General features: G+C 33.6%; 9 protein-coding genes and 1 long non-coding RNA gene across 21 annotated transcripts; 6 read left to right on the top strand and 4 right to left on the bottom strand.

Annotated features, from left to right (window-relative positions):
• Nucleotides 1-18396: 18396 nt before the first annotated feature.
• LOC115976280 (transcription initiation factor TFIID subunit 8-like) lies at nucleotides 18397-20730 on the top strand. The gene is made up of 2 exons (XM_031097470.1): nucleotides 18397-18724; nucleotides 19119-20730. The coding sequence occupies exon 2, from the start codon at nucleotides 19276-19278 to the stop codon at nucleotides 20437-20439; it is 1164 nt and encodes a 387-aa protein (XP_030953330.1). The 5' UTR covers nucleotides 18397-18724; nucleotides 19119-19275; the 3' UTR covers nucleotides 20440-20730.
• Nucleotides 20731-21865: 1135 nt separating this feature from the next.
• Nucleotides 21866-27672, bottom strand: LOC115976279 (protein LONGIFOLIA 2-like). 3 transcript variants are annotated; one of them, XM_031097469.1, is made up of 6 exons: nucleotides 27281-27672; nucleotides 26545-26714; nucleotides 25776-25828; nucleotides 23716-25698; nucleotides 23490-23637; nucleotides 21866-23249 (listed from the first exon to the last, which is right to left on the bottom strand). In XM_031097469.1, exons 2-6 carry the CDS (start codon nucleotides 26696-26698, stop codon nucleotides 22420-22422), a joined length of 3168 nt encoding a protein of 1055 aa, XP_030953329.1. In that variant the 5' UTR covers nucleotides 26699-26714; nucleotides 27281-27672; the 3' UTR covers nucleotides 21866-22419. The 3 variants fall into 3 exon arrangements, with proteins under 3 accessions (XP_030953329.1, XP_030953328.1, XP_030953327.1); XM_031097468.1 differs by having other exon boundaries at nucleotides 22055-23249; nucleotides 26545-26835; XM_031097467.1 differs by having other exon boundaries at nucleotides 22055-23249; nucleotides 26545-27672.
• An 11813-nt stretch (nucleotides 27673-39485) lies between these two features.
• On the bottom strand, nucleotides 39486-46050 carry LOC115976278. Of its 9 annotated transcripts, none has more exons than XM_031097460.1 (9): nucleotides 45820-46044; nucleotides 44578-44621; nucleotides 43664-44058; nucleotides 41528-43576; nucleotides 41358-41439; nucleotides 41091-41157; nucleotides 40686-40871; nucleotides 40544-40604; nucleotides 39486-39854 (listed from the first exon to the last, which is right to left on the bottom strand). In XM_031097460.1, the coding sequence occupies exons 3-9, from the start codon at nucleotides 44037-44039 to the stop codon at nucleotides 39697-39699; spliced, it is 2979 nt and encodes a 992-aa protein (XP_030953320.1). In that variant the 5' UTR covers nucleotides 44040-44058; nucleotides 44578-44621; nucleotides 45820-46044; the 3' UTR covers nucleotides 39486-39696. The 9 variants fall into 9 exon arrangements, with proteins under 9 accessions (XP_030953320.1, XP_030953321.1, XP_030953318.1 ...); XM_031097461.1 differs by having other exon boundaries at nucleotides 41528-43573; XM_031097458.1 differs by having other exon boundaries at nucleotides 41528-44058; nucleotides 44263-44621; nucleotides 45820-46045.
• A 26061-nt stretch (nucleotides 46051-72111) lies between these two features.
• Nucleotides 72112-79447, top strand: LOC115976277 (putative methylesterase 11, chloroplastic). Its single transcript, XM_031097456.1, has 5 exons — nucleotides 72112-72732; nucleotides 74040-74276; nucleotides 75314-75457; nucleotides 76259-76390; nucleotides 78772-79447. Exons 1-5 carry the CDS (start codon nucleotides 72373-72375, stop codon nucleotides 79048-79050), a joined length of 1152 nt encoding a protein of 383 aa, XP_030953316.1. The 5' UTR covers nucleotides 72112-72372; the 3' UTR covers nucleotides 79051-79447.
• Nucleotides 79448-82762: 3315 nt separating this feature from the next.
• On the top strand, nucleotides 82763-88333 carry LOC115976276 (protein SPIRAL1-like 2). Its single transcript, XM_031097455.1, has 3 exons — nucleotides 82763-82864; nucleotides 86127-86414; nucleotides 87953-88333. Exons 2-3 carry the CDS (start codon nucleotides 86154-86156, stop codon nucleotides 88031-88033), a joined length of 342 nt encoding a protein of 113 aa, XP_030953315.1. The 5' UTR covers nucleotides 82763-82864; nucleotides 86127-86153; the 3' UTR covers nucleotides 88034-88333.
• Nucleotides 88334-93906: 5573 nt separating this feature from the next.
• Nucleotides 93907-98028, top strand: LOC115976275 (protein SPIRAL1-like 2). Of its 2 annotated transcripts, none has more exons than XM_031097453.1 (3): nucleotides 93907-93988; nucleotides 95790-96068; nucleotides 97688-98028. In XM_031097453.1, the coding sequence occupies exons 2-3, from the start codon at nucleotides 95817-95819 to the stop codon at nucleotides 97766-97768; spliced, it is 333 nt and encodes a 110-aa protein (XP_030953313.1). In that variant the 5' UTR covers nucleotides 93907-93988; nucleotides 95790-95816; the 3' UTR covers nucleotides 97769-98028. The 2 variants fall into 2 exon arrangements, with proteins under 2 accessions (XP_030953313.1, XP_030953314.1); XM_031097454.1 differs by lacking the exon at nucleotides 93907-93988 and adding an exon at nucleotides 95022-95223 and having other exon boundaries at nucleotides 97688-98012.
• Nucleotides 98029-100683: 2655 nt separating this feature from the next.
• On the top strand, nucleotides 100684-105011 carry LOC115976274 (eukaryotic translation initiation factor 3 subunit M-like). The gene is made up of 10 exons (XM_031097451.1): nucleotides 100684-100934; nucleotides 101274-101403; nucleotides 102152-102290; nucleotides 102371-102583; nucleotides 102757-102895; nucleotides 103668-103818; nucleotides 103900-104009; nucleotides 104089-104186; nucleotides 104324-104393; nucleotides 104729-105011. The coding sequence occupies exons 1-10, from the start codon at nucleotides 100842-100844 to the stop codon at nucleotides 104816-104818; spliced, it is 1233 nt and encodes a 410-aa protein (XP_030953311.1). The 5' UTR covers nucleotides 100684-100841; the 3' UTR covers nucleotides 104819-105011.
• An 11919-nt stretch (nucleotides 105012-116930) lies between these two features.
• LOC115968836 lies at nucleotides 116931-124639 on the bottom strand. Its single transcript, XM_031088353.1, has 3 exons — nucleotides 124548-124639; nucleotides 121085-121286; nucleotides 116931-117589 (listed from the first exon to the last, which is right to left on the bottom strand). The coding sequence occupies exons 1-3, from the start codon at nucleotides 124632-124634 to the stop codon at nucleotides 116931-116933; spliced, it is 948 nt and encodes a 315-aa protein (XP_030944213.1). The 5' UTR covers nucleotides 124635-124639.
• LOC115978373 (ATP phosphoribosyltransferase 2, chloroplastic-like) lies at nucleotides 117941-120859 on the top strand. The gene is made up of 5 exons (XM_031100393.1): nucleotides 117941-117996; nucleotides 118716-118781; nucleotides 118900-119007; nucleotides 119100-119179; nucleotides 120384-120859. Exons 1-4 carry the CDS (start codon nucleotides 117961-117963, stop codon nucleotides 119112-119114), a joined length of 225 nt encoding a protein of 74 aa, XP_030956253.1. The 5' UTR covers nucleotides 117941-117960; the 3' UTR covers nucleotides 119115-119179; nucleotides 120384-120859.
• A 1636-nt stretch (nucleotides 124640-126275) lies between the features above and the next one.
• On the bottom strand, nucleotides 126276-128969 carry LOC115978237. Its single transcript, XR_004088670.1, has 3 exons — nucleotides 128600-128969; nucleotides 127194-127263; nucleotides 126276-126741 (listed from the first exon to the last, which is right to left on the bottom strand). It is a non-coding gene; the product is annotated as an uncharacterized LOC115978237 (long non-coding RNA).
• Nucleotides 128970-134018: the final 5049 nt, after the last annotated feature.

The raw sequence follows: 134018 nt of genomic DNA, 5'->3' as shown, positions 1-134018 counted from the left end.
TCCAACGAGTATCTCTAGGTCATTGTAAAGTGCCCATCAGATCAAGTCCATTTCTAGTCTTAAGCTAATCAATAACAATCATATGGGCAATTTCAGCAATTTTGACAACTTTCAATTTTCAGTTACACTTGCATAAAGCACCAATAATATTAACAATCAAAGTCAATTTAGTAAAAAATTTGATAAACATGAAACTTTTCTTTTGATGCTGCTACTAATGTCAATTACAAATAATGTGTGAAATAGTGGATGTACTATACATATGGACAATCATTTAAAATCAAAACTTATAATTTATTCCACTCTTCTTGCATATTACTTGCATTATCTTATTCTTACCCTCGAATATTTTGAATATCTAAATTATAATGAGATCTAATAAAGAATATATCCATTTTTTTAAGGCTAATGCCTCGGTGTTGTCAACATGAACAAGCCCATTCTTGCACAAAGTCATCTTTGTCAATCTTAAAACTATAGCCATTTGATCATTCAATGGCTCATCATGAGTGTTGACGCCCTCCCATCGGTGGGAAGATGGTTTGACTACCTATGAAAACTAGGTGTGAAAATTGTGGGGCAAAGGAAGACAACAACAACCTCCCCTTCCCTTTCTCTCTTATCATGGTGAAATAAGGCAGTGTGGAATAAGTGCGTGATAAGTGTGTGAACCCTATGTATGCACTGTGGGTAGGGGTTATTAGTGATTTGTTTAAGTTTGGGAGTCACCATCAATCATTGGAATTGCTAAGGTGTGATTGGTATCTATGTCTAGTTGATTTTATTACCAAACCTAGATGGCAGAAATGTCACAGTTCCTAATCTAAACAATGGTAGAAAATCTGAAGTTAGATTCTTGGATTTTGGTTATACATGGAGAGGGTATTAGACACCTTACAACGCCTATCACTTGACACTTTATTTTAATTTGTTCCTCAGTTTTGGTTATTGGCAGATAAAATATAGATATCAGCATAAGCTTTCGGTGCAGACTGTTTTAGATTTTGAAAAATATTTTGGAAAGGTGTGTGGCCTTTATAGTGCATTTGCGATTCGGCACGACATAACCCATGCCATCTTTCTCTTCCACTCACACAATCTCTTTAAAATCTCCAACTCAAAGCCAAGGTAGTTGTCACTGGCCGTTAAGAAACCGTAACAAGTCTCAGGTTTCTGATCGTCACCATCTTGACATTTCGGGGTTTCCATAGATGATAGAATCCAGTAAAGCACTCAGCACTCTCTGAATTCCGTTCAACTACAACATCTATGTACGTGGTGTAATGAATAACTCTTCACCGTTACATTACTCTTCAGCCTTCCAAAATAGAACAAGTCCTCCTCCCCATCCTCGTTTAGACACACACCAATTTACTCTGGAATTTTAAACACATTCTCAACCATTCTAGTTGAGCCTTGTTTTGCCAAGTTTCAATTAATAACATAATAAATTTGGGGTCTTTACTATGCACCATATTGATGAGTTCACGAACTATGCGTGGGTTCCCCACCCCATGACAGTTCCAAATAATACAATTAATTACGATAAGGGGGCTGGAAACCAGCCTCCACCATTGAAACAATTAATGCAAGATCAATTACATCATTACCAATTGCTTTCTTTCCTTCACTACAATAATTCAAAATAATAGGAAAATGGTATCAAGTTCTTTTTTCAGACTCATCCGCCCCTTCCCCCATCTATGTGTGTGTTTCTCAAATAAATAAATAAAAGTTCCTTTTTTTGAAGGTCCAATACTCCAGTTTGTACATAAAATACTTAGTAGTTGGATTCGTATATATTACATTTCAATAAAATCCACAAATGAATATTACAAAAAGTGAAAAATAATTTTAATCATAATTTTAAAATTCATTTGTGCGTGCAATAATATATTGTACATGATCCACGTTAGTATAATAAATGGGCAATTTTAAGCTTCATATTTGCGAATGCAACATATTTCTTTGTACACCGATTAATTTGATAATGAATTTTGAGCATTCATCCTAATATTTATTTGTTCATACAGTTTATCTTTAAAATAAAAAATTTAAGTCTTAGGGGAAAAAAAAAAACTATTTCTTACGTTCTAGAGTACGATAATAACTAATATCAACTTTTATTTCTTAAGTTCCATTTTTCCTCTCAACTAAAATAAATAAATTTTCTACATTTTTCATCTTTATTTTAAATACATACAAATAATTTTATTTTCCTTTATTACTACTTTTCTATTCTTTATATTCTTCCTGAATAATGTTGTGATCCTACGTGGTAAATTGTGGTAAAAATTGTGTGATTTGTTGTGATCTTAGCATTATTCATTTTTCACATAATTTTGAAATAAAAAACATAATCTCTCTCTCTCTCTCTCTCTCTCTCTCTCTCTCTCTCTCTCTCTCTCTCTCTCTCTCTCTCTCTCTCTCTCTCTCTCTCTCTCTCTCTCTCTCTCTCTCTCTCTCTCTCTCTCTCTCTCTCTCTCCACATATATGTGTGTGTGTGTGTGTGTGTGTGTTAAGAACCAAAGTTCAGAGAAAATTAAATTAGATTCCAATTGGATTCTCAATTTCACACTACGCATCTCATTTAATTTATAATTTTTGTGTTAAGTGAATTATTAAGTGTAAAAATCTAAGAGTCCAAATCTAATTAAATTTTAAATTATATTTCAATTTGAATCTAATTATGTGCCACGTATCCATCTAATTTGTTAATTTTTGTGACAAGTGAATTATTGGGTGCAAAAATCGAAAAGTCTAAATCCTATTAAATTATAATTATATATATATATATATATATACATATATATATTATATATAGGTTCAGGTTACACATTTTCTATACCACTAAATTTGAGTAGATCTAAAAGTAAAAAAATAATTCATTAATGTTGATTACAATATTACCTATTCTGATTACCATCTCATTTATTATTCCATATTTATAAATTTTCATACTTATCTCTTATTCCCAAAAACATTCACCATGTTCTCTATCTACCCTACCTCATATGCTCTTTTCTTATTTTTTTGCTAATTAATCTCATCTTATCCATTCCAAAATATGTTAACTACGAGCTTTTTGATTATTAAAATCTAGATGCCTTCAGTTTACTACACTTTAATTTTCACTATGATCGTGTTGTTAGTGCACTTAGAACTAAGGAGTAGATGAGTAGAAGAAAAGCTTAAAGGAGACCTGTTAGCCATTGTACCATGTACTTTACTTATTGTTGTGTGTATACACGTATTGTTTCACATATCTAGACTTCGTGTTAAGTTTAAGTACTTGATCCTATAGAAATACCTTGTATGTTCAATTGTCAATACAATCATTCACTTACAAATGGAAAAGGCTGTCACTAATTTTAGATTTTTCCGGGTTAAGAAAAACTTCCCACAAATTTAATTAAAGGTAGAAAGTCAATGGCTGGCGACGGTGGAACCTTGTAGCCAATGGTAGTAGAATCCTGTGGCCGATGGTCAAAAATGATGGAACCTTTTGGCCATGGAAGTGGAGGAGAGAGCAAATGAGGGTAGAGAGTTGAATAGGAGGAAAGGGCAGATGAGGGAGGGTAGATAGAGAACATAGAGAATATTTTTGGGGAGAAGAGATAAATATGGAAATTTATAAATAAATAAGCGATAATAAATGAAATAGTAATCAAAATAAATGCTATTGTAATCAGCATTAATGAGTTTTTTTTTTTTTTTTTTTTTTTTTTTACCGTTAGATATACTTAAATTCAATGGTGTTGAAAAGATGCAATTCTTTAGAGTTACACCAAGTGTAATTTTTAATTTTTATACCAAGTGAATTGTAGGGTTAAGAGCCCAAATTGTATATTGGACCTTGGGCCTTGGCCGAGAGCATAGTAATCTGAGAACAAATGAACGTTGTTGGATGGGTCAAGCTTAGAATCTAATGAGTGAGATACGAATAGGAAGGCGGTCTGAGGAGGAATAACTCCTCGAATATGCTAGGTACAGCTCAAATGTACGTCCCAATAGTCAAGGGGACCTTCCAAGAAGCTCTAATGATAGGGACATGAATCATGAACACACAAGAAGGATGGGAACTCAAAAATATCTAAGGAAAAGTTGCTACTGCCGCATTGAATGCCCTGCAGCTAATCTTCTAGCCTCATTTATGTGGAGAAGACCCCCTGAACAGTACTGTTTTGGCTACCACAACTCACAGAAAATCAAAAATGGTGTCTGATAGGACAAGCACTCAAGTAGCGACTCAAATGATCGACAAGTGTAGGATCGAGATCGTCCAAAGGGAACTATATAATGTAAGAGGTCCTTTATGGATAGTGATCCAAAAATTAAGAGAGAAGAACATTGTAGCCATCAAAATTGCACTTGTAACATGTTTAATTGATTTATATGAAAACTTACCTCCTCGGACAGTGAATTCATTCAGTTTTATGTCCCTTGTTCTTGCTTGATCATTTTTTAAATCCATACTAGTCGTTGTCAAATTCATTAGGGCCTAGTTCTTTGACCCACTCTCTACAAATTTATTGTATTGGGATCACTGGGCCAATCTCTCTTACACTTTGGACTTGGGCAGCAAAATGTGTCCCTACAATTGGCGCTGTCTATGGGGAGAACTTGTGTAATAGTGAGTGTGACGGTTAACTATGGTAAGATCAGGTTCCCATCAACAAGAATCCATGGGTTCCCAACAACAAGATGATTTCCTCAACCTCGAACGCAGGCGGGATCGAGAAGGTAGCGTACACACCACACATACTAGTAAAAGTTACTCTCGAGTTGGGAGTCACGTCTCTCAAGAGCAGAACAACAGAGCCATGCAAAGGGAAATTGACCATCTAAAGAACGAATTACGCCATGCACGACGAAGACGAACTCCCTCCCGGTCTGACTCCTTTTCTGATGGTGAGAAGGATGGTAATTATCGACGTAGATCAAAGACTCCTCCTAGTGAGTCTTTCTCATATGAAGAGGAACACCACCATGAACGCAGATACAAGAGCCCAACTCGCAGAGGACTAGGAAACAATGCTATGAGCAAAGCGTTGAACCAGATTTCCAAGTCTCCTTCCACACGGAGGATTGAAGGGGCAACTCTTCCTCGGCATTTCCATCTGCCAGCATTCACCATCTACAATGGACAAACGGACCCGGTGGAGCATGTGAGTCATTTCAGTCAGAGAATGGCTATTCATTCTAAGGACGAAACCTTGATGTGCAAGGTGTTCCCATCCAATCTGGGACCCATGTCAATAAGATGGTTCTACGGCTTAAGGGCAGATTCCATAAATTCCTTTAAGGAGCTCACCCGGACATTTGGCTCTTGTTTTTTTGTGTACCAAGGTCCCTCGGCCCATAGATTCCCTACTGTCCTTATCCATGAGAGAAGGGGAGACTCTGAACATATACTCAGACAGATACTAGGAAATGTTCAATAAGATTGATGGTGACTTTGATGACGTGGCCATCAGTACCTTCAAGGTCGGCCTCCTAGTCGAGCATGGTTTAAGGAAGTCTTTGACTGGCAAGCCTATCACCAGTGTGCGCCAACTCATGGGCCGGATTGATAAGTACAAGAGGGTTGAGGAAGACCAGCAGCAAGGGAAAGAAAAGGCTAAGGTTATCCCTCAAGAGATGAGGGATTTCAAGTTGGACAGATACAATAACAATCGACCTCGGAGGGACTTTGCTGGGTAGTCAGGGTCTGCCAATGCCTAGGCAGTTAACACGGTATTCTGGGAACTGGTGCATCAAGTTCTAGAGAAGATTAAGAATGAGTCATTCTTCAAATGGTCAAATAAGATGGCAAGAAACCTCCTGAGGCGCAACCAGAGTCTTTATTTGCAATATCATTAGGACCAAGGATCTACCATAGAAGACTGTAGGAATTTGTGGGACCATTTGGACCAACTGGTCCGAGAGGGAAAACTGAAGCAGCTTTTGCACCATTCCAGTGGCCGGGGGGGGGGGGGCAGGCAGGTTCGGAACCACGGAGAGATGCTTCTTCAAGATCTCCTTTAGGCACGATAAACGTCATCTTCACAGCTCCAGGGAGGACCAACTCCTGTCGCTCTGTTGTCTGCCGAGGACTCAAATTCTGAACCTAAGAGGGCTAAAGTAAGTATCCAACCAGCGTTAAGCTTTTTAGATGAAGATAAGGTTGGAACCATACAGCCCCATGATGACACTTTAGTGATCACCCTAAGGATTGGAGGTACGATGTGAAGAGGGTGATGGTGGATCAAGGCAGTGGTGTTAAGATTATGTACCCCGACTTGTACAAGGGGCAGAACTTAAGACCCGAAAACTTAACAGCCTACAATTATCCTTTGGTGAGTTTTAATGGGAAAGTTGTCATTCCGAGGGGTCAAATTAGACTACCCGTGCAGACTGGCTCAGAAGTGATAGAGGTGGACTTCATCGTGGTAAACGCTTATTCCCCCTACACGACCATTGTGACTAGGCCCTGGCTTCTTCATGCCCTGGGAGCCGTCTCTTCTACTCTGCACTAGAAGGTGAAATATTTAGCAGGGGGCCAGATTGAAGAGATTGTTGGGAGTTAATCCACAGCTAGGCAATGCTTAGTAGCTACCATCTTACATCAGCCCGAAGCTGAATCCTCGGCCTCTGCTAAAAGGGGCTTATAACAATTAAAAACTCTGGAGTTGTCTATCAATAGATCAGCCGAGGAGGCGAAATGCGAAGATTTGAAGAAGGTTGTTGTAGGCGATGATCCGGAGAAGTTTTTTCAGATCGGAGCTCAGCTGCCTCCTCAAGAGAAGGAAGAGCTAATGGAGTTTCTTAGAAGAAATGCTGACATGTTTGCATGGAAGCCCCAAGGGTCGATTCGAGCTTCATCTATCATCATCTAAATGTTAATCCATCTATCACCCCCAAAAAGCAACCACATCGGCACTTATCCAAGGATCATTCTGATGCTGTCAAAGACGAGGTGAGAAAGCTTAAGTAGGCAGGGGCTATCAAGGAGGTTTTCTACCCTGAATGGTTGATCAATACTATAGTGGTTAAGAAGAAGAATGGGAAGTGGTAAGTGTGTGTGGACTTCACAAATCTAAATAAGGCTTGCCCAAAAGACCCCTTTCCTATGCTTAGGATAGACCAGCTAGTAAATGCAACCATAGGCCATCCTCAGATGAGCTTTTTAGACGCCTTTCAGGGATACCACTAACCTTGAGTGATCAGGAAAAGACAGCTTTTGTCACTCCCACTAGAAACTACCGTTACAAAGTGAAGCCCTTTGGCTTGAAAAATGTTGGGTCTACCTATCAAAGAATAATGACTAGAATGTTTGAACCACAATTGGGCAAGAATATTGAAGTCTATATAGATGACATGGTGGTGAAAAGTAAGGTTGTGTTCGAGCATATGGGAGACATCGGGAGCATTTTTGAAATTCTTAGGAAACATAAATTGCGCCTTAATACTTCTAAGTACTCTTTTAGAGTGGGATTAGGCAAGTTTTTGGGCTTCATGATAACTCACCGGGGAATTGAGGTTAATCTTGACCAGATTAAGGCGATTAACGATTTACAACCACCTCGGATTCCCAAGGAAGTACAGAAGCTAACCGGAATGACCGCTGCCTTGAACCAATTTATCTCTTGATCAGCGGATAGATGTAGACCCTTCTTCCTGTTAATGAATAAATGGAAGGGATTCAAGTGGACTGAGGAATGTGCTTTGGCCTTCAAGCAGCTTAAGGAATATCTCTCTCAGCCGCCTATCATGTCTAGTCCTGAGATGGACGATTCCTATTTGCTTATATTGTTGTGGCCCCTCATGCTATGAGCTTGGTGCTGATATGAGTTGATAGCGACATACAAAGGCCGGTTTATTATGTGAGCAAATCACTGCACAAGGCCGAGATCCGTTACTTACTACTAAAGAAGGCTATTTTGGTGGTAGTACATGCTACATGTAAACTCCCCCATTACTTTCAAGCACACACCGTTGTTGTCCTAACTCAACTTCCGCTCAGGGATTTGCTCCGAAGTGCTGATTACACAGGGAGAATTGCCAAGTGGGGTACAATCCTAGGGACTTTTGACATCAAATACATGCCTCGTACCTCTGTCAAGGGCCAGGTCCTTGCAGATTTGGTGGCTGAGTTCGCTGAATCCCCGTATGAGAAAGAGGTGGAAACACAACACATGGATGAAAAATCAATTGGCATAATCTCCCTGCAAGAACCCTTAGTCTAGAAGGTATATGTTGATGGTATGGCGAATCAAAGGGGGTCCGGAGTGGGGCTAGTTCTGGTCTCACTCAAGAAAATCACCATAGAGAAATCATTAAGATTGGGATTCTCAGCCACAAACAACAAGGTTGAGTATGAAGCTCTATTGATGGGAATGGCCATGGTCCAAAGAATGGGTGGACAAGCAATGGAGATGTTCTCGGACTCAAGATTGGTTGTTGGCCAAGTAAAGGGAGAGTTAGAAGCGAGAGACGAGAGAATGCAAGGGTACCTAGTTCAAGTTAGGCGTTTGCAAGCAGGGTTCCAATCTTTCAGTCTATTGCATATCCCTAGAAGTGGAAACACAGATGCCGATTCCCTAGCCAAACTTGCAACCTCCTTGGCACAAAGATTACCTCAGGTTATCCTGGTAGAAGACTTGTGCAAGCCCACAGAGGTAAAGAAAGAGGGGGTCTATGTTCACCAAGTTAGAATAGGGCCTAGCTAGATGGACCCTGTAGTACTATTCTTGAAAAATGATATCCTACCCGAGGAGAAATTAGTGGCTGACAAGGTTCGGAGACAAGCACCTCAATTCTGACTATCCGAGGACCAAAAATTGTACAAACGCTTCTTTTCTGGGCCATATCTACTCTGCATATACCCCGAAGTATCAGAATTACTCCTTGAGGAGTTGCATGAAAGGATTTACGAAAGTCACACAGGAGGCAGATCTTTATCTCATAGAGTCATCACACAGGGCTATTGATGGCCAAATATGCAAAAGGAAGCACAGGAATATGTGAAGAAGTGTGATCAATGCCAAAGATTCGCACCAAACATACACCAACCAAGAGGAGTCCTTAATCCCCTGTCTAACCCATGGCCATTTGCTCAATGGGGCTTAGATATTGTTGGTCCTTCCCCTAAAGCAGCAGGGAACAAAAGATATTTGCTAGTCGGTACAAACTACTTCACCAAGTGGGTTGAAGTTAAGCCTTTGGCAAATATCAGGGACATGGATGCTAAGAAATTTGTTTGGAAAAACATTATCACACGGTTCGAGGTCCCTCATACCCTCATCTCAGACAATGGCCTTCAATTTGACAGCAAATCTTTTAGGAGATATTGTTGTGATCTTGGAATTATGAATAGGTATTCAACCCTAGCTTATCCCCAAGGGAATGGACAAGCCGAGGCTGTAAACAAGGTCATAGTGAATGGACTCAAGAAAAGGCTAGATGACACGAAGGGAAAATGGGTAGAAGAGCTGTCACATATCCTCTGGACATATAGAACTACACCTCGTAGGTCAACAGGAGAGACCCCATTTTCAATGACCTATAGAGTCGAGGTTGTCATTCCTTTAGAGATTGAATTCCCAACACTGAGAAAAAGTTCTTTCAATCTGAGTGGTTACAATGGGTTGCTTGAAAAAGAGCTTGGACCTTATTGAAGAAAAAAGAGAAAATGCAATGGTTCGATTAGCATATTACCAACACAAACTCAAGCAAGATTATAATGCCAATGTGAAGCTAAGACCATTAGTGCCTGGTGACTTAGTGTTAAGGAAGGTTTTGGGTACTGCAAAAGACCCAGCGTGGGGAAAGCTAGGGCCCAATTGGGAAGGACCATATCGCATCACCTCGGTGGCTGGTATAGGAGCATATTTTCTGGAAGACTTAGATGAGCATGTAATACCACGCCCTTGGAATGTAAACAACCTGAAAATGTATTATTATTAATGAAAGTTTCCTTTGTCAATTGTTGACTCTCCATTTTGCAACCCGCATTTAACCTCACATGGAGGGTAAAATGGTAATTTCGTCTTGGAAATATGCATCTTGATTCTAGTCACTAGTCCTTAATCTCACTTCACCAAAATGATCTTGATGTTGTAACAATCAAATCGACTAATCATAAACCCTAATCGGACCATCAGATTGAAAGTTATCATCAAATCAAGTTTTAATGGCCGATATGCATTATCACAAATTGAGTTCGACTATATGTGATTATGAACAATTGATTCCAATTGGTTATAATTATAATCAATTTGAGATTAATGACGTGTCATAATTTGATTGATTAGAACTACATTTTATGGTGAGGTTGCGTACACCTAATTAATTAGATAGATAAACATTAATTATTCAACGAGTAATTTGTGCAATTATCTTTTAATTAGGGTAAATTTGGAACCAATTAAGTATAAAATAGGAGTGATTAGAGCCATTTAATGTTAATTGAGAGTTAATTTGGGACCTAATAATGTTAATTGTGCTAAAATAATTTTCTAACAAATGACTTTTGCTCACCATTTCATCGATATCTCTCAAAATATTTTGATTCTGTGAATGAGGTTAATTTTCCCAAAAACTAGATATCTGGGGCTTCAATTTGAGCACAAGAATTAGACAATTCCGATCAGAATTGAGTTAGATATAATTTTTCAAAGTTGGCTTTATAGGCTGTTGCAGCAATTATGGGAAAACCGAAATTTGGCTTGCTCTTTACTCCCACCAATCTCTCCATTTAATGCACCAGATTTTCCCTAAGGCTAAAATGAGGTTTAGGTTAATGATTTTTTGTCAACTCTCATTAAATGTCATTCCATTCATATTTCCTCCACCACTACTATATAAACTCTTTCTCTCCTTCATTCTAGAGCACACAAAAAACCCCTCTCTCTTCTCCTCTCTTCAGTTTTAATGAAGTTAAGTAATCTTGTCATATCTTGGTCTTCCTAAGACTCAAGGTATTAAGTGAGACTCACTCTTCCTCTCCTAACTCTTCTTTTCCTCCACCCTTAGGACCTCCCTCAAGAGTCTCCTCCTCCACCATCTGAATTTTTCATAAAACTATAATCATTTTCCCTAATTATTTTTTGTGTTGACATGATGAGAGTTTAAGATTAAAGCATGATAATAATCATTTAAATTCCCTTGAATATGTTTGAATGTTCTTAATTGTTCTTATATGTTCTTTACATGTTCTTGATTGTTCATCACATGTTCATGTATAACACTAATTTTAATCTTAAATCCACATCAAAAATATGAAAAATATGTTTGTTTAATAATTCTTTCAAATTCTTGAATTTAGGATATCACCATCCACACACAATCATTAGAATTTATTTTTCAATCCAAATAACATGTTTAATAAATGGAATTAGGATTTATCACATGCACACATGATGAATTCAACATGCAAATTGATGGATAACATATTGGATGATGTAATCTGAATGTTGGCCATCATAGTCTAAAAAACCAGTTTCACCGAGCAATGTGGGTGCCTAACACCTTCCCCACCTTGTAACATAGCCTCCGAACTTAGATCAAGGGTTGATAGACCAATACTTATCATTGTAATTTTCAATTTCTAGATTGTAACTAGGAAAAAAAGTTATGTACTTTATCTTAGATTGTATCTAGGACCAAAGCCATATAATTTTCCTATGATCAATGTAAATTCAATTGAAAATTAATAAAATGAGAAATTTTTCAATTTTGGTTTTCTTATTTATCCCAATAATTAAATAAATGACAACTTCATTGTAAAACCCTTAATCTAAAGGGGAAAATATAACTAGTCGAACCTCCATTTTAAGAGGTAATAATACGACTCCACCCATTCACGTGGGTTTGGCTCAACATCCTATAAAAATGGGCCGAGGGCGCAGTCTCTCATATCAATATGTTTTTTGTTATATAAAGGTATTGTACTTCCCATTATTCGTTCTTTATAAGTGTTAAACAAAACCTTAGTCATGTCTGGTCCCTCGGATCACATATTTTGGTAAAATTAACACTCAATGGCATTTTTATAAGTGTTAAACAGAACCTAAGTTATGTCAGGCTCCTCGGACAGCATACTTTGGGGAAATTAATACTCAATGACATCTATTTATTTTTTATAAGTGTTAAACAGAACCTTAACTATGCCTGGTCCTCAGACCACATGCTTTGGAGAAATTAATACTTAATGACATCTTCATAAGTGTTAAACAGAATCTTAGTCATGCCTGGTCCCTCAGATGACATACTTTGGTAAAATTAACACTCAATGACATCTTTATAAGTGTTAAACAGAATCTAAGTTATGTCAGACTCCTCGAACCGCATACTTTGGGGAAATTAACACTCAATGACATCTATTTATTTTTTATAAATGTTAAACAGAACCTTAGCTATGCCTGGTCCCTTGGACCACATACTTTGGTAAAATTAACACTCAATGACATCTATTAATTTTTTCCAAGTATTAAACAGAACCTTAGTCATGCCTGACTCCTCAGGCCACATGCTTTAGCCAAATTAATACTTATTGGCATCTTTTCTAAGTGTTGAACAGAATCTTAGTTATGTCAGGCTCCTCGGACCACATACTTTGGGGAAATTAACACTCAATGACATCTATTCATTTTTTCTAAGTGTTTAAACAAAACCTTAGCCATGTTTGGCTCCTCGGACCACATGCTTTGGGAAAATTAACATTCTGTGACATTTATTCATTCCTTCTACGTATTAAACAAAACCTTAGTTATACATGGCTCCTCGGATCATATACTTGGGGAAAAATTAACACTGTAACATCTATTTGTTTTTCACTAAGTGTCAAAACAGATTTAGGATTATATCCAACTCCTCAGATAGCTGGCTTTGAGCAAGTTAAAGTCCTTAATTATTTATCTAAGTGTTGGGAAGAATGAAGGATACCTACCCTTTTATTCTTTACAAAGTATATTACTTATCTTTATTAGATTTAGCCTCCATTGCAGAAGTGTCAATTCACAATACAAATATGTGGTAAACTTCTCTATTACTGGTACTTGGTTAAATTGCTTAAATTGTTAGCAGTGCATTATTGTCAAATTTTATTAAAGATGAAGTAGCAACAGTTCAATGCTATTTATAATAGTAATACTCCTCAAAGCACATAAAGTAAAAGTGCAAGAGATAGAACGAGAGGTATTTTCATTAAATCAAAGAGGAAGTACATTATATACAATGACAGAATATCATTACAGAAACAAAAACAACAAACAAAATAACAAAAGAAACTATGGAATGAATCATAAGAGCTACTTCTTAGCCTTGGGGGGGTTTTCCTTTTGGCTCGGCTTGGAGGGAGGGACGTCCTTGGCCTTGGGATCAATCTCTTTATTCCTAGCCTCAGTCTCTTGTATTTTGGCCTTTGTAGTGTCCTTAGCTTCAACAGGGGGCTTTGTCTCCTTATCCTTTCCTTTGTCTTTTGCCCCTCAACCCCTTGGCTTTGATCACTAGCTTGGTTGGGTCCTTTCGTAGCCTCAGGGAGGGTGAGAGCAGCCTAAGTAGTTAAGGGCTACTTTGAAGACTCAGGAGTAGTGGCAGAGGGAGATAGGAAAGCAACCGAGACTTCGTGAATCTCCAGGTGGAAGTACACTTTCTCCGGTTGCCTCCACTCCAAGTCCGCAGGGACTCCTGCAAGGTTAAGGGTTTCCACCTATGTAATCGAGCAGTAATCCCTGCATACCTTGGCTAGCTCCTCGGCGAGCCTGATTTGTGTTTCTTTCATGTCGAGAAGATAGGACGCCTGCTTTTCAGCCTCTACTACCTCCTTAACCAATTGAGCTGCTTCCTTAGTCTTCTAGAGCTCTGCCTTCAGATCCAGCGCAAGTTACCTTGAAGTAGCTAACTCTAGTTCGGTTTGGTAGTGCAGCTTGTGCTGGTCCTCAGCTTGAGTCTCGGCACTCTTTAGCCCTGCCTGAGCACTTTTTCTCTCTCTCCTCGACGGTCAGCTTGGAGAGCAGCTCTTTATTCTCTTCCTTTGCAACCCCCAAGGCCTTCTCAACTTCGAAGCAAAGGAAAACCTCATTTTTAACATCATTCCGAGCCTCCTTTACCCACTCCTCAGCCACAAAGACCTCTTGGGTGATCTGCACAAGAATAACATAGTAATCCCATGTGAGTAGAAGAGAGATTAAAAAAAAAAAAAATTAAAGAAGGGGAAAAACATAGTGATATTCAAAAGAAAAATGTCAGTCAGTATACTTACTAAGGCAAGGTCCCTTTTCAAGGACATAAACAGGTCTTACTGCCTCATCTTCCAAGCAGCATCCATTGGGAAGAAGGAGGGGCTACTCTAAGGCCTCAGTTATATAAGCAGCATGCCTCATTTGGAAGTCCCTGACTGAGGCATTCTAAGGGATGACAGCCTCATCCACTTCCAACCAGGGAGACCAGGTGCGTTGCTGAAGTCGTACCTCGACCTTATTATGCTCCTCCTTGCTATCCGCGGAGGTGGCCCTCTTGTCTTAAGGGTCCTTGGTCGTTTTTTGTTGTTTGGTACCCTTTTGAGGGACCACCTCCCCTTCCTCCAGCTCTTGCACTGGTCTCTTCTTCTTCAAGTTTGGATTGACGTGCAATCTGAGGTTAGTAGGGGGTTAGAGGGGGAGGAGGGGGTAAAGTAGGAGGAAGTTTAGATTTGGGGACTTCTTTGGAAGTTGACCCTGTATTCCTCCCTACCAGCAACTCCCTTAGGCCTTTGTTCCCCCGATTCAAGGCCATTTCATCCTTTTCTTCCTCGGATGATCTATCTGGATGAGCAAGTTGGACACTTGAATGCCTATCAGGCTCGTCCTCAGCATCCGAGATGGGAATTACTTGCACTTCCTGAGTCTCCTCCTCTTTAAAACGAAACCTATCAATTTCTTCTTCGAGCGAGGAATTTGAGGAGGCAATCTCTTCTCTTACTATTGCTGCTTCGGGCAGAACCTGTTGGAATGGTTGTACGACCAGTGGAAGGTTCTGTTGGAGTGGCAGTACGACCGATGGAAGATCGTCTCAGGCTAGGAAATTTGGTTGTGATACGTCAGTTTGGGCCAGCTATGGGTCACCTACTCTTATAGTGTGGCTTATTTCTTGGTATATCTCTGAGATGGGCTCGAAGTCCAAAATCAGGTGGACGACTCGCAGCTATCTGTCCTCACTTAGAAAGATTTCGGATCTCAGCAAGAAATTGAGAGCTACAACGTTGGTCAGGTTGAGCCTAGGAGCTACTTGCCTCTTATCTGCAAAATAGCTAAGAAGCATAACATGGTTAGAAAGTTAAAATCCATCATCAAAAGAAAGCAAAATGAAAAGGAAATAATGACAAGGTTAGGGTTAAAGGATCTAAATCTCTTGCTAAGGAACCTAACTTTAAGGTATCCCACCTAGCTTTCCCTCTCGGATTGGGCAATGAAGGCCATCATGCCATGCCCCCGAAGCAATCAGGTAGTCATCTTTCATCCCCTTATTAGATTTGGGGAGGCACAAGATGAGCCTAACTACAGGCGATCTGGACTTGAGGTAAAACCCCGCATTAGCGAGTGAGTGACACTCGTACATGTGAACCACATCATGCCAGGTAAGCCCCAAGCCCAGATGCTCGTTGAGAGCATCGACACTACCTAAGATCCTAAATAGGTTGGGCGCGCACTAATGGGAGCATATCCTATGGTTGATGAGGTAGTCCTGTGTTATCCTACCCATAGGGAGAGTCATTCCCCCTTCTATGAAAGCTATCATGGGAATGATGACTTCCCCCTTTTGTCTGTATGTCACTATTTGTTCTGGGAAACAGTATCGCAGGGCAACTTCCTATGGTATATGGTATTTATCCTTAAAGGCTTCTATTTTGGTAGGGGAGTCTACTAGGTGCTTAAATCTACCCATTTAGACAAGTTAGAGGGAAATGACTAAAATTGGTGAGTGAAGTAATAAAAACTGGAAAGCTGAGGAGAAAAAGAAAAGTTTGAAGAAGTAAAGACTTACAAGAACTAATATATATGTCAATCCCTGAAACCTTTAGGAAGATTTTCGGAGATTTCTTAAGGAAAATATGTGGGAGGCTTAGTAACTTAAAGAGCTCTGTGAGTTTGAGTGCTTGGAATCTCTGGAAAGTTTGAAGACTTATGAAATGGGGGGGAAGGTGATTTCCCTTGGTGCTTTATATAGAGGGCAAAATTAAGTGGGAGTTATCCCGCTCAAAACCCAAAGAGAAATATCAGCCATTAGATTAGCGCCTCACTGTTGGATGTGGGGAACAAAATGCCGCTTGGAACAATTAATGACGCCTCACGGGCTCCGAAGCGTCAATAGCAATCATAGGGTGCGCAAAACGGCACTCCGATGTATGCAAATCAAAGGGCAAAATAATATTAACGCATGAAAAATCAAAACCCCACTTTTCTCCTCGGATAAGAGGAAAAAATCGAAGTTTTGAGAAACTATTGTAGGGTTAAGGGCCCAAATTGTATATTGGGCCTTAGGCCTTGGCCGAGAGCATAGTAATCTGAGAACAAATTAATGGTGTTGGATAGGTCAAGTTTAGAATCTAATGAGTGAGATACGAATTGGAGGGTAGTCTGAGGAGGAATAACTCCTCGAATATGCTAAGTACAGCTCAAATTAATGTCCCAATAGTCAGGGGGATCTTCCAGAAAGCTCTAATAATAGGGACGTGCATCATGAACACACAAGAAGGATGGGAACTCAAAAATATCTAAGGGAAAACTACTACTACCACATTGAATGCCCTGTAGCTAACCTTCTAGCCGCATTTATGTGGAGAAGACCCTTGAACAGTGTTGCTTTGGCTACCACAGCTCACAAAAAGCTAGAAAGGATGTTTGATGGGACAAGCACTCAAGTAGTGGCTCAAATGATCGACAAGTGTAGGATCAAGATCGTCCAAAGGTAACTATATAATATAAGAAGTCCTTCATGGATAGTGATCCAAAAATTAAGAGAGAAGAACACTGTAGCCATCAAAATTGCACTTGCAACATGTTTAATTGATTTATATGAAAAATTACCTCATCGGACAGTGAATTCATTCAACTCCATGTTCGTTGTTCTTGCTTGATCATCTTCTAAATCCATACTAGCCGTTGTCAAATTCATTAGGGTCTAACTCTTTGACTCACTCTCTACAAATTTATTGTACTGGACTCACTGGGCCAATATCCCTTCCACTTTGGGCTTGGGCAGCACAACGTGTCCCTACATGAATTATTGAGTATAAAAATTGAAAAACTCAAATCCAATTAGATTCTAAATTGGATTTCAATTATAGTCCAATTTGCATCATGTGCATATGCACAGAATTACACACTAGTAAAATAATAAAGACCAAAGAACTAGTTGTTTTCATTTGCATTTTTGCTTTAGTACGACAATATTGGTAAGTATTATGAGAGTCTTTGTCCTAACTCCGCATAACTTCTTAATCTATGCTAGTCCTCTTTCTTTTGGTAAAATAAAAAATGTATAGGAAAAGATGACAACCCGTACACGCCTAGAGTGACTCGGAGGAAAATGGACACTAACACATTCATGCTAGTCCTCCTTCATCGTAAATAAATACTAGCCTCATTACACGCGCTTCGCACGTGCAATGAGGCTCTTTTTTTTTTTTTTTTTGTTAGTGATCTTATTTTGTAGAGTTTTTTTTTTTTTATTATATATATATAATATTTATTTTGAAAATCTAATTTATAAGTGGATAAAGCAATTTAAAAATTAACAGGAGAGTGATCTTATTTTTTAGGTAATGTTTTAGTGGGAGTTAAAATTACATTTTTACCGGATTGTCCTTTAATTTTTTCTTTACTTAAACATAGGGGAGTAGGGGTTTTTTTGAATAAAAAAAAAAAGAGGAATCCAAATAGGGAAATCCCTTTAAATAATAGTATAGAGAAGAGATGAGGCTAGTTTTTTTTTTTTTTTAGTGATCTTATTTTGTAGAGTTTTTTTTTTTATTATATATATATATATAATATTTATTTTGAAAATCTAATTTATAAGTAGATAAAGCAATTTAAAAATTAACAGGAGAGTGGTCCTATTTTTTAAATAGGAATTAAAGTTGCATTTTTACCGAATTGTCATTTAGTTTTATCCCTACTTAAACATAAGAGTGTAAAAACTTTTTTAAACAACAAAATGAGAAATCCAAACAAAAAAAACCCTTAAATAATAGTATAGATAAATAATAATACAGAAATAATCAAAATTTGATCCAAAATTTTGATTCAAATAATTTGCACATCTAATGGGGTACAGCTGTCAAGCATAGACAGCAATTGTCAGTTTCCTTTACCTCACCCAATGTGTTCCTATCGTTTTCTTTCTTCTATTTCCCTTCTATAAATACCACCTCCTTCCCTTTTTTACTCTCCCTCAGACTCACCGATCTCTCTCTTTCTCTCTCTCTCTCTGTGTCCGTTTCCCTTTCGATCCAGAGAGGGTTTTACTGGGGTTCTAACTTCCAACCCCAGACGATTCTTCGGACAAAAACGCCAAACCCTAGATTTCAGATTCAAACCCCTAAAATCTTGCTCTTTCTCTTTCCATTATTCAATTCGAAGCTCCTTGTTTTTGTTTTTGTTTATTTTCTTCATTTTCCAAGCTTCGTGTTCTGAGCTCAACACTTCTTACTTTGGTTCACTTGCTCACTGTACTGTAGATCCAAAACCCTAGAAAATGACTGGTAAGCCCTTCGGAGCTCAATTTTCTATTATTTATGACAATAATTCTGCTCCTCTATTTTCAAATTGCCAATCTCTAGGGTTTTCTCGCTATGCTCTTCTTTCATTCCAGTAGAAATTAAGCTTTACTTTGAGTTTGTTTTTCGTTAGAGAAAAGGTTTTCAGAGTAAAATTGTAAATTCATGTTTGTGGAGTAATGGATGATTTGGGAAAAAGTCGTACCAGTGCACAAAGTTTGTATATATGTGTGTTTGTGTGTGTACACAGCCAAAATTTGTGGAGCAATTTGGAAAACCTTAAAAATAACACTAAATTAGACTCACTTCTGAATGATTTTTTTTTTTTTTTTTTGAGAAAAATTTATGATTCAGAATTTTGATTTCTGGTGTTTTCCAGCATTTTTCCAGCTACAGTTCTAAGAGAAGGGTGATGGATGAAACTATGATTTGTGGGTGAATGTTAGTAATCCAAGTTTTGGGGAATTTGTTTTTGAGGAATGGTACATTTGGTTATATGTATGTGACATCGAATGAAGTGATATGAGGTGTTGAATATGAGCGATGGAGGTCGGGAGAGTGAAAGAGGGCCTGAAAAACCAGCTCCCCAGAGGAAACCTGGTGGCGAAGAATTTGCCCGAGCATTTGTGAAGGTTGCGGTGGCACAAATATGTGAGAGTGAAGGGTTTCAGAGTTTTCAGCAGTCTGCTCTTGAAACATTATCTGACGTTACAGTTCGGTATATTTGTGACATTGGGAAGACTGCACATGTATATGCTAATCAAGCAGGTAGAACAGAGTCCAACGTTTTTGATATTATTCAAGGGTTGGAAGATTTGGGTTTGCCACAGGGGTTTTTGGGTGCTTCGGATATTGAGCATTGCCTTGCAAGTTCAGGCACGGTTAGGGAACTTGCCCAATATGTTGGCGAATCAGAGCAGATCCCATTTGCCTATTCTCTTCCACAGTTTCCAGTTATTAAAGATCGGAAGCTGACTCCAAGTTTTTTGCAAATTGGGGAAGAGCCACCCGGTGAGCATATACCTGCTTGGTTGCCTGCATTTCCTGATCCTGGTACTTATGCTCAGTCGTCTACTCCAAATGACAGAACAACAGAACTTAAAATGGCTAAAATTGAACAGGAAAACCAGCACAGAAAGCCAGAAAGGTCTTTGTTGAACTTAAATCAATGGTTGGCCAGTAATGAGTTGGAAGGACCCTCCTCTGTTGATGCTGGAGATGCTGCTAAAGCAAAACAAGCAGCAGCTAAAGCAAAACAAGCAGCTGAAAGTAACCCATTTCTTGCCGCACCTCTACAATATGGAGAGAAGGAGGTTTCTCCCGTTCTTCTTCCAGCGAAGACTAAGCTTTCAAATGATACGACTACAGGAAATCCTATTGTGAAATACCATGGCATGGACAACCATGTCTCAGTGTTAGAGGCATTTGCTCCAAATATTGAAGCAATGAAGAGCGGATTACGTGATTCTGAGGAGGGACACAAAAAGGTTCTTTTGAACACCAGGCCAACTGTGCAATTTAAGCTTGGTTCTGGAAAGAAATACTTAGGTTCAATGCTAGATTCAAGCCCACAGAACAAGAGTTTTGAGGTAACTGAATCCTGGTTTGGGAGGTTAAATGAAAAGGATGACAAGAAGAGGAGGGCTGAGCAAATTCTGAAAGAATCTATGGGAAATTTACAGGAACTGGATCATTTGTAAATTAAGTTTGATTAGTATTTGTACACTTGTTTAGGAGACTGGCAGCAGAGGATGGTTCCAGGGTAGTCATAGTCAAGGGCATAATGTTTTCTGCATGGGGCATTATAGATTGGATATTACAAACTGCCTGAGGAAAATGTTTCCACTTTAACAAGTTTTTGAGGTATGTGTATGTCAGTTGAGATGGTAGACCCAGTGAATGATTCTTTCTAATTGAAATTCTTTTTCTTCTCTTATTATGATCTTATACTGAATGGCACATGGTTTTCTCCGGTGCTGACCTTGGTTGAATGTTGCTATGAATATTTATATTGTCCCTGATAAAATCAACTGCAATACAATGTCATGTTAATGGTAGTTGTTATTAAGAAATATCAGAATAATTGAATGACAGATATACTTTCATTCTTTTAAATGAGATTAATGTTGGAGAACAGGTATCTTCATTTGCTCAGTTTGTATTGAATTCCGTTTCTTGATTAGCAGGAAAATATTATATGTGCTTGATGTGACATCTTATTTCAGAATAAATTCCGTTCTGTTAAGGTTTATGAATTAGAGATCTTGTTGCCTGGACAATGTGCATGAGTTATTTGTTCTCAAAACTAACAAATTCGTCCTGCTAAGAAATATTCTACAAACATTGTACAGTACAGTAAAGCTGCATCAATTATTGGAAACTTTTTCATTTACTGCCTTGCCTTCTGATTAGTATTACATTGGTATTCTGAAAGCCTGAAATCCATAGCCTCCCTGACTTGTCACAATGCAGCATTTTAGCTGTATATACAAGATTGGAAAATTTTACTCTTTCAGCAGCTCCATTAACATTCCCTGTTACCTAGATAGGGAGGCATTACATGCCTGGGAATGTGTAAGAGAGAAATAAACAGTACATAATAGGTGTAAGAGTTGTTCTCTCATTGTTTGTTAGGCTATGTTAGCCTTTAAGCACTCTAAATGACTTATGGCTTTAATATAGTGGACTAGAGAACACTTTGTGCTCAAAGGCAGTGGATGCTAGAAACAGAAATAATTATATCAGTCAATATTAGATTTGATGAATTTAGACAAACTAGTTTTGGGTATAGTGCCTGTTTGGCGTTGCTATAGGCAATAGAGCTCTTACTATAGAGCTTTAGTAATATAGAGCTTTAATTGAAAAGGACTTTGGTTTTTTGAGTGTGTGACAAAAAACAGTGAATATTGCTTTAAACTTTTATATATATAAAGAATGAACAGTGAATTGTAAAGCTTTTTCCTAAAAGCTCCAAATTTCAACTATAGCCTTAAAGGTATTTTCAGCTTCAAGAACCCTATTAAAGTTCTTTAGAAAATTGCAATTTCAGTCTTACACACTGAAGCTCCCCAGTTCGATCCTGGGCAGCAACAACTTATCAATTTTAATACTTATCAAAAAAAAGAAAATTGCAATTTCTTCTAGAAGAGCCTTAAGTCTCTTAAACGTATGGCAAGCAAAATTACAATTGCTTTGGAGAATGGACTTGTATGCATTCCACAGATACTAGAATTTATCAATATAAGGAGCCTTCTTGTGGAATTATGCTACGAATTGAGGAAGGCTTTGTCTTTAACTTCATCATCTATGTTATTTGACTCAATTTAACTTTAGAGAAAGTAGCAGTACATGTCAACTTGTGTGTTTAGAAATGATTGTATTTTTTCACTATAAGAAATGGAAGAGTTCAGGTCCAGCCACTCTGAATGCAAAGCATATCTTGAAACCCAAACTTGAAAGGAAATATAATTATATATACATTGTCTATAATCTACAAGTAAGTTATAAGCCTCTAATGGAGATTTACATGCTAGTAAAGAGCTTTTCTGACTCAAGAATTACTGTAGTTTTAAGCAGAGTGAAATACCCACCCAACTGGAAACAAAAATGTGTGTGTGTGTGTGTGTGTGAGAGAGAGAGAGAGAGAGAGATAAGACTGAATCCCTTCTAGAACTATGTTATCAAATCCCATACTTGGAAAACAGCTTCCTGCAATGCCCACCAGGCCTGCCCTGCAGAGCAGCTACCTCACTGTTTAAAACTTCTGTTATTAAGTCTTTAAAAATCAACCGCTCAACATCTAACACTACCCCAGAAATTTCACAATGGCAATCTATCCAATCCATTGATCGATGCCTTAAATCTTCCAATATGATGCTCCTCAAACTGTCATCCTCCTCATCTAGGCTTCTGTTCAAGTTGTTATTCTTTAGCCGATCTACCTCTGAACACAATTCTTCCAGAAGCTGCTGCCCTCTTGGTTTTCTTCCTGCTAGCTTATTTGGCAAGAACCAATGCTGGTGAGGACCTTCCAATAATAATTTGCGAACTAGAATTTCATTAACAGCATCAAATGTGAGTTTTCTTTGAATTTTCTCAGTAGGTTCTGACTTAACAAGCCTTATATCATGCTGTGTATCATTTAGAAGCCCTGCACCTGCCTTTTTTTGCTCCAACGCAAGGAACACTTTATAATCAATGGGGTGGCTAGATGCTTGGAGCTGAATGGTCATCAAACCAAAGTCAAGATCTCTGAGGAGACCTGATGCTAACAATATTTCTGAGATGTACCTGTGGTCTGAATTTGTGCTCTCATGGAGGGGTGCAATGTAATTGGTGATGGGTTCCTCTTCAGTACAGTATATTTGTCGAAGATTCTGAACAAAATGCTGGATGTTTTCTAATTTTTTGTTATCAATGTCTGCACTGAAACTGGGTTTTGTGCACTTTGGTAATTGTGCTAGATCTTCTGGATTCCATTCCCCTTCATCAGGATTTAAAGCCTCATAATCTGTAGCAAAAAAATTTGAGAATTCAATTCATTAACAAGTCTAGCATTCTGTAATAAAGCTCACATATTTCATCTTTCATATTATATTTAGGAATGAACTGTGTTGAACTCCTAAAATGGTAGAACTTTTGTTTTGAATTTGGGCTAGTAGATTATGAAAGAGAAACATTAGTACAGAGATAAAGGAACCCATGTCATTTCACCACTAACTTTTAAGTGTCAAATGCACAAGAACTGCACCTTTAAAGGCATTTGATATCTTCTTCACAGGGGATGGCGACTCATCTCTGTAAAATGTAGCATCAAGAACAGAGATAGGACTCGGTTGTTCCATGGTAGCTATTGCAGGTTCTGCCATCAACCTGTCTTCCCTGAACCCTTCTAGACTCTGAAAAAGATAAAATAGAACATATTAAACCAGATAATTGAAATATTTGCATGGGTAAATAATAGCAAGTACACTTACACTTTGTTTCTGGCCATCCTGCTGGAAGAAGGTAGTGTTGATCTTATCAGATTGATTGGTGCTTGTAACTTCTGTCAGTTCTGTGTCCATGTGAGAGTTGAAGTTAATGCTGCTCTCAGATTTCAGAGAAATAGCATCAATTTCGTGACTTAAATCTCTGATGGCACTGCTGATCTCACTCAATTGCTCATTACATTGCTGCAAATTGGGAGACCTTGGTCGGACTTTTCTACCTGGGGAGTTTGGTCCTACTGGTTGTTTAGTATGTTGCCTATTGGTCTTGCTTGAATCAGATGATGGGACGGTGGGAGGTGGTGACTGCTTCTGCAATCCAAATTTCCTTTGTTGCAGTCTCGGGCTCACAGTTGCTGAGCATGTGTTGTTTTCTCCAATGATGTGCCGAGGCAGCTTTAAGGCTGATGCTGATTTTGAGGTTCTAACACTGATAGTCTTATCTGTAGCGCAATTCAGTCGACTGAAAGGGCCTTGTATATGATTGTTTCTTGAAACTAGATCTTTAGCTGATTGCATCGAAAACTTTCTCCCATCTGCACTGCCATGAGGCTTCCGGATCACTGACATATTTTCAGTTGGAATCATGCTGGACGCAGGATCACTTGTTCTTCTGATAAGGTTAACTGGTTTCATAATGACAGCTGGGGATTTATGACTCTTTGGTGAAGGAGACCCCTTGATTGTGGCAGAAATTGGGTCCTTATTTTGTAGCTTTCTTGGGCTTGCTAAATTTGAGCTTTGGTAAGAGCTGCTATTTTTGCTTGTTTGAGATGCAAAATTTGCAGCCCTTTCTCTTTTGGTATCTAATGCATCTTTAGTCTTCTGCATTCCTTCGAGTATCTGCTTGAGTGCTCTGAGATCCTTACCAGATTTTTTGAACTCAAGTTCAGACAACCTTTTCTCAATTTCACCATAAACGGAGGGGCAGTTTGGGGCTTTTATGGTAGTTTCTCCATACATGAAAGCTGGAAGTTCAGAACTTTGGCTGCCTTCTGGCTGCCTCCATGGAGCTGGTTCTATTGGAAACCTTGAACCTGAGGTGGGCCTCATAACTGAATCAGCATTTTTCAACCGGGGTGAGATGTGGTCCTGTGAATTCCTTGGGGACCTGGAAATTCGATTTTGCTTGGTTTCATCAGTTGCTTCTGAGAAGCGGTCATATTTATCAGCTTGGCAGCTACTCATAATTTCTAATGAATTCTCACTGGTTGATGTTGACTGTGGGGTAGATTCCAATCCCATCAACTTTGCCACAATGCTAGATGGTCGTTTTGAAATTTCTGGCTCTTGTTGATGGTTAAGCATATTGCCAGAGTTTCCATTCCTTCTCTGCAGATCCTTCAAAAGAAAATTTGATTTTGGTTCAGGTGCAGAACCCCTTATGGAGCCTTGTCTGCTGTCCAATGATAGCCTTGGGAGTTCTTTGAGCTTTATGGTAGACTTGTATGCATCTTGTGATATCCTTCCATCATAAGAGAGCCGAGGTGCATCGTTCGGTGATGAAAGCGTAAAACCATCTCTCTGTTCCTTGTAATTCCTAGGTGCTTCCCGGAGCTTAGCAAGAATGCGAAAGGAATCATTGAGACCAGTAGCTCTGGGCTTGACAGATTTGGGTGCCTGCAAGGGCCTTGGGGAGTCTATGTATATCAAGGTATTACCCGTTGCTTCCTCCTTACCACCAGTTTTTACAGACAATGCACGGGCTTCTCTGTATATGGAGTCTTTGACAATGTCTCGGAGATCAAGGGATGGCTGTCTTAACTGCAAAGAAACATTTGGCTGGTTCGTGGACTGAGTGGGGGTTTCAGGGAAAATTGTTTGGTTGAATGAAGATGTCTCAATCTGAGCTGTTTTGTTATGATCAAGAGATGAGAAGCTAGATGAACATGAGGAAGATGAAAAGGAGGATTTGGATGATTCTGTCGAGACCCTCTGTTTCTCTTTTACAAGCTTCTTCGGGATTTTTTCCTGCAATTGTAAGTGAAACTTGAATGCTTCTGCTAGAAACAAACAATTGTTGTAGTGATTAAGTTTTAGATTCTTACTGTAGTTGTTTGTGATGCATTGCTGAGCTCTGTTGCCTTCTTGTCATTTTGACCTGTAACAAATGAAATGTAAGATGCTGAAGAAATTGATATGATGGTCAATGCTATAACGTGCTGAGGCTTGCAAAACAAAACAAAGGGAAAGAGTGAAACTTACGAGGACCCAATTAATAAATTACAAATCAACTAATAAAAGGCATATTACTGAAAGCTACTAATATGTTATGATGCAGAGTTTAGCAAAAAAAAAATGTTATGATGCAGAATGCTTTCAAACAAAAAGAGCTGATCATTTCATAGCCAACTGAGACCTGGACATGAAAATGTGGGTAGCGAGGACAAAGCCCTGGTGATAAGGGAAAAAAAAAAAAAAAAAGAAGCTATGTTGAACAATAGCCTCTGATGTCAATTTGGAACACTAAAAAAATTTCAAACTGAATTGAAAATGTTTCCAGAGTGCTTTGGTATGTTGAATTGAAAACATTAAACATATATGTTTACACAAAATTGAATAACTCATGAATATTGATATGCGCCATCAAAGGGAAAGTGAATGAGAAACATCCCAGCAAATGATAATCATAATTTATATGTAATTACGACTTCTGAAAAAGGTCTCTCTAAAATTAACACAATATTAAGTCTCTACAGAATCAAATCTTAGGAGATAAACATACTGTTAACCCCACTTTGCTAATAAATACTATTACTTGGGATCCACGTTAGTGAAATAATTGAGATTGACTGAAATGATAGAAATACAGCATACCTGGAGGAAGTCTCTTGTGGTTGTCGCTGTTGATACGTCGGCCGGTAAGGAAATGATGGCGGTCAAAAAGCTGAAAAAATCCATTCATGCATCCAATCTGCTTCTGCAGATCTTGATTTTCATCTGTTAAGGTATGCAAAACCTTTGCAGGCATCTTCACCTCCTCTTTTCTACTCCACAAGCAAAAAGTTTACACTTGGTAAGCTTCCCTTATGATTCCATCCCCAAGAATCAATAAGAAATCAACAGGATTCCAGGTATATTGTGTTTCATAATCTCAGAGCATAGCCTCTGTGTCATATAATATTGACAAAAGTTTAGCAAAAACCATAATAAGAGAACTTCTAGCTTTCTAAGGTTAAAGTTTTTTGTTTTTTTTTTTTAATTACAGAAACATAAGGATCAGAAACACAGCACTAACGTGTTCTTTAAATGAAGTTCTAGCACTCTGCAGCAAAAATTCAATGGTTTTTTTTTTTTTTTTTGGAGTTATAGAGAATTTCTCGAACAATGGAAAAAGAAAAATAAATGGAGGAACAGGCTTAAAGAGAAGAAGAAAAACAAGGAAAGTACAGAACCCCAAAATATGTCCCTACACAAGAGCAATAAAATAAAGTAGCATTGGGGTTTTACAGAACAAGGCAGACAAAATCTTCTGCAAAACCAAAGGAACAAAAAAAAAAGGAAATGGGAAGGGGGCCAGGCCCGAGACCCAAAAGCTACAACTAGTCCCCACCTTCTAAGGATTAGAACCAATACAAATCTGCAGTGCAAGCAAGTTTCTGCAAATCCAAGAAGTATTAATGTTCTTTTTGGATAAAATTCCTCACACAGAGCAGAAGAGAATAGTTTCTTGTCTTTTTGGCCTAGACTAGACTATGCTTATATGCGTCTCTCTGTGTTGCTGCTGGTATTATATGAAGGGCTTTGGCAATTCTATAAAAATCATCAAAATTAAAGCTTGGATCATATTACGTAAGAAAGAGATGTGGGAAATGGAATGTGTGGGTCATGTCTTGGAGGTTGTGTGTAGCACAAGAAGTATTACTAAATTGAAGAGAGAAAGAGAGAGAGAGAGAGAGAGGTGTGTGAATTTGTAGGTGAGATCTGGGACTGATCATTTTCTCCCACTTCCCATGTGGACAAAAATAATGTGGGTGGTCTGGAACTTGGACCTTTCTCTCTATACATTACATTAGCATGTGGAGCCTGTCAGAGAGTTGAAGAAATATGAAAGTGGATATATGCACTGGAAAGCTGCACAATCTTAAAACCTCTTTTCCAACTATTCCTACCTCCCTTCATTTTTGTCTGAAGAGTTTTGTTTACTTACATAATTTTTCCTCTTTTAACTTTGTTTTTTTTCCCAATTATCAATTTCATCTTGATAATAACACATCATAATTTACAATCATCTTGATAATAACACATCATAATTTACAATTATCAATTTCATCTTGATAATAACACATCATATATATAGTGTGTGATTGAAACAATTATCAATTTCATCTTGATTAATCACTTACACTAATTTTTAAATTAGTACATTAATCATAGTAACACATCATAATTTACAAAATTATTAATAATAATACATCATTAAAAAAAATAATTATGGCTCCAATTTTTTTTTTGAGAACATAAGTTTTGCGGACAAAATTTTACAGTTGTTGAGGTGAAAAGTTATTAGTAGGATAAAAAAAAATATAAAAAATTTACTAAATTAATTGTTGTGAAAATTATTGTATCTGTAACATTGTTTTTTTGAATACCCTCCAAATAGATTGGCCTTTCTTCTGTACATGTTATGATCTGACCTTACAAACAAGATCATTTTTATCGTGCGAGGACTGTCTTCCCGCATATAAAAACGAATTTAAAATGGACTCCACATAGAGAGTCAGTATTCATTAAATAGACTCTTACATGTCGAGTCATTATGCATGGACCTCAATTCAGGTGCATGCATTTCAGTCATTAATGAGATTATCTTCGTATTCTTCATCATCAACCATTTATTTCTGTATTACTTTCTCTTCAGCTCTCTCTAGGGCATTTCTATTGGTAATAATTTGTTTTAGTATTTTAAATAAATCTAATAATTAATACAACAAATTTCACAGAGATTAATACCACATGTTATAATTAATGTTTGTTTGGAAACAACTTATTTAACTATTTGTTGACCACTGCACATTCTTGATGCGATGGTTACTTCACAAGTATAAATGCTTATAGGATGTGAGGTTTAAGTTTCTAAGAAAAAATTTCATACACATATACATTTAAATTAAATTAAAGTAGAATTTATATTTTGTATAAAAAAAAACTATTTGCTGAAGTGTATTAAAGTATACTTGTACTTTTAAAATGTGAAAAAAAAAATGTAATAAAATTAAATAAAATATTTATAAATTTGTCCATAAAAACTAAAAGCAAAAAAGGTTTCTTATAATCCAATATCAAAAGCTGATTTAGTATAGAATAAAAATAATGTTAGTGATGACAACAAAAATAACATTACACTAATCACAATATATCATTTCAACGGTAAGAAAAGAATTATTGTTTACTTTTTTCTTTTTTTTTTTTCCCTTTTCGTATAATCCTAGGCAATGATGTCCTTCACAAAAACATTAAAAAAGAAGCATCATTTACTTGCTATTTGTATATTATGTTCGTAATTCTTTAAATTTGTGCCAGAAATTTCTTGCTGGCAACCGCAGTGTACGTACTTGGTTACGTATGCTTTATGCGTGTGCATTTAAGCAGAATCATGGTCCAATACGTAGTTATTTTCTTACATATTTTAGATTAGTACAGGCACAGCTTGTACAATTTGGATTTTAGAAGCTAGGATTATACATAAAAGTCCCTAAAAAACTAAATTCTTTGTTTTTTTGCTATTTTCTAAACTAAGTGGAATTAAAATCGGATCTATTAACATGGCACATTCTAATTGTCTCATAAGGGTACACAAGGTACTTAATTAGCTCATTAATTTGTTAACATGATTTACATTTTTTTATATATCATAGTATTCTATCAGATCGAGAGAGAGAGTACTAGACTCACTATACCTTCCATCAATTTTCTCGTAATATTTTTGTCATGTTGATTTTCTTTTTGCTTGGTTAAAATTGTCTTGATGTTCCAAAAAAAATAAAGATATTCGCCAGTACTGTGAAAATCATCATATAGATCTTTCTGCTTTATATTAGTACATTGTACATTGTAGCATATGCGGTCCATATAGTCTTAGTCTTTAATGTGTAAGACACCCATGTTGTCTAAAAGTAGAAGTTATTGGATCTCTAGGGTTTTCCAAAATTGTCCAGAAGCAAAAAATAATAGGTGCCCTCCATTTATAGCCTTGCTTTCTTCTTTTTTGTGATGTGATATAGATTATTCTTAGTATTTTCTTGCTTATATATATCATATATTTAACTTTCATCTTGTATCATCATGCTTAATTTTGAGGATTTTATTGGATGGAGTCCTACATAACCATTATAATTAATACCACCATTAATCTACTATGCACACAAAAACCCTCCACAGTAGAATTAAAGATAACAACACAAATCACATGTACATATATAAAAGTGAAAGGGCCATTTAAGAAAGAGACAGGAGATATCATAGTTTGGACCCCTTGAAAGGGAGAGAATTGTAGTCTTTTTCTTGTAAGTTATTTTTATTTTTATGTTTTTTTGGTCATATTCGAACTTGTGGCCTTTACTTCATGAGACATGATCTGATCATCAACTAATTGTAAATGTGAGTTATTATAAGAGAAACATTCTGGGATTAGAGAAAGAGTACGTTCATTAAATGAAATCCAAAGGCCATTGCAGTTTTTGTGAAATGGGATTTGTAGTACATACATATGATGATGCCTTCTTTACTTCGAATTAATGAGCAGGAATGGGATTGATGGTCACGACTATCATGGCCTCGTAATAAGACACCATGAAAAAAGAATCTCCTCAAAACTGTCTCATGCCAAGTACCATGATTGAAGAGTCTGATCGATTACATGTAGAACTCGAAAAAGATGATGTGGTCCTTCATAATCTACATAACCAGGATAGATCGATGTGATTATGTTCACATATATATGCATCATTTTATTGTTCTTTGTTTCCATATGACAGTACATGCATGCATGCTTTCATAATAGTTTTTGTTTTGTTTTCGTTTTTGGTTGGAATTGGAATCGACAGCCAAGAGTACTTTTTACCCATAATCCATGGGAAACTTTTTTTTTTAACTGTCATTGTTTGTGTGAATTATAATGTTTACTCTTAACTGCTATTATTCTTGTGAATAGTCCATTAGTCTTATTCCTCATGGAAAGAAAAAGAAACTCTTCTAAAGAAAGACAAAAAGATAAAATTGAGAAGAGATTGATGCAGTTGGACTTATCAACTTCTTTAAGAACAATCGCCATCCTACCAAATTTGTCGATGCCTTTGGCTGTGACGGCAGGAAGCTCCTATATCCACGTTCCATCATAGCACAGTTAATCACTAGTTCAGGAAATTAAGGAATAATTTTTTGTGCAGGATTTTGTAGCTTATGGGTCTCCCTGACTGACTTTGAGCCCCTTTGCCTTTTGGATTTGCGTGTTGTCATTTGAATCAGTTTATTTTATTTCCCTCTAATTTTGAGAGAGAGAGAGAGAGAGAGAGAGTTTAAAGGGAAAATCATGTTATACACCGTGTATTATTTTTTACACATACTATGTTTTAAAACTGAAACATTACTTACTAAAACAAATGGGTTTTCTGTCTCGGGCTAAGAGGCATAGCCAATAGACAACATGTTTCACACTTCTTCGAATGCCAAGGACTTATAAAAAAATTTAATTAATCGAAAATTTCCTATTTCAATATCATTACATTGTTTGGTTAAGGTTTTACAATAAAACTTACATTTTCATAAAAATATAGATAAATTCAAATTTGGATTAAATCAACATTGTCAAGCCTAATTATCCCTAAATCCAATTATAGTTTTTTCTATTTTAACCTTCTCTCCTATCATGATCGAATGTTCATAAATAAGAGAATTTAAGGGATTGGCATGAGGGGGTAAGGATGGCTATATTTATGGGAGTGAATTCCAAGCAAATCCAAAGCGCATGGTTATAAGTTATGCCATGAAATAAAAACCAATTTGAAATTTGCTTTGTTTACAAACAAGGAAGCTAAAAGGATATCGGAGACCCACAAAAGCACAAAAGCTAGGATCTTTTAGAAGATGATTCCTATTTGAAGAACAAAATCTTTATAAAAAAAATATGGAATATGGATGTTTAATTTTAAGCAGGGACGGACCTACACTATGCAAGAGGGGGGCCATTGCCCACCAGCCCCACACACACAATAAAAAATAAAAAATAAAAAAAATAAAAAAAACTAGTATAAAAAAAATTAAGATTTGCCCTTATATATATATATATATATATATATATATTTGTCTCTCCTCCTCTAAAATATTTAGATATTGACCTATAAGAAAATAAATAAATAAATAAAATTTATGCCCCTTTAACTACAAAACCAAAATAAATAAATAAATATGGACTAAACAAAAATCACACACAAAATAAGAAACACTTATTTTGTATGTTATACTTGTTGATGTGTTTTATAATATGAAATGTTTAAGAAATACTTATTTTGTAGATAGTATTTTGTTGAATATGAAATAAATGTTAGTTTTTATTTTCATAAATTTTTTTTTGGTTTTAAGCTTTGGCCCCCCCAAGTATGAATCCTGGTTCCGTCCCTGATTTTAAGCAATGAATAGTTAATAATAAAAAGACACTTTTGAAAGGTCACTTGTGTTAGGACAAACATTCTAAAAACAAATTTATCTCACTCATTTTCTACAAAAATGATACATACATACATACATATATATATATATATATATATATATATATAGACAAAATGAACAAACAATCCGTAACTATCTTGCTCAAGCGAACTGCTCTCGCTTGAGCGAACGCTTCAATGAACAACTTAATTTAAAGACAAGAAAAAAAAATTCATATGTCCTTGTCGTCTCTCTCCTATTATATTACTCACTCATGTGGGCCATTTCTAAGAGAGAAGCATTCTTGCAAGCTTGAGCTAGATTCTTAAACTCATTATTCTACCTTTGAAAACACTCTTCATTCTTCTACCTTTGAAGTAGTATTCCTTAGTCAAGAATTTTGTGCCCAACTAACAACTCTAAGAGTCATTCAATAGTGATTGTTCAACATTCAAATTCTCTCCCCAGTTATCAAATTATTTTAAAATATTTATATAGTTATATACCATTGATGTTTATTAGAATGAGGATTGTGCGAAGCCGATCTATATTACACCTTACACATATCTTTTAAATCCAACTTTACTTCTTTTTCTTTCTTTCTTTCTTTTCTTTTTTTTGTTTTCTTTTTGCTTTTTTCTTTTTTTTGGTGGTAACCATATCCAACTTTACAGTAAGTTGCCAGGGGGCAATGTCGCCCAACTCGTAAGGTGTGAGTGTGACTTCATATGAGGCAAAAAAGTTAAGAGATTGGGTATCATTCTATTATATATGGTAATCTCACAGATATTATATATAACCTTAATAATTGTTGAAAGAGACTTATAATATCACTGTAACTCCTTTTATTCATAATAAAAATTGAAATAATTCCGTATATGTGTGCTTAATTTGATCTTTTCTTCTAATTTATCTTTGTTATTGTTCGCATCTCATCAGGTTAGGTTTCAGATTTCCATACAACTCACTGCCAACCAAGTCAATATTTGCAAAGTTGGCCTCTCTTAGTCCAATATTTATTGGTACATAGCTGTGGAACAACATATTACATGTTATATGATTTCTCATATTGGGGATGTATTAATTGCATGAAAAATATACTTCTCTCATCTCATGTTTGTGGCTGTCCTCGGATCTATGTGTCATGTTCGTATCAGTAGAAGTCATACTCATACAGTATTTGCGTGTCTCGGGGAACTTTCGAAGCAAAATAGACATTTTCCTTAAATAGTACAACAAAGTAAATTCATTAGAAGGATCCTTTATGAACTTTGATACTTTCAAACTAATTGAATATTAATTAATCATCAATGCACTTTTCCACACCACACACATTTATTAATTTATCTTAGAGATTGTTTGTTGTAGTTTATTTAGTTAAATATCGTTTTTTTTTAATGTTCAAATACAAGAACACCTCTTGGGATTTGAGTCAGTTGCAAAAACATGTCTTAAGGTTTTAATTGTTCATTCCTTGTGAATAATTTAATTACCTCTTATGGATTGAAAAAATAATGTAAGCAGTGATACAAATTAGTTGGTGAGTCTACTTCATATGATCATATGATGATTATGTGATTAATTAGACAGATATGGAAACTTCATAGAATTTATAAGAGAAATTGAAGGTGGTTTTGTAACTGGCTCAAATTTCAAGAAGGTGTTTTTGCATTTTTGGGTTTTTTAAAATAGATTTTTTTCCTAAATACAAGTGTACTTTTATATATAATTTAAAAAAATAATAATAATAAGATAAGTTCATATGACACACTCTTGGACATAAAATATGGTTTAGGGCGCGTAAAGAGGGAGAGGAAGAAGGGGGGTGATGATGTTGATGGTTGAAATAGATAAGATAGCAAAAAAGGATGCATAGGCACATGGAAAAAGTAGAGATATCACATGAGGGGTTCCCTTAACTTCATTAGACAGGGACCAAAACCAAGTCATCTCCATCATCCTAAACTAGGTTCCAAGAAGCATTATACCCCATCACCCCTACCATGATTGGGCACATGATGTCTCCCACTCATCCCTCGCTATATAAATAAAATCACCATTTCAATATATTATTGACATTAAAAATTGTTTTTTTTTTAATTTTTTTTTTTTTTAAGTCAACAAGATGAATGGTATAATATAAATCAAATAAACAATTATAGTAAGAGAGAAAGAGAGAATTCAAAAGCAAGCCAATGTGATTGTTAGGTTCCTATCCTCATTCTAAGAGAGTTTCATATAAAGGACCCCATTGTGTGACCATTAAACAAGGGATAGTCCCACGACGTTAGGGGGTTCGTTCAATGTGGGGGTGAGTCAAGATTCCATCTTATCCCTTTTCCACACGAAATTGCTTGGTGTTTTTATTTTATTCTCAAATATATCTAAGCTGCTTGGGGTTAAAGACAACCCCACAATTGAATTTCACAATAATATTCCTTTGCTATTTTTGAATCCTTTCAACTCTTTCTCATTTTTAACCCACTTCTAAGATATGTAGCACTTATTTGATTTCCTATACTGAGGTTTACATAAGTTTTTAATATCATTGAATTTTTAGATGCCATGTGTCTTATATTAAGATTATAATTAGAAAATTGTAACGGGTTAGCTTAGCGATTCCTAAGACTAAGAGATCTTGGTTTCAAAACCTCTTTCTAGTATCTTTGGGTTATCCTTATGAATTCCTCTTTATAATAATCTGGTGTGTATGAGATGAGAGAACTGCATATATCAAAGGAAAGGAAATTATACACACTCGAAGAAATAGTCAAATATTGCAAGAGGTTTGAGGCATGAACATCCTCTTTTGTCGAAAAAAAAAATTATGATTAGAGAAAATTTAAAGAGTTGTATTTGGAAACCATCTTTCTTGCTAATTATATATATATATATATATATATATATATATTTATTTATATAATTATCAACAAACACAAAAGTGAACGGAATATACTATATACTATAGGCTATTGCTTCTAGTTGTTTTTGCAGACAACTTTATAGCGAAGGAAACCTAAATTATTTAGCATTATTTAAAAAGATGTGACCTGTCCTTAACAAATAAGCAAAGCAAAACCTTGTGCTTTTAGTATCTAAACCCACCAAAAGAGAAGAGATTATTGCCATTTAAAAATAATAATAATAATAATCACCGTCACGTGTACGAAGAAAATGATATTTTTCCACTAAAATCTTGTTATTTTTTATGCAATTAGCGTGGCTATAAATATTCCTGCACTTCCCAACTTGACAGTTGCAAAAAGTCAAGAACAAATCATACAACCAAATTGCCAGGTTAGAGTCTCAACTCCCAAAGTCATCTATGTCACAACTCACAACTCACATGCCAGTTTATTTTACTATATATTATAATTACCATATCCTGGGTCCTATCTTATTAACTAGTTTATCCAATTCTGCCATGATTGTGAATCTCTATTCTATAAGATTAAAAATAAAAACAATTAGGAAAGTTTTATTATAAGCTCTTCTTAGTTTAACCAATCTTCACATTTACTTGATCTAGTTTGTGGTCCAAATATTGTTATACGTCCCTATAGTAATCTGACATATTGATGCTTGTTTTGGAAAACAAGCATTATTATTATCATGCCAGCCCTGTTGAAATTTTGTTAAGATACATGTGATCTTGTCTATAATTTGCTGTAGTGTACGTCATGGTTTTTATTGCAGAAAGAGTAGTAGTGTGTGTGAAATTTACGTGGAAAAGGAATTTGGATGAGAAATAAGCATTTAGACACAAATGGGTTTAGGGTCAACAATCAATATCTGTGTGTTACAGTAAAGTAGAAAAATTGAGGAAAATATCATGATTGCATGCCAAAGTCAAGAAGGGTTAGCTAGGCCAAGATGTTAATGTTATAGTCAGCAACTTTGTCAGATCCCAGCTAGCTATAGGTGATCGATATGGTGAGAAAATATGCAATGGTCATCATTTATTGGTATCAATTGGAACTCAATTTTCTTTTTTTGTTGCTTTTGTTGAAGGTGAAATTACTCTTGTGTCATATAAGCTCAACGTAGTCTAGCTAATCTCAACATTTATAATCGTATCTCGTTAGTGTCATATTTGCTCAATGTAGTCTACTCGCAACACTTATATATAAAACACTCTTGTCGTCAAATATGAAATATACAGTTCAAAGTCCACTTATATTAAAAATCAATTGATATCTTGACTTGATAATAAGAAATAATCATTATAGAACAGATATTATATGTTAAAACTATTATCTCTCAAAATATATATATATATATATATATATATAGGTCATTTATTATTTTGTAATCAACCGATAATAAACCCAGAAACGAGACTAGAATTTCAAATTTTAAGGATCAAAGTATGACCAACAAAAAAAAAAAAATTTGGAATTTAAAATTAAAAAGAAATAGACTAAAAGTTTTTTAAAAATCAGATTCATTTAAAACTAAATTAATACATGAAAATCAAACTAGCATATTTAGTGTTAAGAAAATATAAACTAAAGAAAAGACACAAAACAAAACAAAAAAAATTCTAAATACATTTCCTTTTAATAGCCTATCGAAATGTATAAAAAAAAAAAAAATTAAGTCTTGAATATCATATGGAATTGATTTTTTACTAATATTATTAACAATTTCTCTTTTAATATACAAAATCAAAGAATCTCTTACAAAATTATGTTCACTTTTTTTTTTTTTTTTTGGAGAAACAAACACACACATACAAGGGAGAGAAAAAGGAGTTCTAACACAAAGGCACATGTTCACTTTTGTTATAAGCCTAATTTTATATTCATGACTGAAAATATTTGTTTCATCTATGAGATAGAAACATTGGAAGAGTAAGCAAAACTATAACCACTCTATTAATAGGTTAATAGACTATTGATCTTCTGCTCTTTATTAACCATTTAATACAATTCAAGTGGAAAAAATGAAGAATAAAAAATATATATATGTTCTTTGTATTTACTACGATCTTTATTAAAATTTTGAAGTTTTTTTTTTATAGGAAAATTTTATGGTTCTGATTTGTTAAAACATATATGTTAAAAACTTTTTTGCTTTCCTTTTCGGCTTTGAGAGGAGGGCCACATATCATGGACCAACAGACCATTTCATTTTTCTTTTTCTTTCACCTCTTTGTGGCAATTGAAATATTGGGGGATTTTAAGTATGTTATTTGGACCACATTTTTTTTTTTTTTAATATATATTTGGAGTTTGGACCACATTTTAAATACTTATGTATGCTACCCAAAAATATATATACACATTTTGGAGATGGTAGTCCCCGCCCTCATATATATATGTATACATTTTGGAGATGGTAGTCCCTGCCCTCATATATATATGTATACATTTTGGAGATGGTAGTCCCTGCCCTCATATATATATGTATACATTTTGGAGATGGTAGTCCCTGCCCTCATGATTGGGTTCAACTCCAGTAGTTTAAACGTGGTCAGCTCTTTTCTACAACTAGGCTGCAAAATGTATTAGGCCCAGGCCCATTATTTGGGTCCACTATACTTGTCCTTGTACTTTCTTGTACTATTGGACAACAATCTACCATATTATTTTATTTTTAAGACTATTTTGGTTATCCAATCTCTCTCTCTATATACATAGGCCCCATCTGTACAACATGGTATCAAAGTCAAGATTTTGAAAATTATTCCCAAACTAGTGGTTTGTGCATTACTTGTCTTAGATCTAAGCACATTACTTATGTTTAAGGCGGTGTTATTAATGTATCAACTATCACCCAAGCCCACTCTTTAGCCTGCTAATTAATGTACTTCGTAATTACTTGTTATCTCGTCTCTCTCTATATATATGACCCCTCTGTGCTTCAATATACTGAGTATTTATTTCCAATTTCTACATTGGCAATGGGCCGTCCACTAATTTCTTTTTCTCATTAGATTTTGTTCTATGAGTTGTATATGAAGACCAGCCAAGAGTTAACAACATAAATGATAATCAAACTAAGAGTCATGTTGATAACATGCTAAGAATAAAAAGAATGATCCACGCTACTTTCCTAAATCCTAATAATGCAAATGAGTGACACTTGGATGATGAAGATAAAAAATAAAAAATAAAAGAAAAAGGTATGCAGTGTTAACAAAGAAAAGATCTTATAAAAATTCATGTAAACCACACAAAAACAAATAAATAGCACACGTCTCACATCTAACTAAAAATCAAATGAATTATCATCAGAAGCGAACGCTATAGGTTGAAACTCTCTCTAAAAAAAAATTAAAAAAATAAAAATCAAATGGAATCAAAAGATTTAAATGAGAAGAAATCTTGTCCCAAAATGGACCAGCTTTTTGCAAGTTGGCTGAGTTCAGGGTTTGGCTCTAATTTTTTGCAGCCATTGTTGAGTGACTGAATCCGCCTAAAGTCCCCAAGGATGGTTCCAAGAGGAACTGGGATTGGGAGTAGTACAAAGTCAAGAAAATGCTTACATCAAACCCTTCATTACAAATTAATAACAATCAAATTATGTTTCGACATGGAACTGTTAAAGACAAATTGGGCTCAAAGAGAAAGCTTTAACTGAAATTATGCCTATGCTCCCTAGTGTTGTATTGCTGATTTATATTTTACGGGCCAAAAGATAGACGAATGCTTTAAAGACTAAAAACAGTGCATGCTCCTTCAAGTATCAGTCTAATATATAAGTTCTTTACACATACTCGGCAAATAGATTACGTTCCAATGGGATAGCTATTGCCAACTAAATAGCTTCTTCGGTTCTTACAAATATGCTATCATAACCCATAAGCAAAGCTAATGGCAGTTGCAAAAACAACATTAAACTAACCTTCCAGCACAGCTGCTCATAGAATATTAGCCATCTAAATATGAAAAATGAATCTCCCCTTTTATTCTCGAAACAAGAGAACAATGATGATTTTAGACTTCCTCAAAATGGGAGTTACTCCTGATGCCAATCCAATTATGGTGCTACTATTACCAGCTTGTTAAAAAGTACACCATTCAATGCAATCAATAAGATGGAATAAGATGGAAAGCATGCTGCCAAAAATAATGAAAGCATGCTTCAAGGGAAGCTAAGGTTAGTAATTAGGGGGGGAAAACAATTTTTTTTAATATATATAATTCGATAGTTACAAAAACAAAAATGATATTTAAATTCTAAACGTCTCAATTAAAAACATGTGGTATCAATTGAGTTACAAGACTCTTGACAAAGCCGTAAATAAACACTCATGCTTTCTCTCTCTAGTGCATATACTCAAAGCAAAGCAGATAGTCACATTTATCTTGTGGTTGGTTAGGATTTTAACGAATTTATAATCCTCTCGTAAAATTCCCAAGATGCATTTCTTTCAGTGATAGCTCTTTGACCAAAAGGGTTTTCCCTTACATAGTTCTGTACATTTTCAGCTTCAGCCAATCCCTCCAGATAAACCCGAAGCTCGCCACCAGCACCTACCATGAATAGCATTTATGTCATTAATCATTTCACCTGGTATTTACAGAAAATAATTTCACATGCAGTCCATATTTTAAAAATTGCTAGTGGCTCAAATTGATAGTACTGAATTTTCTGTACAAACTACATGTAAGAATGATCAATTATTCAAATAAAGCAGAACATCCAAATAATTCTTAGTTCCCTTTTTCTTTTTCCTTTTCTTTGATTGAAAAAATCCCATCTAATTAATGTGGCATCACTGCCCAATGTGGCTTGCAGCGATATGTTATAGATGAACCAAAACGAATCACAGTAGAATATATAACCCAGCTTCAAGCATCCAACCACTTGATCTCACCCATAAGATGTACCTACTGAGCATTAATTAATTTTCCATTATTTGCCACAATTATGCTCCATTTAGATCTTATAAACTAGAAAAAGGGGGAAAGAATTTAGCTTCTTTTATTAAGGATTTCAACAATATACCTTAACATTTCCTTGTTTGTCTAAGATCCAAACAAAAGGTAGGGCAATCAGCAGGAAAGGGAACTAGGATAATCTAAGGGTCTTATTCTTACCATGCCTCAAGCATCACCTTTTGCCACCGTTAGGCATGAAGATAGTAGTTACAGAGTAGAGTAACATACAATACATTTCTGAAGAGTAAAATTCAAGCTGATAAGGTTAGAAGCCATCTTACCTAATGATTTATCACCCGTATTTTGAAAATTGAATGAATCAGGGAAGATTGCTGTGTGCGGCTATAAGATCAAAAGATCACATAATCAATAAATAATTGCCTCCCCCAGGAAAAGGTGAACAACAAAAGCTGATCAACTTACAGGATTAAGCAATGCTTTGTATGGAGAATCATCCAACAACAACGTATTTGATTGATTATAGTCTCCCTTCTTCCATGGAAGACTAGGGTCATGTTTTTCCCAAATTTTCGTCAACTCCTTTAAGACCACAGGCTTATGCTTGTCTTCAAGAGTCTTGAACTTTGTAGGAGTGCAATGAGATCGATCCTGGGAAAACAAAAATGCCAATGTAGCCAATGAGCTCTAGCTTAAACGGTGGCACCTCCTCCACCATAAGAAAGGGGGGGGGGGATATCAATAGAATTATGTAGATGTATTTAGACTGTTACAGTAACACAAACATATTGGCAGAAAGACGCTTGAAATTGATAAATGAGAAGGCAGAGGTTGTAAAAATGTCAAAGAAAACAAATGAAAAGTACATACCCAACAAAGTAGCAGCTTACGCTTCACACCTCCCATCAAATAATCAATCACCCTTGTCACATTTTTCCTTCAGAAAATTAATAAATAATTGCAATTAATGCTTGTACACTAAGCTGATTGGCAACAGCAGTCACATGCTTTTAAAAGAAAAACAAAATGAGGGAGAGAGAGGACAGAAGCTGTTTCTTTTAAAACTGAAAATAAAAAGAAACTGATACATAAAGAGATGAAGTGAATGACATCCAGTTAGCATTGTCAGAAAAGTACTTGGCTCTTGAGGACCACACGCCCACTTCAAATCTCTCAAAGCAGAACTTCAGGAAATCCTGATAGAATGGCCTCTTGAATACTGAAATAAGAAGACATTTATCAGATTAAACGGATAAAATTTATATAGAATCTAATAAGTGAAAAAATATATACAACATCATTCTCACGTGCCCGTCCTGCAAATTTAAAGTCTGGTTTGCAATTCTTTGGAGCAGGTAGAACTATATCAGCAAGCACCCCATTTATATCAAGAATAAGAAGCTTCTTCCTCAAATGACCAACAGGTGCTCTCAAAAGAGAAATATGAGAAATCTCTGAGTTTTTATCCCCTTCATCAGCAACAGCAACACAAACTTGTTCAATTTTATCACCAGCTGGTGCAAAAAACTTTTCTTCACCATTTTTTTCATCCGATAGACTTAGATTTGACATAATATGCATATCATTGGTGCTAGTTGGGCAACTGTCCTCACCCAGCTTTTGAGCTTGTCCACCATTATGCAATGTATTAGGCTCTTTCTTTTTATTTCTTTTTCTTTTTTTCCTTTTTTTAATCACCATATTCACTTCCACAGGATTTTTGGTTGTTTCCAAACCCACCCGTTCAATTTCAGCTAAGGGAGGGCACATTATTGGCAAAGAATAAGTATTGCTGAAGACCTTAGAATTTTCACGTGATAGACTTGCTGAAGAATTGGTCACTGAGAAAGAGTTAGTTTCACCAGTACCCAATGAAATAACTTTTTCTTCAGTATTTCTTTCATCTAATGAACTCACAGTTGATATAATATTCTTATGATTGGCAATAGTCAGGCAACCTTCCTCTGGCAGCTTTTGAGTTTGTCCACCATTTTGCAAAGCATCAGGGTGCTTTTTCCGATTTCTCCTTCTTTTTTTCTTTTTACACACTGGATTTACTTCCACGGGATTTTGGGTTGTTTCCCTACACTGGTCAATCCCATCAAAGGGAGGGCACAGTGTTGAATCTGCTCCTGGGGTAGTATCTTGCACTTCACTCTTGGTCATCAAAAAAGAATTAGCATTGTTGAAGTGCTTCAAATTTTCATGTGACAGACCTTGTGAGGAATTAGTCACTGCAAAAGTATTAGTTTCATCAGTGCCCAGTGAAATAACTTTTCCTTCACTGTTTCTTTTATCTGATAGACCTACTGTTGACATAATATTCATGTGATTGGTGCTTGTCAGAAAACGTTCCTCTGGCAGCTGTTGAGGTTGTCCACTATTTTGTAATGCATTATGCTTCTTCTTCCGACTTTTCCTCCTTTTCTTTAGACTCCCCGGATTCACTTCCACAGGATTTTGGGTTGCCTCCATGCCCCTCTCCTCAATCCTAGAAATGGAAGGGCACAGTGCTGAATCTACCCCTGGAACAGTGTCTTGTGCATCACTCCTGCTCATTGAAAAGGAATTAACATTGACCTTATGATTTTCATGTGATAAACTCTGTGAAGAATTAGCCACTGGAGAAGTATTAATTTCTTCTGTTCCGAACAAGCTAATGTTTCCTCCATTGTTTTTTTCAGCTGACAAACTTGATGTTGACATAATATTCATATGATTGGTGCTAGTTAGACAACCTTCCTCAAGCAGCTTTTGACTTTGTCCGCTATTTTGCAGTGCCTTAGGAGGCTTCTTCCGATTTTTCTTCTTTTTTCTCTTTTGACTTTCCAGATTCACTTCTACAAGATCTTGAGTTGTTTCCACACCCATTTGTTCAATCCTATCAAAGGGAGAGCACAGTGTAAATTCTACCCCCAGGATAGTACCCTGCTCTTCACTCTTGGCCATTGAAGAAGAACTAGTATTGCTGAAGACCTTATAACTGCCATGTGACAAACTCTGTGAAGAATTGATCACTGAAAGAGGACTATTTTCATCAGTACCTAATGAAACAGCCTTTTCTACACCATTTCTTTCACCTGATAGGCTTCGTGTTGACGTATTATTCATGTGATTGGTGCTTGTAAGAAAACCTTGCTCTAGAAGCTTTTGACCTTGTCCATTGTTTTGCTGTGCATTAGTCGTTGTCATAGGACTTCCCATTCTCCTTTTCTTTCTACTCACCAGATTCACTTCCGCAGGATTTTGGGTTGCTTCCATGCTTGTCTGTTCTACTCCTGAGATAGTATCTTCCACTTCACTCCTTGGCATTGAAAAAGAATGTGTGCTGGTTAAGACCTTACAATTGTCATCTGCTAGAATTTGTGAAGGATTAGTCACTGAAAAGGAATTAGTTTCATCAGTGCCCAATAAAATAACTTTTTCTTCACAGTTTCTTTCACCTGATATACTTAGTTCTGATGTACTACTCATATGATTGATGCTAGTAGGGCAACCTTCCTCTGGCAACTTTTGAACTTGTCCACTATTTTGAAGTACATTTGTCTTCTTTTTCCGATTTTTCCTTCTCCTTTTCTTTCTATTCAACAGATTCACTTCCACAGGATCTAGGGTTGATTCCATGCCCGTTTGTTTAATACCAGCAAAGGGAGGGCACATTGTCAGATCTATTTCTAAGATTGTATCTTGCACGTCATTTTTGGCCATTGAGGAAGAATTAGTATTCCTAAAGACCTTATAACTTTCATGTATGGAGCATTTTCTATTATTTTCCTTAACTGGATCAGGTTCCACATGTTTTATGGGATCCTTTATCATTCCCTTCGCTTAATACACCCTGCACAATTATTTACAGTGGAAAATGATTCAAATGAGATGACAAAACCTCCATGTGAGAGAGAGACAGAGACAGAGGAAAGCATAAACAAACAGCAAAAGATATATGGGTCAATTAAGCAACAATTCAGGATCATTAATCATACAAATAATTATACATATAGCTCTGTAAATCATGAAAAAAAAAAAGGCCAGGAACTGTAACCTGCCCAAGTAATTTGAAGATAAAGTGATAAACAAGTATTTGAAATCAAGGATTCCAGTTGCCAACAAATCTCCTTTATAGGCTCCATAAGATGCCGTAGGAGGTTGCTAAGACAAGTGCTCACTCGCCAAAATTCACTTGCACCATTAAATAAGCAGGTGACAGGTCTCACTATTCATAATTTCAATTAACATGTAATTACAAGGGATCAGGTGGATGCTTCAATGAAATAATAAGTTACAAAATCTGAACACAGTCACCATCCAAACAAAATTATCACATCTGATTGTTTACTCAAACTCCAGCCACACTAACCATTTGAATGGAAAACTCTGCAAGAAATTTACGCATATTTTCACCTACAGGATCCACAAAACCAAAGTTAATCCACTGTTTACAACCTTAGGGCCAACGTGAATTAAAGAAAATGTAATAAAAAATTATGTAATCACAATACTCCTTAAGATAACTAAGCTACAGTCAATTTGATTAATCTAAATATTATTATTATTATTATAGTTGAAAATAATTTAATTCAACGCAAACAAGAAAACATGCACACCCAAACCTTCCCACAAAGGTGAATCACAAAGTCAAATGCAAGCTATCTAAGAACTCTAAGAAAGAACAAGAGGGAATGTTATCTAAGACAACCATCCACTCAAACAAACATCTTAGCAAGGACTGCTTGATTGATAACATGAATTGGGCATTACACACAAAAATTCTATTATTACACTCTTGCCAACTTGTCCACAAAATGCATAATGAGACACCATTCCAAGATTTATAGTTATGATGATATTGAAACCTTCTTTGCTAACAGACTGATCTAAGTATCGAAAAGGGAAAAATTTTATACTGATAGCCAAAAATTCTCTTTACTATGTGATTATATAGATAACTAACTTTTTTTTTCTATCTAACTTTCTATTGGGGGGAAAAAGTAAAAGTCACGGTTCAAGTTCAGAAATCAGCCTTTCCAAAAAAAAAAATTTTGGGGATAAGGCTACTTAACAATCACCTTTCCCACCCTGCAGAAGTGGGAGTTTTGTGCACTAAGTAGGATTAAAAAGTAATAGTAAGAGCTAAATTATGAGACTAAAAGTCATAACAAGCACTTCTAATCATGTTTCTTTGAAAAGCTACTACTGAGATTGGAAATCCCACTAGGTGAACTCATATTAGCCAATGTGAAAAAGAGAAGTAAATGATAAATAGAGTAATTGGACATCATGCTCATAGTCATTGAACCAAACCATTTCAACACCCATTTATACCCAAAACATATCATATCAAATCATATTAGGGCAAGAATATAGATTACAGACACAAAACTAACACACCCACAAATCACCAAATGAAGGCAATCAAGTTAACTAACAAAAACTAATACACTCTGGTTGATTGGTTGGTTTCTGAGAAAACCAACCAAAAAAACAAAACAAAACACAAAAGCAAATAGCATATTACCATTCTTTGTATTCAAATGAGTATAGCTTGTCCAAACCATAAAAAGTCAGAGAAAAGAGAGAGAGAGAGAGAGAGAGTTGTGACCTTTTTTGTCCGGTGGAGGCGCCCGTTTTGAGTTTTAGAAAAAGAGAAGAAGACGAAATCTACGGTATGTTTATGTTTATATATGGGATAGATGAAAAGACTAAAACTGGATCCTCATTCCTCACACATATTCTACAACGTTTACTGTAAAACCAAAAGTCGTATGAAGGCCAAGCCCAGTAGCCCAGCCCAGAAAAGCTTGTTTACAGACTTCTTAACTCTGGGTGGGTTGGGTCTGCGACTTGACTGGCTCTTTTTCTTTTCTGTTTTTGCTAATTTTTGGTAGGTATAAATGAGCATCGCATTGCACGTACAATGTGATTTTTTTTTTTTTTTTTTAATTTTTATAATTCGATCATTTTGAGAGAAGAATAAGATATTTGAACATTTAACGTCTCCTTTAAAAGTATCACTAGATATGTAAGTCTATTGACACGTGCAATTACTCTATCCTCTTAGTTTATGGGGACTTAATTTGAGTTAGTACAATAATTGAGAAATACTCTATCCTCTTATATGATGTATTATACTATAAACTTACCTAAAAAAAAAAAAATTAAATTAAGTCTACCATTGACGCATCATTGTTATGAACTAATGTTACTCTCATAAATTTGTCAAAAGTCTTGTAACTCAACCAGTTAACACCTACTCATGTTTCGAAGACATCCTGTTTGTTCTGTTTAGACCCCTTAAAAAAGATTGTTTAACCTAATGAATTAACCAAGTGTATACTTAGGTTAATTATGAAATCTAGGTTAAACAATAAAAGATCATATCATGAAGTGTGGAAAAATAAAGAAGACAACAATATAATTACCCAGGAAAACCAATGAAACTATCTAGTTTCAAAGTAAAAAATCTGGGGAGGATTTAACCTAACTATCCTTAAGGTAAAAGATTCACTATAATAGAATTGAAATTTTTACAATAGACTTAACCCTAAATCTACTGCTACCTCTTGTAGTACTTACTCACATGACCATGTGTAGCTCCGAATCCATGGACTCTTCTATCTTGAATCTGTTGCACACAAACACCCACGTTTGTGACTTTGAGATCCCCCTCAAAGGTAAAGATCACCATCAGTAGTTAATCTTGTAGCAGCAACTTCTACAATACCAGATCTTGAGTTTCTTCAAAGAATATTGCCAATAGAAGACTTGAAAGAGCGTTGGGTACAAAAACCCCTAGATCTACAATTGGAGGCACAAGATGCACTCTTTTCTCTCTAAAAACCACTCCTAGGGTTAGCTTATAATGTCTTTTAAATACTGAAAAAAACGGATCACGATTTGGGCTTTAAATGGACAAGTTATGAGCTTTTTTACGTTTGTTGATTTTTGCTGATCTACGACTTCCGATCAATCAAAAATTCTCCTGATCGATCGAACCAGTCTGATTTTGACTTTCTGAACCAACAACTTGTATGTTCTTTGAATTTTTACTTGTAGCACTTTGAACATTATCTAATATGACTTCATGGACTCTAAGATCTATATCTAGACAAGTTTGTGTTCACAATTTGCCAATTATTCTAAACTTTTAGATCCTAACACATTCAATGTTAAATCCTCATTTTTTGTTATAATTATTGTTTTACATTAAAAAAAAAAGTTACTCTTGCACATTTTTTTGTATACATGAGCATTTTATAAACTCCATCTTCACACTTATTAAGTGATGTATATGCTAAAGGTATTGGATGATAAGCACAATTGTATTTGTATCAATAAGTCTAATAATATATATAAAAAAATAAAATAAAATAAAAATTCACAACCTTCTTCACTACTAGCCATTTCACATACACTTCATACATGTGATAAGGCTTTTTTTTTTTTTGGGAGGGGGGGGGTTTAGTGTCTTAATTCTTCACTCATGAAAAAAAAAAATTAATGAACAACAAAATACAATTTATAAACATACCTTCTTTCTCAAAAAAAAAAAAAAAAAAAAAAATTACTACATACCTATTTTTAAAACACTTGTAGGAGAATAGACTAATAGAAAAAGTCAAGAACGGTAAAGTTTTAGGCCCCTCCACCAAACAGCAAAATGGTGTCACCAACTACAAAAATATCTATATTCTTCCCGTGGAATTTGGGCTTGAAATGATCATATTTTTTTGGTGCAATAAAGTGGGAAAAGTGAGAAAAACTAAAGTGTGGCAATTGGCAACTGATCATGGATTCATGATTTTTTTTTTTTCTTGATGGAATCATGATTATGTGGGATGGTAGTTTTTTATTTTTGAACGCTTGAACAAATGCTACTAATTCAAATAGTCATCTCTTAGAAGTTGTGATTGTGATAGTTAGGAATTGACTTGTCCTCCAGAAAAAGAAGAAGATATGGGATAGTGCCTAAATTGAAGGAATGTATATATGAAGTTATAGTAATGGTTTTATATTAGGGGTGTTTTTTTTTTTTTTTCTTCAAATTCAAAATAAAGAATAGGAAATTTGAGAAGGGAAAAATAAAAAACAAAAAATGTGAGAGTAGGGATTAAGAAAACGGAAAATTCAAAAAAAGAAAAAGAAAAAGAAAACAAACAAAAAAAAAGTGAGATTAAGGGATTAAGGAAACTAAAAATCCAATAATAATAATAATAATAAGAGAGAGAGAGAAAAAAAAAAGAAACTAGTAAGTCGAGTTGATAAAGTAAAAAAAAGGTGGAACGCAATTATCTTTATTTATTTATTTATTTATTTTTAAAGTAGAGTTGTTTTAAAGATATCGGTTAATGGGAGAGTGATCCTATTTTGTAGGCAAAGTTTTTGGTGGAGTTAGTAATATATTTTTACCATGTTGTCTTCAAGTTTCATCATGCTTAAATTAGGGTATAGGGGTATTTTTGAAATACATAAAAGTCCAATTCAAGAGAGAGAATTTTATGGGAATTTTTTTGATCTTATTGGCCCTATTCTTAAAAATTTTATAAGAGAAGTCATTGATTAGTAAATAGAGTACTTTTTTACCTTCAGAAAAGTCCAAATCAAAGAGGGAAATCATTTTATAGATAGTATAGATTATTTTTATTTTTAAGTAGAGTTGTTTTAAAGACATAAGTTAGTAGGAGAGTGGTCATATTTTGTAGGCAAAGCTTTTTTAGGTGAAGTTAAAGACATATCTTTACCATGTTGTTCTCAAGTTTTTTCAAACTTAAGGTATATGGGTATTTTTGAAACCCATAAAAATTGAGTTCAAGAAAGAGAATTTTATGTAGTATTTTTTAACATTATTGATCTAATTGCTAAAACATTTGTAGGAGAAGTCATTGGTTACTAGATGGGGTATTTTGACCTTCAAAAAAATACAGATTAAAGAGATGAGTCCTATTATAGATAGTATATATTAAAATGATATGTAGTGATTAGTGTATAGTAAAATTGATGTCACGAATAGTTCCATGAAAATGATGTTACAACTTACAATAATCACAATCTATTACTTCTACAAATTGTAAAAAGAATTGTGAAATTTATTGTATCTGTAATCTTTTTTTTTTTCTTTTTTCTTTTTGAAGGAAATTGTGTCTATAGTCTTATTAGGATTGTATAGCAAACTTGGACGTCAAAGTCTTGATAGCACTAATATAAAAAAAAAATTTAAGGTCAAGAGAGCATTAATTAACTAGGTAGTAAGGCTTTTTCTTTTTTCTTTTTTTTTGTGGATAATTGGCTTGTTTAACACCTTATCATTTAAAAAATAAAAAACAAAGAGCACACTCACTCTGAGGGGAACGGGGGGGGGGGGGGTGAATAGAGATGAGTAGAGTAGAGTCAGTCGAAAATTAGTCTAATTTCCTATCAACTCTAATCTACTCATCTTCCCTTCCTCCGCAATCCAACCAGACCATTAAATGTTTTGTTGCCTCTTTACCGTGTAGGCTGTTAACACTTAATCTAACCAAAAAGAAATATTTATAAACACTTTGTTGGACTTTAAATGAATGATGGTTCCTTGCAAGTCCAATGTCCCCAACGTTTAAAAAGAGAACATCCTATTGCAACCCACTTCTTAAGAACCATGTCAGACTATGATGACCACCGTATGCATCTCAAATATGTAGTGGTCCTGCTTAATTTTCATTGTACTTACGGATCCATAGAAGAAGAGTTGGACTTGGACCACCAATCAAATACACAACACAAGCAGGCACATGTATTTTTAGGACAACTAAGAATATACAACAAAAAAGACATTGGTATACACAAATCATCTGCTTAAAAATAAGAGATTAGAGATTGTTTAACAGCAATTGACTATAATTCTAGGCTTCTTTGCCTCATTAAAAACAGTGGCATCAACCAGATGATCACATTTTTGTCAGCTTTTCAAGTGCACAAACCCTTTAAAGTCAAGCATGCCAAAGTTCTATGCCACATGTTACTTTGAAAGAGGATCACTGGGATCAAGTGCATATCATGTATCCCATGATTAATCATCCACATGCTTTGTATATATAAATCTTCATCCATAATGCTTTGTTGATGATGGAAGTACAAAACCATATTCTTCGTTATGATGTCTTTGTGGCATTCACTTCGGTTGCAAAAGCCTGATGGAATTAGAAGAAGTGGTCCTAAATCCATCTCTGATTTGAACAAAACCTGCCCATTACTAACTTCAATTTTGAGTATTAAAAATTCTCTCAAATTCCTATTTTAATTTTGTCATTTATTTGAATTTTTATTATGGGGAAGAGAAAGTTTCTTTCTTATAAAAAACACAAGAACAAAAAAAGAGTAAATGTTATTAGGTGCCAAAATAAATAATTATGCACCCTTTGTCCACCAAAGAGTGTGTAAGGACCCAAATATGTGCTACAGGTGTGTAAGTATAATTTTTGTACTAATATACTAACCCTTGTAATCTAGAAGTTGGTTACAACTTACATGTTGTTATTGGGCTTTCTTAGCTAATAAGCTTTGCAAGCAGCCTGTATAAATATTTGTAAGCTATAGCATTTTGACAATGAAAAAATAAGATGAAACATTCTCTATTTACTCTTTAGAAATTTTCTTCTAAATTTCTCTTACATTTATATCGAAGGTGATTAAATTCTCTTATGAACCAACAAATTCCTAACAAATGGTATTAGAGCCATTTGATCCAAAAGTGAGATTTTTTTCAAGAACTCTTCAATTCCTCCATTGGTCAAAGCCTTTGCAATCACAATATCAACAAGGAATGGAAATTCTAAACATGACACATTCTTGCACACAACCGTACACATACATGATGAAATTTGTATTGAAATCGTGACTTAGACCAATCGTTGTAAAATACCACCTATGCCAAGTCACGATTTCATTACAAATTTTACTTGTGTGTACGGTTACATGCAAGAGTGTGTATAATAAACATTACTCATTACAAAATACCACCCATGCTTAATGCCACAAGACCCAAAACTTGTTTCTCTTTTTTTTTATTCTCATATTTCCTTTAAAAAGTGTCTTTCCCTCTAAAACAAAAAATAATATATAATCATATTTTTCCGATCTCAATGGATCCTTTTTTTTCTTTTCTTTTTTTAATCTCAAATTCTGTCACTAAGATCCTAAGTTCCTAACAGATCCTTTCTTATTCAAAGCTTTACCTCGACACGATTTCTCCATTTCTAATCTTATTTCGATCCCAACAAATCACGTCTTTGCTTTTCTCCTTCTCTCTTGCTCTCAATCTACAGTATTTTTTTAAAATATTTTATTTATCATAACAGATCATTCCCCATATTCTGGTTAGAGTAGTCAATGTCAACATGGGTTTTTTTTTTTTTTTTTAATGTTAAATAATATCAAACCATAGTTGTTGATGTGCCTTTGAAGCACCCAGTGTCCTCCTTTGTTCCCTTCACCCCCCCCCCCCCCCCACAAAAAAAAAAAACCAACAATAAATCAATGTGGGATGAATGTTATGAGTTTTAGTTAGTTCAACTAATAAAGTTTCTAATAGTTGAATAAGAAATTTGAAGTTCAATCCTCGTCTACATCAAAAACCAATTAGTGAATTAGTCTGATTATAAGCAAGAAATTTGATATGAAAAGTTTCACATAATATGATTTTTTTTTTCTAAATATGAAATTCAATAATTATGAGATTTAATTTATTTGTAATTATTATGATTGTATTTGTATATGAAATTATATATTTTAGTATTAGGCATTTATTAAGACTGTGTTTATATATAGAACTATATATTCTACCATTTAATAAAAATATGATGTTCTAAGATTCTAATGGAGTGTTTTGATATAGATTAGAGTCTAATTTTAATTAAAAATTATATTAGAATAATGTCATGTAAAGTTGTAAGCCTTTAAAAACCTATGTGCAAGAATACTATAACGTTAACCAAAAATCAAACGTCTTTGATTTTATATGTACTAGTGTGTAGCCTCGTACATATGTATGGGTACAATTAAAAATAATCACAACTATACGGTTCAAATTATATATAATTTTTAAAAGAGATTCAAATTATACTTGGTATTAGTTTACACTTTTTAAAAACCATGCATTTCTAAAATATGTAATGGTTTCTCTCTCTCTCTCTCTCTCTCTCTCTCTCTCTCTCTCTCTCTCTCTCTCTATATATATATATATATATATATGATTTAGAATTTAATTAATTTTATACTCTTCGATTTTTGCACCCAGTAATTTACTTGCCACAAAAATTAAAAACTTAGTGGACAAATGGAGGAAAATTGGACTCCAATTTATAATCTAATTGGATTTGGACTCTTTGATTTTTACAATCAATAATTCACTTGGTGCAAAATTAAAAATAAAATGGGACACGTGGCTTAAAATTTAGAATTCAATTAAAATCTAATTGGATTTTCTCTGAGTTTTGGCTATTAATATATATATATATATATATAGTAACTAATAGCCAAACATATTCATGTTTTTAATTTAATAAAAACATGAATATGTTTTTATTAAATTAAAGTAATACAAAATTAAGGGCATAAATATATATTTTTTAATCTCAAGAGGATAAAGAAATAGAGTATGCCATAGAAATTAGTTTAAGTAGTGAATTCATCATGAAAAGTGAGAATTTAAAATTGCGCACACATGTCCATTACAATTTTTCATTTAAAGTAAAAAGTAATTAAACGATTAAAGAATAATGTAGGAATATTGTAATTTAAATAATTATAAAAGCATTTTAATCCATTCCATATTATCGATGTTTATTATATAGTGTAATTGTGCCACATAACAGAACCTCATGGTCTCTCACATGAGATTTTTGCTTTCTTATTTTTTTTAAAAAAAACTATTTATATACATATATAGTGCACAGTCAATGAATTAATATTTTGACATAAATGTAAACTTTATTGAGGTGGAAGCATGAATGAAGAATATGTCACCTGGCAGAATCTCATGCAATCCATATAAGGTCTCTACTTTTATATATAAACTAGTATTATTCTCGTACGATGCACGGTTTGATGAAGATCCATATGCAAGCTAATTTTTTTTAAACAAAATTATTAAATAAAAAGTAATAAAAAATTCTAAAATAAGTAAGTAATTTTAATAAAAAAAATTACTTTAAGTTCTGATTGTTTAGAGTTTGGACATTATCAGTGTTTATCTATTTTTATATATTAAAATTCTCTTTGTGCTTTGTGTTAATTTCTTAATATGAGATATGTAATGAGTTTGATTATTCCTATTTGGGTTATGCCATAGCCAACACAACTAATAATAAACAAAATAGTTCCTCAATTCATTTTTTTTTTCCTAGTGATAGTCTAATTAAAAAAAATAAACACACTCACAAATTAAATATAATAATCAATATATATATATATATATAATAATCAAAACCCAAAATCAAAACAGACACAAAAGAGTTCAAAATTTAAGAATAAAAAATAAATTAAAAACTTATATAAGAGAATCAAGAACTTAAATGGTGCCCATGGTTTTGCTTCTTTATAGTAAACTTCCTTTGGCATAATATTCTTCACACAAATTCAAAAGTAAAGAACAACAAGTAAGATGAATTTATTAAATTAAAACAATAAGTGTGATGAAGGATAAGTGTAAGTTGCATCTTGGGAAAAAAAAGTGAAAAAAATGCAAAAACATGGGAAGTATTATGTAGGATTTAATTATATGGATGACTTTATTGGTTAAGAGTGATTATATCAAAAAGTCATGATTTGATATATATATATATATATATATATATAGTTAGGTTCAAGTTACACCTGGTGTAACTCTAAGTAATGTTACCACAACCAATAGTTTTTAATTGAATGCGAATATTGACAAATCCACCGTTAGATTACGTTATCTTCATATATTCTCCATGCTTGCAAAATTTCAAAGTAATCAAAGATCAATAGACATGTCATCAATCAATTATTTAAATTTAAGTTTTTGTAGTTTTAAATAATGCACAAAAAATTAGTTGTGAATCGAATGGTAAATTACATTTGATTGACATGAAATTTGACATGTTTGTTAAGAACATATAAAACATGTAATTCAACGGCTGGATTTTCAAAATATGAATTCAATAATAAGTTATTAAGTGGTGTAACATTACTTAGAATTACACTAAGTGTAACTTGAAAATTAGATAATAAAGTTGGAGTAGAATAGACTATTAGTTGGAGTAGAATTTAAATTCTAAAATTTAGATGATAAAATTTTATCTAAATTAAATTATTGTTAAATCTTATCCCTTTGTCAGGAGTCTTTTAGCTTAATATTCTAATAAAATATTAATTTAATAAGATGCAACTTGAGGAAACAAAACAAAAATAAAATTGTGACTTGTGTGGTATTTAAATTTAGAAAATTTTGATGATAAACTGTTAGTTTTATTTAAATTAAACCTTTATTAAATGTTATCCCTTAATTTGAAAAAATATATCATAACAAATAATATAAATTAATTTACTAATTAATTATTCTATAAATGTTGATAATAGACTTTTAGTTGGAGTAGAAGTCAAAATGATTTTTTTTTTTTTTTGGAGAAAGAAAATGAAGGTTGTTGTTTGGGATTTAGATTTAAAATTTTTTAAAATAGACCTTTAGTTTGATTAGAATTTAAATTTGTTGAAGTTTAATGATAAGTTTTATCTAAATTAAACTATTGCTAAATATGATCCCTTAATTTGATGAAGTATATCATAAAAAATAATATAAAATTAATTTATTAATTAGTTGTTCTTAAAATATTAATAATAGAGTTTTAGTTAGAGTAGAAGTCAAAACATGGGGGTTTTTTTTTTTTTTTTTTTTTTTTTTTAAGAAAGAAAACCTGAGTAGTTGTTTGAGATGAAAGTTTATAATTTTTTATAATTGACTTTTAGTTTAAATAGAATTTAAATTTGTTGAAATTTAAATGATAAAATTTTACCTGAATTAAATACTAGTTTTTAAATATTATCCTTTAGAGTAATGCTACATACACAAACTATTTTACAACATTTTTACAAACTGCTGATGTAACTTTAGTATTTTCCACATAATTATTGCAAGTAAAAATGTGATATTAGTGATGGACCCATATTAGAACTAGTAAGAATTTGCCACATCAGTAATTTGTAAAAATGTTGTAAAATAGTTTGTGTCTGTAGCATTACTCTTATCCTTTAATTTGAGGAAATATATCCTAATAAATAACATAAAGTTAATTTATTAATTAGTAAGAGTAGTCATTTGGCACAACCACAATTTCTAAACTCAACTTTTATTATTATATATATAGTATATGATATGATTCGTGAGTTATGTGGTATTTAAGTTTAGAAATTTTGATGATAGACTTTTAGTTTTATTTAAATTAAATATTTGTTAAATATTATCCCTTAGTTTAAGAAAATATGTCATAACAAATAATATAAATTAATTTACTAATTAGTTGTTCTTAGGACATTGATAATAGACTTTTAGTTAGAGTAGAAGTCAAAAGGTTGTTTATATATTTAGAAAGAAAACTGGGTTTTTGTCTACGATTTAAGTTTAGAGTTTTTGATAATAGACTTTTAGTTTAAATATAATTTGAAATTGTTGAAGTTTAAATGATATGTTTGATCTAAATTAAACAATTGCTAAATATTATCTGTGGGGCCCAAATGATTTATGGGCCAGGCCCATCTACCCGGGGAGAATCCAAAAGCCCAAGCCCAAGCCGAGGAGGGCTATGGCCCAAGCTCAACAAGATAGCCTATGGATACCGCCGAGGGCAGTTCAGTCCTCGGCAGACCCAAAGTCCCCCCAGAAAGAGGGGTAAAAACGGTATAGGACTGAAACTTGGAAGAAAGATCTAAAATATCCAGGGAAAGCTGCCCTTACTGCCATTCAATGCTCTGAACCTGACAGAGCCGCATTCTTTGACTTTTACAACCACCCCCAACGATTTTGAATATGGGCTGATGGGACAAGTATCAATCTTGGAAAGGTTGACCCTATACGTGGACGAAGGACAATGAACGCAGGCAAAATATAAAAGGAAAGATAAGTAACCTAAAAAGGGGCTGGGAAAAATGGCCAAAAACCAGAGCCTCCCAGCCCACCTCCAGGAGAAAGACTCCATGGGTGAAGATAACCTAGACACGCACGAATATCACGAAAAACCCACCGCCTGGTGACTAAGGCCTAGCCTTCTAAACCCACGCTCTACAAATGATATTGTTTTGGGCCTTTTTACGTGCGAACCTCACACCGCTACGGTTCGTTACGAATCGTGTCCTTACAATTGGCGCCGTCTGTGGGAAAGGCTTGTGTGTTGGTGTAGGAGGTGGGTCGATAGAGTTTCTTTGTTATTTCTAACCGTTGGTTATAGAGTTCTAGTATCAAGTTCTGCTAGGGGCTACGTTTCTTGACTAGGGGTTTGGCTGAGGAGTTAACTCCCTTAAAGCCAAGGTCCCCCGTAAAGAGCAAACTAGGCACTTGGTAGCGTTAATCGTATGGATAAACTCTAGGGGTTTGGCTGAGGAGCTAACTCCCCTAAAGCCAAGATCCCACACGAAGAGAAAACTAGGTTTTGGACAGAACCAAGGCATTGCATGGTCCACGGACTCAAGCTTATGGGAAAACCAACTACCTGGATGAGGAAAACTAGGTTTTGGACAGAACTAAGGCATTTCATGGTCCACGGACTCAAGCCTATAGGGAAACCAACTACTTGGATGAGGAAAACTAGGTTTTGGACAGAACCAAGGCATTGCATGGTCCTCGGACTCAACCCTATGGGAAAACCAACTACCTGGATGTGGAAAACTAGGTTTTGGACAGAACCAAGGCATTGCATAGTCCTCGGACTCAAGCCTATGGGAAAACCAACTACCTGGATGTGGAAAACTAGGTTTTGGACAGAACCAAGGCATTGCATAGTCCTCGGACTCAAGCCTATGGGAAAACCAACTACCTGGATGTGGAAAACTAGGTTTTGGACAGAACCAAGGCATTGCATAGTCCTCGGACTCAAGCCTATGGGAAAACCAACTACCTGGATGTGGAAAACTAGGTTTTGGACAGAACCAAGGCAACTCAAGCCTAGAAAACCAACTACCTGGATGTGGAAAACGACAGACTCAAGTCCTCGGACTCAAGGGAAAACCAACTACCTGGATGTGGAAAACTAGGTTTTGGACAGAACCAAGGCATTGCATAGTCCTCGGACTCAAGCCTATGGGAAAACCAACTACCTGGATGTGGAAAACTAGGTTTTGGACAGAACCAAGGCCTTGCATGGTCCTCGGACCCAAGCCTATGGGGAAACCAACTATTTAAAAAAAAAGCTATGGCACATAAACCTCAAAATCCACCCGAAGAGAACTCCTCGTTAACAGTTGGGTTAATCCCTTAATTGCACGGATTCCCCGGTCTACCTTCGGATCCCCAGTACCAAAGGGGTTGATGCGATACGGTGCAATATATTACCCAAAAGCACAATCAAGGTCCCTCGCTACTCGGCTACCCTCTCGAACGAATTATTTAGAGTTTATCGCTCTCGGACAGTGGTCTAGCATGCATCGCGCAGCACTCGGCGGTTATCCCGGTTAGTTCCAAGAGTTTAATTTATTGAGGATTACCCTTCTTATACTTGATAATATTTGTGAGTTTAAACCAGTAGGAATCTGTGTTAAGGCATTTTTCTGTCCGGAATATCATTAAGGGCAAGCTTACATTTAATATTCATGCACCAAATAGTTGTTGCAGAGAAGAAAAGTATGTATAAAGAAATAAACACATCTTTTATTAAGGCAAAGGAACAGTACAGTGTACAATGAAAAGCTGAAACAAGCTTACATTAAAGCTAACTACGTAAGTAAAGGAAAATACAAGAAAATGAAGATAAAGCCGAGGAGGTAGCACAGAGAAGAGGTTGGCTACTTCTTCGAGACCTTATTCCTCCTCAATGCTTTTGCACGCCCATAACTCAGGCAGCAAAAGAACCCAACTTGAGCCTCACACCGCTGAAGGAAAGGTGCAGGGAGCCGGAAGTTGAGGAGCCTTCACCAAAAATTTGCCTGCAACAAGGCAGAGGCGCTGATGGCGGAGAATCTTTCTTCTGACACACCAAAATTCTGGCATGAACAGAACCTGCTTCGGATTTTGACTAAAAGGGGGGGAAACACCCTTTCCCCTCTGTCGAAACGGAATGTTCCCTTGAATTTATGCCTCCTTTGCCCATACCTCACTACTTTGAGTCTCAGGAGGACACGGCGCCTCCGTGGCGGACAGAGTTCCTTTTCCCCAACCCTAGCCTCAAACATGATATACTAAGGGAGGAAACTGAAGGATTTGCGCGCAGGTAAGGCAACTTTCTCTCCTATTTATTTAAAAAGATAAGGTGGTGGCATTTAATTCACGCAGCGTCCCAAGGAACGTTACAGACAAAATGTCTCCGGCTCGATTTTCCACGCCATCTGCAACCATGAGATTAAAGGAGTCTCGTGAAGGCGCACGTCGAACACTGGGACGCCAAAAAGTACCGCGTGACCAAAGACTACGGAAATACCTCTTAATTTGTGGGCCCAGTAAACTCGCGGCCCAGGCCCGTTCTGCATGGGGGCCCAGGGACAGAACCAAGGCATTGCATGGTCCTCGGACCCAAGCCTATGGGGAAACCAAGTACAAAAAAGAAAAATTGCAAGTTTTGGACAGAACCAAGGCATTGCATGGTCCTCGGACCCAAGCCTATGGGGAAACCAAGTACAAAAAAGAAAAATTGCAAGTTTCGGACAGAACCAAGGCATTGCATGGTCCTCGGACCCAAGCCTATGGGGAAACTAAGTACAAAAAAGAAAAATTACAAGTTTTGGACAGAACCAAGGCATTGCATGGTCCTCGGACCCAAGCCTATGGGGAAACCAAGTACAAAAAAGAAAAATTACAAGTTTTGGACAAAATCAAGGCATTGCATGGTCCTCAGACTCAAGCCTATGGGGAAACCAAGTGAAAAAAAAGAGAGAAAGAAAAATTACAAGTTTTATAACTGCTCGGATGGGAAGAGTCCCCGACTCAGATATTGTAAAATGTTAAGGTCAATAAAAGTGTTAGAATGATGGTGGGGCACTCCGCTATTCGGTAGCCTAAGGGGGATGTTCATTTTTGCGGGTGATATGTCTTCGAACGATTACTTCCCACACTGCATAGAGCATCCAATTCTAATCTCGGCATTGTTTCGGGCAATTACCGTTATTCATAGGTACGCATAGCTAGTTCAAGCAATTCTGTTAAAGTTGTGGTGATTTCTTTTTATTAGCAAGCATTTTGGCCTTAGTTGTCATCGATTCAAATGCTATATTATCGTGCTGAGCAGCGTTTGCAAATTTGTAAAAACATAGAGACAGAGCATGCGAAATAAAATAACAACAATTTTTATTAATATGAAAAAATTATTACAACGTACAAAGAAGGGCTCAAACAAGCCTATACAAAAGGTGAGCTGCCGAAGCAACACTAACATTCGCAGTACAGATAAGTAAACAGCCGGGTGTCTTTTAAACTCGTCTTCAAAGTCTCTCCAATTTCTACCTCAGTATTGCTTATATCGAAAGAAGAACCTTCTTTGGAAAAAGATGAAGGAGAAGGAAGAAGAATTTGAAGGAAAATGAAGAAGAAGATGGAGGAGATGAATGAAGAAGATGGAGGAGATGAATGAAGAAGGAGGAGAAGAAGAGAGAAGAGATGAAAAGAAAGAAAAAGGAGCAAAAGAGGGAGAAAGAAAAGCACCAGGATGGAACTGGTGCTGGGAAGACTAAGAAAGGGAGGCAAAAGGAGGCGCCAGTGAACGAAGAGAGGAAGAAGCAAGGGTACTTAGTCCCTGCCTCGATCTTGACTCTCAACACACTAGAGCCATATTAGGTATGCTCATGAGAGTGCGGTTGGTACTAATGATGGGTGTTCTCGACTCAGTCACGCCGAAAGTTTGACGTGACGAGTCCCTGCTTCGGATTTTGGCTGAATGGAAGGTAAGACGAATCTTAAGCCTCCGCCATCCTTGCCCTGACCGAGCCATTTCGAGCTTTATTAAAACATGACGTTTTGAGGAGGGGTATGGTTTCTTCATCATTTGTTATGGTGAATGTACTGTGATTTAGTGTATAACTACTGGGTTAAGTAAACGCTAAGGGAGGCAAAGGGTTTCAAATCTCAGAAAAATAAAAGGGTCTCTGCACGAAAGTGATAGCCTTCTATTTGTCTTCTTATAGGAAGGGCAAAACGGAAGGCATTAAATTCGTTCAAGTTTCCAAAAGAATCTGAAAACGAAGATGTGTCCGTTCCATTTCTCCGCCTCGTCAAACGAACCGTCAAATGTAAATGAGTCTCGTAAAGGGAAGTCATTAAAAGCATGTTTTGAATAATCAAACGACGAGAACGCGTCAGGAGTAAAATCAAAAAACGCCTCGTAGATCAGTATATTTCTTGGACAGATGGAAAACCGTTAGCATTAATGAAATGCCGAATTAAAGGAGCCATCATAAAAGCTCGGCATTACCAAAACCCCTCTTTCCAATCAAGAGGTTGGACAGCCGGGTTTTGAGGGGCTATTGTAGGGCCCAAATGATTTATGGGCCAGGCCCATCTACCCGGGGAGAATCCAAAGGCCCAAGCCGAGGAGGGCTATGGCCCAAGCTCGACAAGATAGCCTATGGATACCGCCGAGGGCAGTTCAGTCCTCGGCAGACCCAAAATCCCCCCAGAAAGAGGGGTAAAAACGGTATAGGACTGAAACTTGGAAGAAAGATCTAAAATATCCAGGGAAAGCTGCTCTTACTGCCATTCAATGCTCTGAACCTGACAGAGCCGCATTCTTTGGCTTTTACAACCACCCCCAACGACTTTGAATATGGGCTGATGGGACAAGTATCAATCTTGGAAAGGTTGACCCTATACGTGGACGAAGGACAATGAACGCAGGCAAAATATAAAAGGAAAGATAAGTAATCTAAAGAGGGGCTGGGAAAAATGGCAAAAAACCAGAGCCTCCCAGCCCACCTCCAGGAGAAAGACTCCATGGGTGAAGATAACCTAGACACGCACAAATATCACGAAAAACTCACCGCCTGGTGACTAAGGCCTAGCCTTCTAAACCCACGCTCTACAAATGATATTGTTTTGGGCCTTTTTACGTGCGAACCCCACACCGCTACGGTTCGTTACGAATCGTGTCCTTACATTATCCTTTAATTTAAGGAAATATATTCAAAAAAATAATATAAAATTAATTTAATAATTAGTGAGAGTAACCATTTGACGCAATCATGACTTATAAACTCAATTTTTATTATATAGTATATGATATATGATATATATATATATATATATTGATTATGGATTAAAGGGTTCTAAAAAAAAAAAAATTATAGATAAGGACTATGCATCAAGAACAAATTAGTGAGTGATATTTAATTTGATTCCATAAATTATGATATTGTCTTTATTCATGTTATTTCAAAATCATTGTAAAGCTCCCTCCCGCCCAAATCATCTACCTATCAAAGAAAAAAAACATTATAAAGCTCTAAATTGTTACAATTAGCTAATGAAAAAACATGTAACTTTTAATTTTTGGCGAAACTACACTATTGGTTCTTAAAGTTTACTTTATGAGCGCAATTGGTCCCTCAAGTTTTAAGCATGTGCTATTGGTCCCTTAAATTTTAAAAATAAACAGTATTAGTCCATCTGTTAGCTACCATTAGTAATATATATATATATATATATATATATATAAAACCGAAGCCTCTGCTGGCACCACATTTTTCCACGTCAGCACAATATTTAAAAAATAAAAAATAAAAATAAAAACATTATAACATCTCAAAACCCTAGCAACCTTACCCCTCTCTCAAGTTAAGAAATATAAAGCCACAGTTTCTGCAAGCCTCTGCTGGCACCACATTTTTCCACGTCAGCACAATATTTAAAAAATAAATAATAAAAATAAAAATATTATAACACCTCAAAACCCTAGCAACCTTACCCCTCTCTCAAGTTAAGAAATATAAAGCCACAGTTTCTGCAAACTCTCTCTCTCCAAGCATAAATATCAAATTCAATCCCTTTAATTTCTCTTTATATTTTTTAGGCTTTTATAGAGTTATAGTGAGTTATGCTGATTTTGTTTTGTGTGTGTGTATAGATGGTCATAATACTCCGGTATTCCAAGAGAAATTTGTGTTTTCGTTAATTGAAGGCCTTAGAGAGATAACTGTTGCAGTTTGGAACAGAAATACAAAAGACGATTTCATTGGCAACGGAAAGTAATTACTTTGTCTCATATTTTTGTTTTTGAATTGATTTTGTGTGCTTTTTAGACCCTTTTAGATCAATTTTGTTAATTGGGTGTTTTTTTTTTTTTTTTTATAGGGTCCAATAGGGGAAGGTTCTTTCAAAGGGTTACGACGACCGCACTTGGTGTTTGTATACTAATAGTGGGGGGTAAGTGCTATAAATTACTAATCATTTTAAGTGTATAATCTGTTTCTAAAATTATCTATAATATTTTGTCCTCCGAAAATTTTATCTCTTTAATTTTAGTATATTGTGTTTCTTAAATTATAGATAGATTTTCTTTATTTCTTATTTTCAACAATAAATCATTTTATTGCAATACCGGTAATTGTTTGAGAAATGCAATATGTTCATATCTCTATAGAATAGAAAATAATAGAAGTCAATTTTATTACAGCTACTTCAATTGAGTTGACTTAATTCCGTACAATTACAAAGTATAGCATGAAAGATAATGGAATTAATTGTTGTAATTTTTATTTTCTTTCCATGTTTTGAATTTCCATGTTTTTATTGTTGATGAGAAATTAAGGCTCAGTTGCACAATGTGTAAATTCTTCAAAATACTACTTTAAATAGTAAGTCAATGTGTCTCTTACATTTGGGTATTAGTTAGAATTATTTTCAAATGATTGTACTAATAAAAGTGAATGTGTATAAATTTTGTTTAATTATCCCGTGCATCGCACGGGTTAGCGACTAGTATTGCTTATATGACTAACAGAATAGTGACTTGAAATTTTTTTAACTAAAAAAATTACAAAAATTATTTTACACGCAACTGACCCGGTTCCAAAATCAAATTTTTATCCTACGTTGTTCTAAATCAAACCCAGCTTGGCTATCCCCATCTGATTCTGAAACGCAGGAGAGAGAAGATCTCTCTTCAGCAAAGCCCTCATCGCCTCAATCAATCAAAGAAGAAGACATAATGGGCTCCGTTGTTGGCTGGCAGTGCACTTGTTTCTCCTTGTTCCTCTAACTAACGCTACACACAAAAAAAAACGGTTGTCCAATAAGGACTTCTCTCTTTCTTTCTCTAAGAGATCAATGACATTGTACCTTGTTATTATCTCGTATAACATGTGCTTTGATTGTTGATTATTTAATTCTGCTACTTATTCATTTGCAGATTGTTGGAATCTGGATCTATATTAATATTCCTACTCTATCTATTGTTTTTTTTTTTCTTGATAGTTGTATAATTGAATTGCAAGCCAAACTTTTTCTTTATTACTTGGGATCATTTAGAATTACTGCATTGTGAAGACTAAAGATAGAGATTCATAATGCCTATCCCCAATCTCAAATTGAGTCAGTCGGCATTGAGGATTGCACTATGGGATCCGATTTTTGGGCCGTCTGAATTGGATGTAAGGTCCGTTTAATCACTCTCTCTCATTTCAAAATCTGATGGCCAAGTGGGGTTTTGATTTGGAACCAGATAGAATTAAGATTAGATTTTGAAACCTGGTCATTTTGATTCAAGTCTAATAATTTTTGTAAATTTTTTCATGAAAAAAAATTGTCAAGTTATGGTTCTGTTAGCCACATAAGCAATACGTTAACTATAGTTAACAAAATGACTAAGGGTCCGTTTGAAATCCGCTTATTTTGTTGAAACTGAAAACTTTTTGTTAAAAGTATTGTAAATAAAGGTAAAATTTAGCTGAGATAATATAGTGGGATTCATGAATAGTACCAAAAAGTGTAATGAGACTCATGAATAGTATAAAAAATAAGCTTCATAATAAAATAAGTTGGCCAAAATAATCTTTGCTGAACGGACACTTAGTCATTCTATTAACTATTCATGAGTTCCATTGTACTATTTTAGCTAACTTTTACCTAGTTATCAGTTTCAGCAAAACAAGCAGATCCCAAACGGACCCTAATATTGTTAATTTTAAAAACTTGAAGGACTAGTGCACACTTAGAACTTAAGGGACCAATTGCACTTACATGGTAAACTTCAAAGACTAATAATATAGTTTCATCTTAACTTTTATATGTGGATGTAGGTCATACGTAACCGTTTGAAATTCGCATATATTGTCTATTCTCTCTTCTCCTTTTCCATAACCCCATCTTAGATTTCTACAAAAGTCAGTCAGTTTAGTTTTGAGCAATTTGGCCTTTTTTTTTTAATTTTAAAAAAAAAAAATTTGAATCATTAGAAATAGGGATGGCAAAATTTGACACGACCCGCGAACCCAAGATGACTAACTCATTTATAAATAGGTCATGGGTTGAGGCTAAACGGGTTCAGGTCATATTCGAGTTGACACGGTTAACCCGTTTAGTAAATGGTTCGTGTTCATGTTTAATATGCAAACCCGTCTGACCCGTTCAGCTTATAAAATTATTAATTATTTTGATATTATTGCTTAATTAATGGTTGTTTTTATATGTTTATTACTATATTTATAGTTGCAATTGTATTTTATTTTTAGATATATGGGAATTGAGAAAAATTATATAGGTTTGGTATGACCTATTCATAAAATAGATTATTAAATGGGTCATTTGTATTAACCTTTACATGACTTGTTAATTAAATGAGTTAAACGTATCGAGTCAGGTTGACCTATTTAATAAACATGTCGTGTTCAGGTTGAAGATTCCTGACATGTAAACAGGTTGGGTTCAGGTCAACCCATACAGCCGAATACTCATGGCTTGACATGACACAAACCTGACCTGCAAACACAAATTGCAACCCTAAATTAGAAACCACCAAATGGCTTAGCTATCTTTATGCCAATACTATCATTTAATAACACTTTTTATATTACAAAAGCACTTAGTTTTTGAATAAACCAGTTCAAAGTGAAGCTTAAGCTTAAGCTTAAGCAATCAACAGGACAGAGAGAAAGAGGGCTAAATTAATTTTGAGTAGATTTGCACAGTTGGGAAGTTATCTCAAATTTCAGCTATGTGGGTGGGCATTGATTAAAGTATACAAATTGCAACCACTCTTTTCCACCACCCATACCTTGCTTACAGAAAGCAAAAAGAGTCACAAGCAATTAAAGAAATATATTGACATTCAGGAATCAGGGCCGAACCAGCTTTTGTAGAATCTTCACAGAACTAAAGATCATACAAAACTTAAAAAGAAACTGGAAACTTTTTCTTTTTCTTTTTTTAATATTTTGTTATGTTATCAAATGGTAAAGGAGATTTGACCAAATGGTAAAGAAGAAAGAGGAGAACCAAAAAAAAAAAAAAGTTTATTCAACTGCAACATTAAAATGCTTAATGGGGTATGGTAAGCTTCTTTATGCCATAAAAAGCATGTGAAGCCTCTAAACAATTACTGATCTCTCTGCTCTCTCGTATTCAAATGAAATAAGCTTTTAGGTGGTTCTGGCAAATGTGCATAACTCATTTATTGCTTGCAACTACAGGATACTCTGGCATTAATCTGATTAATTATAAACAGAACTATCCTTTGAAAAGGTTTGGGGGCTATCTTTAAGATCTTGAACCACAATCATTTGAGAACATTTATTTCTGTATGGTCCGCGTAGGTCGTAGGTACTAAATGGACACACATAATGTTTTTCAATCATCAATTGCAAATAGTTCTTGATAATAAGCTCAGCATTAGTAGGTAAAAAATAATAATAATAAAGAAAAAGCCAATTCAGTGTGGAATTCTTATTTCAGTATAGCTTCAATTTTACTCAGAGAATCGTTTCTTAGCTGAAAGTTGGGCTTTACAGGTAATGTTTTTACACAGTTTGAAATTTATGACTTCATCGAACAAATTTGTCTAGCATGAATAAAATAATGTCAACTACCAATATGGTTACTGAAAAAAAATTAAATAATACATGTACCTGCAGGATCTGTGATATGCTAAATACAATTTGATTATCCAAAAAAAATGAAAAAGAAGAAAAATCGGTACAATTGAATAAGACCATTATTTATTACTCCATATATCCACCTCCTTTGCATGATTTATTTGTTTACGTCCATTACGATTCTGCTCATTGAGATCCAATAGACTTCTGAACCTCCACCAACTACATTAATTTCTTGATCCCTCTCACAAAGACAAGGTCATCTTTGACTTTCATAACCATCCAAAACAAGCTGTGCCTTTCTTTGATTTTACATTCACATTGCTATTCTTGCAAGTTCTATACAATTTCAATCTCGAAAGTGCTACTATTGAATGTCAAAGCAAATGATACCTTTAAAGGGGTTTTGAAAAAAAGCCAATCCATCTTAATTAATTTGGTAATCAATAGAATTAAAATGAATCTAGAAAGTTTTTATTGATATTCCCTCCACCTTTCCTTCTAGTTGTTAAGAAACTTGTGGCAACAAGAAAGCCTTCTCTATGACTTTTTGACAACTCTAAAAAGTTCTACTTCTTAGCACATGAAATTCTTCCCATACTTGTCAACCAAAGAAGAAAAAATAAAGAATTTGTCTTTTGAGTGTTCAAAGTAGCTTAGTTTCAAAGTCTCACTTCAGTATAATTTCGGTCTATGCAATTTCCAATGGAGGTCCATATATGGTGTGAATTCTTCTGTGACATGCCTAAAGTGGCAAATGATAATGACTATAGTCCATGAACAATAACATTACTAAATATGTTCAATTTATAATACAAAAATATAGCAGCAAGTAGAACTTGACTTCTGATCAATTAAAGGGTTAAAGCCCAAAAAAAGAAAGAAGAATTAGTTAACTAAAGAAAAATTTCCACCCTGAATCACAATCACAAAGCAATCAGTTAAAGAAATATGTAAAGGCTATAAAGTTCTTTGGCTCCCTTCTCAGGACTAATTAAAGAAAGGTTTTTTTTTTTTAAAAAAAAAATTGCATTGGGATAAGTTCTTATAAAGAAGATGTCATGTGCATAATTGCCTATATAATAGTTCAATAAAAAAAGCCTATGCACTTGTAACAAAGATGCCTTCTCCATAGCTCTTTTCTAAGTCTATTTCTATTATTAATTTTTTTATAAATTGATAATTAAATTCTGAAAGTTTTCGTTAAAACCATGGTTATACCAATTAGGACGTGCCTCTTTTCTACGTTGGAAAATGACAATTGCGTAGTGGTCCTTTTCTTCCTTTAACTCCTTTGCGGTGAAGAACCAATTAATGGGTAATTCTCTTTTCTTTTTTTAATTCCCAGCCAAAATGAAATGTTAATTCTAGGACAAAAGGAGTGGACCACAAATTTGTAGTACTAATAAATGGCAATCTAGCACCAACTAAAACACAAGTTGATGGTGGGTTTAAATGATCGCCGAAAATTCTAAGATTTGGTCGCATTCGTAAAACTTCGTGTCGGTCGATCTTTGACACCGCCAACCAAAATGAAGATGGTATACGACAAGCTTCTTTTGAATCCAATATAACATTTTAAAAAAAAAAAAGTTAATGGAGAATATAAGAAGTTAGTAGAGTGGGGGTAGTGAGTTTATTGTCCAAAATTCCTAGGACTATTAATATGGGAAAGGGCTTAAAATATTTCTAGGGTTGGGTGGGTCGTGGGTGTTTGGTCTTCAAGAAAAAGGAAGGAAAATGTGATCATTATCTTTGGAGAAGAATTCATTGCCATGCATGAAAGGAAAGCCCTGAAGGAATCAAAAGCTACTATTTGACCTCTGTATTTTAAAAATAAAAATTTAATTCTATAAGGATTTCTTAAAATAACTTTTACTATAACTCCAATAAAATTTTGTCACATCAAATTTTTCTTTACGTGTGTTTGTATTAATAAAAAAACTTTATGTGAAAATAATTTTATGTATTTTTTATTTGTTTGTTAGTATAAAAAAAAAGTCAAATTAAAATTATCTTTTAACTTCCTATGTTTTAACTCATCAAGAAATAAATATGTTTTCCACCTACGCTCTATTTGTTTAGGCAAAAATATTTTTTAGAAAATGAGTCATTTTCTATAAAATTATTTCATTTTCCTATGTTTGGTAATTACTTTAAATGAGTTAAAAAATAATCTTCTAATTTTCTTTATTTAACTTGCTATGAGATATAGTTGTTTTCCAAAAAAATTAATAGAAAACAATTTCTAAAAATAAGTTATACTTTTTCTGCTGACTAAAGATAGTTTTCCTTTAATTTTTATTTTTTTTATTATTATTATTTTTTTACTACCAAACACTGGAAAACACAGAAAACTATCCTTACAAAAGGTTTTCCATCAAAATAATCAAAACATTAAATTTTTTTTAAGACAACTTTAAGTCACGCGGAACTAAATATAAATAATAAAAAAAAAAACTTTATTCACTCAAAATTAAATGAAGAAAGTTAAAAGATAATTTTTCAACTCATTTTAAGGTCATTGACTAAATATAGAAAAATAAGATAGTTTTATAGAAAATATATTTTGAAAAAATGATTTATTTTCCGAAAAATATTTATGTTGAAACAAACAGAAAAATTATACTAATATAAATGTCTATAAAATGCATTCATTATTTTTTTCTCAAAAAAATCTCTCTTCACATGTTTTTAATGTTAACACACACGGACAGACACAGTAGGGGAAAAAAGGGGCTTAATTAATGAAATATAAATACATGCCTACTGCAATATTTGGAAGCTAGCTGCAGCAGTTGGCTAGTGACATTTCACATTTCTATGGTTGTGTGACGTGTATCATGCTTCACTTTCTAAAAGTCCGTGACATTAGTAATACAACTCATCGATCGAATTAATCATAAGCAAATTCTTGTAGTTTAACTTGTTCTTATTTTTTAATGTATTTAATTGAGATATTCAAATTTCAAATAATTAGAATCCTCACCTATTGTAAACTATCCTCTCAACACAAATTCTTTGACCATTGTGTTCTACTTTATGTTACATCAATCAGGGACGTAGTTATGCTTGGACCAGGAGGGGAAATGGCTCTCCTTGGCCCAATGAGAAAAGACAAAATATAAAATATATAAAGTATGGTTTTAAATTTTCATACTCCATTTTTGTTCAATACTTCTATGCTTTCACAAAAAGTACACTTTCTTTATTCAAATTTATATTAAATTTTGATTCTTTTTTGAGTTTCTGTCTAGATTCTAAATGATTTATGAAATTTATCTTAAAGTATTAGCATAAGATAATTGCAGCTAAGTGTTTGATGAAGTTCCTCAAAAAGCTTGGGATAAACACACACACACACATATATATATTCTTTTATAAGTAGCTTGGATAAAAAAAACATGTTTGTCTTTGGGTTAATCTAGAGATACAATATGAAAGTTTAGGCTATAACAAATTTTTTAAACGTTTGGGTTTGAGTGTATCTCGCCCCCCTCACTTGAAATCTTAGCTCCATCTTTGACATCAATCACAACTTGTCATATATTTATTTGACTTTTTTTTTTATAAAATAACCAATGTTTAAAATAGAAAAAAAAAAAATCAAACACATAGTATATTATAATTGATTATAAAATAGAATACAAAAAGTAAGACAAAAAATTTGTATTCAACTTGTTTTAACTATCAAATTATTTATATAAAAAAAATTGTATATATTGTATGATTCACAAAAAAGATAAGGGTATATATTACATAGATATCATACAAAATATTTACTATGCTTGCAGTTGCTTGTTTCCTCATAGTCACAAGAGTATGCTCAAAATCAGATTGGCCAATTATAAACTATGAATGAAAAAACAAAAGGAAAAGAATAAACATTAACGTTATTAAATAGTAAAAAAAAAATCATATAAAAATCAATCCCTATATGTATCTTTATAGGAAATCCTTAAAAAAATGTAAAGTTATTATTAAAAACGTGTATAGGTAGTAGGTAACATATATCTTTATAGGAAATATCATTAAAAGGAATCCCAAAGAAAATGATACTAAAATAATCAATCATGGAGCCAACCCAAGAAGTCTAAAATCCACGATACCACTAATAAATATAGAAGAATAGGAAATTGCACGAGAACTAGTATAATGTAAAATTTTCCCTCAAATATATTTCAATAAAGAAAAATGAAGAAGTAAAAATTCAAGAACTCAAGTTCACACTTGCATTAGATTATGGAAAGTAGATTAAGGTCAAAATTTTGTCCAATCAACCCTAAAAGTCACCCACATCAGTTTATATAAAATTGTGCAAAACTCATCCAAATTTATAGCAGCCATAAAAATTTACACCGGTACAATTTATATTTGCATTTTAGTTTTTTATTACTATATCTATACGTATCTCGAGAGTGAGGGAAGAGCATGGGTGATGGTTGTGAGATGTGAAGAGAGAGAAACACTTTAAAAAATAAGAAAATTTGATATTTTAATAAAATATATTTAAAAATAGATAATTCGGTATAGGTGTTTTTCAAAAGTAGTTAGGTAAAATAGAAAAATAAGTTCTAATACTAAAATAGTCTTGTGTGTGCTCAAAAGTTCTTCTATATCTTTTTGTCTAAAAATTTTTAAGTAGTAATTGTAATTTTTTTTTTTTTTTTGAACGTGTGTTTGAAAGTGGTATAGTGATATATAAAAAAGATTGGGTAGAAAAAATAAGATGAGTGTGAGGGAAAAAAAGAGACATTTTAAGAGTTCTCTTAGTTTTTTGTTTTAAAAAAAACTGGAGGTGTTTTATTTGGATGAAAATGAATAATAAAAAAAAGGGCTAAATATTAGAGAATAAAAATATGAATGTGAAGGGAAAAAAACCTAAATTTTAGGAGTTATATTTTTGAATTCAAAAAGATAACAGCTATAGGTGTAGTAGAAAGTATAGATAGATTGATTATTTGTTTAACAATTATGATTATATTTTTAAAAGAAGTTACCCTTCATTAATGAAGATATTTTTGAACCATATAAAAGTCCAGTTCAAATAAGTGAATCCTCTTATAGATAGTATAGATAAACGAAAATTTTTGCACAAGCTAATATAAATGCTAAAGCAAGTTAATTGTCAACTTAAGTGCAACCAAAAACTTATTTGTAAATAATCATATAGTTTAACTGACACTTATTGGTATTTTTAATGGAAATATTCAAAATTTAAATCTCCCTCCCCTAACTATCAAAGTATCAAAAAAACAAAATTTATTTTTGAGTTTGGTTAATGAGTGTTTTTAGGATGTTTATCAATGGATTATTTTTGAAAATTATTGATACAACTTTTATGAAAAATATAAAAAAGTTGTCAAATTTTTTTTTTTTCTTTTCCTATAAAAAGTTTCTAAATATATTTCCTAAACTAATCCTTAGGATATTTGTTAAATTTTTCCTTCATTTTTATCAAAAAAAAAAAAAAACATTATCTTTGAAGTACTTTAAACCCAAATAAAAATAAATTTATCAAAATACATTGTCCCTATTCATTTCTATATATATATAAATAAAAAATAAAAAAAACACGCACGCCCGCACGCACAAACACTTTGTGAATAGTACATTTCCAAAGTAAATTTGGGTAAGTTGACACAGACTCTACACAGCAAAAGCAAGAGACCACCATTGTGATCAGGGGACACTATGCACTATATATAAAGCTTTACTCTCAAATCAAAAGTCCCCAAAGCCGTCCTTCTCTCCAAAACTCCAACCACACTCTCTCTCTCTCTCTCTCTGTTCAGTTCCTTCCTGTGACCTTCCTTCCTCAATGTGTTCCTGAACTTTGCCAACCAATATATTCAAAACCTCTTTCCCTTCTTCTTCATATTCTCTGTCTCTGTGTTTTGTTTTGTTCTGTTCTGTTCTACTTTTACATGCAGCTGCTTCAATGGGCAACCTGTGTGGCTGTCTGGCTCCCAAGCCAGTGAACAAAAGGAAAGCCACAAAGAGACTTGCCAATGCAAACAACACAGCAGCAACACTGTCTTCCAATTCAAGCAACAGGTGGACTCGAATTCGATCATCGCGTAAAGACAAATTCGTTGATGATGCTTTGATTCAAGAACAAGCTCTTGCTGCTGCCGCCACCATCATTTTACAACAACAGCACAACGGCTCTCTGCCTTTCGATCGCTCTGCTTCGCTAAGGTACCCCAACTCTAAGAAGAATCAGCTGCCACGGAGTTCTAGCTCCAGAGCTCGCTCCCTTACCGACCCTCTTCTCCAGCCTCAGCAGCTTGTTAATCAGGTTTACCTTGGCCTCTGCCTTTCTGGGTTTTTTCTTTTTTCTTTTGGTTGAAAGTTGTTGAATTGGATGGTTTTGTTAGAGTTTGGATTGTTCATCAAGTGTAATATGTGTTTTTTTTTTTTTTTTGGAATGGTAATTAAATAATGAATACTTGAAGGCCTTACCAGCTTGGTAATCAGGTTTGTCTATCTGGGTGTTTTTTTTTAGTTTGAAGTTGTTGAATTGGATGGTTTTGTTAGAGTTTGGACGGTTCTGTTTCTGGATTTCTCTTTCTTCCTTTTTATTTATTTATTTCTTTTTTAAATTTAATGGGTTTTTGGGTTTTCTTGCAGTGGAGTTGTTGGATATGGAAATTATGGAATTGTATGGCTGTGATGCTGAAATGATGATATGATGTTTAAGACTTCGGATTTTTTTTTTTGGGGGGGTGGGGGGTGGAAAGGGAAATACAATAATAAATGCTTGATGGCCTTCAATTAGCTTCGATATTGTTTGCTTTGTTTTGTGTGTGTGAGCATTGGTATGTGCTGTGTTGCTTTTGCTATCTTAATGGTTGATTGATTAGTGATTACAATGTGAATTGGGAGAAGGGGTCCTTAGTTGATGTATTTTCTTATGTATATAGATATTAAGACTTTTGGAATATGAATTGACTATTCTGAGTATATTCTTGATGGTCCCTGTATGAGATGCTCTTGTTTAAGCCCGCATTTTAATATATTAGTGGGGGCATGCAATTCTCTATAGTTTTCATCTATTGGATTCTCGTTTAACAAATTAAAGTTCATTGAAGAGGACTCTCAACAAAAAAATTGCAGGTCATGACACTTTGGTGCAGAATCTACGTCTCTAATTCTCTTTGCTATCTAATGTGCACCACTTGGGATAGCCCTAGTCTCTTTCTTCAATACCCTTAAAAGAACCATTGCGTATGTCCACTCCTTTCTATAGTGGCTAAGTATGCATTTTTAGTCTGCATCCTAAAAATGGTTACATGACCTGAACTGCTATCACTCTTATACTAAATTTGTGATGCAAGGGTAAATGCAGGAACCAATAAAATTATAGGCAACGAATGGCTAAACATTGGAATGGTTTCTCTTTGTTCTATGCAAAATGTAAATCATGACTGGTCAGTTAATCTAAAATAGTTACAACTTTAGACATGACAAGTCTTTATACATAAGGGTGGTGTGAACGAACTGTTTGGAATAAAGTATGGTGTCTTAAGTTTCAAATTCTTGTTATGATTTTCACCTCTTATCATTTTGACTTGCTTATGATTCCCAAATATTTCTGTTTGACAGGATATAAAGCTTGATGATCTAGAAACCAGCCATTTTGTCCTTATCCATGGAGGCGGCTTTGGTGCGTGGTGTTGGTATAAAACTATAGCACTTCTAGAAGAAGGTGGTTTCAAAGTATCTGCCATAGACTTAACTGGTTCTGGGATTCATACATTTGACACAAACAGCATTACAAGTCTTTCTCAATATGTGAAGCCACTTAATGATTTTCTTGAAAAACTTGCTGAGGACGAGAAGGTTCTTTTCTATTGATATTAGCTTATTCTATTTATTTAAATTTTTATGTGTTCACTGTCACTACTTTTTTCTTAGGAGGAGAGAGGTATTGATGTTACCATGAACAGTTTACTACCAACTTCAAATTGAATTAATGAAAACAAGATTTTTAACTGCTAATCACCATGGTGTGTTTCTTCTTACACATTAGAGTTGCTCAAAATTATAAAAGATAGGGCATTTACTTCTCACCTTTTTGATGTTCTCTTTGAAAAGAATAAGATGAGGTGCTTTCCCGCTCCTGCTAGCAAGATCTCTGCCATTTTAAAAAAATTTGAAGGCTTTGCCTTTCTGGGGATTCATGAGATGAACAAAACTACCTAATGCAGAAAAAAATGAGATAGAAAGAGAGAGTGATGAACAGAATTAATCCAGCTTGCTCTTCTTATAAGAATTCAAACTTGCTGTTGGGTTGTTGAGTTCAAAATTCTTAATGGAAATTGGAATCATGGTCACACTTTTAGAATATAAAATTATATTAACTACATTTTGAAAAGGAGGTTATGTGTCACACTGCTAATTTGGAAAGCAGTAATTAAAAAGCTTTTAATGGTTGTACTCAATCTATATTATTCATCTAGAATAGTGAATTCTGCTGTTGAATTGCTGTTGCTAGTTGTTTGCTATTTCCACTTAGGGTAAAACTTATATGCAATTCCTTAGGTGTTGTATCTTAGGTTCCCCAATTGAATTCAACCACATGTTTGTATTGACAAATGCAGTAAAAACAATGTTATCTTTTCCAAAGACTATTAAATTCAACCATGTGTTTCAATGGTCAATGCAACCATATGGTTGAATTTAATTGGAGAACCTAAGCTACAACACCTATAAAATTGTACCAAAGTTTTACCCTTCTACTTATAGCTTTTGGTTTACATTTGTGTTATTTGATGTTTAAATCTGAATTGGTACTTAAGTTGTCAGAACATTTCCTCTTCTTGAATAGATCTCTTACATTTTCTCTTTTCTCTTTTTGTTTTTGAAATTTTATATAGGTGATCTTGGTGGGACATGATTTTGGTGGTACATGTATATCACATGCAATGGAAAGTTTTCCTTCCAAAATTTCAAAGGCTATTTTTGTTGCTGCGGCTATGTTGACTAATGGACAAAGCACTCTTGATATGTTCACTAAACAGGTTTTCCCTTCATTCTAGTATAACTGAATTTCATTAATTGTTTACTTTCTTTAAATGATGAATTTCGCAATTTGAAACTTTCTTTAAATGAAGTTTGCTTTCTTTTAGTGAAACATCCACCCCCTCCCCCCCCCCCCCCATGCCCCCAAAAAAAAGAAAAGAAAAGAAAAGAAATAAGCATTTTCCTTTTTTAATGAATTTTATTACATTAAACAGTTACAGTAATTAGGAATACTTTTGGGTTGAACTGATTCTCAAGATTTCCTTGCATAACTTAAACCTCTTGGTTTGGAACTAGCATTGTGCCTCCACAAATGAGTTACCTGTCATGGCCTTTAATGATGCTGAATGCTTTCTGTAATGTGTAGTTTAGCTATCATTTTCATATTTATTTTTATAAAGTATTAAGAGCCCCCCCCAAAACAAAAAAAAAAAAAAAACGAGAGAGAGAGAGAAGGAAGATTAAAAAAGAGAACTCGCTTTTGCTTTGAGATATTACCATGGAATGAAATTACACCCTAGCTTGACTCAAGGCCAAGAATAAAATATTAAGTTGAGAAGTAGTTCTAGGCTCTGAGCATGGTGCATGCCTTTTAAGCCTGACACCATGACGATGAGCCTTGGTGATTCATAAGATGCATATTCTAAGAAATTTCAACCAATGTCTGACCATTGCATTCCTCTTATGATAAGTTCATCTAAAAAAAAAAAAAGGATATATTGTTGTTATTTTTGAAGAAAAAAGTTTAGATATATACATTCTCTGTGTTGACATTGATTAATAAATTAAGTCTATTGCAGGCAGGATCAAATGATCTAATGAGACAGGCTCAGAAATTTTTATACGCAAATGGGAATGATCACCCTCCAACAGCTATTGATCTAGATAAGTCATCGTTGAGGGATTTGTTATTCAACCAAAGTCCTGCCAAGGTATAATTTACTTTTAATATAAAATTATATTGAATGTTTATTCTTTGATGAGGTGATTCAATTCCTTTGTAAATTGAAGTAGTTATACATGATTGCAAAGTTGGAAGACTGTGTTACTGCATAGCTTGTTAGGAAAATAGATATGCAGACATAAACCCATATGTATTGTGGAGAAGGATGAAGGTGAACCTGCATGCTGACAGTGTTGGTACCTGGGTATTGTCTTGACTGATTCTTCACAGTTAAGATTTAAGAATATCTATCTGTGAACATTTGAACATTGTAGGTTCTAGCTCTAAACAGGTTATCTCCATGACATTGGTGATGAAAGGACTTGCTAACTTATTTTGCCCTACTGCCAGTGAGTTAAAGCTCAAATCGCACCACTTTGTGTTGGGGAGATTACACTTTAGGGAGATTTCAATTGAAAGCCCTAATGGGCTCTTATAACAATTTTGACAAAATTAGGGTTCTTGATGAGATTTTTAGGGATGTTGAATAGGGTTTGATGTTTAAGGGTTTAGGAAGGTTAAGTAGTAGAAATATTGGATCTTGAATTAATTTGAGGGATTTTTGGTATTAAAATAATGAATAGAATGAGAAACAAAGAAAGATAAACCATAGACAATCATACTTGGGAAGGAGAATAAAAGATCACACTTAGAAAGGAGAAGGCAATCTAACCCTCAAAGCTTAAAATAAGTTGTTGGAGTTTTGTTAATTTTAAATTTCTAAATTTTTATCTTTATAAAACAAATTAAACCTTTTTTATAGGCTATTGCCAAAAAAATTCCAAGAAGAATTAGGAACCTTATCCTAGAAAGGCTAAGACTCTTCATAGTAACAAAAAAGTAATTAAGAATTTCTAAACCAAATAGAAAGGGATCTTGATGAGCTGGCTACCTTGTTGCACATCATTGTCAACTCTGATACCACTTGTTAGGAAGATAAGGCCTTTGGGAGACTTCAATTGAGACCTTAATATAACATATAAAGGCACCACCTTATAACATACAAACGATCTTGGAAAGATAGACCTTAAGACTTCAATTGAGACCTTAAACCTATGGGTTCTGGGCCTTTTTCGAAGATCATTTGTATAGGGCTTAATAGGCTTGCATTTGCCCCATGGGCTTTCTTCCTTCACCATGTTTCACCCATGGGATCTCATGTGTCATCCAAAGGACCAAAGAACCATGTGTTAGTACTTAGTCCCACACACTCATCCATAGGATCTCCATACATTCACATCACCTTGCCACCGTTAGTCTTGTGTTGCATCATTCTTATTTTTGTGGATCTTTTTCCAAGCTCATTTGTATAGGATTTTGTGGGATTGCATTGTGCAATGCTCACTTGTCCAACCTCAAAGCACACACTCTACCCTTGCTTCAACTGCAAAAGGGACCACTTTGCTACTCTGCCACCGTCAACTCTCATACTACTTATTATGACAACAGAAGTTGTGATAGCACTTGTTGTGGAAATTACACCATGGGGAGACTTCAATTGAGGCCTTAATATAACATATTGAGAAATCACTTACCTCAAGTTCCATACGCTCCACGTGGGACTTCCATTCACACTTGTATACCCAACACTCCATTTCTAAGAGCAAGGTAAAGGGTGAGTTCATGGATTCAAGATTCACCAGGTGCATTACTTATTCAAAGAAAAATTTCTCGTTTCTTACTAAATTGTATAATTGACTATTATAAAGAAACATGAAGCTCCAAGTCAATGTGTCTTGACTCTTTGACTGTGTCTTTGCAATGAGTGATATTTGTATGTGGTGGTGTGCACATTGAAGCAATTGAAAAATCATAAAACATGATGAAGATTTCTTTTTTCAAGGATTAGTGGAACACTCTGCAATTGGGTAAATGTTTTAGAGTTTCAGTGATTTTGAAATAATGTTTTATAAGGTTCTGTGTTGGGAGAAATTTCTGGGAAGTATGACTTTTAAGTGGCTGCTATTGCTTGCCATGCTAATTTGATTTGCGTTCAATGGTGAAGCAACATTCATTCCACAAAAGTCTGCATTACTATTTTTCTGATCAACTGTGTAGATTTGAATTTTTTGGGATGTGCACTTGTTCATATTAGGGAAGTTTGCAAGGCCCATCTCTTTATGTGGAAGTGAAATTAAATGTCAGCATGAAGCGGCTTTTTTTTTTCCAAGGGAACGAAAAAACAGTTTTATTTTGGAGTGCACTGCTTGCACTCATTTGGTTCTTAAATTCTGGTGTTACATCTCTCTTTTGTGTGTGTGTGTGTGTGTGAGAGAGAGAGAGACTATAGTGTCATTTCCCTTCTTTTAAAACTTTTTCCTTTCTGTTTCTATTATTCTTGATGATCGCATTCTGCTTCTACCATTCTAGGATGTTGCTTTGGCATCTGTTTCAATGAGGCCAATACCCTTTGCACCAGTTTTGGAGAAGCTCTCTCTTACTGACATGAAATATGGATCTGTGAGGCGGTTTTATATTGAGACTCCGGAAGACAATGCAATATCCAGCACTCTCCAAGAGAGCATGATAAACTCAAGCCCCCCCGAACGGATCTTTCGGGTAAAAGGCGCTGATCACTCGCCGTTCTTCTCAAAGCCTCAAGCACTACACAAGTTATTGGTAGAGATCTCAAAGATCCCCTCAACTTAAAAATCAGTCTTGTAGGTAGATGGTGTCCACAGGTTTCTTCATGCTAAAGCTCCACTGACATGATATAGTCAAACTACTGGATTCAGTAATGTATGCACTTGCATTATAACAGGGTTACGAGTAATGTAAATGCTCGTAGCATTGAAATAATTTTATCTAGCGCTTCACTTTTTTTTTTTCCTGAGTTTCTTCCCAAGCAAGATATGTTCATATGTATGGTACTGAAAATTCAACATGTTTTGAGGTAGTTTTTCTACCATTTTGGTGAATTCATTTTTAGGTAAATTTTGGGGGAGGGGGTTCAATCCCTGGAGATTGGACACCACCACTGCCATTTTGGTGCATTCTTTTTGTATATGTTGGTCAAATATATCTCATGGTCTTTTTGAATGGTTGATTGGATCTAGTGTATCTAAAAGTCAACATAAAGACATATCTATTAGGGGTATTTTTTTTATAAAAAAAAAAGGTGAGGGGTGGGGAACTGAACAATGGCATCGAAACCGACCAATTTGTAAGCTTTATGAAATATTTAGCAAGGGCATGACAACACAATTAACATCTCTTCTAACCCAGCTAAAAACACAGTAGATAAAACATTTGCTAAGCTCAAACATATTACACACAGAAGTGGAAATAGACCATTCCGTTAAAAATAAACTTGAATTTAAAGCATCCAAAAAAGGAAAATTCTAGTTTCTATTGAAGTGACCCATAAACCATAATTATGTTCTAGTTCCCATGAAACAGCTTTTCATAAATTAACTTTTCTTCTTTTTTATAATGATTTTGCCCACATTCTACACCAAACAGTGGCTTCAGTCACCAGATCTACCCTCCTGCAGTGGAGCAAAGCTTTATATGCAAAGATATTAGTAGGTGTAGTAGTGGTCCAACAGACAGACAGACACACTTCATTGCAACTGTGAATTTGTCCACATTCTTGATGCTTTAACACAAATTTTGGGTTTTAGCTCTTTTTCAGATAAAGTTTTTAGCTACCTCCACTTATTTATCTTTGGTATTCCTTTGCCTCAGCAACAAGAAAGCATAAAAGTAGAAGCAAAGTGCACTACAACTACTCTACAAGGGTTCCTCCTCACTGAAGTTTCTTCATCATAAATATTGAACCCTTTTCTTTGCTTTTTTTTTTTTTTTTCCCCTTCCATTTTCAACAAAATCATGTTTCAACAAAATTATGAGTATAGGGCTTAAGTACGAACAAAATTTTCCTAAGGCTCCCACATATTTTTTGACGTACAAATTGTCTCAATCATGCATCTGTCAGAGTAATTGAATGGTCACAATCTTTCTTTCTCTTTTTATATGAATGGTCACAATCATTTTGCTGTTGTCATTGGCTTAACTAAAATAATAAATAAATAAATAAAATATATTGTTGCCTTTAGTGCATGTCTGTTTGTTGGCAGTTGGCACAATTTTTAGGTTGTGTTTGTATTTAAATATATATATATATATATTTTTAATTTTTAAATAATATTATATATATTTTTTATTTTTTTATAAGTATTTAAAAAAAAATAAAAACTGTTGGTTAAACACATGTACCAAACAAGGCCTTAGTTTTTGAAATATATGTTTTTTAACAAAATTATACTAAAAAAATATTTTTAAGATCAATTTGTTTTTACTTTTGTTAAATAAAAAAAATTGGGGTTTTAAACTGTCCACCCAAATAAACACAATAAATTTATTAATTAATACTTTAGGGTTTTTTTTTTTCTTCTTTTAATACTTTAAGGTTTGTTTCACCTAAAATTGAGTTTAGTGTACACACTGCTTATCAAAATTAAAGAACTACGAAAGCACATAAATTTCAGAGATCTAATTTTATTTGTTAAAGTGTCAGGTTGGTAGAAATCTTTTTAAATTTCAGAGATCTAATTTTATTTGTTAAAGTGTCAGGTTGGTAGAAATCTTTTTACTTTTTTTTTTTTTTGAAAATAAAAATTAACAAAATTGGTTTTTTTAAAAACAAGTTAATTTTCTCTCTTTTTTTGGTTACGTATTTAACCTAAAAATTATAGTTTTTGACTCATCTTTAGGAAATAAATGATCAAAAATTACGGGTAAATCTTATAAGTTTTTTTTTTTTTAGAAAGACTACGGGTAAATCTTATAGGTTGTTAATTGTCGGTGATTGAATTGCATCAAATGTCAGATCAAATATAGTAGTGTCAATACCATGTGAGTCCCATGACTTTGCCGACTAAGGCCGACCCTTTAACCTGACTCAAAAAGCCAGCTCACACAATGGCCATGTCAATTTTGCCATAGCATAGGACGATTGTAATTAAAAAACAAAACAATAAAAACAAAAACCATAATGACATTTGGAGCTGTTTTAAAACTTTGATTTGGATTAGAATTTAAGTTAGTGAACGTTTGGATTGAGTGAAAAGTGTTTTCAGCTGCCGTGCGTTTTTAGTGGATATGTGTACTATTTATAAGTACTTTATTCAATAAAAAAAATTAAAATTGGGTTCTATGGTATTATATATATATTTAAAATTTATTTTGTTATAGTGTTTTCAGTTTTCAACAATAAGCAGTATTCAAACAGATGTATGGACAGTTTCTTATTATTATTATTATTTTTTTTTTTAAGTTTCTTGTATGGAGTCTATGGACATGCTTATTTACAAATTTTTGACATAACTTTTTATTGCAATGCAACGTTTGAGCCATACGTAAATGATGTAATTCAATGTGTATCGGTGTGTTAATGTAATTATAAGGGCTTATTTGGTAAGTGATTTTTAGTAACGTTATTTTGTGAAAATGTATGGGTGAAAAAAATGTGTAGAAATACGTGTAATGTTGTTTAAACATTGCAAGTTGTTGTTTAAACAACAATAACAAACACTCCCTAAGCTTTTTGTTAAAATTTTTATTTTGATTATGCACTTTATTATAGTTAATAATATGATGATGTGAGATATTACACAAGTAACTTATCTTCATGGGTGTCACTTATTTAATACTAAGGTCACATTACTAATTACTAATAGAAATGGAGGTAAGAGTAAGAGACCACCTTTTTCTTTCTAGCACCTTATAAAAATGGAATCCAAAATGAATGATCAAAATAAAAATCTTGAGGCTAAAAATGAAAGAGTAATGATAGACACAATGGTTTTCACAAAAAATTTCACACTAGTTGAATTGGCTGATTATTATTGATTCTTATAAAGACCCATCATTGATACTACTTTATTATTCATTATTAACAATTTATCACCTTTGACATATGTGAAATTTGTTATCAATTGTGATGTGCCTCTAGACTTAATGAAAATGAAAATACCACACAATTTTACACACACATTGCCACAATTGTTCTACATGTTAGATAATAATTTACTGTCTCTTATTATTGGATTCATTATTTTTTGAGTAGTTCTGCCACCAACCACAATTCGCCACGTGGACGAGTTGTGCACAAAGTTGTGCCAATAATTGTGTCACCAGAATTTTTCTTATTTTTTCTTCACTACTCGCACTTTGTCACGTAAAATTAAAATGTGCGTAAAAGTGTATAATAGTATTAATGACGAAAATAACCCAAACTATTAGTACAAAAACAAAATTTATATTAGAGCTCACTCTCAAGTTGGACCAGTTCTCCCACCCATTTCTTACTACTTTTTTTTCTTTGAAAAATTTGAAAGTTAAAATCTCCCTATAAATATATACACAATAATGTGCTTGGTAGCTTTGCTTTGCATTTGGTTCTCATTCACTCTCTCTCTCTCACTTTGCTTTGCTTCAAATTTGGGTCCTCAAAAGAAAGGTACGGAACCCAAACCTAAATCCCTTCTCATCTCAGATCCCATTTTCCATCACTCTCTTTCTCAGTCATCTCATCTCATCTGCTTGTTTTCTTTCTTCCACATTTTGATATCATCCATGTCTTTCTTCTAAATTTCTATTGTGAACATGAAAATTTTGTTGTACAATTCGGATTTTGTAAAATGCTTGTTGATTTATGCATTATTTTTTTGTAGCTCGTAATGTGATTTACATAAAAGTGGGTTTGAATGTGTATTCTTTTGCTCCATTGATAATTGGTTATGTGAACTTGGTAGGGAAGATTTTAGAATCTTGCTTGAAGACCACTTGGAGTCTTTCTTCTTTTGTTGTTTTTGTTTTTAAGGAGAATTCCCAAACTGGGTATTTTTTTTTTTTTTTTTTTAATTATACAAACTGGGTATTAAGAATTTAAGATCTAAGACCCATGTGTTTAGAATATAGCAAAAGGAAGCTCCCTAAGTTGGGTATTGAGAGTTGAATGAGTTAATAACTTAAGACATAGAGCAAAGGTCCATGTGGAAAAAGTTTATATGGAAGAACAGACCATTTTTATCCTATGACTTAGAGAGATAAGAAATTGTATGTTGTTGTCTTATAAATTATAACACCATCTGTTAAATCATATAATAGATAATAAAAGTTACGTGTGTCTCCAAATGGCTAACACAAGTGTTTTTTGAGAAATAATTACAACTAGTTATAGATAAGGAGTAAGATTTCTTCCTAAAACTAAATTAAATTGATAATTCCAAATTGAATTCAATTTCAAATTGATAATTATTTTTAAAAAAAGTTACTAAACAATTGATAAATCTAAAATTAATATAATCTTGATAATATTATAAATTAAAATTAAAGTTGATAATTCAAGAATATACGTGTAGAACATCTTGATAATTTGATGTAACATAAAAATCAAATAAGAAAATTGTTAAAATTAATCTATTAATTCTAAACATATTTAATAATTAATTCTAAAAATATAAAAGAAGGATCAAGGATTCAAATGCATTCCTACACATGCTATAAAATGGGAAAATCGAAGTTTAAACTCTTAGGAAAGTAATGAAAAATAAAATACATATATATATATATATATATTTTTTTTTTTAAAAAAAAGAGAGAAAGAGAACGTGGTTGATAGCTATAAGGAATTTTGATATATATATATATATATATATTTTTTATTTTTTTTAAATGTCATCAACGTAGAAATTATCAAATTAATTGAGATATATACTGTTTTTTGGAATAGATAGAGACTATCAAATTATTGGAGATATATAGTGTTTCTTGGGATAGATTTATATTAATCACCTCTTGAAGAATTTGGATTGTGCTTATCCCTTAATAATCAAGTTTTGTACCTTGATATTCTAATAAAATAATATTAATTTAATAATATTAAAATTTTGAAAATTTAGATGATATATTATCTAAATTAAATTTTTATATGTTAAATATTATCCCCTAGTTTAAGAAATATATCCTAACAAATAAAAAAATAATGTTAATTAGATGATAAATATTATCTAAATTAAATTTTTGTATGTTAACTATTATCCCTTAATTTAAGAAATATATCCTAACAAATAAAAAAATAATGTTAATATAATTTTATTTAATGATAATAATGAATTAGAGTCCTGATAGTATACTATTTCTTTTTAGTTCTTTAAAAATCTAAAATTTTAATAAAATTTCTGCAATTTGGTGAAGTCATGTAGCGCAACAACGGCGTCTAAGCCCAACTTTTGTTATATATATAATATGATATGCGGCTAATCCTGTAACTCGAATCTTTTCCCCCCAAACCCCTAAGCACTTTGTGCATGGGGAGGTATCAATTCAGTTACAAGGCCTTCGGCGCTAACACAAGTGTTATACATGATATGGCGTGCTTTCGCCATATAGTGCACCACAAGTATATTAGAATATAGTTTGCCTTAGGTGAAATTTTTTTTGCCTGAGTTTTAAGAAGTTAAGTTAAAAAAAAAAAAAAAAACACTAATTTGATTAACCAGAATTCTATAAAAATTTAAGAAAATCTTTTTATTTAATTTAAATTTTTTTAGTGTCCTTTTGGATTAGTTTTTGTGGGGGAGCTTATTTGTTAAAAGTTGACAGAAGTACAATTATATTTAGAAAAGTGATACTTTAAAAAGCTATATATAAACAAATAAGCTAACCAAAAAAAAGCTAATAATCCAAATGCACGCTCAACTAGCATAATATTTTGTTTTAACAATAAAGTTGGTCTTACATGATGTGCTTTCACCATGTAACTTGAAATAATTATTGTTCTTTTATTTATACTATCTATTTAATTGTTCAAATTCAATTATATTATTGAAATATTTTCTTAGTTTACATGTGATTTTTTTTTTTTTATCAATATGTGCATCACACAGGCATAGTATTAATTTAGAAAATCCTAGCATTTGTGTGTGCAACATAAATCATCAGGTTGTAGGGTTGAAATACTCACGTAGTGTGAAGGCAAGGTAAGGTGGAAAAGTGCATACGGATATACAGAGTCTACAGACTATATGGGACTAGCAACTACATGTGCAATTTAGTTATCTCATCAAGTAAGGTGCTCAGTTACCAATATAGCTTGATATATTCAAAATTTTGATGCCTAACCACACTCACAAGGTAGAAAATGCATCATCAAGTTTTTGAACAAAAATTGCGCTCAAAGCGATTCAGTCAAAGAGCATATCTGGCTTGAAAAGGCATGCCTTGCGCTTGTCTGGGCCACTCAGAGACTTAGACACTACATGCTAGCCTACCAAGTCTGGCTTTTGTCCAGGACAGACCCATTGAAGTATATGTTTGACATAAAAAGTATTATCAAATGACTAGATAAATATAGTTCTTTTAGGTGTCCATACATGAGTGTCTTCATGTGTGCCCATTCATTTGCATACAGATATGTGTACAAAGGCACAATCTGTGATTCACCTAGTTCATGGGAGAATCATTTATGATGCTTTCTGTATGTTGTATGTGAGTTTGGTGATGTTTTCTTGTACCTACTTCCTGTATGTGCCAAAAGCAGAATGAATTTTGAAGTTTGTAAGTTCTCATAATGGGTGATTATGCACATTTAGGAAATCCTATTGAGTAATGTATGTGAGTTTGGTGATATTTTCTTGCACCTACTTCCTGTATGTGCCAAAAGCAGAATGAATTTTGAAGTTTGTAAGTTCTCATAATGGGTGATTATGCAAATTTAGGAAATCCTATTGAGTAAAGGAAACAAAATGGGACGTGGACGTGGTGTTAGCAATGGTGGTGGACAGAGTTCTTTGGGTTACCTATTTGGAAGTGGAGAGACCACTAGCAATGCCCAACCTGCTCAGAAGAGTCAGAACGAAGGGCCAGAAGTAAACAATGTTCCTTCTCAGAAGACTACTGCTGCTGCTTCTCAACCAATTGATAAGCCTATTCCAGCAGGTGTTCCAGGGCATCTTACAAACAATTACTTCCGGGCAGATGGGCAGAATTGTGGCAACTTTATCACGGTATGATCCTAGTGAAGCATGTAGAGATTATTTAGATTTCTATTTTGTCTTATTTTTTTTTCCTAAATCCATAGGCCCTTTGGATTCTTTTGGGTACTCAAGTCTTGGGACTGATATATTTAGAGAAAAGAAACATATTATAAACCAGAATCCTTCTTTGCGTTTGTTATCCAAGATAAAGTAAATCCACAAAATCTAAATGGTATCAAAGCGGGGGTGATTGAAGTATGCTAGAGTAGAAAAACAATTCAAAAAGAAAACAACTGAGGTTAGCCTAAACTCATATCTGACAAAAATTACCAAAAAAAAAAAAAGGAAGAAAGAAAAAGAAAAAAGGAACTCCTAGAAGGTTCATCCAATTGTTAATATAATTGAGAAGTGATTTTGAAGGAACTGCATAGATGAAGGTATAAAGATCTCCTTGTTCTATATGCTTACTCTAATTACCTTGTGGGCCTTGATAGTTTAGGTGGGTTCTTACTAAGAGAATGTGTATACCTATACTTCTGTATGTTACTCAACTTAGATGTAGCTTGTGTTTTTCTACATGATGGATTCTGTAAGGATCATGCTTGCTCTTAATCTAACTTACATGAGTTTCAACGTCTCTTATCTTTAGAAGTTTCCTGGTCAATTGCTCATTTGTAATTGTAGTTTGTGACGTTCTCCTAAGAGTGCTTGCTCATCACAAGTTTCTATCTGGGAATTTTCCTCGTGACATTGAGTGTGTTCTTATTTAGTTCTTCTTAGAATGGAAAACTAGGTCAGAACTCAGAAATTGGTTTGGCTTCATCGTAGTTGCAAATTCATAACTTCTAATACATTATGGATGGAAAAACTTCATAAGCCTCATACTTCATTATTAGAATTACATTAGACCCCCCATCTGTTAGTATGGAACAAGGTGGGGGAAACCGGTGCTAATTACTGCATCATTACTACAAGTCATCATTAAGCTTGATTTGGTTTCCCCTTTTATCTGAAACTTTCGAGTGATTGAGTAATTTCTAATATGCATAGAAATACAATAGGGAGTTTATAAGCTAATATGAGGAGGACACCCAGGGAAACCAAAAGAATTCCATTTTGTTCAAGTGTTCAATAGCATTGAGTCCTTAATCCTTTTGCCAAGCATGGTATGTTCCACTATAAAATTATGCCCTGCTTTTTTGTTCAGATATGATGTCCAAACTTCTCCAAACTAGAACTGATATTGCAGCATATTATGAAACGAATGTGCACTCTGGCTTAAAATTGGAGAAATGCACTTAAACCATATCTTAATTCTTCTACCTATTGCATTTTGTCTCTTTTCATCAATTCCTTTTCAGTGGAGGATATCCTATTCATTGCAGTTTGGAGGGAGCATGTAATTTAGTTTTGATTCTTCATTTTGTTCTTTTTTCCCTGAAGAATATTGTTGGCTCTATGCCCTAAGTGATTTGTCCTTAATTATGCAACTTGATATTCAAGGATCTCTTCTACAATCATAATATTTTTGATGATGTTTTCAAAATGGCTTGCGAATCTGGGTGCAGGATCGACCATCTACCAAAGTTCACGCTGCCCCTGGTGGTGGATCTTCCCTTGGTTATCTCTTTGGTGGCGGTGAGAACTGATTTCTTTGATCTTCAAGGATGCACCAACCGTGCACTATTTAGCAGTGACCTCACTATTATGAAAATTTGTGTCTATCTCTAAAGTTTGCTTTGTCCTTGTGCTGTGTAATGTGTTGCCTTGATGGAATTCATGTGGCCAGACATATGTAGTCTTGGATTTCATTATCAAAAGCTTGTCCTTGTTCAGTATTTGGTCTGTTTATCAAATGTGTCAACTAAAACATTTTTCTACATTGTAATCATTTTTTTCCAAATGACAATTGATCATCATGCAAAAGAGACAGTAAATCTTCCCACTCATCACCATGGCCCACTATGAGCAATTGCACAAATTAAGCACTTAAGCTTGATGTGGCTATAAGCGAGCCAGCTAGAGTTGTGCTAATGCAGCAAACTAACATGAACTTTAGGCTGTGCCCTTGTGATAAATTGATAAACAAATTCTGTTTCTGAGACAAAATTCATAATTCAGAATAATGAGAATATGAATTTGTTGTGAGATTGTGGTTTGTGGTGCTAAACAGAGCTCGAGGAGACCCATTTTATAAAGCGACGCGGGGCTGAAGTGTCTTCTTGATATAAAACTTTTTACTCTCTGTTTCAGTTTCTTTTTTTTAATTAACAAAATTAGTTTTTTTTATTTTTATTTTTATAAGTTTTCGACATTGTTCTGTTTTCTTTGTTTGTTTTTGTTAAAAAAAAAATTTTAATTAAATATAGGTTGTCAATTGTCTGTAACAACGTGTCAGTGGAGTATTAACGATCAAATGTCAAATCAAATTAATGTTGGGCCTGGTAGCAACACCACGTGAGTCCCATTTTTGCCGGATTTGGGTCCGAGGCTATTGCACCCTTCAATATCACATTGAAGGGTTGAGATTGAAATCAAATTTTAGTTCTATCCTTAGATTAAAATAATGATAATAATAATAACATTTTAACTTCATCTCTTTATCTTTTTTACTACTTTTAACTCTAATTATTGCATTACATCTAAATCCAACTTTACCAACTAAGACCGACCTGTTAACCTAACTCAATAGTAGATAAAGTTTCTCTCTAACTTTCGTCGATATCTTTTTATTAGATGTAAACTTTGAAAATTTAATTATTGGATTGTATATTCTTATTATGTCCCTCATTTTTGCACAATTTTAAGAAAATTAAAAATTAATATAGCTATGCTATCAATAAAGTGTTTATATTTCAATTTTTTGTAATCTTAAAAAATAATTTTGATGATTGAATAGTAAATAACATTTAATTTGAACAAAATTTAACACGTATATTAAGAACATAAAGAACATGAAATCTAATGGTTAGATTTTCAAATTTCACATCCAATAAAAAAATATATATAATGAATTTGAAGAGTTTCTCTTCAAACTGTCCCTTAAGCACACACACAATGACCATGTCAATTTTGTCAAAGAAACAAAATGATTGCAATTTAAATTGAAAAAAAAAAATTGAAAATGACATTTAGAATTTTGGAGTTGTTTTAGTATGGATTCACGCTTGTAAACATATTTTGACACAATTATCAAAAAAAAGAAAAAACATATTTTGACACAATGTAGACACATGACAAGTAATGATTAGATTACCTTTACTAAGTTAGTTTTAGTGGTGGACTCATGCAAATGATGTAATCATACATTAACAAATATGCAAATTGTGTTAAAACCTATGGGCAAATGTGTGGACTGAAATTTTTGTTTAAATTTTCATTTTGATTATGCTTTTTATTTTTGTTAATAATTTGATGTTGCCAGGTATTATATGAGTGATATAGCTTAATAGACATTACTTATTTAGTACTTAATAGTCATACACACACATATTGTTGCTACGCTTTTGTTGGGCCACATTATAGGCCATGTCACTTTTTTTATTATTTTTAACCCTTCATACATTCACTATAATCAATATTTTGTTCTCAATCTCTTGAGTCTTGACTCATCATCTCCCCATTAAAACAAACGACTAATGTTTCATTGCCTTAAATTCAACAATCAATCCTCTTTTCTCTCTCCCTTTGACTTATCATATCCTTATCAAACAAACAGCTAGATGTTTCCCCTATTTTTGACTTTCCAATTAAAATAAAGGGTCTTATTAACGAGTGTCTTTAAGGCATTAGTTAATAGACAATTTTAGAAAAATTTTAATGTTATTTTTATGATAAATACAAAAAATTGTTAAAAAAAATCAATTCCTTTTTTTTCTTTTCAACCCTCCTCTAGTCCTTTGACGCTCCTTCTTTTGACTATTTTTCTTCCCATCAAAATATTCAATTGTCTCCCTTTGGATTTAAAACCCACTAATTTAATTTTTTTAAATAGATTTTGAATTGCTTTATTTCCATCTCATAAGTCAACAAATTACAATTAGAATTGGAAAGTCCCTTTGAGGTCAGTGTTTTCTTTGCTTCCCCTGAACTTCTTTGTTTTTCTATTGCAATTTTTATGATTTGTGCTAGATTATATTTTGCGGGTTTGTAGATATTGTGTTTCTTTTTTTCAATTTTAATTGTTATTCTATTTCTTTGTATTCATGTTTACAATTTTTCTTTACATAATTGTGTTTTATCTATTAAAATTGTTTATTCTAAAGAATTGGAATTCAGTTTTCTGATTTAGTACGTGGTCATTTGCCTCCCATTTGTTTATTTTAATTTATATTTGCCTTTGTTAATTTTTAAATTAAATAGTAAATATTACATAAATCATTGCTAATTATCCTTTAATCTGATCTAAATATATGCTAATTTGTAACTTCTTTCTTAGGATACCTTGGAAGAGGAAACAAAATATCATGTGCAATAATTATGGTATTCCTCTTTTTCTTTGTGTCTAGGATTATAACTTAAATTTATATGGTTTTTTCATTAATTTTGGACAAATTATGACATAAATAATATTTTGGTAAGACAAACATACTATTTTTTTTTTTTTTTTTTACTAAAGATTAAAAATAAAAAAATCTAAGCTCTAATTCTTACCATTTACCATTTTTAAGGAAACAACTCTAGGACATTTGCGACGTTTAACTATTGCACCCATTTTATGACTAAGAACATGTGCACAATATTGCTTATATATTTTCCATGGTAATTTTAATACCCTTTACTTTGGAATTAAATATATTTTCCAAATGAAATATATACCTTGATGTGATCTCAATTTTAGGAAATCTTGCAACCGAATTCAAATCATGCTAGCCAATGTGTGTGTGTATATATATATTAATTATTTATTTATTTATTAAAATATAATAGAATGACTATGTACAATCCAACACGAATTAAATCATATTATATTAGTTAGCTTAAACTTATCTCATTCTCAAGGAGAAAAAAAAAAAAAAAGCTTAAACTTATCTCATATTATGAGTTTAATATGTTCTTTATATTTATTAAAACATTTCAAAATGATTTTGTACCATTCTACATAAATTAAATCGTCTTACCTTATTTATCTTAAACTTATCTCTTATTCTGAGTTCAATTGGGCTATGATATGTTGCTCTCGATCCATTATACTCCTTAAATCTAAAAAATTATGATAGAAATAACATAAGAAATATGATAGATATATAAAACAAGAAACCAACTAAGCCACGTTGTTCTATTTTATAAAATGATTGACATGCTTAGTGTAATGCATTTTTTTTGGGTACTTTTTCTTCTATTCATCTACACAAGCGTTTTACAAGTTCTATAATTTATTGGATTGATTAGAATGGAAATGGTTAATATATGAAGATTGAGAAGTGTTGTTAACATTTTAGCAACAATCTTTTGTGTTAGTAAAGCAATTTCAATAGTATTACTTAGAGATTTAAAACTATTAAACACATAATTACTACTTTTTTTTTCTTTAGGACAATAAGTGATAAACGGGTGTTGGGTTTTTTATATTTTTCTCTGTAATAGTGTAATTAGTTGTTTTTGGTCATTTTGGGTGATGATACTGGTATTACTAATCAAATTACATTATTTCCCTTTTTATCACTAAAACTCTGTTTACTTTCACATAGATCACAAATATATATATATATATATATATAGATAGATACACACACACATCTACTTGGATGATTTCCTTGGCAATTCTACAATCAGCAATGCATTACTCTTGTAGTATAATTTATAATTTATTGCATTGATTGTTGACAAATGATAATTTATACTCAGTAATTCAAGATCTTTCTCTCCTCCTTCTTACTAGGATGTATTTGACAACTATTATCATATTGTACACCACCATATGAATTCAATTTGCAGTTAATTTTTTTTTTTGTTCAGGCTTGGTGCACCACTAACAAGTATACTTTGTTTTCTTCTCCTACTATTTTCTTGTTTGATATGTTAAAATTATAGAAATTGTGTTTGGCTTCATCTTGCTAGGTTATTTTTCATGATCATTGGTTTATATGTTGTGATTTGGGCTAAAGATAAATGCCTAGAAGAGATTAAACAAGATACAATTGTAGAGCTACTACATGAATCTTTTAGAGAACAAGATTATTAAATGTATAAATTTCTTAGTAGCTCAACACAATGAAGTGATTCCATGGTATGCAAAAAAAAAATATGGACATGTATAAACAATTTTATCATGAATATATTTGCTTTTCGCTACCTCTTTTATGTTATTCATTGATTGAGTAAGATCTACTACACATTTAGTTTCCTCAAATTTTCATATTTTTTAAATTGTGTGGAAAGGAAAAGAAAAAAGAAAAAGAAATCAGTATATGTTTTGGGAAGATGTAATTCTACAATAGTTGATTTTCATATATGAGTTTAGTGATTATGAAAATATAAATTGTTATAAGCATATAGCTTTGTTTAATAGTTCCTATATGATAAAATGGAAATAAAGTTTGTATAAATTGCTCATGAACTTCTCTAAAAATGCAAAATAATGTTAACTTTCATATGAAAATTAAGATTCATTTTCATGTTCTACTCAACATTATACATTCACCAATTTTTTTACTATGTTTTGTTTTGATGCATATCTCACTATATTATTACATATTAAAAATATCTTTCCATATATACTAATTGAAAGTAAAATGCAACATGTTTCCTTGCCAAAAAAAAAAAAAAAATCAATATATAGACTTTTTTACTTACAGAATATATATTATATATCACAATATAATCACCTTATTTTGAGATGAGTTTGAGACTATTATTCGCTTAACAAAAAAAAATGATGTCAAATTTTCATGCGCAATTGCGCAACTTTGCGATTAGTTACTAATATAAATTGAAATAAGAGTAAGATGATATTGAGTATTATATGAGCGACGTATCTTAATGGATGTACTAATTAAGTACTTAACTGCCACAATACTAATAGAAACGGAGGGAAGAGTAAGAGACCACCATTATTTTATAGGACAATTATAAAAATGGAATCCAAAAAGAATGACTAGACGAAAGTCTTGAGACTAAAAATGAAAGCCCAATTTTTAAGTACAATAGTGTAAACAAAATTGATTCCGGTACTTTGTTCATCTCTCATTAGTCATTAGTGCTTGGGGTCGAGTTGGGTGCGACGCATTATTAATATCAGGGTTGGCGGAACTATCTGGCAAAGGGATTTAACTCGCCACAGTAGAAAAGTGATCCCTCTTCAAATTCAACTTTTTTTTTTTTTTATGCGGCCAAACAGAGAAAAGTAAAAACAAAATTTATATTAGAGCTCAATCAATCAATCAATCTCCAGGTGGACCAGCTCTCCCACTAGTTTCTTTCTTTTTCTTTTAAAAATTTGAAAAGTTTTTATTATTATTATTATTTTTTTTTTCAAAATTTGAAAGTTAAAAACTCCCTATAAAATAAATATACACAATAACTTTACTTTGCATTTGGTTCTCTCTCTCTCTCTCTCTCTCTGTCACTCTGCTTTGCTTCAAATTTGGGTCCTCAAAAGAGAGGTACGGAACCCAAACCCAAACCCAAATCTCTTCCACCACTCACCTTCTCATCTCAGATCGCATTTTCCATAACTCTCTCTGTCTCACTCATCTCATCTCATCTGCTTGTTTTCTTTCTTCCACATTTTGATATCATCCATGCCTTTCTTCTAAATTACCACTGTGATTTCATTTTCTAGTACAATTCGGATTTTGTGAAATGCTTATTGATTTATGCATTATTTTTTTGTAGCTTGTAATGGAATGACATAAAAATGTGGGTTTGAATGTGCACTATTTTGCTCCGTTGATGAACTTGATAGGAGATTTTAGAACCTTTGCTTAAATTATTTGGGAGTCTTTCTTCTTTTGTTGTTTTTGTTTTTGAGGAGAATTCACAAACTGGGTATTAAGATTTAAGATCCATGTGTTTAGAATATAGCAAAAGGAAGCTTCCTAAGTTGGGTATTGAGATTTGAATTAGTTAAGAACTTAAGATAGAGTGCAAAGGTCCATGTGGAAAAGATTCATATGGAAGAACAAACCATTATTATCCTAAGATTTAGAGAGATAGGAAATTTGTATGTTGTTGATGTTTTATAATTCCATCTGTCAAATCATATACTAGATAATAAAAGTTGCGCTCTATAATTTCTTCTCGTGGCTAACACAAGTGTTATACATGATTAACCAAAATCTACAAAAATTTAGGAATATTTTATTACTTAGTTTAAATTATTTTAGTGTCCTTTTGGATTAGGTTTTGTGGAAGATCTTATTTGTTGAAAGTTGACCGAAGTACAAAATAATGCTCTAAAAAGCTGTGCATAAACAAATAAGCTAATGGAAAAAAGCTAATCCAAATGCACACTCATCTATTATAATATTTTTTTTTAACAATAAAGTTGGTCTTACATGATGTGCTTTAACCATGTAACTTGAAATAATTTCTGTTCTTTTATTTATACTATCTATTTAATTGTTCAAATTCAATTATATTATTGAAATATTTTCTTAGTTACATGTGATTTTTTTTTTTTTTATCAATATGTGCATCAGAGAGGTAAGAATATTAATTTAGAAAAGCCTAGCATTTGTATGTGCAACACAAATCATCTGGTTGTAGGGTTGAAATATTCACATAGTGAGAAGGCAAGGTAAAGTGGAAAAGTGCATATGGAGGTTTAGAGTCTACAGACCATATGGGTCTAGCGTAGCAACTAGCAACTACATCTGCAATTTAGATATCTCATCAAGTAAGGTGCTCAGTTACCAATATAGCTTGATATTATTCAAAATTTTGATGCTGAACCACACTCACAAGGTTTATAGAAAATGCATCATCAAGTTTTTGAACTAAAATTGCGCCTGAAGCCATTCGGCCAAGAGCATATCTACCTGCGTGTCACTCATTGTTGCCCCCCAACTCCCACTTATCAAAAACTCTTTGCTTGAAATGGCATGCCTTGCACTTGTCTGGGCCATGCAGAGACTTAGACACTACATGCTAGGCTACCAAGTCTGGCTTTTGTCCAGGATGGACCCATTGATGTATCTGTTTGACATAAAAAGTATTATCAAATGACTAGACGAATATAGCTCTTTTAGGTGTCCATACATGTGCGTCTTTGTGTGTGTCCATACATGTGCATATGCATATGTGTACAAAGGCACAATCTGTGATTGACATAGTTCATGGGAGAATAATTTATGATTCTTTCTGTATTGGTGATGTTTTCTTGTACCTTCTTCCTGTATTTGCCAAAGCAAAGTGAATTTTGAGGTTTGGAAGTTCTCATAATGGGTCATTATGTAAATTTAGGAAATTCTACTGAGTTAAGGAAACAAAATGGGACGTGGACGTGGTGTTAACGCTGTTGGTGGACAGAGTTCTTTGGGTTACCTATTTGGAAGTGGAGAGACCACTAGCAATGCCCAACCTGCTCAGAACCAAGGGCCAGAAGCAAACATTGGACCTTCTCAGAAGACTACTGCTGCTGCTTCACAACCAATTGAAAAGCATATTCGAGCAGTTGTTCCAGCGTATCTTACAAACAATTACTTCCGGGCAGATGGGCAGAATTGTGGCAACTTTATCACGGTATGATCCTAGTGAAGCATGTAGAGATGATTTAGATTATATCCAATAGTCATTTTTCCTAGATTTTGATTTTGTCTTATTGTTTTTCCTAAATCTATAGGCCCTTTGAATTCTTTTGGGTACTCAAGTCTTGGGACGGATATATTTAGAGAAAGAAAAAGATTAGAAATAAAAATCCTTCTATTTGCATTTGTTATCCAAGATAAAGTAAATCCACAAAATCTAAAAGGTATCAAAGCGGGGGTGATTGAAGTATGTTGGAGTAGAAAAACAATTCAAAAAGAGAACAACCAAGGTTAGCCTAAACTCATATCTGACAAAAATTACCAAAAAAAAAAAAAAAAAAAGAAGAAGAAGAAGAAAGAAAGAAAGAAAAAGAAAAAAGGAACTCCTAGAAGGTTCGTCCAATTGTAAATTATAATTGAGAAGTGATTTTGAAGCAACTGCATAGACGAAGGTATAGAGATCTTCTTTGTTCTACCTGCTTACTCTAATTGCCTTGTGGGGCTTGATAGTTTAGGTGGGTTCTTACTGAGAGAATGCGTATACCTCTACTTCTGTATATTACTCAACTTAGATGTAGCATGTATTTTTCTACGTGATGGTTTCTATGAGGATCATGCCTGCTCTTATGTAGAAACTTCCATGAGTTTCAACGTCTCTTATCTTTATAAGTTTCCTGGTCAATTGGTCATTTGTAATTGTAATTTGTGACATTCACTTAAGAGACTGCTTGCTTATCACTAGTTTCAAACTGAGAATTTTCCTTGGGATCATATGTGCTTGTCAAATGAGTTGGTAGTGTCTGCATTGAGTGTGTTCTTATTTAGTTCTTTTTAAAGAATGGATAACAAGGTCAGAAATTGGTTTGGCTGCATTGTAGTTGCAAATTCATAACTTTCAATACATTATGGATGGAATAACTTTCATAAGCCTGATACATTATTATTAGAATTACATAAGACTCCCCCATCTGTTAGTATGGCACAGGGTGGGGGGCTGGTGCTAATTACCGCATCATTACTGCAAGTCATCATTAAGCTTGATTTGGTTTCCCCCTTTTATCTGGAACTATCGAGTGATTGAGTAATTTCTAATATGCATAGAAATACAATAGGGAGCTTATAAGCTAATATGACAAGGATGCGCTGGGAACCAAAAGAATTCCATTTTGTTCATGTGTTCAATACAATAGCATTGTGTCCTTTTGACAAGCATGGTATGTTCCACTGTAAAATAATAGCCTGCTTTTTTGTTCAGATATGATTTCCAAACTTCTCCAAACTATAACTGATATTGCAGCACATTATGATATGAATGTGCACTCTGGTTTAAAATTGGAGAAATGCACTTAAACCATATCTTAGTTCTTCTACCTATAGCATTTTGTCTCTTTTCATTAATTCCTTTTCAGTGGAGGATATCCTATTCATTGCAGTTTGGAGGGAGCTTGTAATTTAGTTTTGATTTTTGATTTTGTTCCTTTTCCCTGAAGAATACTGATAGTTCTATGCCCTAAGTGATTTGTCCTTGATTATGCAATTTGATTTTCAAGGATCTCTTCTACAATCATAATATTTTGATTATGTTTTCTAAATGGCTTGCTAATCTGGGTGCAGAATCGACCATCTACCAAAGTTCAATCTGCTCCTGGTGGTGCATCTTCACTGGGTTACCTCTTTGGTGGTGTTGGGGACTGAATTCTTTGATCTTCAAGGATGCATAAACCGTGCACAGTTTAGCAGATGCCATTCGCTATTATGAAAATTAGTGTCTCTATCCAGAAAAAAGTTTGCTTTGTCCTTGTGCAGTGTAATGTGTTGCCTTGATGTAATTCATGTGGCCGGACATATGTAGTCTTGGATTTCGTTATCAAAACCTCGCCCTTGTTCAGTATTTGGTCTGTTTATCATATATGTTAACTAAAATATTTTTCTACGTTCAGTCATTTTTTTCCCAATGACAATTGGCCATCATGCAAAAGAGACATTAAATCTTCCCACTCATCACCGTGGCCATTTTGAGCAATTGCACAAATTAAGCACTTAAGCTTCATGTGACTATAAACGAGTCAGCTAGAGTTGTGCTAATGCAGCAAACTAACATGAACTTATGATAACCACATGAGCTAGAGTTGTGTTTATGGTGGTATACACAGCTTGATCAAACCTATTTTATAAGTTTTCCTAGAGAATATGAATGGAGTGTGTTACTGTGTATGTGTGAATCAAATTAAATAAACCTGAGTAATAGTAAAAATAAAATTAGGGAAGTAAATAATTATTTTTTTAGAGAGTTTTAACCTATGACATTTGTTCATGATGATAGCTCTTTATTATCAAGTCAAGACACCAATTAGTTTTTGGTATAGGCGGAGATGGAACTCTAAATCTGTTATATAACAATTAGAGATTTTACTGGTTGAACTAACTAAAATCCACGAGTAAATAATTAAACATGAAGAGAGACCTATTGGCCACCTGCAATACGAGCTCATTAAATAGCTTTAGCTAGTTGTGGACTGATCTAAATGGGTGTCTGTACACTTCAGCAATCTCCCTCTCTAATCCAATTCTTTAGTTATAATTTATGCCAGTCAACCTTGCACAAAGCTCAAACTTCTCTTAGGCATAACCTTAGTCAAGCTTTTAGTTGGATTCGTATTAATGTGAATATTTTTTCAATAATTTATAAACGTTGTTCAACAACTAGTTGTGGCCAAAAATATCTCACATCGATGTGTTTTGTGCTTGAATAATACATAGCATTCTTTTACTCAAGCTTGATGCACTCTTTATTGTCACAATAAACTACATGCTCTCGTCTTGTTTCAAAAGTCTTGAAGAAACTCCCGTTAAAAAAAAAAAAATCTTGGAGAAACCGTTTCCAAATCATCTCTTTCCTAATTTTTGTTGTGACAATAGTATACTCATCTTTAGTTGTATTGTAGATAAGATAAGGCACTTTTTAGTTTGGACAATTAGAATACTACTCCCTCTACGAAAGTAAACAAGAATTCAAAACTAAAAGTGGGTTTCAGTTAGTTGAATTAGTAAAGTTTCTAATGGTTGAATAAGAAATCTGAGATTCAATCCCTGTTTACAATAAAAATCGTTTGGTGTTTTGGTCTGATGATAATCAGGAGCGGATGTTATAAGTTGAAACTCTTTAAAAAAAAAAAAAGAAAATCCAAAACTAAGTGTTCATCCATGAAGGTCACTCGCTATATTGTATAGCTTAAGGCTACAACTAATTTTGTAATTAAATTTTTTCCCTTTTTTTGTTAAAACTGGGAATAAGTATAGATTAGGAATTAATAAGTCTGTTACAAAACATATCAGACTTGTCAAAAGCCAATAAACTTTCCACTATAGGCGGTGGTTCCATAAAAACAACAAAAGGAGTACTAGCACCCGATCCCATTTTAGTCAATGCATTAGCACATTGGTTAGCTTCACGATATATGTGCTCTATTCGTTTGTTGGGGATAACTTTCAATAGGTTTTTGTAGTCAGATAATAAATGTTCCATTAACAAATTTACACTATTATTGTTCATCAATTAGACAACACTCAAAGCATCTAATTCAATTATTTAACTGCTTAAGCTCCTTAGCAAGAATTAGTCCATCCCGAAAGCCCATAGCTTTGTAATGAAGCTATTGGTGATGCCAAGGGATCTAACGTAGTAGCCTCTAATCATGTCCCCATTATGATTCCGAATCTACAAATTTTACCACCTTTAGACAAATGTCTTACAAAAACTTATTTGACTTTTTAACTATATATAATTCATGTTTGGGAACGGCTTGTGTCCAGTGGCCAGTTCCACTAGACACGTTGGGATATGGACACGTGTCCAGTGGAACTGGCCACTAGACACAAGTGCCACCCTTCATGTTTAGTAACTTTCAAAGCTACAATATGCTTGCACTTGTTTGAAGTGACCACCAAGAAATATAATAACTAGTTTAACATTCTTTAAGTTAATCCTCTCAAGTTGCCACTCAATATACTTATTTTGTGACAACCATAATTTCCAATTGATTCAATAAATTTAAACACCTGATGTTTATATTATTGAGTCGGAGAATTGTGACATGATCCTTATGGTGTATTGAATAATTTCTTCTACAACGATATAATAATGTAGTAATCGATATATATATATATATATATTATATTATTTTTTTTGGGTGATAAGTAATCAAAATTTTACCTAGTAAATTATGAAAGAGGCCAAACCACGTGAAGGTAAATTGTTAAATTTACATGTCAATGTTGATAAAATTTCAAAGTAAAAGGTTTTCCACATTTTTGGATGTTTGGCCCAACTAAAAATGTTGGTCAAATTGAAAGCAATTTAAATTCTACAAGTATAAAACAAGTTTTAGGAGTTTAAATTATAGTGGATTTTGGTAATGTAAATTTGATGGCACTATGTATTTATGTTTACGATATTAGATTTTGTGAGATTTTACTATTGGTATGATAAAATTTGTGTTCACGAACATTTTTTTATTTTAATATAAAAATAGAATTTTAAAATTAAAATTTTTTCCCATTAGAGCCAAACGTTTAAAAATATATTCTAATATAAAAGATAGACAAAGTTATAGACGGAAAACCTCAGTTTCCAAACACTCCCAAAGCAACTCATATCCCAAACCCATTACCATACACCTAGGGTTTCTCTCTCTCTCTCTCTCTCTCTCTGCTCTGCTGCAAAAAGCTAGGGTTTGGAAATCCATTACTGTTGCAGAGAGCTTCAACAATGACGACTGTGGTCCCCACCTCCGAAGAAGATCCCGCCCTCGCCGTCGTCCGATTCACTTCCGAGCTCGCCTGGGCCGACGCCGGTCCTGAGGTACCTACACCCCACACCCATCTCTCTCAATCACGCCCATATATATAGGAATCTATGCGTGTATATATATCCTAAAGATTTTGCATAATTCGCGATTTCTATAATTTGTACTCAATTCGATCGTAGAAATTTATGAAGTAGTCATTAGATTTTGATTTGTTGTCTAGTTCTGTAAATTCTCTGTTTGGGTACTTAGAAAATGTGGGAAATAAAGGGAATTGTAACATGGGATGTCAAGTTTTTTCTTTCTGTGATTTGTCTAAGGAAATTTTTTTTAATGTTTATGTGTATGTTTTAGAGATTTGGTGTATGAAATTGTTTATCTGGGTCATTGGTCAGGTTGCCGAGCGGCAAGTTTCCACGCTGTGTATGGAAGCTCAAGAATGCATCGTAATGAACAAGTGGCTTGAGTTGGCGTCACTTATGCTCACGTCTGCTGACTTGATATTCTCAAAGGTTTCCGACAAAGGTGCAAATGCTCGTTTTTGCTTCATTTTTTTTTTTTTTTTTTTTAAATTTTTGTAGAGAAGTTTTGTTTTGATTGAAAATAGTGTAAAGCACTGCAACACTTTAGTGAATGATATGTGGTAATGAATTTGTGTTATGTTAACTGCTTCACTCATGGTTGTTTGAACAATTTGATGGTTTGTAATTTGCATGGGGATAAGGGTTAGGATTGGTCTTTTTGGTGGTAGATAGTACCCGGTTGTCGGTATTGGACAGGCTGCAGAAGTTTGACATGAATTCAAATATATGGATATGAGGAAGGATTTTTAAATTTAGCACATTATCAGGAAGCAAGTAGCTTGAGTACCCACCAATTTGTTTAAGTCATGGCTAGTTTGGGTGATTGATTTCAGATGTGCTTGTTGTTAAGTTGTTGGTCTATGGAGGAGCTTATTTATGATACGAATCCAGGACTGTTTAGAATAAAATTTAAAAAAAGAACTTATGTAAGAATTGGAAGCTAGAAGCTTTTCAAGTGCTGCATCCATTTCTTTAGTCAATTTATGTACTAAAATTAAATATTATTTTTGCCTAATCTTTTACTATAATATGTTTCAAATTATATGGTGGCCATTGTAGACTTTGTCAATCATGTAATCCGATATTTGGTGATTAATTTACTAACAATGCATATGTTTATTTTTATGGATACTCATCAATGTCATCATTCAATATGAACAAGAATTACTGTGTTTTGTTTTCTACCACAGATCTTGAGTGCATCTTTACTGTTATCTGCAATCTTGTTACGAAGTCTGAAAGTCCAGATGAAGAGCTTGAGATGGCAAAGCTTATATCAGCAAAAATTACTCATCAACCAAATGATAAACCTGCATTGCGCTTAAAGATGTAAAGTCACATGATTATTGTAGTTTTAATTTTAAGGTTTCGATGACACTGTCTAATTAATATATATGTTTTCACTATAGTGTGTTCAACCTGTACAATCTACTGGGGAATCCATACAGCCGGTTCCATGTTTACATGAATGCCCTAAATTTGGCACTCAATGGGAAAGCCACTGAACATATCGTACCTTCATTCAGAAAGATTGATAGCTTCCTCAAAGAGTGGGGTATTGGGATCTCGGATCAGCGGGACCTTTTTCTGACCATATCTAATGTTTTGAAAGAAAATAAAAGGTATGATGGGAAGGGTTTCTCTTACCCAAAACTGAAATTATTTATCTGTGTCTTCCTTGGATGGGAAATGTTCTTGTGGTTTCAAGTTATCACTAAGTACCGACCTAATAAAAAGGATTCTTATTGTCTATGCATGTCATTATTAACTTTTTTTTTTTGTTAAATAATTTCAGCTCTGGAAAGGAGTCCTTCAAATTCCTGACCAAATACTTAGCAACTTTTTCTGGTGAAGATGCACATATAATGAGTGAAGCCAAGGAGGAAGCTGTGCGCACAATTGTGGAATTTGTGAAGGCACCTGACATGTTTCAGGTATCATCTTATGGAACTAAATGACTTTATTGGCTACTATGACTAAGTATGCTGCTTAACATTTCTGGGCTTCTCTGTATTAATACTATTTTGTTCTACTAACATTGTAATAGTATTGTATACTATAACCTATCAAAAAAAAAAAAAAGTATTGTATACTATATAAGTTCCTTTATAATTATGCTAAAATATCTTCCTTTTTGGTCTCAATAGTTTATGTAAGATTGTTTTAAATGATATAATGGTGCCCGACTCTCTTTTTCTTTGAGCTTTCAGAGAAATGAAAATTTTGTATCTTTTTGTGTATTAAGTGAACCCAAAAGAACCTTATTTATTGTATAATTGAGGGGAGGGGGAGACTGTAGAATGTTTTATGGTCTTATAATGTAATGGTGTGAGGTGAACTGTGAATAACTGAGCACATCTTAACAAAATAGCCATAGCAGCAATCTAATGAATCTATTTAACTAGTAATTGTTCTCAAGGTTAACTTGAGAAAATGCAATGCTGAATCACTTATTGTTTTTCCATCCTTTTCTTGTTCTTAGATGGAGAAACTTGGGTTGTGTGATGTCTTACTTTTGGAAGAACGTGACCATATTTTGGAGTTAACTTTAATGCAGTTTGTATGCTTTTTGGCCACACTGAAGTTCACTTTTGCCTTTGTCTAAGTGCATCAATATATGCATGTCTTCAGTATTTTTTATTTCTTTCGCCTAGATTTTGCTCCAGATTTTAGAAATGTGGAAATGAATTTTTATCTATGTTGCAGTGTGATTTGCTAGATATGCCTGCTGTGGGGCAGTTGGAGAAGGATGCTAAATATGCATCGGTGTATCAGCTTCTGAAGATCTTTCTGACTCAGAGACTTGATGCCTATTTGGAGTTTCAGGCTGCAAATTCTACTTCACTTAAAAGCTGTGGTAAATTTTCTGTATTATGTGATTTCAAATGAGCCAAGCCTTCTTCACCTTTAATAACTTATGCGCCTTGCAATGGTCTAGGTCTTGTCCATGAAGACTGTATCACGAAGATGCGATTAATGTCATTGGTGGATCTTGCTTCAGATGAATCTGGCCAGATTCCATATGTTCTCATTAGAGATACACTGAGGGTAAATTTACTTTACTGTTCTGCATTTGTTGGTTTTGTTATTGTCCTGTTGCATTTATTTTAATTGATTTAAGTTGCAGATCAATGATGATGAGGTGGAATTATGGGTGGTTAAGGCAATAAGTGCCAAGTTAATTGACTGTAAAATGGACCAGATGAATCAAGTTGTTATTGTGAGGTGAGTCCATATCTCTTTGTGGTGTAGCTTTGATTATAGCAAGATCTGATTTCAGTTCTTAGGTGTTTATGTATGGTACATAGCTTATAACCGATGTCAATTTCTTGTTCTTTTACTGATTCGTGGTTGATGTGCAGCCGTTGTACTGAGCGTGTTTTTGGGCAGAATCAGTGGCAAACACTTAAATCAAAGCTTTCAACATGGAGGGTAAAGAACTTCCCCCATTTTCTTTGAAATAAATATGCACCCTTTGTTATTTACTTTCCAGAAAGAGTATTATATCAATATATAGTAAATTTGGCTTCTGGCTAGTAAAGAAAATTAATGTTGGTCTTGGAGAAAGTTTAGTCTGTCAATAAAATGAGAGATTTGTGAAGTTGTTGGGTTTTCTCTGCTGATCTGATTCTCTCTGGATTTTATGTTCACTAATTGGACATTCTTTTCTGATTATTGACGTAAATTGTTTATCAGATAATGATTAGATATAACACCACTATATTCTATTCATCAAGCTTCTAATTTCATGACAATTATGTTTTTAGGGTAATATTGCAAGCGTCATCAGCACCATTCAAGCCAACAGGATCACTGAAGATGGGTCACAGGCAATGCAAGGCTTGATGATCCGTTGAAGCGTTCTTTTTATTTTTATTTTTATAAAATTAACATTTAGTATGAGAGACCTTTGTCAAGAGATAGCCGAAGCTGTGATGTGATGCTCAGTTACAGACTTGTGATTCTCATTTAATTTTGGAACTTAAAAATCCAAATGTTTTGGAAATTTTGACGGAATGTCAGTATGAGCAGTTAATTTATTTGGATCCATGTTATGCGCCTTCTCAAAAGCATGGAATCGGTCTTATTGAACAAATAAAATTATAGAATGCTGATCTGAAACAAGTAGTAGTAGTAGTAGTAGTAGTATATATTTGAAGCATTATTTGATATCATTGATCGATCAACAGAGATATACAAATATTAGTAGTAGCAAACCAGACAAGGGCCATAAGGAGATAAAGAGAAGGCAAAATGATATATATATATATATATATATATAGATGAACTTCAATCTTTATTGAAAGAGGAAAAGACTAACAAAGACTGACATCTGCCATACAAACCTCCAAGAGAGTTTCAGGCAGGCTGTGGTAATGAAAGCAAAAAGACGCAGACGAAAAAGCAAAAAGATGTAGACGAAAGACAAATCCTAGCTACTTTATGAGCAGCAAGGTTACAAAGCCTACTAGTCCAGCGAAAGGAACAAGAAACAAAAGACTCTTTCAAACTAAAAATAATACAAATCACATTACTATAGACCATTCAGGAGTAAATTTAGGTGAGAAGAGGGGGTCAAAGCAGGCTTTAGCGTCACACTTGAAGATAATATGGCTTCAATTTTCATAATTAGCCAACTGCACAGCCCATAGGATAGCGCTTGCTTCTGCGATGATAGGGGAGCGGGCTGGGATCAGCTTTGCCCATACTATAGCAGCGTCAGTATTGTCTGCGGATGTTCTGAGCTCGTTAGATTTCTAAATTCAGCAAACTTCCGATGGATCTGTTTGATAGCTTCCTGGATTTCAGTATGGATCCCCTGGTGAAAAGATTGGTTTCTAACACACCGTATTTCATCAAGAATAAAAGCCATTTGGAGGGATATGAGCCATACATCTTCATCGGGGCAGTAGAGGCTTTGGGAGGCTCAAAAACTAGCTTGATGATACTTTCAGGGGTAGCTAGTTGGTGTTCTTCAGGATTGAAGCCCCAACAACAGGTGTACCGGAGGGCTCTGGCGATAGGACAAGTTACGAAGAGATGAACAAAGGATTCAACTTCTTGTTTGCAAAGTTCACAACAAGAATCTTAGATCGGCATTCTTTGCATGAGATTTTCTTTGGTGGGGAGAACGTTGTTACCCAATCTCCATAAGAACATCTTCAATCTTTCTGGTGCTCTAGCCTTCCAATTTTTTTTTTCCAAGGGATTGCCTGTGGGAGGGGTTATGGAAGTAATCTCACTCTCAACTCGGTAGGCAGACTTGATAGTGAAAACACCTTTGGAGTTTGGTGTCCAAATCAAAACTTGTCTGGCTTGGACCTAATAGGAATAGGGATGGATAGGATAGCCTTAGCTGATTCATGATCGAAAAGCTCAAGAACCATATTGGGTCTCCAAGCATGTTGAGCATGGACAATGAGCTGATAAACCATAAGATGGGAGGAAGCTGATGCCTCGTTTTTGGGCTTGGGTTTGAATGTTGGCAGCCATGGTACCCACGAGTGGTTGTCCTGCTTGGAGGTGACCATCCAGGCTAATTTTGAAAGTAGAGCATTATTGTTATACTTGGCCCTTTTAAAGCCTAGGCCTCCTGTAGCTTTTGAAGCACAGAGCTTATCCCAAGCTCTCCAAGCTAAAAACTTTCCATCGCTTCCACCAGAATTTTCTTGTGAGCGCATCAAGCTTGTCACAGACAGAGATAGGGACTTTGAATGAGGAGATGGTATATTTAGGAATGGTATGAGCAACAGAGTTGATGAGAGTGCATCTCTCGCCCAAGACAAAGTTTTACTTCTCCATCCTGATAGTCTTTTTTCAAGCTTGGTTAGTGAAAACTAAGGTCCTTGGAAGGGGACTTAGATAGAAACATGGGTGCCCCTAGATAAACTGCATCTTTCTTGATAGATACTCATCATTTAGAAAATGTGTTTTATGGCTCTTACTGTTTGCTTTTGAGTATATTTGGAGAAGAAGATTCCGGATTTACTGTTGTTTAGCTTCTCCCCAGACCAGTGGCAGTATTTTTCCAAACATTCCAATAGAGACGATGCATCTTTTCTAGTGGCTTTAGAGAACAAGATGATATTATCAGCGTACATAATGCGGGAAATAGCTGCTCTGTTGATGCTGGCTTTGACTCCATGGATATTCTTTTTGATGAAATTCATGATATGAGCCTACATAATGAATGAGTGTGAAAGTCTATGATTATTGACTTTAGTTCTTGCTTAGTATGAAAATTTCATTTCAAGAAATCATATTGCCACAAAGCCACTACTATGTAAGAGGCCCATAAGTGATTCTATTTTATACGAAAAACACAATAATCCCACTCCCATACAAAAAATATGTTACCTTAACATATGCCAAAAATCAATTTTATATATTATACTTTCTATTGCAAATGGAATTCACAAAAGTGAAGTCTTCAACTTCTGGTGAAAAATGAAATACGAAATAAAAGGAAAAGTATATGCAAATTAATTTATAGCATCCTTTTGTTTAGGAAATTTTAGTTTTTACAAATTTGATCTTACAGCTAGGACTTCATAATTTATAGAGGCACTCTCTTTTATTCTAAACAGGAGGGGGGGGGGGGGGGGGGAGAAATGGATTGAAGTTGACCGAAATAGACTAAAGTGGACTGAAATTTTACACTAATATTGTTCAACAGAAGCGTAGCAATAATAAATGTTAGAGCTATAAACTTTATTTGGTAAGTAGTTATTGATAAATAAAAAAAGGACAGGTAGTGGGTCTAGAAGAGAACTAGTAATAATTTGTCACATCAAAAGTTTGTAAAAATATTATAAAAAGTGTTTTTAGCATTACTCTATATAGATAGGGTACACCCCTAGTATGATCTAAATAGTGTTAGTGTGCTCTAGCTCAAATCAAATGGTATCTCCACCATTTGTTTGAGGTTGTGGGTTCAATTCTCATTGGTGCATGTGAAACTTACCCAAAAGGGGGAAGAACTCCCAAACAAGTGCATACGTATGTGAAGAGTGCATGACTTGACTATTTCCTAAAAGAGTTAAATTTGTTGCACACAAATTATTTTATACGCACTCCACAAAAGAAATTGAAGTCACGATTTTAGTTGCCTTTGGTGGTGTGTAATAACCACCACTCTTTCTAAAAACTCTAATGTCTTATATATATATAACTCTAGAATTATAGAAAGTATTACAAAATATTTCACAGTTGTTAAATGACTAATTGTCCCAAACTGCATATGCATGTGAAGAGTGCATGATTTAACTATTTCCTAAAAATTCTAATGTCTTGTATATATAACTCTAGAATTACAAAAAGTTTACAAAATATTTCATAACTGTCAAAGTGGCTAATTGATTAAGAAGGAAAATAAGTGGATGAAAAATAAAGTTTAAATAAATTTACTATCATATTCTTATTAGACAAAACAAAAAATAACACATTATATTTTTATTAAAAAATTGTTTATGAGTAAATGCTCTATTTTAGAAAATTCTTTTTATGAAGTACAAAAAAAAAAAAAGGACAAGAAAACGTGGCTAGCCGCAGGGCCAATTTTGTCCAAAACCCATCCCTCTATTTTCTCTCTTGTTTTCTCATCAATCTGGGGAGAGATAGGGTTTTAGTAGGCCCAGAGAGAATACTGATAAACCACACCCTTTTCTTTCCTCATTTGGTGAGAGAGTGTAATTAAAAAATGTGTGTTTAGCAATTAGTTTGTTTCTCCAAAACACACACACACACACACACATCTTCTCTATTTTTTCTCTTTTTTCTCTCTCTCATTTTCTATTCCTCCATTTCATCCCAACCAAACATACCCTTAGTGTAGTGTAATTTGAAAATGAATAAGACTTAGGTACAATACTTAGATGATGTTCTTTAAGTTTCGTTCTTAAGATTATGTCATGTGAATTTTTTCTTATGGGATGGAAGTGTATTTTTAAGTTAAATAACCCTATAGCTGAATCTTAAGAAGGGAATCTAAGAAATAGCACCTAAGGTACTGTACCTAAGTTTTGTCATTTGAAAATTCTTTTTATTTATTTTTTATTTTTTTGGGTAAGTTTTGTAATTTTTGCTAGGATAGATGCATAAATTTGGGATTAATTTGTATGGGGATTTTGTAGGTAAAAGTAAAACTGCATCTTTCTGGTCATTGATCTTGTTTAGGGCCTATTTGGTAGCAGTTTTTAAGTATTGTTGTTCACAATAATGTGAAAACTGTGATTTAAAAAGTGTTGTGAAAACGCATATTTAAAGTGTTCATGATGCAAAATATGTGTTTGGTATCATGTTTCAAATAACATATTTTAAAATGTGAAAAAACATAATTGTGTGTTTTTTTTAAAAAAAAATTGGTAACTTTTCTAACAAAAACATTTTTTTTTTTAATTTGAGGAGAGAGAAACTCCCATGTATTTCAGTTAGCCATAACCTCTACCTCTCTCCCTCTCTGTGTTACAGGACCCAACAATTTTTGCAAAAAAAATTCAAAAAAATCGCAAAATGCCAATTTGCAAAACCCATAAAACAACCCAACACACCAAATTTGAAAACTAAAGAAGAAGATAGTGTGCAAGAGAGGATGAGGCCAAAAAAAAAAAAAAAAAAGGAAGAAGAAGAGAGAGAGAGAGAGTGCATTGTTTTAAAAATTGGACCGAGGGCAAAACCGAATTTGCTTCCGGTTCCCGGTTTTTACCGATTTTTCCCTGTTTTGATTGGATTTTCCCAGTTTTAGGCCTTTTTTTCAGACCAAATTGGTCTCTTGTTCTCGGTTCAACTGATCAGACTTGTTGGTCTGGTCCAGTTTTTAAAACCTTGAGAGAGCGTACAAGGGAGAAAGAGGACCAAAAAAAAAAGAAAAAAAGGAGAAGAAGTAGAGAGCATCTGAGGATGGCACAAGAGAAAAAGGGGGAAAAAAGAAAGAAATAAAGAAGAAGAGGAAGAAAGAAGAATAACAAAGTGCAAGAGAGAGAAAGAAAAAAGAAAAGTCATGCCGGAGAGAGAAAGAAAATATGGTGGCTTGTCACTCCAGTGGATCCCATGGTTTTCTAATTATTTACAATAATATCATTCAGCATTGTTACTCAAAAGCTGAAAACTAGTATGATGTGTTCTCCAAATACAGTATTTAAACACCATAAATTGAAAACTGTTACTCAAACACTCTTAACTAAACTCTCCTACCAAACACAATTTTTTATTTTTTGTCAGCAATTTCTAGTGTTTAAACACTGAAAACTATTGTTTGAACACTCCTACTAGTGGCTAAAATGTATAATAGTTTACTTTTTTATTTTTTTATTCTCCCAATTTTTTAAGATAATACATTCTTTGTATAAAAAAAGAAAAAAAAAAAGAAAGAAAAAAAGAAGGAATGGAGAGGAGGAAATTTCTAACCATAAAAATAAAGGTATAACTATAATCTATAATCAATCAATAATATATATAAAATAAAATACGTTTGACTTTTGATTGATCTTATAATATTATGCCACATAAGCTATTTAGGTTTCATACTTTTACACATCACTATTCCAATACATACACATATATATTAATTGCATTTAAACTATATTCTAAATTTAAACTATTAGAATCTTGGTATATATATATATATATATATATTTTTTTTTTTAAATGGTATATATTTCCATATAAAAACACAATCATAATAAATCCATATTAATAACTATAATTTTATATTTTTATATTTAGACAAAAACATATTTTTTTAAAAATAAAAAAATTATATCATATTAAACTCTCTTGTATTGCATGGATTATTGATTAATAAATTCAAGATGTCATATTCATAACCTCCTTTGAAAGTAGGCAAAAACTATGATGCACTTTGTAGCCTATCTAGTATCCATATTAATAACTATAACTTTATATTTTTATATTTAGACAAAAACATATTTTTTTAAAAAAATAAAAAATTATATTATATTAAAATTTCTCTTGTATTGCATGGATTATTGATTAATAAATTCAAAATTTCATACTCATAACCTCTTTTGGAAGTAGGCAAAAACTATGATGCACTTTGGGATTCATGAGTGTCCATTTTAGCTCAGAACATGATTTTTTCTATTTCACTTAAAATTAAGAGTAACTGAAACTTTATTTTTAAATTTGAATATTCTAAATAAAGTGAGGTTGCATATTTTAGATTAGTAATATTTAATTTGAATTATGAAATAGTGATTCTTATGTGGATAGAAGGAATTGCTATTTTGTTACTAAATACACATATATATGGGCAAACTAATGTACATTTTCTTAGTTGATGTATCTTTTCTTATGTTCTCTAATTGAATTCAAAATATGGTTCTATGCATTAACCAATACAACAAAACTATATTAATTTTTGAAGGACAATTAATTACATTCAACTCTAATTTATTGGTCAATACAATCAAATGATTATATTTAATTAAAGACCTTAAAGAATAACAACTAAGTAATTGTACACAATTTACTAAAAAAAAAGTAATTGTACACAAGATTTAACCCACATGTGTGTATTCCATTTTCCTGCACCCAAGCAACCTAAAAACATGGTGATAGAATTCTTTTAGCAATAGGAAAATAACAAGTTTTGAGTAATATTCCATGACAGGGACGTGATGCATGGGTGTTGTTGTACTACATATGGAGCCTGCTAAGTGTGCTGATTTTGCTAATGCTAGTATCAATTCGTGATCCATGGTCATCCTTGAGTTCATATCTAGTGAGCTTCAATGACAATGACAAATTGCAGTGTCCTGAAGTGAGCCCTGATGTTCAGCACTTAAGAGTTGTTGAAGTTGGCAATAGTGTTGAAGGTAGAGGCGGAGATGTACAGGTAAGAGTAGGCGAAGGTTATGGAGAAGGTGAAAGTGGAGGAGAAGGCAGAGGTAGAGGTGGAGGTGGAGGTGGAGGCGAGGATGGGGGTGGAGGTGGAGGGGACAATGGAGGTGGAGACACAGGTGGAGATGGTGGGGGAGATGGAGGAGAAGGTCAAGATATTATAGAAAGTGGAGGTGGAGATATGAACTGGATCAGGTCGACCACAAATAAACTGATAAAGATGTCCATCATGGTCACAATCCAAACAATTGCTGCTAGCATTGGCTCCCGTTCCTGTGGCCAACATTCTAGGATCTTCCTAGATTGTATTTTGGTCAATGATTTAGTAGGTTACTTTTGTTGCATGATTGCTATCTTGTTAGCCTATAAGAAGCCACGAGTTGCAGAAATTCTTGGATGGATTGGATTTACTATTGTTGCCTTCGGGTTCGTACTACTTACAACTATGTTCTTCGTCGAGTCTCGTGTTTGCTAAGAAAATAAGGTGTGGTTATGTTCTTAAGACTCTGATAATGAACAAATGTATGCATTATTGATAAATACTAGCCAATATTCTGTGCGTTATCCGGATATAGTATAAATATGGGATAAAATCCTTACATGTGACAATTTGAGAGGTAGAGGGCTGGTCTTTGTTGGCTGATGCATTAAATGGTGAACGGTGGATCATTTGCTACTGGATTGTGGTAAGGCTTATCGGTTGTGGAGTTTGGTGTTTAGATCTTTTGGGATTTCTTGAGTCTTGCCAAGATCAGTTGCGGATAGTCTCTTTGGTTGGTGGGATTGATTTGGGAAGCATTTGTCTAGTATTTGGAATTTAGCTCCGCTATGTTTGATGTGGTGTTTGTGGAGGGAGCGAAATTGGAGGACGTTTGAGGACATGGATAGTTCCGATGATCAGCTATTGACTTCTTTTAGTGGCTCTCTTTTTGATTGGTCTAGGGCTTGGGGACTCACCTCTAGTGATTCTCTCTTTATGTTCCTTAGCTCCCTTATTTGTAATTAGCATCTTTTCTTTCTTTCTGTTTTTTATCATCTTTTTTTGTACCTTTTACTTTTGCCTTATGTTTTTCTACATGAGGTAGTTTTTTTTGAATATACATCTTTATTACTTATCAAAATATATATATATATATATTTTATAAGAGTTTTTTTTTTTTTTTTTTAAAAGGTTTAGTGTCATAATTTTCCATTCATAACCAAATTTTTTATTGCACCTTTCATATGGTTCACGCATCACTGAATGTCATGAATTACCTATTTACAATATAAATAGTTGAAAAAATATGATACATAATATAATTCAATTGAAAAATTAGCAGATAAATTTTGTTTAAAGGCTTACCAATTTTGATAGGAAAATGCCCATGCCATTGAGAAGAATTCAATAAATAAAACAGAGAGTGCAAAAGAAGATAGTATCGGTTAGAAATAGGATGAAAAAATTAAGCATAAATTGAAGGAATATTGTGGGTTTGCCTTTTAGGATTTAATGTTATTAGAATTTTTCCTTATGCATTCCACAATGTTGGGAAGGGGAAGACATTAACAAATGAAAGTGGAAATTTTTCAAGAAGTAGCAATTGGTTTCTACGTGGAATAGTTTTTTTATATAGGAAGTGTGGGGTAGTTTTGGTTGTGTACTTAGGGTAGTGGGCACTTTTTTTTTTTTTTTTGGAGTGATAAACGTTGGGTAGGAACTTAATCTGTATCTATCTACTATCTAGTGGGGAGTTTTTACCTTGTAGGATTTTAGTTTTTAATTTTTGCTGATTTTACAATTTTAACCTCATTTTGTATGTTTTAGGAATAATGATAAGTTAATTAAATTAAAGATATTTTTGAAATAAAAAAAAGTAATAACTAACTTTCTGAATCTTCTTAATATATAGAAATAATATTTGGGAAATTAGTTTCAGTTAATTTACATGCCATGGTAAAAAGAGAAAATGTAATATTTTAAAATTAATTTAATTATAAATTTATTGCTTGAGTGAATTGACAAATGTTTCAATTCCACTAATTTAAACATATAATAATTTTTTTTTTTGGTATTCTTTATTACATGTGATTAAATTTTTTTTTTTTTTGGTTACCAAAGCAACTCAACTTGAGTAATAATGTCATTTCCAAACCAAAAGTTTCTTATATAAATTTTAGAAAAATTAAACATTTATAGGTGGTTTAAATGTTTAATTAAATAATTTTTTACAAATATAGTTATTAAACCACCTATAAATGATTAATTCATGAAAATAAATGCATTTTTCCATTAATAAACTTCTTAGATTCTTCTACTCTTGATTTCCTTATTTTTTGAAATAAAAGGGTTATTTATTTATTTTTTTAATTTTATTAAATGGGATCCATAACACAATGGTTCATGTCATTTCCAAACCAAAAGTTTCTTATATAAATTTCTTTTAATTAAACATTTAAATTTTTAAACCACCTATAAATGATTAATTCATGAAAATAAATGCATTTTTCCATTAATAAACTTCTTAGATTCTTCTACTCTTGGTTTCCTTATTTTTTGAAATAAAAGGGTGTTTATATATATATATATATATATATATATATATTAAATGGGATCCATAACACAATGGTTCATCTTCTTCTTTTTGAGTTTCAACCTATGACGTCTACTCCTGATGATAGCTCTTTATCATCAGACTATGACACCAATCAGTTTTTGGTGTAAGTAGGGATTGAATTCCAAATCTTTTATTCAACCATCAAAGACTTTATCAGTTAAGTTAAATGAAACTCACATTATATTATATATATATATATGTATATATATATATATGTATATATACTATAATATTTAGTTGCCTAAGTTTTTGGTTTTTTTTTTTTCCTTAAAATTTTTTACGGAGGGGAAGACTTCTTTATTTATTAAAGAGGAACAAAGCTTCATTGCAGAAGGGGTTTTTGTTTTTTTGTTTGTTTCCAAATCCAGCAAAGAGATATTATTCTTTCTTCAAAAACTCATGATAAAAGGATTTCAAGTAAAAAAAAAAAGTTTTTCAGGTTCTTACAGAAACTATTTTCTCAATCTAAACAATACCAATTAAGTAGTTTTTCTTTTTGTTTGTTGTTATTGGTGATGATGATTATAATGATTTTGCTAATTTCATGGTGGTCTTAATTATATGCATAAATATTATGATTGGCCTACATGTTATTAGTATAATACCCCATTTCGTCCCCAGTAATTCAGCTCTACAAATTGGCTCTCGTATACATTTTAGTGTATGTCATGCTACATGCTAATGGTGTTGCAGTGGAAAAATTACAGTTGAAATCAGTAATTTCTGCAATTATTAATTTCTTTTGTAGTCTGTGAAAACAATAAATTAAAATGGATTATGGAATGTAAACAAATGACTTGTATCTGTTGGCAATTGAAACCAGTTATTAAAATATTGCTATTGTCCTGCTTTATTTGGAATTATGTAGCATGAATTTTGTTACCCTCATCTTGGACATCCAATTCTAAACCTTAAGCTTTTTATTTTTTTGATAAGTAACCCTAAACCTTAAGCCATTAAATGAAGAAGCCCAACTAAATACATAGTATCAAATACAATCATGGAAAAGTCCTAATAAGCTTGATGACCCAACCAGGTTTATATCTGGTTCTGGTTGGAAATATCTCTCTCTCTGATATATATATATATATATATATATATAATATAATATAAAAATTAGTGGTAACCTTGAAATGGTACGGGTTCCAAAATATACCATTCTAATAGAAAAATTGGAACCGTCACTTGAACGTAATTGTCAACCAGAAACAACAGCAATATACTTCTACGTCCCAGTAAAAGAAAAAGGGGGTATAAGCCCATGAAAGTTATTTTCCAATGCCCAATTATTGAACCCATGAGCTATAGAATTACATTCCCTTGCCACCCAATCAAACAGAACAATTCTTCCCACCAAATGCTGAAACCAAATCCCTTATATCTTGAATTACCAAACTAATCTCACAAGCTACCTCTGAGGACTGCTGCTTAGCATCTCGCACTTCCACTCGGGCATCGCTCTCAATTGTTACTCTATCAGCTTCTGTTCTTTTACTGATATGAATTGCATTCCTGATTGCCTCAGAAAGCATTGGTGAACTATAGCTCACGTTAAAGGACCATACTGCAGCAAACTACCCTCTTCATGCCTCAGCACAGCTGCAGCAAAGGCTTTACAAGATCCCAACACAGCATCAACATTCAATTTCAACCAGTGTTTCTGAGGTGGAATCCACTCATAATTTTTTCTTTCTATATGGGATCTGCAACTTTTTAATTAAACCAAGTCATTCCTTGTTTTCCAGAAAGCCCCAAGAGTTACAGCAGCCATCACAAACCATTCCTACTCACACACTTCATCCCACCCTCCTCTCCCTCGAGTTCTATCAAAAACTTATCAAATTCCCCTGTTGTATCTGCTCCCAATGCGCCAATCCTGCAACTCCACAGGATTCCAAACCGTACTGCCCTTGCAAATACATATTTCTTAAATAAGTGCAAGGCAGTTTCGGCAATTGTGTTGAAATCTGTAATCATGATGCATCTGTAATCATGATGCATTATTAAGATGGTAATTTACCTTTTGTTGCTTCCCATGAATTCTCACATAAAATGTGGACCATGAATTGAAATTTTTGAATAACCCAGTGAAGGTTTGTGACCTTGCAGCAGGTAGCGCTTAGTCATAAAGACTTTTCTAACACTGAGGTCACATTTGGCTCCTTTTTGGCTAATGGAATTAAATTTTCTCTACTGTCACTTGGCTCCTTTTCGGTTAATGGAATGAAGTTTGTAATCCCTTGTATGAAACTACTTCTTCGACAAGCCCCGAAAGAATAATAAGAACTACTTTCATTTTATTGTGTTGCTTTTCAGTATTCTTGGCCTGATTACCAATCTAGTACTCCCATGGTAGACTTTTAACCCATATACTTTTTAAAGAGGACAACCAGATGACAAAGCACACATTCTCTATTCATAAAAGGAAAAATCTTAATTTACATTGCTGATACAATTTAAATATAAAAGTCCTTCATAAAATAAAAAAGAGCACACATTATTTTTATAATTTTCATTCTCCGTTGTACAACTCGTGGATGAACGTAACAATCAATGTTAGGAACCCCAAGGCAGTAGCAGCACATCCTATCACTCCCGATACACGAGCAACTCGTGGCCTCGTATGCATTAGCAAGACAGAGATCATGCTACAGAGGTAACCTACCAGGTTAATTATCATCACCAAAACTAGGAGAAGCTTAGTCAAGAAAGTTTGGCCACCAACTTTCAAGGCAATAGCCGAACCAGATGTTTGTGCTGTGATAGCGATGGACATTATTGCAAGTTTTAATACGTCTAGAGTAGGTCTCAATTTCTTCTTGTCTCCACCTCTGCTTTCCAAGTCACTTCCCTCTCCATCTCCGCCTCCCCCTCCACCTCCACCTCCACCTCTCCCTCCTCCTCCTCCGCCGTCTCCCCCGTCTCCCCCTCCTCCTCTGCCTCCACGTCTGCCACTCCCATTCCCTCTACTTCCATCTCTTCCCTCTTCTTCTTCACCTCCACCTTCATTCCTGCCACTGGCTCCCCTATTGCCTCTAAAGTTAAGCATGGGCTCTTCTTGGCATCCGGAGGCAGATGTCTCCTGTGAGCGCTGATATTCTAGTTGTAATGAAATGTCCTCCTCGCCTCCATCACTGCCTTCCACAGTCTCAGGTGCAAAAACTCTTGAGTCCAAGACCTTCTTCGCATCGTGTGTTGTGTTTTTTTTTTTTTTTTTCCTTTTCCAGTAGATCTTTGATTGTGTTAGATATGGGATTTATTGTGGGTCTTTGGGTATGATTGTGTGGGTGGGTTGATTGATTTTTGGTGCTTGGAAATGGTTGTTCTCAGATTTCGTATTTGAAGCCATTGTTTGGGTTTATAGAGACCCAATTGGGGGCTTTGGTGAGTTTGGGATTGTGATTTTGTGGTGGGTTTTGAAGAATGCGGCAATGTGGGGTGGGGGGGGGGGGGTGGTCTTTGACTTGAGTTCTGTTTGTGTCTCAGAATTGTAGTCTTTGGTGTTTTGGATTTTTGTGAGTGAGGAGAGAAAGGATTACTCAATGTTACTAACTGGAATAATTCAAAATGCCCATAAGGTTAGATACTCAAGCAAGCTTTGTCACTTACTTTTGTTCTTTGCTATGTGTTTCTGTGTTTTTTCTGTGTTGCTGGCTATTCCAGCTGTGATTCTATAGTGTCTTTGTACTGATCTGATGTATTTCCTTGAAATAAAAAAAAATTTCATTCATTAAATAAGGGTTTAGATACTCAAGCATGGGTTAGAACCCAAAGCAAAATTGTAAGATTTGTTTCAGGGAAGAATTCAATCTATTAAACACAAACACATGCATCCAATGAACACTCTAATTATGTGAAGCATTCTTCCCTTTGTCATTACCTCAATAGAAACTTGTGCACGTAGTTTACACCTTGGAAAATAGGCAGAGTGCTTCCAAGACCCTCCATATTGGGGGTTACAGACATATAAATGCAATGGCATCCTGTAATTGGCTGGTAGATGCTCTGCCATGCTCATAAATGTGAATTTTAGTAAAGGGAATGACACTTTTATCAAAGGGAAGAGTTGCAATTAGCGGCAGATCATGGACTCATTATGAAATTTAACTAGCAAAATTTCCTTGTTTCTTGTGTAGACCCTGTGTACTAGAATAGTGCTTTATTTTGCTCCCTTTTTTTTTAAATGAAATTTTATTACTTATTTAAAATAAAATAAAAATCCATGTGTTCTTATCAAGAATTGGTATGAGGAAGTGCATTACCATTAAAAGTTCATCATTTTTGTTCCTGCTGTCAGGGCAATGAAGATCTTATTATTGTTCATGATGGTCTTAAGTATGGGAACTGCCATCTATCATTGGCGGTAAGTTGTTCTTGTAGATGGCCAACTGAAACTTACTGCTTATCTCATAAATTTTACTGTTAATAATCTTGGTATATCACCAATCATAACAATCTTGGTATATCCTTTGTCTTTTCAGATTCCCAAATATGGGATTTTTGAGAACATAAATTCTCTAAAAGAGCTAGCACAAATGCCTCAATGGACTGCTGAAAATCCTCTGCAAGTCGCTACTGGATTCACCTTCGTATGATCTGTGTTTTATTTTATGAAAAAGTTCAGTTTATTTTTTATTTTTGTAACATTTTCAGTTTTGGCCCTATCCTTCTGCACGGCTAGGTCCTAAATTTATGAAAGAAAATTGACTAAAGTATGTGAGTTTTTCAACTGCTGATGGAGCACTGGAGGCAACTCTTACGGTGAGAAATGCATTCTTTCCCTATGATTTGCCGATTTCCTTCTTTCTTTGGTTATTCTCTTTTTCCTCAATTTAGAACTGAATTGTTGCTGTCCATTGAGATAGTTGATCTAGTCCCTCGTCATATATATATTAGCACAAGGCATGTTGTTCTCGGGGAAGAGGCTTAGAATTTGTTTTGATCCAGAATATTGATCACCCTGCTAGTCAGTTTATTTGTTATTAACATATTCTTAATATTCTTTTCCCTTTTAAAGAAGGTTGTTTATTTTGATTATCTAATTATTTATATTCTTTACTGTTTTACCAGATTAGTGGTTGATGAGATAAATTGTTTGATTGTCAGTTCTGTATACAGCACTGAACAATCTCTTTTCATTTTTCCCCATTGCTTAGAGACGTAATTTTTTCGAAAGATGATAAGAATGGAAAAATGCTAATAAAAATGCTAATTTTTTTTTTTTGTTTGTTTAATTTTATACGGCTTACTCTAAACAAATAAATTGAGATTATTCTCCCAAAATGAGATAATTTGCTAGGATACGTTGTATTTGATTAATTATGAAAAAAAGTACGTAACAATGACTTTTTATTTCATTAATGCTTTCTCTTTTTGTTAAGTATGGGGGTTTGAAACTTTGAATTACGTACCTTTTTTGTTGAAAATTAAACTTTGTGGAATAAGATCCTCTTATTCATTTAAACTAGCCACCTCAAAAGTCCAATAAGATGTGATAGTTTAAGAATAACTTTGGGTTTACACACTGTGTCAACTTAGGGGATCTCTTAATTAATTAGTTCCTCATGAATTTTGTCAAGGGTATGATAAAATGTGAAAAAGGAAAATTCCATTGCATATATAATTAATTGTTTATATTTGTAGATTCATGACATTGAGATGTCATTGAATACAAAGTTCCATATGTAAATTAATCCGACACTCTTCATCATGTATGTGAAACCGAATACAAAGATCCTTGGTGTAGATCTCTAAATATATTGGGTCCTATCAAGGTTGGCGCAATACAGTTTGAATCATTTTATATTTAAATATTATTTAGTTAATGTTCTATATTAAAATTTTTGCTTTTTTGAAATCTTTTATTCTACCTTTTGTAGATAGCCTTTTCATTTATGATTTTATAAGCTAACGCCCTATCTGCATAAATTTCCATCATCTTATTTTTATCATTTTCATGGTGTAGGTTTTCCTGAAGCATCTTACAACATAAATGTTGTCTTTGACTCCAATTTTGCTGATGAAGGTTAGTTTTCTGTTTTTGTCTTGTCCGTTATGAACCAAGCCAATCGTATTGTTTCTTGTGCTGTGATTATTCTATTAGTGGCATGTTGTTACATTTTGTGAACAAGGAATGAGTGGGGGGACAGATACCAGTAATGTAGTCTAAGTTTGAAGCAATTTATTGCTTATATGATATGAGTGATAATTCTCGGCTATAGGTTGTTCAGAGACTTCGGCTATAGGGCTATAGGTTGTTCAACGTCGCGGGGAAAATATCTATAGCTGGGTCTATAGCCGCGTTTCTAAAAAACGCCGCTATAGGTTAGGCTTAGCTGCGTTTTGAACGCAGCTATAGTCTCTTATTCAGCTACTTCAAACAACCTATAGCCGCGTTGGTAACCGCAGCTCAAAGCTATCCTGGAGCCGCGTTTCTAATAAACGCGGCTATAGGTTGGGGTCTACTGCTGCGTTTCCAAAAACGCGGCTATAGGTCTGGTTTTAGCCGCGGTTTCAAAAAACGCGGCTATAGGCTTTGAGCTGCGGACTTTAGGCCGCGTTTATAAACGCGGCCATAGGAAACGCGGCTAAAAGCCTATAGCCGCGTTTTTGGGGTCTTAAGCTGCGTTTTTTAAACGCAGCTTTAGACCCCTTTTTTTGTAGTGTGCTGTTCAGCGCTGGCTTTGATGAGACGCTGAAATACTTCACAGTCTTTGAAGTGCAACCGATAGGAACTCTTCGTGGATACCCCTGAATTAACAGCATATGTGTCTTTTCTGGATGAGACAAAAGGGCGGGATTCGGAGATGACTAGCAAAAGAAACTGGGTTACTACGTAGCACAAAAACAGCACCAATGTGGCACGTCCCTGTTACAGAATATTACTCGAACTTGTCATATGCATCTCAGCTTTTTGTTTTTGTTTTTAAATAAAAAAATCACTTTTTAAGGTGCAAAACTTTTACTCACAAATCAAAATAAACACAAATAAGTTGATGATTGAAAAAAATAATATATATATATAGCCGGGAAAAAAAAACAAAACAAAACAAAAGTTGTAGTTTATAATTTTGTTTTTGTTTTTGTTTTTTCCTAAAAATACTTTATTATTTATATTATATATATGCTACAACCGTAAGTCAAGGCTAACTAATTGACTATATATATTTTAAGGCCCTTTACCAACGAATAATGTGAGATTATTTTTATATTTAAATATTTATTTGAATTTTTATATCATAATATATATTTTTTAATTAGGATCTATTTTTTTGCTTTTCGAGATCCAAAACATTTAATAGCTAATATATATTCTTTTACTTTAAAAAAAATGTATTGAAATGCATATTTTATGGTATATATTTATAAATAAAAGAAATTTCAAATAAAAGAAATTTTTTATTTCACATAAAATTAGAATGATTTGAATAAAATAAAAATTTAAGCATAAAGATAATTAATCTGATTTATAAATTGCACTAAATAAAAAAGAATGTGTTTATAATACAATTAAACAAACAAATAAATAACGATAAATCAAAAGGCAGTATTATGAACGTGAGTAGAGACGGAGCTAGGGGGGCCAAATGGGCTACCCTAGCTTTTGACAATTTCATTTATTGAGAGCAACTAATTTCCTTAATTTCAATAACAATGTAGGTGCTTCACTGATTGGATTGAAGAGAATCCTTATTTTTTAGAGTAAGTTGTTATCCATGATGTAATAAGTTCATTATCCTCTTAATATAATTTTCAATCTTCCTATCAAAGTATATATATATATATATATATATATATATACACGTGCTCCCCCCACCCCCTTCAAACTTTAGAATTTGGCCTCTCACAATGTAAAATTTATACTCAAAACATTTCTAATTGGCTCTCAACTTTTGAACTCATATAGAAAAGCCCAAAAAGAAATTGAACTCTTTTGATAAGAACCCAAAAAAATTTAACGTGTTATAAAACCACAAAATTAAATTGGCCCAAAAATAAAAATACCCAGCCCATTCCTTGCTCAAAAACACCACCAAAAAACAGTTGTTCTCCTCACATCATGCTTTCTTGGCCTAACACAGCAACGTTGAAGCTAACTGCTTTCTGCAAAATAAGTAGAACGATAGGAGCTAGAGGGTATGTTTGGATGGAGAGATTTTAGGAAGGATGGAAAATGAAGTGGAGAAAAATGGGGAGAAAATTATAATTTTGGTTGTTTGGTTAAGGGGGGTGAAAAAGGGGTAGATTTTTGTGGGATCCGGGAGTTTTCTCCTCAGACCCACAAAAAAACAATCTCTCCTAATAAGGAAAACACGAGAAAACTCCTAAGAAAAACACAATTGATTTCCCTCTTCTACCCTTCTTTAAAGTCTAAAAATAAAAATTCACTACCATGCCTTTCACAACGTCACAACAAAAGATAAACCTATAATTCATCATTTGTATTAACATTTTAAGAGTAAGACCAAGGAAAACCCAGATTCACCCCTTTCAAAGAAAAAAAAAAAAAAACCCAGATTGACCATGAGTTCCAGAGAGAGAGAGAGAATTTTTTTTGTTAGACTTGAGATAAACCCCAAAGCTCTTGATCACCTGGAATACAGGTCCATGACGGCAGTTTTGAATTTTATGGTTGAATTTTTGTGCAAATAAATAAAGAGAAATGTTAACAAATGCATTAAGGCATTAGTTTAGGAACCAATTTTAAAAATATTCTATTGAAAATTGATAAAACAATTAATTTTTTTAAGAATTTTTTATATTTCTCATAAAAGTAATGTTTAAAATATTTTCTAATTTGGTTAATTAACAATTGTCCTAAGACACCCATTAACATGACCCACAAACAAATAACAAAGGATAGGTGCACACGTGTACAGCACTTAGCAGCAAAAATAAATGGTTATTCTTGTAGTTTTTGTTTTTGACGGGAGTATTATTATTATTACTATTTTGAGAATCTTATTATTATTATTATTATTATTATTATTATTAATTGTGCTTTGTTTTTTTTATATGATCATCAATTTTTTTAATTAAAAAATAGAAAGTAAAAAAAAAAATGGTAGATTGATATGCTTATATTTTTTTTGGGTAACAAAATACAAAATAAATAAATAATAATGCTTTATAGGATAGGGGCATCGAAGTAAATTTATATAAACTATTTTTTCTATCTTATTACTTTTTTTTTTAACCAAACAAATAAGTTTTTCACCCCTCAGCTATTCCATCCTTCAAACCAAAAACACATGAGAAAAAATTAAATCTTTTTTTTATTATTTTTACAGTTTTTATCCTCCCACTTTTTCATCATTCCAATCAAACAAAGATTGAAAGATTTAAAAGTATGAGAGAGAGAGAATAACTGAGATGAGATCTGTGTGTGGGAAGTGAAATGCTGTGGACTAAAGAGACTAAACAAGACACTTGGGAATATGTGGAAAAAGTTTGAAACACACGTTTAGGGTCCGTTTGATTGGAATGGTGGTGGAAAGATAAGATGATAGAAAATGGTGGAAGAATGGAAAAGTGGGAGGATAGAAAATATATTATTTTCTTTCATTTTTGTTTGGTTAGGAATAAAAAAGTGGATGGATGAAAAAAAATGAATTTGAATAAATTTTCTCATATACTTTTGTTAAAAAATAATCCTCAATTAAAACAAAAAAAAAGTGACAAATAACCAAAAAAAAAAATTAACCACCCAAATTTATTTAAAAAATAAAAATCATGTCCCAAAATAAAAATCACGTATTTTTTTAAAAGAAAACAGCTATCACACCCAGGCCCTAAAAAATAAAATAAAAAATATAGAAAATAAAAAAGGGAAGAGGCAAATTACTGCTCGAAAAAAAAAAAAAAAAAAAAAAAGGAACGAACGCCAGGCCTAGAAAATCAGAAGAAGGAAAAAAAAAAAAACATTAAAGATTAATAATTATATCATCTACCACCAATTAGTGCACTCTAGCGCAACATTTGCGGACATGTTAGCAAAGGTAAAAAATAAGATGATGCAAAAGCAAAAGAAATTAAAGAAGAAAAAGTACTGGAAAGATGACTTTTTCAGCAAAATATATAAGTGAAGATGGCTTGCATTACAAAAGCAGTCATGTGAATGAAGACATACCATAAACCTCAGGCGTTCCTTCCTTGAGGTTGAAGAGTCTATAGCCAACACTCGCCTTGTTAAGGGTCGTCGATCGAGTGTTTCCATTTTTTTTTTTGGGGGGCGGGGTGTTTCTTGATTTCTTGGTTGTATAGCTACAAGCTAGCTTCATTTAAAGGACGAAGATGAAGGAAATTACGCTAACCTTTTACTTGACTATACTCTCTCTTTCCTTACTTTTTCCCCGGACATTCCTGGAAAATCTCAGCAGTTGGGTGAAACCCACAAAGAAAAAGGGTCTGTTTTTTAATGATGATTAATTGTTAGTGGGACCCATAGAGTTGAGTCTTCTACGTATTCATTTTGACAGCATATATTTCATCTTAGGTTGTTAAAAAAAGCATGCTTCAGATAGTTAGCAGCTGCATCCAACCTGAAAAAAGAAGAAACTAAATAGAGTTTTTAACTTGCATTTGGAAGTAATTATGCAAATTTGACTTTAAAGACTTCTTGTAGACAGGTTGTTAAAAAAATGCTTTTATTGTCTTGAATGATCCATATTGAGTGTCACTTGGTGTGCAGATTTTCAAGTTCAAAATTATACAAAATGGACTTTTTAAAATTTTCAATTGTCCTGGCATCCCTAGAAATTGCTATAGATGTAGACTATTGGCCATGAAGTTTGTTTCTGTAATGTCTAAATGAAATTGGTTCTTTAATCTTAGTCTTTATTTATTTAATTTCTAAGCACTTTGGTTACATGTTTTTTATAACTTACAGTACTTTCACAACTCGACTAACAACTATCATAGATCATTATTGTGCTTTGAAACTAATTTTCTTATGTTTATGATGGTTAGGACTTAGGAAATTGGGTGTTAATCATTACCATACTTTAAAGACTTCGCTCTTACCAGTTACCAACTTATCAACATAAATACATAATTTTTAGTTTTCATGACTATGAAGCTTTTAACTTGCATTCCTTCTTCTCTTGTCCTTCAAAGATAGACAGGTTCTACACAGGCAAGTTTTAGAAATGTACCCTTCTTGCGTGTGGAGTTGAAGTTTCCAACAAGTTGATCTTCAAGCACGCAAGAACTTTTTTTTTTTCCCTCTTTTCTAATGGAAATATGTATCGTGATGGTCGAAAAAGTTATTTGTTATTAGCTATAATATTATTATAACCTTGTAATCAAAGTGTATACTTCAATAAAATTCTTGTTATTATGGTTGAGCAAAGTGTACAATTCAATATAATTTTGTTTTTGTTTTCTTTTGAATCATTGGATGGTAGGGACGACTTTAAAATTTGACCATTCTCTTCATCCATTAAGAATTAATTCTTCTTTTGGTTTACAAAAGTGTAGTAAACAAAAGAATAAATATGGGAACACAATTGAAAAGTGCTGGCGCCATCTATTTTAGGCAAATCTTTGCCGATGGATGTGTATATTTTGTTAGAACTCTTATTATTATTATGTTCTTGTAATTAAAGTTTACATTTCAATAGAATATTGTTCATTCTTGGATCAAATCCTTTTCTTGTTTATATTTCCTCTCATGTATCAATTTGTGACTGTAATTTAACATCAAAATTGTTCTACTAGTTCAACTTGAAGCATTAGAAATTGCATTTGCAAAATAATATCATTAGAGGATAAAAACATGTTAGTACATTCTCTTGGTTTGAATTCCATTCTTGAAAGATTGTTGTATAAATAAATAAGGAAACTTTTATGTGTCAAAATTAGAGAATACATTCAATGTTTTACTAAAACTGAAAATTAGCCTAGGTTGACTTCAAGATACACGACGCTTCAATTGATCATAGAATGCTTCAAAACCTTTTCTCACAAGATACATTAAACTTTTGGCTAGCTAAAGCTAAATTTTTTTCTTGTTAACAAGAATCAAACCACAAACACTTCTCTAATTTTATTACTGCAGCCCCAAGAGAGAAAGCCTCTTATACAAATTAAATTTGCTGTAACACTGCTTATTCAAGAGTTGATATGCCAAAGTTGGTTTCCAAATTGTTTTGAGGAGTCTTCTTTTACACGCACACCTCACCAAGCAAAACACAATAGTCGGCTAGATCTTATAGAGATACGCGTAGCTTTAAACCAATGGCCTTTCATGCTTCCAAATCCTTAGGATTAGCATTCACAACAACTGCCCTCCCAAGTACGGAGTGAGATCCAATGAATGGTATCTACAAGGAAAAAACGTTAGAGAGAAAAAATTAAGATATTCATGCCAACAGTTTAGGTAAACTAACAAATAATAACACCCATAGTGACACCAAGGAATTGTAAAAGGTGATAAAAACTTAAAAGCAACTTAAAATAAATAAAATTAATCCCATTTTATTATGAAGACTTGTTATGCAGAGTCTGATACTAACTGCCCTCCCAATTTATTGTGCGACATATCTAATTTGTGCCTCAAATTAAAATGTAATAAAAAGAAGAGAAAAGATAAATTTAGTATAGATTTGGCAGCCAAAGCATGATACTATAAGTCTATAATTGACATAAATGGATTACTTGGTTGTTCTTAATGGAAAAATCAGCTACTCCATAAGTGTGAATTGAAGATATACATGAGACCGCAATTAATTTCCCGTATAATAGCAAATGAAATCACATTCTGGTATAACGTTACCTAAATCACCAGCATGATTCAGTTTATCATTAGAGCTCCATGATCCTTCTTTAGTGGATTGAAAAGGGGTCTAACATAAAAATTCTTTAAGTCATCAATAACATTCTCCAAAGTTACTATACATTACTAAGCAATATATGTTTTCAAAGCACCCAACTAAAGGTATTTCATGTCTTGCATCTTGACTATATGTGTACATTCCATCTGAAACTTGCAATTTTCAATCTACCCTACAAATATAATTATAGCTAAGTTATACATAAAATATAAAACACTTTCTCAATGATATCATTTAACATCATTGCAGATTTATGAACGATATCATTAATTTTTTTCAACCAATCAAATAATAAGAATAAGAATAAGAAAAAGAAGAATATCTCCCTGTTTGGAGCATCTTAAAAATCAAATTATTATCGGAAATCCATCAACAACAAATAGAATGCATCTTGAAGTTAAGCACTAGCATCTAAGGATTCTTCGAAAATTTATTTAAAAACAATACAAGAAAAAGGGAAGGGAGAGAGTTAAAACCATTGCACTATTCATAAGCTCAAGTGTGCAACCTCAGGTGGAAAATCTGCTACTGATTGTGTGAAAAAAAAAAGTCCACAGTCCCTATTGTAGGAATGTGAGAATACCACGTGAGAGAACAATTAGTACCTAAATATGAATAATTACTACCAACAGAAAATTACCGTGAAATAAATCATATTTTGTTATCATTTCTAGTAAATTTTTGGCTATTCCAATGCTATTAGTTTACTACCAACCAAGAGCACTAAAAGTTTTCAATGTCTGTTCCCATCTAAAAGCATAAGGGACTAAAATAAGACTCACCTATTAGATATTTGCTAAAACAATTTAGGGCAGCCAACAGACCACTTAATGCAGTTAACAAATAAATGGTTTTTCATTTTTGTGCTATTTTAAATACAAAATCATAGCTTTTATGAGAATAATTTTTCTACTGTCTGCCTGAGATAAGTTCTAAACAATAATACACTAACTTGAAAATCCAATTTCCAGACACATAACATCACAGTTTTTTTTTTTTCATAAACTAAAAACTCTATGAAGCATTTCAATTGCCTACCCAAAAACCAGCTTTAAAAATGCCAATAATAACAGTTATTGCTAATATCAGAAATCCAACAGCTTGTCTAATTTAGCTCATGTAAAGAAGTTCTTGCACACTACAGGCTAAAAACATTCGAGAACTAGAAGCATAGGATTCGACCACTATAGTCTATAACATCGAATTTGTAAAATAGATATTTTAGTTATTTGCCCTGTAGCACTGATTATCCATTTCTTTGACTCTGCTCTCCTCTTACCCAATGGTGTGTCTATTTTATATAAGTAATATTTACTTCGATTCGATGTATACAAAAGAGAGAACTCACCTCCTTGTGATTGCGAAGTCTGATGTAGGAAGCGGCCTAGGAATCGCAGATAAATCTGGTCGGCACCGGCGGCGACTGTACCAGGGGGGATTTTAGGGATTTTTCGATGAGAAAAAGACTAGTGTCGTTGGAACCGCCGACCTGGCCAGTGGCTGCGTCGCTTCAGAGAGGCATTCACTCCTTGAGAATTGAGATAGCTTCACACTTGGAGACAGAGAAAGAGGGAGAGTGTGAGTGTTTGGGGGTTTGGTTTCAAATGGTAAGTTTCAGTTTTTTCTTTGCTTTTGCTGATGGGTAGGAGTTGGGGGTGCCGTGACAACGGGTTGAAGGAGAGGCAGAGATCAAGAGGGAGGGCAACTATGTAGGAGATAGAAAATTTTGATTTTATGAAATTATGAACTCGGACCCATTAGGTAAGAAGAAACAGTGGGCGGGTTTTGAAAAATTTTAAGGGTGAAACAGTCTTTTTCTTATTTGGTGAGGTGTTAAAATTTTGAGTCATTAGATTAAATGAAGGGTTGAGATTTGTGCACACCGTGCAATACCCTAGGTATTGCACGGGATCTCAATCCCTGTTTTTTAATGACGATTAATTGTTAGTGGGACCTATAGAGTTGGGTCTTCTAAGTATTCATTTCCGCTTAAAATTGGCTTTGTTTGTTTAGTAAGTAATTTCAAATAACAATTTTAGAGTATCTCCAGCAAATTCATCAAATTTTGTACTGTTTGGAGAATGAATAATTATTTTTATCTTTATCTACCAACTTTTTCAAATACACTTTTCAACAGATTCTCTATCCCATTCTCTATCTCATTTAAATATTATTCTTCATTCATTATTTATTCTTTTTTTAACAACTACACATCTTCCAACATTTTTTTTATTCAACACCTGATTATTATAATAGAAAAAACATTTGAAGAATGAACAGTAGCTCATCAAATCTGATGAGCTACTGTTCATGAGTCAAAAAAAATTTAGAGTTTAGGGAATCTATTAGAGACCCTTTTTTTGGTCTCATTCTCTATTATAAAGAATATTTTGCCTTTAGCTATACCATTGAAAGTGCTCTTTAAGTGGTTAAATACTAAAAATTGTGGTTTAAAAAAAAAAATAATGTGTGTAATAGTAGTTTTTTTTAAGGAGTGTTTAGTTCACAATTCTCAATTTAGGGTATTTACAGACATTTGGTAAGAGATTTTTAGTAACTTTATTTAAGTGTTGTGAAATTACGTGTGAATTAAAAAGTGTTGTGTATTGTGGTGTTTAAAAACTGAAAACTGTTGTTTAAATAATAGTACCAAACGGGCCATTAAACACTGTATTTAGAGAACTTCTCATACCAGTTTTCAGTTTTTAAATAACATTGTTCAATAGCATTTTATAAATACTAAAAAAAAATGTGGGACCCATAAATTTGACAATTCCCAACCAAATCTTCTCTCTTCAGTCTTTTCTTTTTTTTTTTTCTCTCTCTCTCTTACACTGTTACACATTGTTATTCTTTACTTTTTCTTATTTCTTTCTTCTTCTTTTATTTTTCTTTTCTTCCTTCTCTTGCTGCTGCCACTCTCTTCTTCTTCTCTTTAATTTTTTTTTTCTCTCTCTCTCTTGCATAGTTGCACGTTGTCTTCTTTTTATTTATTTATTTTTTTATAAAACTAGTTAGGGCAGCACATGCAAGGCACATGCTTACCGTGAAAAAAAAGTACTATAATAATTAAGGCCAAAAGAGACATTAATTTTAAGAATTTTGATAATTATGTCGAAAAAAATTAATCTCATTTGTTTAAGAATTTTGATCAACCACAAAATTAGGGTAGCTATTTAACATATAAATATTTATTTAACTATAATAGTTTTTTAGTACCTTCTTGCTAAAGACAATATATCTATTCTCTAAAAATTTCTAAGAATGATAACGGATATCATCATCTTCCAACAATAAACAACTGAATTTTGCTAAGAAATTTAAAATAAAAAATAAATTAAAAAAAAGATAACAAAAGGCTTGTGCCATTGAATATCATCATTCTAACTTTTTAAGAATTTTTATCATTTAAAAATCAAAATATGTAAAGAAAATTTTTAGGATGTTAAAATTTAGCAGGAGTAATTTAGACATTACACAATAAAATATTTTAAGAATCATAAGTTTTCATTAGGGTTTAACTGAGAGAATAATAATATGACATATTTGCTCTTTTCCAAAATATTAAGGGAAAAATTGCATGATTTTTAAGTTTAAGAAAGAATTGTAAACTACCCCAAAATAAATGATGAAAAATGTTTTTTTCCTAAGTTTTTGTTTTTATTTTTGTGTGCAAAACTATGTGTTTTTACTTAAAAATAGTGTGTAAAGAAAAAAAATATACAAAAAGTCAACCCAAAAAAATTGTATGTAAAATAGTGAATTTTGGCTCAACAAAGTTGATTAAACCAACAAAAAATTCCTAAAAACACAACAAAATGACGCAACATTTTCATAATACCTTTATAATTTTGTTATATTTTATTTTAACTTGTAAAGAATTGACAGCTCAGCAGTTTTGAAAATATTGTGACAATATCAAGATGTCTTAACATTTTTCACACAAAAAAATGTTATGTCGATGACATTTTCACAACAAATTATAAGTAGTAGGTTACTACAGGTTGTTATTGGTGGATGATGTAATTATCTATGTTCACTCAAATATCTTTTTTTTTTTTTTTTTTTTTTTTTTTTGTTGTTGTTCTGTTGTAAAACCCATCCCACATAACTATGTATGAGCTTTGTTTAAACCTGTGGGATCCGGCCAAACTTTCATAGCCCACAATTGAGAAAAAAAAAAAAAAAACCTACACCCAAACCGACAGAGCAAGGAAGAAAGATTATGGATCTAATCTGTGGAGGCCGAAATCAGTGAGTTTGTTGCAGCTTCGCCCTTGGTCTTCGCGCCATCACAGGTGGCGGGGAGCACGTTAGATGGAGATCTCCTTCAGCTATGGTATGAATCTCCTTTAGATGGGTGTTGCAGATTGAAGCTTTTAGCTTCTTCAAAAGAGAGTGAAGTGTGAACAAAAGGAAAATAGTTTGTTGTAAGGAAAAGTGAGTTCTGATTGTTGGGGGAGTAAAGGCTGAGATAGATGAGACAAGCCTCTAACCGTGGGGCCCAACTTGTGAGGAAAATTACAATTGTGCCATCTGAACTCAATTTTGATAACTTGAAAACAATTTTTTTTTTTTTTTTTTTTTTTTTTTTTTTTTTTTTTGATTTCTAAACTCACTAACCCATAACTCAAAAATGTGAGATATGAGTGATGGAAACCAAACATGAAAACAAAGCCAAACAACTATCAGGTACATGGGGCCCACATATTTTGAACTAAGAGTGATGAAAACAAAGATATGAGTTATAGAAAACTCAAAATCCAAACAACCCCTAATCTTCCATTACTTCTCTTACTCTAGTTTGGCTTCCCTTTACGAGAGTAAGTTAAATTTCAATATATTCTATTGCTAAATTTCAAAATATTATGTTGGTTTAAAATAGTTTGTGTGAATATAATATATTATCACCCAATTTTGCTAATAAGACTTAATATTGTGTTTGTGAAAAGTTTTCAACCAAAAATAGAGAAAAAAGTGTTAAGCTGTTCGTCCACAAGATCAAAATCATTAGTCTTCAACATTTATTTCATTTAGCTTTGAAAACATCATGTGGTAGAAGATATAAAAATGGTTAAAATGACGGGTTGGTAGGTACTAAATTGGTTGTTTGAAAGGAAGAAATCCTCTAATAGTTTGAATAGAGTTTTGAAGAGAGGGGGGGGGGGGGGGGAGGGGGGGAGGAACAATTTGAAAATGGAGACCACAAAGTTTGGACGCCAAAGGAGGCGTCTAATCATATAAAAAAATTATGATCAAGAAGATGTGTTCTATATACATGGAATCCTCATTGAAACTTGGCTTAAAAAAAAAAAAAAAAAAAAAAAAACTAAAATTGGAAGTGGTAAGAGAGCAAAAAAGAATAGAAAACCCCAGTGGGGGCAATATAACAGGTGAACATGTCTGCATGTCTCCCAGTCCTAGGGTAGAAGAGTTTACAACCACATGAAACAATAACTTTAATACTAAATAATATATATTGCTGGGAACCTCAAACAAATTAAGTAGACAAAGGAGATGGAGTAAATAAATCTATAGGAAGTGGCAGCAATTATACACTTAAAGCGGTTCTAACACAGGAGAAAACACAAATGTATTAACGAGTGGAAAGGAGAAAAAATAAAGTTAAAAAGAGTAGAGAGCAACAATAATATGCAATGACATTCCAGAAGAAAAGAAGGGAGTGTAGCCGCGAGAGGATTGATGTATAATCCCATGAGCATCACAATAAGACTAAAGAGACAATAGTGCCACTAATGAGGTGACGCCCCTGTTTGTAATGCTTTTAAGATTCCCACTTGCAGGAGCTCAACTAAGGTAATAAAGACCATCCCACATGACCTCCACCAATCATCCTCTTCAACTTGAGGTCCTGAAAAACACAATTGGAAGGATAAAAGATTACTGAACAATTAAGGGATTTAGTGAGCTTGCTAATAGGCAAAAAAAATCAAAGGAAAACTTAGGGATATAGTGTACAAAAGACAAACTAAGAGATGAGGGACAACCCGTACCACTGCCAGTAATATCACAAGAACGGCCATCAGCTAGGACAACAGAATTTAGTTAACTGAAAATTAAATTTAAAAAGTGGAAAAATAAATTGGTCTTACCAGCCATTGAGTCTATTACTGATGGAATTGAAAGAAGAGATGAAAAACATGCTATATTACCTAATGCGCAAATGAGCCATATCAAATACTAACAGTTTGTCTTGCTACTGAAGTAACGCATTACATTCCTCCCTGGAAAGAGTGGTGGAATCACTAGTAGATGTAGTTGGAGTAGAAACCTGATTAGCTGGGTTAGCCCAAGGTTTAACATGAAGATCATAACACCACATTACTATGGGTCCGTTTGGATTGAACTTATTATTGCTAAAACTGAAAATTGAAAACTGAAAACACTGTAGTAAAATAATTTTTAAATATGTGAATAGTACTGTAGGACCCATTTTTAATGAAAAAATTTCTGAAAAGTGAGATTTGTAGGTCTCGTGAACAGTACACAGGACCTACTGACAGTGCATAACAGAGCCAATTTGTGGACGTTAGAAGTGGTGTGGGTCCCGTGCACAGTGCACGGAACCCACTGGCAGCTGTGTTCACGTGCTTCTAGTAAAAAAGAAATAAAAAACGGAGACGTAAACGCTGGAATAATTCGAATCCAAACACATACTATATGATTTTGACCCCCACAATGAGTAAAATGACAAACGCCAAACACCATCTCTTCCTCGGCCTCTACCAAAAGCATCAATCCCATAA

Source organism: Quercus lobata, chromosome 2 (assembly GCF_001633185.2).
Source record: "Quercus lobata isolate SW786 chromosome 2, ValleyOak3.0 Primary Assembly, whole genome shotgun sequence".
In the NCBI taxonomy this organism is placed as follows: Eukaryota; Viridiplantae; Streptophyta; class Magnoliopsida; order Fagales; family Fagaceae; genus Quercus; species Quercus lobata.
Note: the sequence above shows the minus strand (reverse complement) of the source record. Positions and strands in the feature narration are given on the sequence as shown.

Excerpts from the sequence above, each read along its gene's own strand:
- LOC115976280 (XM_031097470.1), top strand. The coding sequence starts at position 19,276 with ATGAGCGATGGAGGTCGGGAGAGTGAAAGAGGGCCTGAAAAACCAGCT.
- LOC115976279 (XM_031097469.1), bottom strand. The coding sequence starts at position 26,698 with ATGCCTGCAAAGGTTTTGCATACCTTAACAGATGAAAATCAAGATCTG. Across the intron at positions 25,699-25,775 it reads ATGCATCACAAACAACTACA|GAAAAAATCCCGAAGAAGCT; the intron begins GTAAGAATCTAA and ends TTACAATTGCAG. Across the intron at positions 23,250-23,489 it reads GATATCAAATGCCTTTAAAG|ATTATGAGGCTTTAAATCCT; the intron begins GTGCAGTTCTTG and ends TTTTTGCTACAG.
- LOC115976278 (XM_031097458.1), bottom strand. The coding sequence starts at position 44,039 with ATGATAAAGGATCCCATAAAACATGTGGAACCTGATCCAGTTAAGGAA. Across the intron at positions 41,158-41,357 it reads GTGTGGTCCTCAAGAGCCAA|GAAAAATGTGACAAGGGTGA; the intron begins GTACTTTTCTGA and ends AATTTTCTGAAG. Across the intron at positions 40,872-41,090 it reads GTAAGCTGCTACTTTGTTGG|GATCGATCTCATTGCACTCC; the intron begins GTATGTACTTTT and ends TTGTTTTCCCAG.
- LOC115976277 (XM_031097456.1), top strand. The coding sequence starts at position 72,373 with ATGGGCAACCTGTGTGGCTGTCTGGCTCCCAAGCCAGTGAACAAAAGG. Across the intron at positions 75,458-76,258 it reads TTGATATGTTCACTAAACAG|GCAGGATCAAATGATCTAAT; the intron begins GTTTTCCCTTCA and ends AGTCTATTGCAG. Across the intron at positions 76,391-78,771 it reads TCAACCAAAGTCCTGCCAAG|GATGTTGCTTTGGCATCTGT; the intron begins GTATAATTTACT and ends CTACCATTCTAG.
- LOC115976276 (XM_031097455.1), top strand. The coding sequence starts at position 86,154 with ATGGGACGTGGACGTGGTGTTAGCAATGGTGGTGGACAGAGTTCTTTG. Across the intron at positions 86,415-87,952 it reads ATTGTGGCAACTTTATCACG|GATCGACCATCTACCAAAGT; the intron begins GTATGATCCTAG and ends ATCTGGGTGCAG.
- LOC115976275 (XM_031097453.1), top strand. The coding sequence starts at position 95,817 with ATGGGACGTGGACGTGGTGTTAACGCTGTTGGTGGACAGAGTTCTTTG. Across the intron at positions 96,069-97,687 it reads ATTGTGGCAACTTTATCACG|AATCGACCATCTACCAAAGT; the intron begins GTATGATCCTAG and ends ATCTGGGTGCAG.
- LOC115976274 (XM_031097451.1), top strand. The coding sequence starts at position 100,842 with ATGACGACTGTGGTCCCCACCTCCGAAGAAGATCCCGCCCTCGCCGTC. Across the intron at positions 101,404-102,151 it reads CTCAAAGGTTTCCGACAAAG|ATCTTGAGTGCATCTTTACT; the intron begins GTGCAAATGCTC and ends TTTCTACCACAG. Across the intron at positions 104,394-104,728 it reads CAAAGCTTTCAACATGGAGG|GGTAATATTGCAAGCGTCAT; the intron begins GTAAAGAACTTC and ends TTATGTTTTTAG.
- LOC115978373 (XM_031100393.1), top strand. The coding sequence starts at position 117,961 with ATGTTACTAACTGGAATAATTCAAAATGCCCATAAG. Across the intron at positions 117,997-118,715 it reads TAATTCAAAATGCCCATAAG|GGCAATGAAGATCTTATTAT; the intron begins GTTAGATACTCA and ends TCCTGCTGTCAG. Across the intron at positions 118,782-118,899 it reads ACTGCCATCTATCATTGGCG|ATTCCCAAATATGGGATTTT; the intron begins GTAAGTTGTTCT and ends TTGTCTTTTCAG.
- LOC115968836 (XM_031088353.1), bottom strand. The coding sequence starts at position 124,634 with ATGGAAACACTCGATCGACGACCCTTAACAAGGCGAGTGTTGGCTATA. Across the intron at positions 121,287-124,547 it reads AGGAACGCCTGAGGTTTATG|GGACGTGCCACATTGGTGCT; the intron begins GTATGTCTTCAT and ends ATTCTGTAACAG. Across the intron at positions 117,590-121,084 it reads CAAAGCCAGCGCTGAACAGC|ACTCAAGAGTTTTTGCACCT; the intron begins ACACTACAAAAA and ends AGAAGGTCTTGG.